We start from the raw sequence: 121,983 nt of genomic DNA on the forward strand, positions 1-121,983 counted from the left end.
TCTGGTTCATTTAATAAAAGCTTGGCCTTCTAAAGAAAATACCCACTGTGGGTGTGTGTTGCTTTTAGCACTGAGTTTTTACTAGTAAAAGTTAACTGACTGGGTTTGCATGAGTCTTTCCAGGAAGGAGCTGAAGATATGAGTTTCAAAACTGTTCCAAATCTTTCTCATTCATGGTCTTTAAGCAGAGGCAAGCTTGGCAGTACTTTCCTTTCGGATATGAAGAGAAACTATCTGTATTTGAAATATGCTCTTACTGCACATCTTCTGAGAATAAAACTTGAAATTTTGCCAAAGTAAAGCAGGGAACAGAAGTTATATTGAAAGTATGATTTTGCTAACTGAGGTATTTAAGAATAATAAGTTTTGAATGGGTTGCAGACAACTCAAAAGACTGTGAGGTTTGGTATTTTCTTTTTACATATGTCCTTGGACTGTTGCATTTTACAGTGTTTAATACTGCTACACGATCCTGGCACATCCTGAGATCCTGGCACAGACAATCCCACAGAACCCTGTGGGTTTGGTGGAACAAGCAACGCCTTCCCATGTAAGACATGCCCAAGGAAGCAAAAAGCAGTACCTCTGGCTCCTCTTGCACCTTCCAGAAATCCTTGGCTCAGAAAAAAAAAAGAAATCCTTCACTTCTTCATGTGCAAATGTACAGCACCATTTAAAGCTTTGCTCCAGTAAAACATTAGGCTGCAGCTTGACTTTACGGATACAAATAATCCCATTAAAGTACATACTTCACTAGGCTGGGCTCTACACTTTCTTTCTCACATCACAGCACAATTCTCACAGTCTTAGTTTCAGCTTTGCGCATTATTAAGCATTTTCCTTTCTGCCTGATTACTCGTTTCAGCTGGGAAAGAGGGGGGACAATTCCATTTCCCTTGAGGTGACTAGACTGAGCTCCATGACCATCTTGTCACATATCCCAAGATTTATCTTCAATATTATTTTTTTCATTTGTGGTTTCTAATGCAGGTTTAGTATCTAATCTACTGTGACTGTTACATCTGTTAAAATGGCACCTTATTTTTTGAAACAGGAACAGGTGACCCACATAGTCACATTTTTATTCAGAATTTTTTTGCTGCTGTTTTATTGAAATACTATGGGAGTATATGCCAGGCATTCCTTGCTAGAGTGTTTGTCGCATTTTCGTTTTATTTATTAACACTGTAAATAACTGCAGACAAGGAATTTATCAATGCACACATAGGCTGCGTTCTGGCGAGCGGGGAGCATCTACTCAGAACAACTAATGAAAGCAAGGTTTTGACTATTGCAAGTAAAAAATCATCTGCAGCAGCAGGAAGTCTGTTTAAAAATTCTGTTGCAAAACAGGGTGTAAATAGATTCAAGCAGTACCTAGACAGAACTGGGTATTCCCCTCTAACCATCTAATTTCACTGCAATATACAGAACTTAACGTTCAGACTACAAAAATCCTTAGTTAATGGAGAGGAGGCAGCACCTTTGGAGAGCCTGATTTAGGTATCAAATATATGAATATCTCCAGACACCTTCATCTATTCTGTGCTATCATGTGTCACCACTACAGTGGTGACAGATATAACTGGTTTTCTGACGCCAATAAACCTTGTTAGGCAGCTGTGCAGTACAAAAACAGCTCCTGAAGCATGTTTGGTGCCACAGATTGCTGAAGAAGTTACATCCTGTATTGCACAGGCAGTAAGGTGGAGGTGCAAGACTTGAACCAAGCTGGTGCCGAGTTGCACCACTGACACCAATACGGGTAGGAGTCAAGGACTGTGAAGAACTAAGGCCTAAATTCTGCTACGATCTCTGGCCTGCCTTCCACAAACATGGCCGTTGCCCAGTAAAGCAGCAAATGATTGAGAGGTCCTCATCTTTTTCTAAACTTATATGAAAATTATGTGGAAAACCACTTGTGTTGTATTGTTCCTAATGACATTTCTGAAAGGTGTATTACATCTCATGACTTAGGGGTTAATCAATGGTTTAAATGAAGATTCTCAAAAGTATTTGAATGCTAATGCTAAAGTATAATGATGAAATACTTCTGAGCATCTATTTGGTATCTGACAGAGACTGAGATGAGACATCTAGGATACTGCAAGACACATCTAGCCTCTGTGGTAGTAAGATCTAGATAACGAGGTTCCCTGGCATCATCTACTACTGCAGACAGGTGAGGAAATTATTATAGATACTATATGGTTATTTAAAAACCACTTGCACCCTTTACCATGGGAATAAGTGAGCTAAGAACTATCCAAAAAGCAGAGGAGGGGTAGGCAGGGAGAGGGAAACAGGTTTCTCGTGGATGAAAGTGTTTGAAAGAGTAGAGAAAAACACTGCAGCTGTGGAAGAGCCAATAGTGTGTACAGTTTCCTTAGGGCCAAAATTGTCATTGCTTATGAAATGCAGTTGTTAATGGCAAACGAGACTGTCTTTTGCTGCATTCTTGAGCATTCACGCCCCAATTCAGGGGAGCAGCTCAGCACCTGCTTAACTTGGAGCCTTTGCAGAACATCCCTTGGAGTCAGTGGTGGAGTGTAAGTACCTGTGCAAGGATCTTCCTAGCCTGCGTCCTTAATCTTCTACATCCCATCACATCACACAGCTAACATACAAGTTGGAATTTCTCATCTGTTTTTGAAGATCGTATTTATTTCCCCAAAACACAAGGAATACTAATTACCTTATCAGCATAAAAAGCAGAGCATTAAGAAGTAGTCCCACTCACAGCATATTAGCTCCCATATAACTTCCGATAGGCAATGATGATAGGACCTGCCAGTTTACAACAGCTCTTTATTTTACTCAGATTATAAAACATCATCACAGGGCTTTAGTAACAATGTTCACCTGTTTTAAATCATGAACTTCATTTTCCCCTTTATTATAAATACTAACAAATTAACTTTATTTTCCATCATCAATACCTTAAAAACTTAGTCTAACTGAACATATTTTTCAGTGTTCCCCCGATGCAAAAATCCTGAAGAATTTGAAGTATATCTCTATATTGTATATACACTTAGTTTTATATATGCTTATATCAAAACTCACCATTTCTGTTTATCACTCATTATAGTGATCTTTCACTTAATAAATTATGTCAACATTATGAAAATATGAACAATCATTTAGTTATTTTGCTGCTATATAGGACATTTAATGATTAAACAGAGAATTGCAAAATTACATGAATGCAATGGAAATTAATGTACACATTAATTTAAAATTTCCACATGGACTTTTCTTATTCCAAAACTTTTTCCACATTTTAGACATTCCTTCAATAGCTTCCAGTTGTCTCTGTTTCTTTGAACACATACACACAAAAAGTAATTATGTGTGTGTATATGTATTATACATTGCATACTATATGTAATCCTCTATATTGATAAGCAAATATACATAACATTCACTGAATATACATATCATATATAATATATATGGAGAGAGAGATGCCACAGGTGTGTTGTATGCATTTAGACACACATGTATGCATAAATATATATATATGGCACATTCTTCCCTCCGATATGTATATGCAGCTCTTTCTGAGAACTGTGAGCCTTTCTCAAAACCACCCAATTCCAGACAAAGACACAAACAATCTGTCCGTCAACCCATTTAATTCCAGTGAGTTTTGGTTTATGCCTTGTGAACTCTAATCTGTGGTTTGAAATGGGCCCATCTTGTCCTTGGGTTAGTTTTTAAATCACCAAGTTAAACACATTCGACACTATAATGTATTTGAACAAATAAACAAGAGCATTTGAAAATTAAAAATCACACAGGGCCTGATTCTTCTCTTGCTGACACCTGTTTTATCCAAGTGTGACTCCACTGTCTGTAATGGACCAAGTCTTAATGGATTGCTGCAACACGATGAAGAAGCTATGAACAGTGCGAGCCCGCTTGCCTTGGCCTTATTGTGTAGTTCACATAGACTATAAGTAGGTTGAGCTGTTTTGCATTTGGATTTAGAATAGGCCTCTTATGGAATGATAAAAGATGGATAGTCACTTTAAGGAACAGAATAAAGGATACATTCTTAAATGAAAAGTGTGCACCATATAACCTTTGGGTTATGTTTTTAATTTGTTAGATAAATATTTACTTACTGAATGTGTTTCTATTACTATGTACCTGATTAACCAGGACAGCTCTTATTAAAACATTTTAGATGAATACTCTGCATATTAAAAATACTTAATAAAATTCTGAAACTAGTCACTGCTAAAAAATAGATCTCAGGTCCTGCAAAGATCTTAAGCACCTGCTTAAAATAAGCATTTGACTAGGTCCACTGATGGCATTCACGCTAAGTTAGTGCCTAAATATTTGCAGGATCAAGACCATTTATTATTCAAAGGTTATAATTTGGGATCTCACACCTGAGAACATGTAGTGTTTGCTACCATGAGTAATCCCCATTGAAGAGAATGTGATGTCTTGTGGTAATAACCAGAACAGACTCCAAAGGAGGGAAAGACTGACTTTACTCACATGTGAAAAGTGAAGGTGGGACTAAGTCTTTAGACAGCAAAGAGCAATGACTATGGACAAATCTTCCCAAACACACTACCTTTTATTTCCCATGAAAGCCAACTTTGCATTATACATAAAATAACTTAGGCATCTTTTTCTCCTTAAATATATTTGTATAACACAAAAATAACAAATCTCTATTTTTAAAAATGAAATTTGGATAAAAAATTCCTTCTGGACTGAAACTACATACGTCATTTTTCTCCCACAGCAATTTACTGACAGCCAGGATGTAAACCCCAGAAAACAGGGGTCTGTAATTGGAAATGCTGACACAGCCTTGTCTTATGCTGCTGTAGTATATTTTAGTATAGAGATGAGCAGATGCACTTTTGCACAAAGGTTGCCAGAAATCCTACATCTCATTCCTTATGTGCTGGTTCTGCTGTAAGATGGTAAATTGATTTAAATTGCCAAAATTAAGAAAACAAAATTGAAACTTGTGCTTCTAGAATGCCCTGACCCTGCCTGGCAATGCAGTTCCCTTTATCACACAGCTTTGGCATCACTTCGCCTTCCTTATTGCATGCTTATTGAACCATTCTATGGCTAAAGCGTTAGTATGTTGTAGAAGTGTATATAGTAAGGAAAACTCTAAAAAGAACTGATTTCTGCAAATTAGATTTAAAATTTTTCTTCACCTCTAGATTTTTTTTTTTAGGGTCTAGTCTTACTTTGGTTGAACCCAATGGGGAAAGTCCCACTGAAGTCAATGATGCAAAAGGAGCTGTTAGACATTCAAAGACCTCTCTTTGTGATTCCCTCTCTCACAATAATTTTTAAAAACGGGCCCATTGTCACCAACTGCCAATGTTAAAATTCACTCTTTTTTTAAATACAAACAACATTTACCACAAAAATATGAAGGGAAAAGCCATCAACTTGTTTGCAAGTTATTACCTAACTGTATGACCAAAAGAAAAATCATTTACAGTCACAAACTGTACATAGTATTTTGTAGGGAATGACATATTTGTGGTTTAGAGTAAAAAAAGATTGCTTCAGTGGTAATTAAAATAATCATTGACAAGATCTAAGACTCTAAAATCAAGAAAGTGTGATAGTTTGGCTACAGAGACGATCATTGTAATATGTCTAACACAGACATTCGGATAGTAGAAAGGTGAATAGCGGGATCCGGGGAAGGAACGAGACCATCATGCAGAACAGTGCTAGTTCTTGCTCAGTATACTCTTCAGGCTTCTCTCTACTGCTTCATCTAATTCTTCTTCCAGTTCTTCTTTCTTGGACATGGCCAGTTTGGACTGATAATCTTTTACTATTTGGTCTATATATGGTGCGCTCTGAGTCCCGTGCAACATCAGTGTCCACTCCTTCAGCACGCCCCGCTGTGGCACACTGCCGACAAACCCAATCTCTAAAGCCCAGGTGCCCCTGGGGTCTTCTCCCCAAGTGTGTGTGGTCATGAAAGGCCATTTGTCAAAACCCACCTTGGAGTCGTCATCTCTGGGACGTCGGCTCAGTAAAATGGATTTTGTTCCCATTGGCGAGGTCATGTTGATGTTGAGGTCTCCTCGCCTAGTTGAATTCACAGTTATAACTGCCTGGACATGTTCAAGATATCGGACAAAGTTTTCTTTCCCCTCACAAGCATCAGTTGTAAGGGTGAGGACCAGCTTGCCACTTGATGGTATCTTTCTGGAGATCACAATACAATTAAGCAGATTAAAAGGATATACACATCATGACATGTCTTATTCTAAAACTATATTTAACATCAATATTATAATCTTATATATTATTTAACTTTTAATACCATTCATTATTATTAATACATGAAACATTAAGAAAATAAAAACTGCAAGCCTAGCCAGAAAGAGAACGTTCTGTTTTTATAAAATGGTATTAAAACCTTAAATTGAAAATACATTACAAAATGTACACCTACACAAAGAAAGAAGGAATACAACTAAGAAGTGCAAACTGCTATTTAAGAACTATTAATATATATTTAATAGCTGCCTTTACTAAACATTACTATATTGAGTAATGGCTTAACAATCCTTACATTCACTAAAAGAACCATGAGCAGTCAATCCTATCAGACAGTCACCTTAAAAGACATCAGCAAAGACATGTATCTGGAGTCATGGAGTCAGCTGCACAGAATTTCAGTGCAGTCATATTCAAATCTATTTCCTTGCTCTGATCTGGAAACTAACACAAATGGTGAATCCCAGTTTCAACTGATTTAAATAATTCTTTTCTATTAAAATTGCTATCCTTGAGTTCCCCWGTAGAGGAACACATGCACACAGAAAAGAAGTCAAACTAGTTTACTGAGTTCCTGAAGTGGTGGACCCTGAAGTCACAAATTTCTTGGTTATAATAATTAAGTTCTTACAAAGGCAAACTCACAGTTAACTGAAGGACATTTGTCCTTATGAGGGTGGAAAAAAAACAGAAGCACCAGAAAAGCTAAATCCATGGACAGAATGTAGGCTTAGTCCTGCAATATTTGTTTTGCAAGGGCCCCGTCACCAAACAGAAACAACACCCCTGTTATAGAGGGTCTCCGTTGCTAGAAACAGACGCTTGAGAAGGAATTCTTGAATGTTATCATGCCTGACAGACAGCTGCTTCAGGTAACTAAACAGGAGACACCAAAAGTGATGATGGAGATCTGAAATTTAAAATCCTGCTCTTGTAAGGGAACTGGGGTCTAGGTTCAAGTTAAAGGAGAATTTCTCTTTCCATCAGCATTCCAAGCAATGAAACCCTTCCTAGGGTTACGCACTTCAGCCTCGGCAGATTATTTTCATAATTAGCTGATTCCCCCCACCCCAAAAAAGAATAAAAACAAGTAGGCTGAATTCTGAATGTTCCTGATTTGGAGCAGTGATCTGAACACAAATCTCCCAGAGGCTGACCTAACCATGGGGAGTGCAAGTGGACTCAGCCCTGCTCTGAGCTGGTCATTAACGGATACTCTGTGTTGAAATAGGACATACATTTAACAGCAAAATAAACTATACATTTAAAGCAAGGGGTTTCTGTGGAGAAAGATTAATTGGTGTGTCCTGACTTCAGTGCTGCTTGCTGACACTAACAACAGCTGCTCTCCAAGGCTGCATTAGACTGGTAAATGAGAGCAGGGCAGAGCGTGGGCTGGAGCCCTGCACTGTATGAATTGGTTTTAGTTTGTGGAGCGGTGACTTGCCCGTGATCCCCCCCATTTACCTTCCCTCTCCATCCACATTTCATTCTAGCAGATGATGTTGGTGGGAGCTATAACTGCTATAACCCTTTTGGGCCTTTGGTTACACACGTTGGTCTGTGAAATCACTTGCAGCTATTACAGGTCTCATTAACGTTTGTCAAGAGATGGACTGAACAAAAAAGGAAGCAATGTGACGCCAGCCAGTGCTCTCCCCTTCCCGCGCGCTGGGCACCTGCCAGGCGGTTACTCCCCAAGCGCGTCAAGAAAACGTGGGAGGCAGCAGCAGTTCCACAGCTTGCCTCCAAGGGGAGGCCAGGACGAGAGGCGAGAGCCTGCTGGAGGAAAGCGGGGTACGTTGGCACCTTCCCAGCTCTCACAGAGGAGGCCAGAAGCCCGTCACGCACCGAGCAGCAGTCGCGCTCAGGCCCGCACCGCTGGCCCGGCGGCACTGGCGCCCGGCCCGGGAGCAGTGCAATAGCGCCCTGCCGGCAGGCGAGGGCCTGCTGCACCTCTCTGGGCTCGGGATTCGACTAGCAATTACCAAGTACCTCAGGAACTGCCTACCAAATAGCATAAATAGCAAAGAACAAAATTCCGTGCGTCTTCACCATCAGTGTGCTGTGAGTAGTGGCTCAAAGAAGCCTGCCTAAAAGGAAAAATCCTTAAAAGGCAGGAATTACTGCAATCCTTTAGAAAGGGAAAAAGCCACAAAAAACTCCAGTCAGTTTGTTATTATCTCCTTCAGTGTTTGTAATTAATACTCAGATGTATGCTGTATTCTTGTACATGAACTTCTTACTGACATACAATGTTTGATGTATCACTTTTTTTTTTTTTTAAGCATTACTCATTCAGGATTAAAGACCTATAAATTTAAAAGGTAAGTACTTGTTTATATTTCTACAGCTCTTGAATAAAGCTGGCATTTTATTAACTATGTATGATAGTTACAGAGCAAGATGAAGTGACAGCCTTTGTTCATTATTTTTAAACACTCACTTCTTTTCAAAAGAAATGAGTGCTATAAGTACAAATCCAACTGTTTCCCTTTCCTAATGAAATAGTGCATTCTTCAGAGTCCAGTGAAAGCACTTCACTTGAGCCTGATTTCCAGGAATTCTTTTCTTCCTGAAATAAATTCCAGGCATTACAGTTCGATACATTGCTAATTGGCTCAGGCCAGCCTCTGCTTCCCCTTTAATAAAGTATTGTCTTCTCAGGACTCCTTACAGAGTAAAAAGACTTTCAGGCCCAGATCCTCAAGGCATTTAAAAACCCATATTAAACAGAAAAATCTGTGTTGTTCTGAATCTTATATATGCCCTGGAGCAGAAGCTGGTATAACATAAACATTGTATAGCTAAAAGATTTGAACATTTGAGTATAATAGCCTCAGGATTTATTTTGTATCCCAAAGTGCAAGGAAAATGTACTATAAGCCAGCCAGAGGTGAAGGATCGTAATCTCATAGTTGCCTTACACTTGCAATTTCTCTGCATGGGAACTATCACCTCATTTTGCAGACTCCCATTGGGCAGTGGTAACTTTGTGCAAACTGGAGAATTAAATGCTTGAGAAATTAATCCCGGCAGGATTACTAGCATTGTCCTCAAAGGCATCTGAACTGGCATGGTCTCAGAGCAATCTCACACCGCAGACAAAGATTTGTTAAACAGCGCTTCATTCTGAAAGTTATGATAAACGCTTTCTATCTCCTTCAGTAAATGAAGGAGGACCCCAGAGGACAAGTCTTTTTTATCTATCAACACCAAACCCCAAAGAAATAACAAAACAGCAGTGTTACAACACCATCTATTCTGTAGACAGCCTGCCAGCTGCTCCCTCCACCTTCTGAGTGCTGCAGTGCAAAAGTTATCTCATCTCTCTAAAGCACAGCAGAACAGGCTTGATCTGTTTCCGCCTTTGCTATTAATTAGGATGCAATTCTCTCTGCTTCACTAGACTAATTACAATAGTCCAGGTGAATTTCCCCAAAGAAACAAAAATAACTTAAAACAAAGGGGACAAAAAAGCCTGACAGGAAAGGAGCAGAAGAGATGTTTTTCCCACATTCATCACAGCCTATAGCTGTTCAATTGCAGTATACATATTCATTTTTGCATGAAATGTAATATCCAGTTACACAGATCAGCAGGGAGACCTAGCCATTTTTCAGAAGCACACTCCTGTGCCTCTGTTCCTCAGCTAATGAACTATGATTGAGTTAAATCATCTCTGTAGCTCCCTGGACCAGCCAGAATCATAGACTTGTCCAATTTTTTTTCTTTTTGCTGACCCAACAAAAATCCCTTTTCACGGAAAGTTGCTATTGCTAACAAGCGTTTCTATAGTCAGCAGAGAAATGCTGCACTTTAAATATTGATTACTTTCAGCTCACCACATATTCTAGGCATTAAATTCTTCTCTGGCCTGTTTCTGCTAATTGACAATGTTGCTATGGTACATGCCACTGTATCAGCTGCTTACCTACCTAAATATAGAAAATGTTGCTGCAACAATGCCAGACTGGAAAAATAAACCAATTAACCATGGCAGAAGTACAGCGTCAGTTTTCATCTCCAAGGATTCTCTGGAGATGCTGGGACCTGACAAGTTTCACTTATAATGTAATTCAAAAAATGTAGATGTTGCAAGTCATGAGGTTTATTATCTCCTGTCAGAGATATTTTCATTGGGAGACATAAATATTATAGCAGTACTATTAACATACAGCTGTATCAGATAATTATAGAAGGGGCACCTACACATAATGCACACTAATACTTTATTGCAGTAGATTTAGGCTTTTCCAAGGCTTAGGTAGTGCCTGACTCAGTTGGAAAAAACTTCACTGCTGTCTATGCTTTTAAAATCTCTTCTTTACAAATGCATGTGCTCTAAGCACGGAGCCTGTTCTGGGTGTTGCTCTCAGAAGAGAGTTAGTGCATTTCTGAACTCTGGAGCTTTTCAGAGAATCACAGCCATAGAGAAGCCTTACTGCAGCTCAAGATTCCTGGGATGGAGGAAATGCCCTGCCATCATCAAGGGAAAGCAAGTTTTCTGAAAGCACCATGACTTCTGCTTTTCTATCCAACACTCCTTTCAGTAGCAGAAACTGGACTGAAAAACAAAGGCAGAAGGAGACGATAATACTACATAGTACTTGCCCCACTCTTGCTCAGTCTGCTCCCAAATACATCTACCACATTGCCTAATGGATGCAGCCAAATCTACAGAATGAAATTCTCTCTTTTCCTGTAAAGCAATCTCCATTTCAATAAATAGGGCTGTACTAAGGTAAATGAGATGGTTTGTCTTCATAAACACAGTCTGCATGTAAATTATGAATAAGCTAGAGACAGCTCAAAATTAGTTTCAGCACTCTCATTTGTTACCTATCTGTGAGCATGTGTGGGCCAGATAAATTAAACTCAGATCTCAGCTGTAGAACCTTGGATCCTGCAAATACAAATCTGTTGGGAGCAAACCTGTTCTTTGCCTGGCTGAGCTATGTGCCAGGGTGGCATGTTGGTTTACTTTCTTTTTCCAGTAGAATAATGCCTTCAAAAATGGCACTGAAAAGTCAAATTTCAAATGTTATAGACATAAATTGGCCATCATCAGGTTAGAATTTCAAATAATTAAATTGAACTATAGCTGTTGTAGTCAGTTAGTATTAATTCATTCACTTGTTGACTCACTCAGTTTAGCACATGAAGGTAATCAGAAAATAATTTGACTACCTATCCTGCAATTAGAGATGTGAAGAACATAAACCAAACACAATTAAATGGTGAAATGTTCAAACTGAATCCCTGATACCTGTAGGTGACTGCTTCAGTCTTCTGGAGATAAAACTGTTTACTGGAATAGGTCACAAGGAGATATAACCTGGCTAAGAGATAAATTATTTTTGGCAGCACTGTGGCAGCCCCAAGTAATTTACTTGGTTTAAGGTGCCAGCCTCCCAGATTTTTACTTGTGCACATGCTCTTTTTTCACACAAGCTTTGCCACAGACGTACTTGTGAGTGATCAGGAAAAATAGATGCTGCTTTTAATACTACTGGCATTAGCAATGACTCTACAGATCATCCAGGATTTGAAAAATCATAATAGCTTATTTATTAATTTATTGAAATATCTGGATTGTGACTGATAACATTAGGCTTTCTTAGAAAAAAATTGTTCAGTATATTTCTCTGATCATCTATTTCTTTGTTAAGGCACTTGCACGCTTATGGTCTCTTAAATGCCTGGAAAAAAAGCAAAATCCATAAACTAGACTATTCACTTACTCAGGTTCCTGTATTGACCCTCCAACACAGTGGAATCTCTCAGGAACAGTCTTCCAGTCTTTTGCCATCTTAACCATTGCTCCTGCATCTAGGACGCCATAGCCAAACAAATGGTTGAATTCCAGCCCAACACCATTTCTACGCCACTGATGAACCTCATCATGAAGCTGGTTCCTTTTGGAGGTGAGCACTGTCAAATGCTGCATGTCTCTCCATGTCAGATCCAAGCTGTGGAAGAGCAGCATGGAAAACAGTATTTCTAAGCAGATATTAAAGAAAGATAGTGTGTTTGAGTATGCATTTTGGTAAAATTTGCTTCTATGAATCACACAGAAAATGTATCTACATACATATCAATAATAAAGCTTCTTTTGATTTCAGTGGGAACAAGAATAGGTTTTAATTGCATAGAACTTCACATATTCCCCAAAATTACATAATCATTTCTGATTGTTTCCCTGTTCTTAAAAGCAACTGATTTCAACTACACACTATATATCCCCCATGCAATTTTTAAGCTAATAAAGTGAGTGGTACATTACGCCAGACCCTGAACAGAATTAAAAAAAAAAAAAAAAAAAAAAGATGATGACAGAATATAGCCTAGCTTTCCTCTTATATCTTCCCCTTGCTTCCATGTCTGCTTCTCCTGCTTTTCCCCTAGACCTTCCAAGGTTCTCCCAGAGCAGCCCTGATCTGATGGAGCCAGTGGGCTATAAAAAGCAAGGCCTTAGGAATTCCACTGGACTGTGAATATGGACATACAGGCTGTGGGTGGCTGTGAATTTACATTTTAAGGTATGATAGAGGTTTGTCACCCATGATGTACTAGCATGGATGAAGTACAGTAATGTTTGTCTAGATTAGATGATCATTTTTCATCACCAGCTCTTGTCTTCCTAGATTCACAGTGATTATGATGATAGGAAGGGCATTTATAAGTTCTTATTCTGAAAACTTTAGAACTGAAATTCTAATTCTACATAACCGAAGTTATTCCAGTCATTTTATGATGAACTCTTTCAACATTACAATATGTCTGATTCAAACCATCAACCTAAAAGGATCTGCTTCTCAGTTTTCTGTGCCCCAAGTAATAAGCACGTGCGCAGGCTGAATGTACACCAGAACAGCCAATTATTTAAACATTTTCAAGGTGACACAAGATAGCTGAAAACCAGCTATAACTTGCATCATTCTTCCTGAAACCTTTTAAGAGCTCCCTGCTAAGTATCTTAAAATTATACTTTTCAGCTCACAGATTAGCTTGCATTTTAGAGACACATCAGACCTGTACTACAAATGAGCTGAGAGACATGGTGGGAGGTCTGCACATGGAATCGTCAGCCTTCCTGTGAAGGCTAGCGTAACCCATCCAGGGCAATTCTACACAATACAATGAAAGTTTAAAAGAGCCAGCCTGGAAGAAGATAGGAGACAATTACAATTCTTTTTTTTTTCTTTCTTTCTTCTCAGCAAAGGCTACCAAACCAATCGCAAAGCAGAGGTATTAGCCTAACTTCCACTCGTGACAGTTTGGCGAGATTAATTCCAGTCTTCGTGGATAGCCCAGATGAAGAGGAATGATAATTATTACTGAGATATTAAGATTTTAGTCCAGGTTAAACATGCAGTCATCAGAAAATTCCTTAAGCCTTTATATTTTTATGGCCATATTAATTTATTACATTGTGGCTGTCCCACCGAACAAACTTGATAGTAAAAGGATTGATCATCCAAAGTTCAGCATTTGGCATGGGTGTTTTATATGTATAAAACTGGAGCAATTAAACTCAGCCTGAGTCATGCTCTGAGCACAACAATCACGGCTCTACTAATGATACAATACACTCATACACTTTGTCTCCTCTGCCAAATCTTCATTCTTCTGCATACTGTCAAAGAAAACTATGTATATAGTGCTCACTCCATGCTGTGCTTGCAGCAACTAAAGCTGTGTAACTTTGATCAAATGTTGTCTCACTTCATAAAGCAGTTTAACGCAAAAGGAAACAGATAGTATATGTTATTTTAAGGAAGTTTTCCTAATCATTAGAAAACAAGATAATGAAATAAGATATACAAGAGGTTTCCAATGTCATGAATAGCATGAAGAAGGTAAATAAAGAATAGATATTTACTCTTTCACTGAACAGAGGAATTATGTAGCACCCAAGCAGATGACCAGCAATGAGAAAACAAACCAAAGGAAGTATTTCTCCACCCCTCTAAAAATTATTATTACTTTGGAACTCATTGCCACAGGATGATACAGATGCCAAATGTACAGACAAGTTGAAAAAGGGTCAGATAAATCCAAGGAAGACAAATCTGCCTGTGCCTATTAAACAGGATAGGCTAGATACCCCCTCTTCAAACAACTGACTGCCAAAGCTGCTCGGTGAAAGATCACTCTACATCCCTGTTTTTTATACTCTCCCCTATGCATCCACCATTGCAGACAGAACGTGGCACAGGATGAACTCCTGGCTGATACTGTAGGTTCATTCTTGTTTTTGTGAACTGGACGTTCCCCACTGGAGAAGTGGAGAAATGCAAACAGAGCATTAACTGAAATAATCTCTCCCTCAGACAGTGCTAGAGAAGCCAAACCCCTGAAAGGTGTGGGTATAGAGGACACAGAGAGTGAGCGAGTCAGCCAAAATGTGTCTGTTTTTTGCTTTTGGCAAGACTGAAGCTCCATCTGTAAGTTACCACGCATGTCACTACTGTATCAGGCATCCTGTTAGCTGTTCTAGCCCCCGTGCCCCAGGCAGCTGGCTTATATGACAAACAACATAAAACAAACACCAAACCCCCTGCTCTCCTGAGCTCACAAAGAATTTCTTAACAGCATACTTAGCCTCCAGGGCCAAGGCGAACACTCCAGCTGCCTCAGGGGCAGCTGCAGACGTTCCCGAGTGACGGAGAGTGCAGTTGCCATACAAATCCGTTGTAGCCTGTAATGATATTAGAGTTAATTAATGAAACCAGCTAGTCCATTTTCCTGGGGGCTACAGACTCAGAAAAGTACAGAAAGTGCAGTTTGTGCCCTTGCTCTTTGGAATAATTGTGTATTTGTTCTTAGGATCCTGATAATCTGTTTTCTTCTTGGAATAGTGTATTTTAAAACACAATATGACATAGTTAGAGAAGTCAGGAATACAAGAATAGATTATAATGTAAGAAAACAATGTTCATTAACACTTAGAACTCATAAACTCATACAGATGTCATTTATTTCCTATAAACACTGTTTAATCAAAGGCCTTAAATTCTCCTGTGGTTATCAGGATGATTTGAAATTTGAATTTTTAACAATATTGAAATTTCTAACATTGGTGCAACTGCAGAACCAACAGCAGTAATCTTCTATCTTCTATATAGATTAGTCACTAGAACAGATCTGAAAGATACCCTAGGAGTACATTTTATGGTGATAATTATAAAAGGCGACACAGATCATCTTGGCTGATATTAGCGCATAGCAGAAACCAGTATTTTTCCATCTGCTACTGCACACAGGATGCTACAATACGTCTTTATTTGGGGTTTGAGACAGGGCTGAAGAAAATGTATAGCAGCTTTTGGCAAAGGCCAACCTTGAGTTATTACACCTGAATTTTTCATTCTGTGAATTAGACTATATCCTGGATAGTCTGAAAACACTGATAAGAACAATGACTGGTTACTGGAAGAGAATCCCAGTTATACATGAACAGAAAGCGTGTATTTTCCAGTAGTAAGTTTGGCCCTGTAAAGGACTGAACCCTTGAATATGATGCTCCACACTGATCTCAATATGAGACTGTATCTCTGAGGGTAGTCTGAACCCCCACTTTTCCTCTGCAGGCAAGTGACTGTCTTTCTGTTCTGTACAGCTTCTAGCACAGCGGAAGTCTGGTTCGTGTCTGCTCTGCTGGTACAATTAGGTATGATCTCAACTAACATACAGATGATCTCTGTTGATGTCAGCACAGACTTCAACACTTTTCATTTAGATTGTATTAGAGACCTTTTGTCACCCTGTCCTCTGGAAAGTGGGAAATTGAACTTTTAAATCAGTAAAGATTTCTGATAAAGGAAAGCACCAACTTTAAGAAGATATAAAATATGGAAGATCATTGCTATTCTTAATACTAATCCCACATCTCCTCAGCTGACAGTTTTGGCATGATCAGGTACTGCAGATGAGAAAATATCCATCTCAACAAAGCAACATCTGCTGCTCCAAAGCAGACAGAGATGTAATAAGTCGTGGGAGTGCACAAAGACAGCAGCAACAGCACAATAATATCTGGACTCACCACGCCAGCCTCTGGATTTCTCTTCCTCCCATTACTAAAGGTGGAGGCCAAGGTTGAAGAGCAGCTTTCATCATACAAAGCTGTCCGTCCGTCGTTTATAGCAGAATTGATGGAGATAGTCCACATGCTCGATGCATAACCATCACAGTTACAGTCATCGTAGCTGCCCCCATCTCCAGAGGCCCAGACATAGATGCTTCCTTTGCCACTCCGGCCCTGTGATAGGGAAAAATTGACCCTCTTGGGTTAAATTGCAAATAGGAAATAACACCCAGTTTAAACTGCATATCTAATCATGAAGCTAGGCATCTATAAAGGAGAAAACTGGTCCAAACAAAATGTACATCAACTATAAGCTGAAATAACATGGACTTGTGCAGATTTTTTAAATCCAGTTAGCTGGCAACCACAGACAGTTTTACAGCCTTATGTAGACAGAGCATTTCCATTTAGCTCCTGTTTTGCTTGACACCCTGAAAGCTTCTGTGCCAGAAGCTAAAATGTTTTATGGATTCATTTGTGTTTATGTCGAGCTCTAAGTACTAYGAGGAAAGTGTTCCTCTAAAAGGGATATAGGTCATCTCACTTACTGGGTTTCTAAGATACGATTAAGTCCAAGCAATGGCTAAAAAACTCTGCAAAACTGGCAACTTTTTCTCTTGATAGACCTCCTCCCTAGGTACCATCGACTTATAACTGTTTTTCTGACAAACCAGACTCTACTACCAAGCAAAAAATAGAGTTGAGACCATATGAATCATCTACAGAAAGATGTTCTACCAATTACACTGAAAAGTCTAGAGATGGATGGGAGAGACTGAAGCTGATGGGCATCTATAAAGGCTAGGTCCTTCCCATTAATTAAAGGAAAGAAATTTCTAACTTCTCCCTCACTTCCAGACAGGCAAGGAGTGGGAAGGGATCAAATCAGCTGTTTCTTCTCACCCCATACTAAGAAAGAGGTAGAAGCTGCCTGGAAGAGACCTGAGAACACTGACACTCCAAGAAAAAAATCAGTGCTACTGAAACCAAAGCTCAGATCTCCCACTGMGTCCAACATAGCCACGATTCACTCTGTGTGTAGCCTAATGCAATCCAATGTTTACTCCTAACAGCATCAGGAGGGCACAAGGCCTCAATTCATCATACCATTTATGTGCATTGGGCAGAAGATGAAAAAAATTCTTTTTCGGCCTCTTCATTGTCCAGCATGAAATGGACACTAAAGAACATACAAATATAGCACCTTGCAATGGTATTCTAATAGGGAACCTTTCCTGCCAGGAATTTAAATCAAATCTGAGCTCCCAGCAGTAGCTCCTATTCTTCATCATACCCCACTGAACAGAGCAACCTCATTATTTTAAGCGCATTAGTGTGTTGCATTATAACCCAGTGAACTGCACAGCAGGTTTGCTGCCACTGGGGTACATAACACCTCAGGACAGAGATTTTCGTAATAATGATTATGACTATGAAACAGCTTATTGAAATCAGCTTAAGAACACGCACAAAGATCTGAGATCGATCACTTGAGTTTTAAGGGAGGAGGATACTGTTGCAAAAATCTGTAAGAACATAATCATTCCAGGATTTTTTTTTAAAGAACATCATAATGAGAACCATTATGCATTTTTTCCCCTTTCATTTTTTACATATCCCACCTCATGCTCTGAGTGCTGTTACCCTGTGGGACCAAAACTTGGTCTTTGGACTCATTTCATAGGCTACATCACAGGTTTGCCATCATGCCCACATTACACCATCACACCACCTTGACAAATCTGTCTCCTTTGGACAACCTCAGCTGCAGCTACAGCATATTGCTGTCTGCCCAAAAAGGCAGGCTGCTGCCCAAAGCAGACAGCAGGTGGTTGCTGGTGCCAGGAATGGGACACTTGGCATGTATGGACTCTGTTCTTAAACATCTGTTTTTTCCCAGGCATTATACTGGGAGATCAGACACTTTATTTTCATGTGATGAATTCAGGACAGTAGTTTGGTGTCTGGAAGTTGGACCCGGCGGTGTTCAGCACGGGGATGCTTAAGCAGACTTAGCCCTGCTCCGCATATTGCTCAACACTGCCAAAACTGGGTATTCTTGCAAAGTATTACATCCCACAAGCAAAAGTTGTGGCAGAATGGCAGAAAACAGGTGTAACAGATTGTAGGGAGTGGAACAGGCTGAATCTGTAGAGGAACTGAAATTTGGACCTTAGTTCATGAGTTCATGTGTGGAGTTAGACTGTAGCCTACTGTGTGCTGATGGGGACAGGTTTTATGCATGTAATTACTGCAATGTGAGAATGGCCTCAGGATATCGCTTCTATGAGAGGTCACATCCACAATGCTAAGGGTTAAAAAAAGTAATTCACCTCTTAATACTCCAATTTCAATTGCCTTTCCCTTTCAGCCAGCACTGGAAATAGAAGCAATCGACCACCACAGGAGTAGCTCAACTGCATGACTAGCAAGGATAATCAGTGCTTGTTTGGTTACGTTTCCACAGTCAGGCCTGCATGGGTCTGGACAGTTTGAACAGGCAAACTGTTTGTTGACTGTCCTCATCCACCATTTAAAGTACCAGGCAGAAATATATGATTTCAAGAAAAGTGAATTTTCAATAATTAGCATAGTACTAGTCTAAAACAGAAGAAAATCTCAGGAAGGTCAACTAAGTGTCACATTTAATGCCAAATGAAAGCTCCCTTTTGCATCTCAAACTCATATGAACCTCAAGAATTTCAGTGGTGTCACTCAACATGAGCTGCTCTAAATTTAGGCCAGAAACAGGACTGGAGAAGGTGCTAGTAATACACACTAGAAATACCAGAGGAAGCTTGAAGGAAGATTTGGAAAGAAGAGACAAGACTAGCAAGATAATGGAGTTAATATGTTTTAAGAGTTTATTTCCTCCAGCATCCTGCTGAAAGCTGTTCACTTCTTCAAAACATTATGCATAGTGGGGCACCTACACTTCTGACCCATCTGAAGCTATAACTCACACTCACAGCTGAAGGTGGATCTTCGTGCATTTATTACTAGCCTAAAAGATGCCTGTCTCTCAATTCAAGCTAAGCTAGAATTAATCTTGGGCAAGGCTATATGCTGGGAAAGTCACAGACATCTACTGAGAAGCTCTCTTTGCAGAAACAGCAGGTTTTCTATTTCCAGTGTTCTTCGTGGGATGTTGTGCTACTGGCAAAAAATATCCCCGAGAAACTTCATTACCCATTTTTTGGTCTTGTAAAGAGCATATTCCCAGGAAAACTTCTTTACTGAACTTTCTTGCAAAAGTGAGTGGGCAGAGACTGCAGGCTAACTCACTTCATGTCATTTTAGGCACATGTCAAACTCCTTTTTCCTTGTTACTGTGTTCATTTATCATGCTTGCTGGGCTAGTGCCTAAAGCAGTGTTTCCCAAAGTTTTGATTCCTGGAGCACACTTTCCAGATAAAAATAGGTTGCATTTGACAAATAAATCTCCAGCTTCCTCGACCTTGCCCATCACAACTGGGAAGCACTTATGTGACTAACGGCTGGGACTCTGGCATGGCACTGCGTCTCCAGTTCACTCACTCTAGCCCAGCTGTCTGAGGTGCTAAAGGTGAATGGAAGGGATGTGACAGTCTTTACAGCACATTTCTGATGCAGACCTTTTGGCTTTGGTCTAATTCTTCAGTCACGGATCAGGATTAGGACTAACACCATCCAGGCAGTGCAAGCACAAAAGCAAACAGCTGACTTCTGCCCTGAGCAGCCTAATACTGCGGAAAGGCAACACCAGGACACCAGTATGCAGATATGCTCAAGAAATAATAAGAAAAAAATAGCTATCACCTGATCAATGATCTCAGCACATCAACCTGTCTGTTATGAGGCATTCTTTTTAGGCAAAGCTATGAAATGTTTTAGGAAGAGGAAAGCCAAATGGCTTGCTGATGTTTATGGACTGTCCCATGTCTGAGGTAGAAGCTGAAGAGAATGCAGATGGAATGCCTTTGAAAAGAAATTACAGAACTGGAGATTGCTTTCTGTCACAAACTCAAAACACCTATTGTTTTGTGAGCACCTTCTTTTCTTTTTGCATCATATATGGTAGCTATTTTGTATTTCTTCCCCTTATGAAATAAGAAATGTTTCAGCACCTCCTGTATAATTTAATAGCCATTTATATGCTTGCTATAGTAATAAATAGGCTGGTTTTCTAGGAAAAGTGAAAAATTCTATAGCTTTGTCTTTGCCATAGGCCTTATTGACCTTTGAATAGGATTCAGCTATTTCCAATAGGATTCAGTTATTTCCCATTTCCTATTAATTTCCACTGTATTTTCTTCTGAAGAGGAAGTGTGTTTGCTTCTCTTCTAGCACCATCATTAGTGCTTTCAGGATCGAATTATTTGAAAACCCTTAAATATTTTGTAATTAAAAAATGCATCCTTCAATAATGATGATTGCTAATTACACTGAAAAGAGTCATCTGCAGCCCAGGATACAGTGTGCCTAGAGTACACTGCTCTGCCTGGAGATACTTTGCGATACTTGCTCTGTGGGCAACACTGAAATTGCCATCATGGGGGGGCATGCCAAGGCAAGGAAAGACTGTGAGGGGGCTATCATGACCTGGTGGAATGCTTTGGGCTAGGCTCCCCTGATATCTAGGAGCCTGCGTGGAGCTCTTGCTCTGCCTTGCTCTCCCAGCTGCTGCACACAAGCAGTCCAACTGCGCAGCTTACGTCGGCTGGAGGCACCCCTGAACTGCTGTAGGTCTTTCACACTGGAGCCTGCCTGCCTGCGCTGCTGCATCCCTGACATGATGCCAACTGAAGAGACCGTCACTTCGCTCTACATGTTCCTCCAGCTACCTCTGTATGAGCCTGGCTGGTTTGCCCAGAGCAGTCTGGTGGTCTGTAACTTCCTGGAATCCTCCTGTTCCTTTTCTATACTGCTTTATTATGGAGTACCAAAATCTATAGCAAAATACAAGCAGAAAAACATCACTTACAGCCAGCTGAGTAATCTCAATTCAACCACATAGATACCAAAGTTTTAAACAGGAAAAAAATACTTGGATATCCAAAGTTTGCCACCGTGCACATTTGGCACACAGCTGTCTTGTCCAAGTTGAATGCCTTAGCATGTCTCCCAAATTCATCTCCTTTTGAAAGCTTGGAGTTGCCCTGTCGTGTCCCTGGAAAGGCCCAAACTGTTTGACTTGCCAAGCACACCCACACATCATGGAGTTCAGTGCAACAGAAACCGCAGCCAGGTTACCTTATTCAAATTCACTGCTGCAGAACGTGGTGTCCCTTTGCTGTTGGCCTGTCTAATCCTCAGGCATTTGATGGGGAGGGAGGAGAGGCAGTACTGGCAGGACCAGGCACACAGCTCTCCCTCTGCATGGCTAAACGCTGGCCATCATCCAAAGGGCAGTCATCACTAGGAACCATGTTTCAACCATGCGCCCTCCTGTTTTTGTCATACTTTGCTACCATCAATAACTGGCTGTATGGCTCCTAGATTGCTGAAACTATTTGGGTCAAGTAATGATCACCCAAGCACAAGGGACTTCTGTATATGGAGGTTCTAGAAGATGTAAGCCCTATATTATTAAACCATAATAAAAGGCTTTATGTAACTTATTCTAGTCTTTACTACGTCACAGAAGAGTACTGAACTCCCTCCCATCCACCAGCCCTCAATTAATTGTTTAACTGTTAATACTTCCTTGTTAATGCTTGAGCCATTTTTTATGTTTAAATTTCTACTGAAACTAGATGGACTTCCATTAGCCAAGAGAAAACTAATGGAAAAATACACTTTTGGTGAAGAGAGGCAGCATTAGGTTTCAGTTAGGGTTTAGTCCAGCAAAGAGTTTTGGATGGGAAATGAGGAGGGAACTTTGAAAATGCTGAAACAAAACCTTTTATTAAAAAAAAAAATCAGCCTATTCAAAATCAAACATTTCCATTCTCCCTTTAAAAATTATTTCTTGATTTTAAAATTGGTCTGTTTTACAAAACCAAGTAAGAGCTTTATGATCTGAAGAAAGAAGCAAAATACTTTGACTGAAATGCGTTTGGTTGGCCTAAACTAGTTATTTTTTTGTGGTACTCCAGGCAGTGTACCACGAGTTATAAAACCTTAATCTAGTCCAACAATTCTGCAGGCATAATTTTAGTATCAATATTTATAAAAATCAATCCCATCCCCTTGATAAATTCACAAGATAACATGCCTTCTGAAGAAGAAAGCCTCTTTTCAGGATTTCTGAGCTAGACTATCACTGGCAGAAAGATTCTAAACATCTAGTTTACTGTTCACCAGTGATGGTGCTGTTTTTCCCGCACAGTGCTCCCAGACAATGTGATGAACCCCAGCCTCTCAGCTTCACCTGAAGCTCTTGCAGCACTGTGCAAAGGTACCTGGCTGGTAGCACCAGCAAAGACACTCCTGGGGAATCAGAAAAATCTGCATTTTGAGGCTAAACTATTGTCTTGTCTCTTTAGAAAAAACAGTAATTTATATGTCTTGTCTCTTTAGAAAAAACAGTAATTTATATGTCAATAAAGAAAATACTTACATTTGGGAATTACAAATATTGCCATGTTGGCTCAACCTATTACAGTGCAGCAGCTTTCTGTTCTTTATGTAGCAGTTATTTGAGCCTTTGTGAAGGACAATATTTAATCTTTTCACAGGACCACGTGTAGCACAAATCTACAACAGAACAGTTGGGGTCCTCAGCTGACCAAAGCATTTCCGAGGCCAGTATCTCAACAGAAATCAGCGGCATTTGGGATTTGCCCCACCTCCTGTTCTTAGCGGCACATCCATTCCCTGAGCTGTGGCAGAAAGCAGACTGATTGGTCTGACAGCCTGACAGTCAAAGACTGATCTCCAAACCTGGATACTTAGCAAAAGAGTTGTGTATCCCATCACCAGGTCAGAAAAGCTGGTTGCGTTGTTTTACAAATGCGTGAAAGTATCTCCCTTTGGATAAATGGGGTAACTTCAGTTTTCCAAGCAGATAATAGCATACTTATGTGCGCTCTTGTAATAAGGTTTGATATTAGCTTAAATAAATAAGACAAGATACAGAATTATAATGCATATCGCAAACACAATAGCAATATGGTAGTAAATGGTTCCCAAGTTATAAGGGAGCTTGTAAGGCTTCCTTTGAAACAGAGTAATCAGAAGGYTGCCATATCATAAACTAATTTCCCTATCCTCACTTGGCTGTTGAGTTAATGAAATGATGTTAGAGGTACCTAACTGCTTATACTTTATGAACATGCTATCCTCAGCATATTTCCAACAAGAATGCAACGTCTGTGGTCTTGGACAGAGGCGAATGAGAAATAGTTCCTTTCATTTTTAACACCATCCTTTCTTCTTTCACTGGTGAGCCCAGTTACAGAGCCATGATGAGACTATAAATTCTTAATACTGCCCCCCTGACAATTTGTACCTGTGCAGCATTTTCTTAGGTAAAACCTATTACGGAAGCAATATCATTTCCATCAGCACAGGCAAGAATGGAATGTGTTATATACACAAAGAATGTGTTAAATATTCTGGTTGAGCTGGTGAATTCTCAAGAAATCAATCCAGTCCACGAACAACTCCTCACAACCTACAAATAAAAAATCCTACATCATAAAAATGCTATAGATAGAGACTAGCTTAGCTTGATTACTCCTCTTTAGTCCCTTAAATTCCAAAAGCTGAAGCTGGAAAGAATGAAGACATAAAACAGCAAGTAAGAAACATTTACTGGATATTCTCTCAAAGACAAGATGTACACATAAAACATGGGCGGAATTAGTTCTTGAGCTAGTTAACTTTACTGTTTAAGATGATTGCTGTTATAATTCTAGATTCAAGGTTCCAGAAAGCTGTAAAGTAACATACATTTTCCCCCATAACCTGCTGCTGACCATAGATGTGGCTCAGAAAGAGTCTAGAAGCCAGAAAATAATTTTTCATTAAGTATACCCACTTTAGCTCCTGGCAAGCGTGTTGAGAGAGAGAGAGAGAGAGAGAGAGAACGAACACTTTCTGGACATCTCTTTCACCAAACAGAGCAGCGTTTTCCCCTTTGCCTGTTCCAGACTATTCTAATGGATTATCTGACTTGGGTCTGCTGCCACACAGAGRGGCCAGCAGCAGATGTCTCACAGCAAAGTGTAAGTATAAGAGCTTCTCATTAGGCAGGTATTGGGTACTCACAAGTTTCGACCTGGTCTTTAAAAACTAGCTAGATGTTGGCTTAAGTCCTTTCCAATTATGTCCCAACTGCTTTACGTGTTTTCCAGCAGGTGGAATTTGCACTGGGTTAGATTGTTCATCTGTGTAAAACCAGTGCTTTTGATTGCCAAACTGCTGTGGACATTTGCATATATGAAACTCTCTCAATCTCTATCCTCAAGTGCCAGCTAATTCAGCTGCGAGCTCATTTACCTTTGTATCAGAACTACCACTAGTCAGAGACCCAGGCACACTGCTGACTACTGCTCCTGAACAAAAGTCATGAGGTAACACAGTGAAGAGCAGATTGCACTAAAAATGATGCCATGATCATGACCTAATGACAAAGTATTGAAGAGGGACTCAAGTCCCTCTCTCAACACCTTCTGATTACATGTATTACAGTAACAGCAGTTCTCACGCACACCATCCCATTGTGTTCAGCCCTATAAATGCAATTAGTATAAGGGCCCATAACAGAGCTGCCAATCTGATGGACAGGTACTGCTGTGTTTAATTATGCTRCTCAGTATTGCCTTTATTTACACTATTTATCTTTCAAGTGAAGAGCACTGAAGTGAAGGTACAATTAAGATAGAAGATAAGAATTAGCTTAACGAATACCAAGAATGGGAAAGGGAAGAAGGAAAATGGGAATATATGTTAGCCTCAGCCCACTCTGTATATGGCTGGATGGCTTCAAATCATGTCTTCTTTAAACACTACATAAAAATAAACATACAAATAAGAAGTCTCATAGTTTCTGCAGTTATCACCTCATTGGCATCAGGTGAACTTACCCCAGATATCCCAGCAGGTCTGGAGGGAGGATTTCAAAGGGACATGACAGGGGGGAAACATGACAGTTTGGGGGAAGGATGAAACTCTGGTCAGTGAGTTTCTACTTGAGCTGAGTTTCCAAGTACAGTGGTAACAAGGTGAGCGTTACCTGTGCTTACCAGCTCAGTTAACTGCATATTCACCATAAGAACTTCATAGCACTCCCAAATATTTATTTTTTGCATTAGAGGCAAGGATATTAATCTTGCTCTGTGCAAGAGCCCTTACATTGCCTTTCAGGACATTTGAAAGTATTGCTTTTAGTTTAATAACACATTTTTATTCTCAGCATGTTGCTTCCTCCCTGCCAATATTTCAGCTTCATCACTAATTCATGAACCATCACTCTGGTAAGAATCAGCCCTAGACTGAGAAAAAGAATTCATACGTTTATTTGTCTCTCAGTTTATAAAAGATATGACTTTTTAATGAGGGTTTTATTACTCTGAAAAATAATCATAAATTAGATTTACATTTGTACATTTAATAGGGAACTTGGTGCATAGATTATAGAGCTAAAAATACATAGAGGGATATTATACCAAAGGCTGGTTAAACTTGCTTTAAATGCAGGAAAGTATGTAGTGGGATTTCCAAAGCACCATGAAGAGTACCCAGCATCCACTGAAATCATGAAATACCTTTGGAAAATCTGGTTCTCTATGAAAAGAAACCAGAACAAATTATACACAAAAAACCATCTGTGGCAGGAACTGGAATGAATATAATAAGGGTAGATAAAGCTATAATCGCAATGCAAAGGGAGCATTTGGGGTGGAGCTTGTGTCTTCCTTCCTGTACCTAATGCCAGAATGTATCTGGGATACAGCTACTATATAATTAAGTGTAATTGTCAGTGGACAACACTAGCTTTCTTAGGTAGAATCCAACATTATTCCTTCTCCTGTCTAATTCTGCAATGGCTGCTTGACAGAACTGTTTTCCTAATGTAGGCTCTTCTGTCCATTTTATGCTGATAAAGTATGAGAGCAATCCTCCCCAAAGAGCAGATCACCATCACCATGCTCTCTCCTTAGCAAGCATTCAACCTGAGAGATCTCAGGGTTCCTTCTGACCCTAACATTGTAAATTATTCCTTAAAGAAAACTACAAACACTTTTGAGGGGAGGGCATTAAAAAATGATGTGCCTGATACTCATCAGTTTGGGATTATGATGAGACAATAAAACAGAAGGGAAAAATCTCTTCTCCTGTGCTAAACATTCACAGAGAAGGTGTAATGCCACTATCACTTCAAAAGCTAAGGCATATGGTGATATGATAGGAAGTTAATTGAAAGCTCTTTTAAATACCAACCAATTGCAGAAACCAAGACTACCAATTAAAATCTACTTCTCTTGAGAGGTTAAAATATCTATTTAGATTAGCTTGCATTCCCTTGCCAGAGTTGTTAGTGACTTTTCTGTCACTTTTAGACTAGTTCTTCATGTGAAGGGAATAATACAAAAATGTTATGAGATTTTTTATATAGTCAGAGTTACACTAATATTAGTGGAAGCAGAAACAAATATCCACTAACTGTAAAACATGAAGGTGCTGTTAAAAAACATATCCATTGTGTCACATAACTAAAAAAGATTCTTTCCCAAAACAGGAGTATTGTAAGGCAATGAGGACAATCTTTATGGAAGCTCTAGATAGATTAAAGAATCTTGTACAATTAACTTTATTTTCACTACTAAGGAGAAAAATCACTACAGCATTCATCTTAGGCATGACTGACAGGACAAAATCTGAGCTAACTGCTCCTGGCTGGATATTTATTTATTGTGTATTTTATCATTTGCTTTATTTTATAAAGGACTGATAAGCAGAAACAAAACAGATGAGAGTGAGAGTCTGTAACTGCAAGACTGGCCAGATTCTCACTCCATGACCATGTACTTATCAGTTGCACCTTTCAGAGGGCATGAAAGGGCATGAGGAGAAACTCAGTTGGTGTAAGCTGAATTCAGGGGGACTGACCAAGCCAGCGTTTTGTAAGGTTTCTACTACAAAACACAGCAGACTCATTACAAATTTGTGACGAGTCTTTCTTAATTATTGGAGCACATTTCCAAATTAATGGGCAAGAGCATGAGGATACCTATAATTCATCTGTTATAGGCAAAACATTTAATGCTCTGAATTTGAGACAGCTTTAGATATTTTACCACCTACTATATGGCAGTAGATTTAATTATCATGTCACAAAACATGGTAAACTGAATGTGCTGTTCTCAGGGAGGTGGTGGTGAAGAGGGGGAGAAACTGGCACAAGCAAGAGGAAGAAATCATTTGGATGAAAAATGACTAATTGCAGAGCTCCCACACAAAACCACCCCAGAATCTTTTCATTATGGAAACCCATCTATAGTTAGTCAAGAGCAGATGTGGTTGTCCTGGCCACATGACACCGAAGAGATAGAGACAAGCAGATGTTTTACATTCACTGCTCTTCCACTCCAAACCCACTCTGAACCTTTCGCCGCTGCCTGCCGCCATTTCCCTTTGTTACAAAGTCCCTCTCAGCTTTCCTACTTTCTTCTTCCCCAGCTCCTCCAACAAATGGAAGTTCTCCCTATCTTCTACCCTTGCCCCTCAGAAACACCTTCCTCCCAGAAACCAACTCTGATCATGTTTTCTCCAAAGACCACCCTGTGCACTCTTGCTCACATGCCTTCCTGAGAACACATTTGTCTCTCCAGTCCTTACCCTAGCAAACATGCTCACAGCTCACTAGTTACTAGACAAGCAGATTGGTCAAAAACAGATCATGTCTGGGCAGGAAGGTTCCCTCAGCAAGGTATCAAATGCAAGTGGAGCTCCTCTATCCATTTCATCCGCTCTGCTGCCAAGAGTCCTCTATAAGCCAACTCACAGATGCTTTCCACTGAGGAATGCTGTTATTCAGACATAAATACTAATGTGTGCTCTGACAACTGTGATTGACCCAGGTGGTCTAAAGGATTATAATAACCAAACCCTTTTTTTAAATCAAGATGAGGAAAATGAGCAACTGGTGACCTGATGTGTGAATATACATTGCAGAATTTGAACTGGCCAGAAACAACAGAAAATGCCAGTCTGTGAAATCCAAATTATTTTACAGGAATGCCTCAGTTTCCATAAAATCTTGCTGGTTGCTAATGGAAAGGTTTTCAGAAGGAATATTGCAAATAGGTAAAAACTTGTTCGCCCTTTTTTTTTTTAATTACAGAATCCTACTGTTCTACTATCCGTAAGATAAAGAGTCCCCAAAAGGAGGTGAGAAACAGGAAATACCTTATTAGGTCAGAGCAGTGTCCCTCTGCCCAGGGTTGTGGGTAGAGGGACACTGCTCTGTGTGTACCTCTGGCTGTGACGGTGGCTGTAAGGAGATGCTATTTAGATACAACAGATAAGTCTGGCCATTTACTACAGTGCATTTCCCCATGCACTCCCTCAGGACCCACAATTACTGTATTAGTCCTTTTAATATCTGCTTATAAAACTGTTGTCAACAAGTCCGTCTAATCCTTTCCAAACCTGCTGATATTGCCTGCCCCACTGCCTCTGGTTTTAGCAGTCTCCATAAGTTCACTATCTGCTGCTGAAGTGCATGCTTTATCTGCTTTGAAACTACCTCCTACTACTTTCATCAAGTGACCCTTAGTTCCTCCCTTCCAGGATCTGATGAACAACAGTTCCACATTCACTTTATTCACCATCTCCATGATTTAGTAAAGTTTGGTCAAAGCCTATCACCTCACGCCTCCTGCCTGCAGCCTCCTTCTTTCCAAAAGAACATTCCTGCTACCGGGGAATAATATTACTCCATGGACATCTGAGCAGTAGGGTGCAATCACAGCTGTAATAACAATCATATATAAATGACTTGAAAGATGCTACAAATCCAAAATGATAATTAAACTAGTGGCACATCAAAACAGACAAAGTGGCATCAGTGGTATGGCTGGCATGTTTTGAACTGGGGAATATTTACAGGCCTCCGGAACCAGTACAGGTCTTCCATTTTGACTGTGAAGGTATATGAAAAGCACATGTAAGCTGACTAGAGATAAACGTGGTTCCATGCAGAAGAGCACAGTACCCTGAGACCATGCAACATAAGCAAAGCCACAGCACTGCAGAGAGAACATCAATGCAATGTATTAGACCTTGGCCAGTATGTGTAGGAAACCCAAAGAATACAGTGAAAGTTGAGATACTTCATATAATTGCTTTGTGTGCTGCAACATCTATCGAAGCGATGCTGGATTCCCCAGTCAGTGGTTTCAGTGCAAGTGTGTAAATATCACCCTGCCCTGGTACCCAGCTTATTTAACAGGATTGTTACCTTGTTCACACCATCTGCCATCGCTTGCAGTGTTAGTTCTCTAGGTCCATCCACGGTCTTTCCATTGTCAGTCGGTCCCCAGCTGGCACTATATATATCTATGACTTGAGGCATATGACTGATAGAGGAAGCCTCAATAATGTCTGTCATAAATGGCTGGTCCAGCATTCGGATACCTGTGGATTTAATCAACACAAACATGAATTATATATTTCCCAGGACAAGAGGAAATCTCTGCATCTGGATAACTGCCCCAGTTACAAACATTTTATTTCACTGGCAGTTTCACTCACTCAGTAATTCCGTACTCACCATTCAGATTTCACCAGGGTGCATTTACCCAACAGGATGCTAGCCCAGCCACAGCAATGCAGCATGTCCCCAAAAGAGAAAGCATTTTATGTGCTGGGGATAAAGATTATGGCTCCCCATCCTAACTTGTATTTGGTGATGTGCTGACACTTCATTCACTTTTCAAGTAACTTTTCTGTTTATCTTGGTTCTTCTCCAGAATTTAATCAGAAAGGGGAAAGAGACTGAGCTGACTGAATTTCCTGGAAAAATATCAGTGTCTCAGCATGAAGACAATAGCAAAATATGGCCAGTATTTGTAGAAAAAAAGCAGAATAAAACCTGTTTTATTTAACCCATATTGCAGTAGAAATGAAGATAGGGTTTTGATACAATTCCAGGATATGACAGCTTCATAAGATCTCTAAATGCCAGCCCAAAGCAAGCCAGACAGCGTGACAAAGAGAGCAGCGCAAACCTTCACATCCATCATACCCCACACAGAAGCCAGTTTCACTTGATAGGCAACCTCCTGGCGGCCTTTGGATGAGACCTGAGCAAAAAAGGGCACATTTCAAACCTCATTTAKAGCCCTGAGTTGAAGTTCAGTGTTTTTCCCAATGGCTTCAGGACAGAGATGTTGCAGAAATCAATACCAGAGAGCCAAACAGTGGGAATGGGAGTGGGGAGCCTTATTTAGAAGTTAGTGTTTTTACTGTAATCAATATAAAATCCATGAGCCAAATGTGAGGCTAGAAAAGGGGCATTTGCCAAATGAACATGATATGAATTTTAAATAGAAAGCAGACTAACACTGGATATTCCTGATCTGCTAATTCAACCAAGAAATTCTGAGTGAAACTCAATGAGTGAGAAGTCCCCAAGCATGCTTGAAAAATGCAAGTCTGCACTGAAACCACAAAAGTAATGATTGAACATGGGGAGATGGGGGGACCATAAGGGGAGCCAAGCCACCTGGTTTGACTTTAGTGCAGAAAAGAGGCACAAGACGCAAAYCACACAATGCCTCAGATCCCTGGCAGGCAACTTCCAATTCCACCTGCAAATGTGGACCCTGAAACATGTCAGAAGCAGACTCTCAGCTCTAATTAACTTCTGATTTTCCACTGTCCACACGGTGGTGCTACAGATGCATGCCGTCCTCATTCTGAAAAATGTGGCATTTCCAAAAAYTGGTGGGGAATTTTGCTAGGAAGTGGACAAGTACAGAAGGATATTTGTAGGCTCTTTGTTACCAGAGAAGGCCTTCACCTCTAAAGTGAGGTCCAGCCAAAATCTCAAGTGTTCCTCTAAAACTAGTTATTGCCAGAATGCAGATGTTGTGAAATGTCCCACCTCTCAGGAGTGCATACCATTACTGAAGAAATGGACCAAGCACTAGACCCACAGGCCCAAGCTGCACATTAGAGTCAGTTACTAACTCTCAGTGGTATCTCTCAGGGATAACCACTTAGCAAATACTGCTTGGTGCCCTTCTAACACGGAAACTCAGCTTTAGAGTGCACAGCTGAGAGGTGAAATGGAGCCTTTCTTCTTATATCGCGGTCAAAACAGGCACTGGCCAAGCAGAGTAGAACTGCCCATGTGCATCCACTGTGAACCATTCCCAGGAAGCAATGGATGCCTCCACACCAGGGTGTTAGTGTGGATCGGGGAATGATTTTGAAGTGAATCTCTTAAGCATCTGTCTCCATCTACTGTGCCTTGGTTCACATCAGGGAACACTCTTATAGTGGGAAAACTGGATTTCTTTTAGATGAAAGTAAACAGACAGATGTTGTCCAAGGGCATACCTAATGCACTCCAACCTGCAAAAGGCATTCACTCTGTAACACCAGACAAGAGCTAGTTTGAAGTACAAACACCCAACAATCCTGAGGTGTGAATGCTGGGTGCTAAGCACCACCCCTTTTATTCTGTTGCTCCACTCCTACCACTCTGCACCAACTTGTTAAAATACCAGAAACCAACAATCTTGCAGGAATTTATATTGCTGCAGGGCCTGCCCTATGAAAGCCAAGAGAATAAGAGCAGCATGGGATTTGCCTTTATAAGTACAATTTCTAAATGCAGCAGGAATTCCTGTTTTACCTCCTGCAAAATGAGATTTGTTGCAAAGGATTCTGCAATGACGCAGGCAAGGAGCATTGACAATTAGTATACAAACAGGAGCTGGCATAAGAAAAACTGAGGAGAAAAGCTGTTCCTTTGCATTATCATTAGAGAGAAACAATAAGGCCCTCCATTAGAGTGTGCAAAAATATGGAGAAATTCTTCTCCCTGAGTTCTGTGAAAAGGAATAAACACACAGCCCAGTCCCAGCCTGCACTCCTGTACTGGAAAATGTCCCTCTTYGCCAGAGCAGTTTTGACTGAGGCCCAGTGGCACAAGGAGCATTCACACTTCAAATTGCTACTGTACCTGCCACCTTGGAGTTGTATGCAACTCCCACACCGCAGATGTTGTTGTTGGCTGCTGCAGACACCTCTCCTGCGCACCTTGTCCCATGGCTGCAAAGGGAAGACAGAGACACCACGTGAGTCCCAGTTTACGCAGTGCTGCATGTGCTGAATCAAGCTGGATCATCCAGGTTGTGTGTTTGCCTCATTATAGTCAACTCCTGACACTTCAAAAGAAAACCATTCCCTCTTCATGGCATACTGTTCAGTGCTGGACTCAGATGAGCTCACTCCTTCCTGAAGCAGCAGATAATCAAGCTTCAAGCTCCCCTCGGCAGTCTGAACCATGCTTGCTCTGAGGCTGACATGCATATTTCTGCTTCATTTAGTTGTAAAGTTATTCAGCCCTTTTCTTTTTTAACCCAAGCTGTCAAACAGGTCCTGCCTCGTTACCAACTATGAGACAGTAGAAACAGTTCCTTGGAAGAACAGCGTAATAATAATGACGTCTATATAATTCCTGTGTTGTTGTTAACTTGACAGTGTGACACCCATTATTTCGGACCCCACACAACAAGGTCCAATTTCTTTTTTGCTGTTCAAACATATACCAGGAGCCCATCCCTGCCCACACCAAAAACGCTGTGGAAAGAGGTGGGTGCAATATCAAGTTGGAGCTGCAGAAGGGAGCCACAAGGAAGGATCACTGCATTCCTTGGCAGCAGGACCATGGCCCAGTGAGTCAGRCCCAACGGCACATGCATCCTCCTCCTCCAGTGCCTAATCCCCAGGAGAGCTGCTCGCTGACAAGGCGCTGCAGCTGTCAGCTCACAAAGTTACTGCTTTCAGCTCAAGTGGGAGATGTCTCTGCTCTGACATTGAGGTCTAGGTTCAGACCAGCATGCGACATTTCAAGAACACTTGACATCTCTGAAGTGCTTCACAGCTCTTAATAGAGATCCTGAAACTGGCAGTAGATCTGAGGCTGGCTGCTTTCTTTCTCTGAACTTGTCATAGAAATTAAGCCATAGAAACGATAAATACGGTCAATATAATCTAGTTATAAAAAACAGCACAGCAGCAGAGAAACTAATGAAACCTGTGCTGTTGTCAGATTTTTTAAGTTTAGGATGTTGCACCAATGTGGATCTTTCCTATTGCTCAAATCAATCCACTCTGTGCATTAAAACTGGCATTGCTCCTACAGCATGCTAAGCATTCACACAATTAGCAGTGCTGTATTATAAGGCTACACAGAGTCCCAGATGGGCCATCCCCAGAGGCAGCTGGATTGTTTTGTTTTAATCATCTTTTTTCTCTTTCCCATTAAGCACCTTTGGCAAAGGTGGGCGTAACATTAACAAAAGAGTAAGAAGCAACACATTCTTTTTATTGCAATACTTGGAAGAGTGTATTCCTAAAGATAGCTCCAAAAAGAAAATGACTGGTCTTAAATGTACACAGTGTCTTTATCATGAAAGGGTGAAGATCTCAAGCAAGTTCCTGTTACAAAGAGGGCAGAGAGGACAAGGATACAGATTTCTTATTCAGCTGCTGAAGACATTTCTTTCAACAATTGAGCAGGTTTTCCCTCATGCCCATGTTCAAGGAACTGTGAAGAAATTATATCGTTGCTAGGCATTCATTATCTAGTCACCTGTGGGCTAGCTACAAGCCACAGAGCAGAATAAACAGCTTTGTTAAAAAAATTGTCTTGACTGCTGCTGGGGCATAAAAATCAGTGACACTGTCAGGTGAGTGCTTTTTCTCACAGGGGGAAAGACTGTATTAGGACCTTACTTGTCAGTGGATTTTATCAGAAAGTCCTCTCCCACACCCTTCCTCCCCAGCACACAAGCCCACACAATGGCGATCGCAAGCAGACCTGTTCCAGCAGCTCAAGGTTTCGATACTRTGCTGCTGGCTAGAGAAAAATCACGTGTGAGTTAGTGCAAATGCATTTAGTTGAATTATTAATGGAAAGTAACAGACTTTTCAAATTTAGGCCTATTTGCTGTTCATGTATCATTGATAAATGCATTGCAGTTTCTATGAAATAACCCATGTCACGGGCACAAATCACAGCTTTTCTCTCCAGTGTTCACCTCTTCACTATTACTCCAATTTTTGAAACAAGAGGATAGAAAGCAACTGTTTTTCAGCTAAGAACAAACTACCTCAAAGGTAAACCTGATATTAGCATGTAGAGCAACTATTCCATAAACATTGTATAGATGCAATACTTTACATAAACATTCATGAAAAATTAAGGTGAGAGGTGATTCAATTGAAAAACAGCTTTGACTTCAGCTGGTTTAAATAACATGACTATCTGAACTAAGTAGAAAAAGTTCCCTCTGCTTTGTCTTTGAAAATGAAATCTATTTATTAAACCAACTGCTGATGCTATTCTGTATGTTCTTCTATCTAAATATTTTAAGGATGGCAGAGGTGGCCCCAATTTTCAGTGGGTTTCCCTTTCATATGCTTTGACATGCATCTACAGACAGCAAGGTACAGGACTCCGAACTTTAGATGTTCACAGGGGAAAGTTTTGGTGAGCTGCGGTCTCAATAGCTGGAATGACCTGCCCATCTTTACTTTAGTTGCTTGCACTAGGCAGCAGTTAAATATGCAAAACTCAGAGGGACACTTGTGGGGCAAATGCCATCCCCTTTTTACTCACATGACATCGCTCAACTGCTGAGCATTTGAGCATTTGCATGTGGGACAGTGCAGCATGAAGGAGGGAGCTACTTTGGAAAACGTGCCACTYGCTCTGTATCCAAACATGCAAAGAACAAGCAATAGTGCTGTGACTCTTCCTTGAGTCTCATGTCATAAGATGGCAGGTAGAAAGAGCTACAAAATCTGTTTATAAGTATTCTGAATTATTGATTATGTTGGTTCCACGGTATTGACTGAAAAATGAGAAGGAGGGGAGCAGGTGTTTTTATCCAATTAATGAGTGCTGGCTGGATGCCTACGGGAGTTCTTTCACTGACTCAATGGGATTTCATTTGGACCCATAATAAGTAGAAGGAAAGGATATTTTTACCTCTGAAGAAAATGAATTACCAAGGTAGTGAGTAATATTTGCCCAGCAAACTCATATCTGGGTGGGAGAATATGCAGAATACAAAGGCTGCTAGAGTGGGGATAATTATTGGTTATTTATATCATGGCAGAACTTCATAATCTCAGTGCTCTGAGACAGTGAGCACTGAACGGTGCTTTGTCCATGCATACAGCAAGAAATCAGAGAGCCATACAGAAGGGCCAAACTACCTCTGCACTGCTTAGTAYGGCGCATGCCAAGGTCCTGGATGTGGTTCAGGAGGAGCAGGAGTTAAAATTACAGGCAGTTCCCAAACTGTCTCCTAAAAAATACACTCCCAGAGCTTCTGCTCTTGGGAAGTGGGCTTGGTTCAGGTTCCTTCACTTCCCTTCATGGCTGTTCAGGCAAACCTAACAGCTCTCCCGCATGTTGCACCCAGTGTTTCCCCTCCTAAAGTGGTGTCCTTTATGCTTGCTTGGCCCCCATGCTGTTGGTCTGAAGCAGTCAGTACAATCAGCACGGGAATAAATCCCTTGGCTGCCCAGCCATTTCTGAGCCCCTGCCGGTAACAGCAGCCAAATCACCTGACTGCAATTCCCTGCCTGAGGCACCACACTGTCCCCTTCCAAAAAACACCTCTCTTGGTCTCACAGGCCAGTGGTTGTCAGATGTAAAGGACAAACTGCTTGCAGCAGTGCAAAGCAGTGCTTTGCTTAAAAAGCACAAAGTGGAAGGGCAAACTGTTTTTAAGCAGAGCAGCTGTGATTAATGTAATACTCTATGCAAAAACCTCTCTATTTTTTCTTGAAGTCTAATAACACTGCACATGCAGCTGGTGGCTCACAAAAGCCCCCTGCTTCGTCTCTTTAAAAGACAGTCCTCTGCTTTTTGTTCCACAAATCTCTTGAATTGCTCACACAGAAACATATTCTTTATAGGAAAAGTGATATTACGATATCCTATTTTGAGTCTGATCCTCCTGTATGCATAAAATTCAATGGCAGATACATCACTGGCTGCAAACTGAGCAAAATGGGGCCCTTATTGTGCATTTCTTTGAATAACTTGCCTGTAACTATTTTTGCGCAGATGTGCCTGTGCAGTTACACATATGGATTGACAGACTCCTGTAGACATAGCTGCAACCTCCCAGTAATAAAAATTCAGGAGTCAGAAGTTATGAAGATAGGTCATACTTGGGCACATCTGCTTGATTAACTGTATAGCACAGAAATAAGCAGAGAAAAATATAGCTGGAACTACTTTCTGAACAGCTGAATACAGTGTGTTTTTTTGTGTCAGCCTGGAGAATATGTGAAATCTTGCATCTTAAAGCCTCCTCCAACTGTGCAGGCAGGAAGTGGATGCTTTTCTGAATATGTGTTGCTCCTGTGATTTACCTTGCAAGGCAGAAAATCCCCTGTCTCACCAAAGGAACCTCAAAGTCCATGACTAAGAGTGCTATACTTTCTAGGTATCATATTTCTCTGGAAAAAAAATGAAGGAGATCAGCAAAGCAATTTTYATATTGATTTTTTCCTCCTGACTCACTGTTTCTCTTCCAGCTGGAACGTCAAACAGAATACAGAGGACCAACGATTTCATTGTGACTAACAGTCATTTCTAGTAACCAAAATCCCAGAGACATCCTGTCCAAATGTTTCGGCATTTGGGTACCCAAGTTAGGATTTGACACTAAGGCATTCTCAGTTCCCTGTCATCTCAAGAAAAGAAATAGAAGGACATGTCACTGTCCACAGAAATTCAGAATCATGCTGTTCTCAATAATTGTAACTCGAGTCTCAGCTGACCATGCTGCTTACTCTCAATTCTTCAGCTGGGTGCCTGAAGTTAGCCAGAGGTATCTGGGGCCAGAGACCAAAATCCTTCCCACATCTGAAATGCCTGAGGCCTGTTTAAGAAACCTTAGGAGGTAACTTTGCCTTCGGGGCCACCTTGCAGAGCATGTGAGGATTGCARACTGCACCCCCCTATAAAATACTTGATAGCAACATAATCAGCTTTAATGGGGCTTGGCAGAGCACACTTAGTTTTATGAAGTTCCACACTGAAAATGACACAACCTACCATTATGCACTAAAGCTAAATTTAATTTTCCTCTGTACTGCTCCAGAGCTAAGTGATATCTTTTTCCTACAAAGATCCTTTGCATAAATAAAGCAAGAAAGGCAGTGGACCTTCACAAATCAGAACCCTAGTCTTTCTCTGACTTTCCATTCACTAATTGGATTCATACTAGTTTAAAAGTGTCAGATGTCCTTTCCTGATATGAAGGAGAAATCTCACTGGTATCTTGCTTTGGCTGAAAAATGGCAGGACTACAAACGAGGACATCACAGCTCCTAAATCTGTTTGATCCGTTCCAGGAAGCCTTTGTCTGAGGTRGAAGCAGCTGCTCCACATCTTTGTAGTGCTACCCTTACAGAACTAAAATGTGATTTCTTAAAAAAAAAGAAAAAAAACCCTCAAAGGCCATTTGTACAGCCATGCTAAGTTAAGAGATGAAAACTGCATCAAATAGGCCTAACGTACAAGCACTATGACTGAGCCCAGAAGCCTGCAAAAGTTTTCAAATCCTCAGTGCTGCTGCTATGTAAGTGCTGACAATTATATTAATTATATTTCAATCTAGAGCAGGTTTGGAAATTTTCACTGAAAATATCCTGAATCAATTTTTGCAAGCCTAAGGTAGAACCTGTCTGAGACCCTGGGGAGTATGTCACAGAGTCAGAGATGCCGGAGGTGCTTGCACTCTGCACCCTGGACTCTGTTAACATCTTGCTAGAAGCAGCAAGTCTGACGCAAAGGGCCTCTTCATGGTGCAGATGAAGAATCCAGGGAACATACRTTTTTTTAAAAAAACTTTCTACACATGTTTCTATTCCAATCAAACCAAAATGAGTTTCAGGAAACAAAAAATGTTATATTTCCTAAAATTTGAAACCTTTTCTTTTGGGCCATTCCCATTTATACCATACCTTGAAGTACACACCTTGACCTGCTGAAAACTGGCTAAGTTCAAAACATATTGAAGAAGAACTGGATCTTGAGCACTCATGATAGTTTAGGGAGAAAAAAACAACAAACACTGTTGCACTGTTGATTCCAGGTTTACAACCAGAAATAACAGGTTCCCAGCCAGTATTCATGGACTTTAATTCCTTCAGTGGTTAAAAATATCTCAGAATCAGCCCTGAAATGCTACCCATGTACATTATCCTTAAATCACAGTGAAAAGACAGATGATTCAGAACTTAAATAAAATTTAATTGTTTTTAAACTGGTCATTCTATACCATGCTGCTTTTCCACCTTCTTAGTCTACAATCAAGTGAAAAGACACTTTTTCCCCAGATTCTTTTCCTGTCAGACTCTCATCTGTATAAAATTCCTCCCTCCGACCTATTCCCTTTCAAAATAACTAAAGGCCATACCAACTGAGACATGATAAAAGGGAAACCAGTCCAAATTGTATTAAACATATACCAAGTTGGGTTATCATAATGTCGTAGGAGAGCTGACAGAAAATAATATGTGGCTATCACCCATGCAAAAAGTTTAAACACATACATTTCTGAAGCAGCAATTTATTTCATAAACCATAAACCAGCTGTTCAGCATTATCTAGAGGTATTTACCTAAAAAATGAAGTCAGAAGTAACCTCTAATTTTCAAGCAGTAGTGAAATAGAGTGCTGAGAACCACAAAATTCAGCAGGAAACAGACACTCCACAAGTATCAGCAAATATACTTACAATTTCCTAAGTGAGCCAAAGTGAATAGCAAACTAAGGAAAACCCACCTACCTGTTAAACCAATCATCTGTATAGCGGGGATAGGGGTAAGGATCATTACTGCTGAAGTCGTAGCTGGCTTTGGCATTCTGGAAAACACAAAGAAGTTCAGTAAGTCAGCAGAAAAGCAGATATACAGGGCAAAGTGGAACACAAATGAGGGGAAATGATGCTTTCTGGGGTGCTCTGCCTCCAGCAGACCACTAGCATTTCTAAATGGTATGGCTAATAGTGAGGTGGTGTGAGAACTCAGGCTACAACTGAGTGACTGCAGGCCCTGCCTCCTCTGGTCATCTGCCTCATACTATAGGTTGTGGCTCCTAAATAACTATTTTCCAAAGACAGAAAGAAATTGGGAGATCTCACCCTGTAAGTAGTGGTTTCTAATTCGTAGTAATGTCTTAGTCAACGCATCCATAGGGAACTTCACTAGGTGGGCTTTTTTTCCCTTGGAAAGCAAATGGCATCCTTTCTCTGATCCCATCCAAGACTTAGCGAGAGTTCTTGTTTTCATTTCAGTGAGCACTGGCTCAGACACTGGACACCATTTCCAAAAATACTTCAGCCCCAGGATCTTTTGTATAGTTTCAGGTTAATTTGGTAACTTCACCGACATTTACAGTAGTACTTAGGTGTCACACGGTGCAGCAGGACAAAGTTTAAACCCTATTTTCCAAATGGTGATGAAAGTGAGCAGAAACTTGCGTCTTCCATCTTTGAATTATTCTTGAAAAAATAATTTACTGTACTAGGCCAAACAGAGTCAGACTTCTAAAAGCATTTCAATGCCTAAAAATGCAAATTTCTCAAAATTCAAATGTTAAATCTTTATTAATGATTGGCATGTATGTCTGAAAATTCCTTTATATATTCTCTTGATTCTTTAGTTGTCTGAACACCTTCAAAAATGTGGCTTTCAAGTGCTTTTGAAAATGTCATCCCATGTCTCTCCTCTTCATATAGAACTAAATAATTAATGATTCTGTCCCATCAGCAAAGTTAAGGACACTTAGCAACTTTTTGATGCTATATCTGAGAAGTGGAAAGTTTCACAAAGTCAAGTGCCATCTTCTTTCTTCTCTCTTAATGAAAAAATAAATAAAGGGTGACTGAAATTAAGCTTTTTAAAATATTTAGAAGCTCCCTCTCAAGTGTATGTTCATAGAGTTTATATTTTAATAAACACCATACTCAAGGAACAAAATTATGTTAATTCTTAATTAATGTGTGCTTGTATTCTTTTTGAGAGTTGGCTGAGCATGCTATTGAAGATAATTTGAGACTTGTGTATGAATAGCTTTGCTCCTAAAAACATTCTCCTTCAGCAGATTCTCAGTTCCTGGGGTACAGGAGCAGGCAGTCCACTGGTAACACCAAAGCCCTTGGGTTTTGGATTCAAAACCTCTAACTCCTAAAACTCTTGTGCCAGAATGAAACAGAGACAACATTGTTCTTGATCCTTGAAGTGTAAAACTAAGCATCTTTCAAGTTACTGCACAGTGATTTTTTGGGTGATGATTTCAGGAAGCCTGGTCCTTTCTAATCATCATGGACAATAAATATTCTTCAGAATATGAATGCAGTAGAGATTTGCAGAATGCCTATCATGCAGCTGGCTGCTGTCCTCCAGCTCAGATATAGTTGAATCCCTCTGTGAGTACCTTTATTGATCTCTCAGTATCTTTAAACTATGGTCCTGATTTTTAGCCTGAAGATGCCTTCCAATAATTTCAGCTATAGCCACAGATTCTCAGTGCTTCTAAGACTCCGTGCCCAGATGTATGTTTAATCTACTTCTTTTAATTATCACAACTGTTTATACAGAACTTTGAATGGCATGGATTTGTATGAGCTGAGAATAAATAGAATGTGATCTTTCAACCAGGAAAAGAAGGGGAATTTCAGAATGGTCTATAAATCATGAACAGCTCAGAGATGGTGGACAGGGAGTTTTTATTTACTACTTCTCATAATACAAGAACTAGCAGGAACTCATAGAAATTACCAAAGGGGAGATATTTAGAAGAAGCAGAAAACAAGAAGTACTTTTCCATAAACCAAGTAATGAGTTATAGGATCCTTTAGTACCCAGCAATGCAGAGGTCAAAAGCCTAAATGAAATCAAAAAGAGATTAGACAAATTAGTGGAAAATAAATCTGGAAGAGATATTAGATGCTGTGGTTCCTCCTTCTCCAATAATCCATAAAGCAGTGCATGCTAGAAGCCGGGAGGCCATACCATGTAGATATCCCACAGTCTTTGAATCAGTGATCATTATGCTCTCCAAAAACCCATTACCAGCCACTGTTAGAGGCAAGATCCTGAGCTAGCTGACTTTGGGCCTCACTCAGCAAGCCTGTATGTGGCATGCTATCATGTGTTAGATGGTACTGCAGTGCTGTGCTCCCCTGTATCACATGCATACACAAGTTGAGATCCTACAGCTGGTGCTAAACTACTGAGGAAATGGCAAGGGTTGGTAACTGCCAGGCRGATGAGCTGACGCTGGGAGTAGCCTTCTGGGGTCACAGTGGTAACCCTCACAAGTCACTTCACTTTTCTGTTCCTGTTTCCAGAATTTTAAAGTGCTCCCAGGCACCTCTGTTATGTGCGACCTGTGTTACTGCAACTACAGTTAGTAATATGGCATTACGTTACAGGCATGGCTCCCTCTGGGGTTGGGGTAACAATTGCTACAGCGGAAGGTATTAGGTCTTACTCTAAAGGCAGTGAATGTGAATCATATTCTGCAGACCGAGACAGGAAGATGCAACATAAGCACTAACAGGTACATTAACTCAGGCTAAAAACTTCCCCTTTGTATAGCTGTAAAAGGCTATTTCTACCATTGTGGGAATTTCAGGGCTAATGCCATCTGTTTTGTGGACTACCACAATTCACACAGGAGGCAGGTGACATTCTGCAAGTGTCCCGGGGGACAAAAGCTGCGTGGCAGAAACACCCCATCTTAACACAGCAGAGGAAGTCTGGATTCTGCAGTGTCAGGGGGATCTGTTACAAGGATTTCTACAAGTGGCCAGGTTTCATCCAACACAAGGCAGTACAAAGAAATGAACTGGTCAACAGAAGATTCAGTCCTGTTCCTCATTAACAACTGCAGTATCTACTGCTAGCAGGACAAGCTGGAAAACCACATGATAGAGTAAAGTTGAAATAGAAATGATGACTCTGAGTAAATTAAATAGAAGATAAAAACTACAGAATCTAGGCTTGGCAACCTTTGGAGAGAAATGCATTTCAATCACAAATGAAAGTAACTTTCCTATGCTACTACCTTGGACTAGGCTGGGGTATTATGCAGACTGCAGGTAACCAAGCTTAGTTCTAACTATTTCAGATCTTTTCTTTCACGTAGGTATGGTCTAACTCAGTATTAAATGTGATGAGTTTAATATATTGTCAGTTCCTCGTTCACTCAGAACTTCTGTTTTCACTTGGAAAGTATTTTATGAATGAGAATTTAAACTTGACTGTGGGTCAGCTGAACTTTTTTCTCATCTGGAAGAAATGCAGTCCTACACCTATAGACCCTAAGTTCAAAGGAAGTCTGGTGTGGCTAATTTTTGAGGAAAACATCAAACATGCAAGCATCTCATGGAAGCTCTCAGCTGCTCTTGACTCTAAGAATGAGGGAGCTGTGCAGAGAATTAGCAATGGAAAAGTCCTTTTAGCTGTGCAGATGTATCGCTCAATGTTCAGAGAAGCAACATGCAAATGGATTCCACAAATGATTCAGACCACCCTCCAGCAGACTAGTTCTGCTGCATGTCCAGCGTAACCAACTGTCAGGTTATGGAAAGGTTGCTTTAGACAAGCTTTAAACAAAATTGTGCAACGCTTCTGAATTCTGTATCTCTTATTTGCTTAATTTTGGATCACTATATTCAAAGGAAAAAGATATCTAATGCAGCAGGAATCATCCACAAAATGCAGAATTAAGAAGAATTCTTGGAAAGAAAACAACTGCTGACTGCAAGATTTATCTTCATTAGGGTCTTTGAAATAAGACAGCAAGTTTCAGCTTCACGAATGAATATTCCGCCCACACTGTAAAAGCAGTAGAACTGGTAACGAAACAGCAGTGACAAGTATTAATGGACTGTTTCAAGTTCCTAATTTAAAGATCAAATTCTTAAATATCTAGCCAGAACCTTCTTTTTTACGTAAACCAGTGACAAATAAGATCAGTTTCTACTCCGGACCAAAAAGGGAACTGCTACAGTTGATAACCAAAATGTTTCATCTGTTATCTGCAGCTTTTGATGTAGTGTTTTGTGGAAGCAAATATTAAAATCCATGATCTATCATTTTCCTCCTTGGGCTGGACTCCCTAACAGACAGCAAGAGGGAGCTTATTACTGAATCGAAGAYGTAATCGGGACAGGAACCCAGGGACAAACAAGAACAGGATCAGGAGGCAACCAAAACCAATGCAGATGAGGATTTGCAGCAGCACAGTGAAATTAAAACATTTTGGTTTTCAGTTCAAGTGATTCAGCTTCCAGTTTTAGTGCCAAACTAGTCTACCCGCAGTTATTTCTGTTAGACTTGAAATGTCTAATATTTGKTTTTCCATATCTAAGCTAGTTGCCTGGTCTTTCTCCACCATCTGTGGAGAAAGTCATCTCCAGTGAGCAACTCACGCCACCTATCTTAGGCACTGATCGTACACTGGGGTTTAGACTTAGACTAGTCATTAGACTAATAGTGTTTGAACAAGATGAATCCCATCCCTCATGTTCAATCAAAACCAGTTCTTTGTTGCAAAGCAATTTGAACCTGATGTTTATCAGTCACTATATATATATAATTATATACAAATAATAAATATTATTATATAATGAAAATGGATGTACTGCTATTACAGAGAATTATCTTGTATTTTAAGGCATATCTCTATTTTTTTCTTTCTAGCATCCTGCACCTCTATCCCAAATAAGATGCTAACATGCTAACAAAAAAGTACTGGATCAGATGAGAACATCCTTTCAAACATTAATCAAGTACTGGCTTGTATACCACAATACAAATAGATTACTTTTGTCTGTGTATAAAATGCAACTTTTATTAAAAATAAGTTTTGACTGGCATTTTCCAAAGAATTGTCCTATACTTTTTAAAATATATGCAGCAAAACCTTTTTTGCAAAACATTCATTCTGTAAAATATGACAGTAACAATAAATCAACTGTCCCATGTGTTGCTCAGATCTGTAATAAAATTATGTACCTTGAATAATGCAGTAAGCTCATAAATTTTTATATGGCTTTACAAGCCTCTACAGAGTAATTCAAATATACTTCTGTTTTTCTCTGTAACTCAAGAAATTTTCCTATACTCACATGATAGTCCATGAGACAAATAATGAAAGATACAAGTCCCACTGGTCACAATCTAATTCTATTCACGGTATTAAAGCACTGGTGAATTTAATCCAGACATTTGAGGCTTTTAAGAAAAGCAGAAAGATTTTTAACAACAGTGGCATCTGATTTTACCCTCTTCAGACAACTGTAATTCCTTAAATCTGAGGTGGTAAGATACCTTTCGCTTGCTTGATTTTTTTACTGATCCAAAGAGCAAGCAAACCCCTGGGCTCAAATTACAACATGTAACATCTCTGAGAACTGCACAAAAGTAACACTGAAAGTCATATGGTGAAAAATATAATTCGATTTTGTACACACAATCATAAGAAAATGGGGTATGCTCACCGTGAGGCAAAAAAGGAGGCAACATGATATTTTGCCTAGAAGGGGTGCTGCAAGGCTTAAAGGTCACTAATGAAAAATCGAGTCACTGTCGCTAAGTCTGTAGTCAACAGTTAGCCTTCTCCTTTCTGCCATGGGAAGCATGCTGTCTACTTTGCCTTTTGTCCATAGGAAGCCTGTCCAAGAGTATTTCAAAGGAATTTTTGCTATGGCACTCCTGGAGTCAAGATCTCAAACACCATGAATAATAGCATTGTGACTTTTATTTGCACATACAACTAGCTGCAAAGGCCCCAATAAGCTGGAGCACAAGGCACTAGAAGTGGCTGAGTGAGCATTAGCTGTACAGGGACCTCAGGAATAGCAAGCTAGCCTTGTTGTCTTTGGGCCACCATGCAATTTGATGCTAGCAACTGCAACTTGTCTTTGAATATTGTCAAGAATTTAGCTTTTCTTGACCAAGACTACCTGACACATGCTAAGATTGTTCTATATCAGGTTTAATGTTCCCAAGGATGTGTGGCCAAAGACACTGCAAGATACCTTTGCCACAGTAGGAAGAAAAACAACACATGTTCTTGCATGCAAAGAGCCCCGTCCTGCTGGATTCTCCCCCTGTCCCAGCCTGCGAGGCAGCAGTCAGGCCCCTCCCCAGGCTGAGTCCCACCGCCTGTGCTTTGGTCTGCAGTCAAAGCCCAGGGCCCTCCAAGACTTTGACAGACCTCTGTATCCTGCTACAGGTAGAAAAGTCAATACATAGCATTTTGTCATTTTCAAGGAAAAAAGACTTCCACATTCCTCTTCTAAATAATTATTTTGTTTTCAAAAAGCAAACACTCAAACCCTAAATAAAGCATTTTGGTCAACCTACCTCCCCCCCAAAAAAAAAGAAAAAAAAGAAAAAAAAGAAAAAAGGTTCTAACATTTTTTGAAAGAGGAACTGAAAAAAACTTGCCACCATTCAAATAGTTCTTTTCTACATGACCCAATTTACATGTCTGATATTACTATCCAGGAAATCCAGAGCTGCATTCAAGACCTTGTCAACACCATGAGTATATCCATAAAGTAATGGGTCATGTTCAAAGGTGTTAACCTTAAAGGGCGAATTCAATATCTGGGAACACTTTAGTCTCCCTCCAGAAATATTATTAGTAAGTTTTGTACCCAGTTCTTTACAGGTACATCATAAAAGAAAAAATACTCAGCCAGACAAAACCAGTCAGCTCTTGAATAATGAATAAGGCAGCAGCACACTCTTCTGCTGTCCTCCTTTTCAAAACTGTCACTGGATAATACATCAGAGCATCATTTGAAACGAATAGAGTAAAGAAGTGTGCTGGGGCCTGAATAACACCTGAGGTGCCCATGAATTCTGCTCGTATTCCATTTTCAGGTATTCACTAGAGGCCCTGCTGGTCCACAAAATGAGCAATTACCAGCAAGTGCAGAGCACACTGCAATGGTGATTTCAGAATGCAAAGCACCTCTGCTGCACAGAGCAGCCAAGTGGAACACGGCACTGTGAAATAAGTAATTCAAAATAAAAACATATGAAAGATTACTGGAGCAGGGCTCCTCTTTGATGCCATTCATTTCACGAATAACTAACATGACTGTATTGCTCCTGATTAGTTTATCCTACATATAGAGCAAAGCCTGGGTTTCCCCAGAATATTTGCTGGATAAAGCTGGTTTATTGAAATGGAAATGTTTTGGGAGGAGGCTCTGATATGGAGGAAATGATGATGGACCCCATTTGGCTCCTCGACCTATTTGTCTTGCCCTTCAGCAGCCTGTTAGCTGCCGAGGAAACCAATTTCCAGCCTCCTGGATCAACTGATAGGCCAATAAGGAGATGCATCCCTGCATTTCCCAGGTCCGAAGCTCCTGGGCTCCACAAGCCACACGCCACGAGGCTGCCAGGCCCCACAAATAACAGGCAGGACCCTGGGAGCAGGGGGAACTTCACAAATCCACAGCAGCACTCCCAGATCTGTCACCGCACGTTGCACTGGGGACTGCCCCAAACTACGGGCCCAAAGGCTCCCACCTTCTGACTCTCTGATTTTCCTTTCAGAGGGGTTTTGAGATTTCTTTACCCTTATCTGAATGAAACCAATTTCAGTAAAATAGATTAGCTTTTTTTTCCCCACATCTCTCTTTTGTGGTCACAAAGACAGCTTTGTTTAATTGGACATTTTTATAGTTACCCCTGGAAAACCTCTTTCCTCAATTTCCTTAACACTCATTAAGAATTTGGGAATAGGTCAAAAGCCAAACTGCTGGAATTATGGCCAAAAGAGGATAAACTAACTATAAACAACATATGACTACTGCTTAATTTGTAACAATAAAAATACTTGTGGTAATTAATATTAGAGTTATTAGAATTTATAGCAAGATAAATGTTTGCTGTTTCACCTCTGATGTGCTGCTTCACCTCTGATGTATCCCTAATTTTCAGAGGGGTGCATAAGAGTCTTTGAGATATGCCTGCAACATACTCAGTGGGTAGTGAATGGTCATAGGGTGGCATGTTGCTAAGGCAATTAAACTAATAAAATAAAATAAAAATAAAATAAGTTAAGGTAATTAATTACTGTTAATACCTTTCAGGGCAAGTGGCAAATTCAAAGCTTCGAACTATGGAAGGAAATCTTTCTTGCTTTCTTTAATGYAGGGAAAAAAAGTAGTATCTGAGTGGCTATAGACATATGATCCATTGGATTATTTTACCATAATAGTACATACAAAGACTGTGATGACTTTTACTGAAAAATGCTGAGTACACACTTCATTTGGCCTCACAGTGTTTCATTTTATTAAAAATCTGGCTCACATTCCCTTTCCAATACATGATTTTTTCCTTGTACTGATACTTTCATTTTGCATTAGTGTCACCTACTGAAGTTGAGAGATTAACAGAGGTATAAAGCTGGCAGCAGAGAAATGAGATTCAGGTCCATTACTCTTAGTTATATTCCTATAAGAAATAACTGCCGAGTTTGTCAGTAGGTCAAATACGCCTTGGGTGCTGAACTGCAGTGATGGTTGCACTCACAGGGTTTTGATGGCAGCCAGCATGTAACACCTCTTTAAGGGATGAGCCGGAAGAGAAGGGCAGCCAAGCACACTCACTCCTGTCAGTGGGCCTGATCCAAAGCCTACTGAAACCAGCCACGGGCTATCCCACCAACTTTGGTAGGCAGGATTCATACCACACTCAGCATAAAGGCCTCTTCCTTAAATRCCATGTGCCATCAGTGGCAGAACATCTTCAGCTCAGAGTCTGCAATACAAATTAAGCAGTACAAGTCTGAACCAATTTCTTTAGTGTGACATGGTCACAGCAAAGAGCAGCCACTTGTGCTGGGAGAGCAAACACTTCCTTGCTGCTCTGTGTTACTAGCAGGCTTTGGCACCCTTATCGCTCTCCATGGTGGCAAAGGCAACATAGTCGGAGTTGTTAGAAACTGGTCAATTATCAGCAATGTTTACAGCAAAGTGCAGGATACTAGACATGCACTTGTAAGACAAAATTGGCAAGATATTACGGTTGCTCTCTTTAATGGGTTACGGCAATCAGGTTGTCACCGAAAGGACAAACCACAGCTTTGGAGAAGAGGGAAATCAAAGTGGCTCAGATGGTTTTGGGAGCTACCTACAATAGACAGACTTGGTCCATAGTGCTTATGGAGAAGGGAGGGAGGGGGAGGTGAGGGAGACCTATTCAGGTGATATTGAAGAACTGAAAGCCAAAGAACAGACAAACACAGGAGAGTGGTTGGGTTACTTCTTGTTCTGAAAGGTTTTTCACCTGACAAGGGAAGAAACAGTTAACAAATACTCAAGTAGTGTTTCACTTAAATTGCACAAATATGAAAGAAGATGAAGGGACACATAGCAATGATATTGCAGGCAAATTAAAAGGAGGTGAGCATTTTGGAGAAGAGACTCAAAAAACACAATGCAAGCTATTATCTACATTTCTTTTGCCACAAAAAGCAACCACAGGTCGACTTACATGCCTTAGAATTATAAGCTCTTGAAGATCTACTCTGTTTTATTGCAGTTGCATACTGACCTCATTAGCATAGTTTGAGAGCATCCTGGGGAATATTAATGATGTGACTAATATCTGTAAAGACATGCTGGGTTCTCAAGGCCTTTAATGTACCCACTTATATGCTTTTTCATTAATTATACATCATTTGCATTGTTTATTCTGTGTGGAAGTCAGCAAGACCAATGTACAATTAAGTCCAAAATTCCAGGGGGAGAAGGTGGGATCTTCAGAAAAAACATTCTCAAGTAAATCTACACATACCATACATTCATAACTGTTTATGCTTTTGTAAATAGTATGTGATAACTTGCATTTCATAAATAAGCTGTTTTCTTAAAGATTAGTATATCTGATCATAGCTAATGTTTTCACAGCAATTTATTGGATGCATAAATTTAGAATTGTTCTAGACATCATTAGCTGACTGAATGAAAGCTTCAGAATTACATCAGTCAGACATGGTAACACTGCTGACTAATTTTGCAACTCAGTTAAGTGCCATTGAATTAAAGTGATTTAGTTTCTCACAACAAGTAATTCTAAAAAAACATGTGTCAGCATTGAAATTATCAAGTCCTTGAACATTGCACAGTTTTTGTACTCTCCTTTGCTCATACTCAAAGAAAACGAGACACCTCCCTTAATAAAATTCAGACCACAACCTGCCTACAGAACATTTCTAGAGATCCTCAATTTAAATCAAAACTTAGAGCAAGGTCAGCACAGGGAATGTGCGACTGAGGTATGCACTAATATATTCATTTTACTTTCACCAGACAGCAGTTACACAGCAGCAGAAATAGCAGAAATTTCATCATGCACAAGCTCTAGTTCCACACTAAGAGTTGTTATCCTGGGCAGTCACGTTTCCAGAGCTTTTAGTACCGATACTAGCTCAGCTGAAGATAGGAAGGCTATGTCTCTGACTGTGATGATTAAACAAAGGAGTACACAGGACAACAAACATTACAAGCCTGTTATTTATACGATCTGCCAAATTTCTGACTGCTCTGAACTTAATGGAAAAACTACCAGTGACTTCAATGAGGCCAACATTTTATCAGACGTTGTGCACTGTTATTCTGTTCCCCTGTAATAAATGTTCATTATGCTTATTGCTTCTGTAAGGAACACAACAGAAAATGAAGAGCGTTATATTTAAATCTGAGCAATGTGAAATAGGGCAGGCATTTAAAAATATTTTAAACACCCACATAGCATACCAGAAGATCTGCCGAGCAGCAGAACAGTAATACGGAGAACACAAATGCATACAACGAAAATCAAACAATACAAAGCGAACATCTGTGAAGTCCAGACGAAGTGCCAGGACAGAAAAAAAATGAATTAATTTCAAATGAACCAAAATAATGTATAGACACAGTGAAGGAGAGGTGTTTAAGTACTGGCTATCATCTGCATCTTTATCCACTGTGTTTACACTAGCATGGTTTAATGACTTACCACCCTTCAGCTGAGCCGCCTGCTAACTGCATGGGCTTAGCCGATTGTAAATGTAAGATAAAGCATGCCAGTTTTAACCCCTTCCACTGAGGTTTTATGTTGAAAGGGTCTTATCCTGTATTTGCCACTTGCTAAGAGCTCGTGCATAAAGATCTGCAGGGCAGTGTTCAGCCGTTGTCTGGATGGGCAGAAGGAACCAGCCTAAYAGCATGGATACTGCCACATCGTACTCCCAGAGCACATTCAGTGCAGATGGTGCTAACATTGGGATCAGCCCCACTCTCCTCATAAAGGAGCCACACTCTGCAATTTTTCAATGCAGCTGACTTGCACTGAATGTGTAAATTGAGCTGCAGCAACTTAATCCTGTATGTGATCTCTATTTTTCAGCAACAATAGGTTGTGGACTTAATTCTCATCTCAGTTATGTGAGAATGAACCAGCAGTGACTGCCTAGCTAGAAAACTTGCTCAAGGGAGAGAAAAGTCAAGATTCTCTTAGAGCCTTTGGTATTTTCATTTCTTCATCCCACCTTTTCAGTAAAAAAACTGGCAACTCCTGTAATGCAAGCCCCAAGCCACATACTGCTCTCAATGGCAACGAAAGATCATCTCGGCTTTGCAGTAAATAACAGTGGCAAAGCCCTAGGTATGTGAATGTTCCCGTCATCACTCTCAGGATCAGCTCCTTAGGAGGCACTGAGGAACCGACAAACAAATGCTGGTGTGTACGTACATATTTCTGTCATTCTGTTTTCTCAATAAAGAAGGGAACTACGGCATCAAATTGAAGGCCACTGTAGATGCAGAACCATTCTCTTGATTTCATGACACCTGATACGGGTAGTGACTGCTGAGACACAGCCTGAGGTGGGAACGGCGTGAGATGCACTGTTCCTGCGTCAGCAGTGCAAGGTTTGCATGCTAACACAGTACAGTTGGAGCAGGATCCTGCCTACAGCTGGTCACAGCTGCAGGCTTTGCATCCAGCGATGAAAGGTGACAACCTCACAAATTCACATATCTTGTGGTGGCTACGATACCTCATTCCAGAGTAGTTGTAGCTCTATGAAATGTCATTGTTGCTCAGATGAAGACTGCAAAAGAAAACAGGCTCCTCCTGCCTCCCTGCTCTCTTCTTCTACAAGTTTTTCTTACCCCCAAAGGGTGTGGCCAAAACTCTCTTTTTAAAACCAGTTTCACACCTGCTAATGAACAATAGGGTTGAGAATTTGACTCTCCTTGCCAAAACCATTATTGGGCCTGAAAGTCTCCCCCTAACATCAGTCAAAATTTTTCTGAAGCTTTGTAAGAGATCAATGTTTCCTGCATGCACTAACTCAGACTTCCTTGGTGACACCTTGGTAGTTGAAATGCAACAACTATAGCACAAATCTGAATTAAGTCCTATTTCCATGCTGAAGGATATTCAGGGATTTCAGTGTTGATTAGTGTCTTAAGCAAGACGAACAGGTGAAATAATCATTCTTGGAAAAAACAGGAAGTCCAAAAGTTTTCCATTTGGAAAAACTGCARTAGGTTTTTGCCTTTTTCAATCAAAAACGTAATGTTGTCACTTTGGGGATATAGAAGTTCTTTATTTCATTTTGCTGAACTTTGTTTTAAAATTAAATGGTGTGTACTGCCTCCAGGGGATTATGCCTCTGACCATGTTCTCCCAAGTGGACCATGCACCAGAGTGGGATTTTGTTGTTGCTGTTGTTTTAATTCAGTGTGTTCTGGAAGTAAAATATTTAAACTTAGGCTGAACTGACCCAAACTGAAAAATATTTCACTTTTATTTTCCCATGGACACTTTCATTTTATAAAAACTCGCTTTCATTAGCAAAAACATTGTTCCAAAGGAAGACTTCTGACCAGTTCTGAAAACCAATTGGTCTGCAGAAAGGGAGGCAATACAAAAAACAAAATAAAAGAATGCCAGATTCCTCCATAGCGAACAGTAAGCACTGACAACTCTATTTTTCTTATCCAAATAAAAGAAGAAAATATTTGCAAAAAAGCTTACTTGGAGAAGCCCAGGAGAGAGGGACAAGCAACTTTCAAAAGTGTCTGCCAGAACTAATGCAGAAATGTCCTTATCTGCTCTCTTCCACCCCTGTGCATTTCTCATTTCAATGATCTTAATTTACTTTCCCTGGAAGATGCCTTAAGTGAAAATTAATACCACTGCTTAATGATTAAAGTGATTAGCAACCTTGCACTTTCTCGGTGTGCAGCTGATTAATTAAGTACATTGATTATAAAGAAAAATAAGTGTTGGGGACAATGTGTGGTCTTTAGCTTGCAAAATGAGTGTCTTTGGCATCATGTCACATTGCCTACATACCAGGCATACATTTAACTTGAAGAACATCCCCTTGAGATGGTTCTAATACAGAAGAAAGCTGGAAACTGCTGGCAGCATTCATTGCTTTGAAAATAATGTCAGGCAACTGGAACTACAATATCGTAGTATCTTTCTGATTCCAAAGGAATAGTACTTCAAGAATATTTTACAGCCAACATAAATCAGTGCACCCCCCTCAAGAGGCCAAAGTCAGTGGAGCAATGCCAATTAACAGCAGCTGAATAGGTGGTGCTTAGCTCTAAGCCCCATAACACGGCAAGTGTTTGACGTAAAGATCTCTCATATTAGAGTTTAGCAAAGCAGTTAGCGTAACACCTTTTGCTGTGAAAAATCCTGTTTTCAGCTGCAAACACAGCTCTGTGCGTGACACAAAACATACCTCATTCAAGGCAATCACACCTCCTTCACAGCTTGCAGCCTCTGCTGAGAAAGCCTCTGTGTATGTCCTCTGGCCATATGAAATGAACCTGAGGAGGACTAGTCTTCAAATCCTTTTGGCTCTTCCACCTTTTAAATTCAGTTGAAAGCTAGAAGGCTTTGATAACATCCATGTTACAAAACACTTTTGTCTTTCATGAAGTAAGATGACACTGATGTCTCCTACACATAGCATCATGGCTTCTCTCTCCTACCAGCAGTGAGCACGTTAAATTGCTACAAGGTAGAGGCGAGGAACTTCAGAGTCATTTTTATTAGACTGCAGTACACAAGCTCCACTGTAAGAGGTACTTACAGAAACAATTGCTGTCAGGAGGAGGGGAGGACTGTTTGCAGGACCCCACTGTTTTCCAAGGTGTGAAACCTTTTCTGTACATGGTAAACCTAGGAGAGCCTTCCAGGTCCACAGAGAGCCTCACTCTGAGGAGCCTTACTTCACCAAGTCTGAAACAAAGAATTTCATTCTCTTCCCAGTTGCTTCTAATTTATGCTGGTGAAACTCCATTGCCTTGCATACCACTGAGAATGCTCATCATCTAAATGCCAAAAGCAGCTTTCTAGGTGCTAGAAGCCACCTGAGCAGAATAAATAGCCCAACAGAAGGCCATCAATTTCTGTTGCTAAGGCATCAGTCAGCCTGGCATGTAAACACTTGATCCATCCTTTTACCCTGGCAAAAAAAAGGTTTCATTTTCTCTGTCTCAACAATTTCTTGATGAAATTTCTGCCACAGTTTACTTTAACAGCATCCATCAAACAGTGTGCTCAATGGATTTTCAAAGTGTTACTGGGAAGATGTTTTGTGAATTTATCATAGGTTTTGGCTGATAACTTTTAATTCCTATGCTGGTGCTTATTTGAGAAAACCTATTAGCAAAAAAACAACCCCAAAGAAACAGCAGAAAACAAACAAAACCAAACAATCTAAAATCCAATTAGTGATGCATTGAACCATCCAAAACAGTTTATTCTGTACTTTATTTTACAATAATGTAAATGTTATTTTAGCGCTGCAATTAAAAATAGGTACTAGGATTAATGGTATGATGAATATGACGAACTTGCCCATAAAATACTTTTGACCTATTAATGGTAAAGCTGTATTCATATCAAGTGCCTAGCGTCGTATGTGTTCAATAACCCTTTGAAATGCAGTAGGAAATAAGAGCCTAACTCTCTCAGGTTCTTTTGAAGCTCATACCATAGCAATCGGATCTCTTGAAGCTAACTGAAATCAGTCAGTGACATCAGGCAAGGATGAACCTGACTCTGCTATGGCTTGGTTTTAAGTTCCCCGTGGATCCCCTGGGCTGATAACAACAACAGTGCAGAGACACAGGGAGCTTTTCAAGGTCTTCAGAGGGTTTCCAACAAATTTCTGTCTTGGAAGGGTAACATTTTTCTTGCCACTAATTATGGGTGAACTCTGTTTGACGTGGTGACCATTACATCAGCTGGGAGTTCAGTGGGGCAGATCATCAGGGTCAAAGTAGCACGGTTCAGTGGATGCCAGTGAAGCTTTGTCAACTTGCAAAAATCCACAATTAGACCCCAGTGATTTTAGCGGAGATATTGGTGATTTATACTGGTAAGTCATCAAGATCAGACCCACAGCCTCCAGAACAGTTAGCTGGTCCTTTCAGTAGCGTGCAGGTAGGCCAAAGCATACTCAGAGACCCATGTTAATGAAGGAAACACAGACTTTCTAAAAGAAACAAGATCCTTTATGCTGTTGCTAAACTTTGCTGCACATACTGCAGTGCATAATTTATTGCCTGTAATATTTCTAATTTCTGTCATGGTTTTAAAAATTATTCAATGATGATTTTGTTCCTCTAGCAAACAACAGAGACAGCACATCATAACTGAAGTAGAACATTTCCCTGCTTCACTGCTTACATGATAAGATAATTAATCCAACAATATGCTTCTGTTTGCCTCCCAGCAAGGGGGGAACTGGTATCGTATTAGCTGGTGACAAGTTACCAAAAGTTGTGAGAGACAGACTGCTTGACTCCTTTGTGTTTGGAGCCATAGCCAAAAGACAGGTAAGTCCCCCTGCTGTTCACATTTGAATAAGAAATGTTAGATGACAGAAAACTTCAGTTAACTCAGGGCTAACTCCAGAGAGTCCTCCCTTCGTTCCTTACATAGGGCCCATTTTGCTTAGTAGATCCTGTTCCGAATACAGCTTGAGTAAAAGCTGATAAAGACCTTGGAAGGTGGAACATAAGGTCATACCATAAAGACACAGGTTACAGAGGAGAAGAAAAGACAGAAAGTTATGAGAAGAAAAGCGATGAAGCACTGACAGGACAACTGCAGGGGTATTTGTAGTCATTTTACCTCCACGTAATTTCACAGATTTCAGCAGAAAACTCAATCTTTTTTATCTGCATATATGATATTATTATCACTTTCCTAAGATTTGCTGCATAATTCTTATTTTATAAGTATCAATATTGGAAAAAAGTCATCTATTCACATAGTCACCTCTGGTTTTCCCACAGTAAATGTCTGTTGTCTTCTCTCTCTCTCCCCCTTCTTCTTTCCCCTCTCCCCTCCCTTCTTTTTTAAGCAAGCACTCAGCTTCAGGCACTGTTCAGACACTAAAACTAGCAGTTTTTACTGCTGGCCAGAGTCTCTTCATGGGATTCGGATCTTCTTCATTGTTGCTAACCAGGGAAAAAAACACTTACATGAGCTGCTCAGCTCCCTGCTGCTGTAAATGGGATAATGCAGCTACACTGACCTTTACCAGAAAGCACTGGCCAAGTATAAAAGTACGAGAATAGAAACTGATATGAGAGAGAGATCAGCTTATATTTCTGTTCATGGCACAGCAAACCTCTATTTGCTCTCCTAGGTTTTTCTTTAAAACAATGTACTGAAATTTGCAATCACAGCCCCCTACAGCTGGTATTCTCCTCTTTTACTAAACACATCTAATATGCAGCCCTTGTTATTTTACTTTTCTTTCTAGCTCAGATGCTGTATCTTGGAGAAGCTAGTCCTGAAAATTGCTGGCTTTGTATGCATGGTCTGAGTTGAAAGAAAACCTTGGAGTACACTAGGCTTCAGCTTTTTAATTATCAGTTCATAATGAAGGGTTCTCTTTGTGGGAAAAATATAATTTCCTGAAGGCTGAACCTCTGCAGGGTTTCCAAGGCTTGGAAGAAAATATTGATCCTTCAGCAATGAGTCTCTCTGTATTCACGGTGCAAAATGGAAAATTCCAGCTTTGCCAGAACCCCCTGACTCCAGAAAAGCAAGCAGCTATACTGCAGCCAGCTGGGAGGATGTGCTGGGAAAGCAGTCCAGCCAGGCCTTGAGCACACATGCTCCTTTCCATGTATATGGAAAGGAATGAATAAAGACTGATGATTCTCTAGCTCAGCTTAAAAGGTCACTTGGGGTTCAGCTAGACCTGTCCTATCAGTGCTTGCTCCTGAGGGAGTAACAACTTTTTCCACTGGATATGACTGCAGAACATAATTCACTAGCACACAAAGACTAGATTTTTTTTTTTCAATTTTGAATCGGCTTAGAGTTTTTTGGGTCAATGCAGCAAAAGGAAAGAAATGTTTAAATTTGGGAAATGTGAAATATTATATTTTGAACAAAATCACTGAAATGAAACATTTCAACATTTTCACTATTCCCCTTTCCCATATTTGTGGTTGCAGTGTCAGCTTCACACTCCAGTTTGGGATTAAGCCAATTTTGGAATATCAGACTTCCCAAAGGAAGAGATACCCTAGGTGTAAATCAGTCCTAACTGGACAGGTTCATTTCCATAAGTGTAACCTCGTAGACCAGGTGATGCAATAAAAGTTATGAGACAGTCTGAGTGCCTGCAAGACTGGGACCTTCTTTTACTGACCTAGAGGAGTAGTAAGAACTTTATCCAGAAGCCACTGATCTCTCAGACACTTTATGGGCTCAGTCTTACAAAACGTCGATTGCTCTGAAGCCACTGCAGCATGTGTCTTTAGACACATGAGCAATCCCACAGAGTTAATGTGAGCAGGTTTGGTCTCTCATTACTGTACTGTGAAGCACATTAGAAAATAGCTCAGGAACTGTGAGAAGAAAAACATGGAAAGAGGGCACTCCATTATCAACAATTACTATCTGTGAAACAGACAGACAATCTGTTGATTGTATTTTTTTAGGACAGGGGAAAGAGGATTGTGGCTGAGAGACTTCAAGTTACACCTGACAGCAAAAATCCAGACTTGCCCCTTTTCAAAGAGGATGATTCCATGGAGAAATGTTGGCACGTTTTGCCATAAAGGCATATCCCTGGCAAAAAGCAACTGAAATGATCTCATCTGCAATTTGGAGCTTTGAAATCTCACCTATTGAAATGAAATGAAATGAAATGAAATGAAATGAAATGAAATGATGGAGGCATAGATAGGAAGATCAAGTACTATCACCATGCTCTTTAGAGTCACATTAAGCAGGAAGAATTCCACAAACTGCAAATATAAAAGTACCATGGAAGACACTTGAAACCATACAGTTTACATCAAATATAAATGTTGATGTAACAGCAGTATTTCAAAATGTGAACAAGTCTATTATTATTGGCTTGAGGGGTTCTGATATGAATTATTAACTGGTGATGCTACGTTCCCAGTTGCTCTGTCACTGGTGCATAACATTCAGCATTTGGATAACCTCTCTGACAAACACAGAAAAAGCACACCAAATATTCAGCTGGAATAAACTGGTATAACTTCATTGACTGTAAGGGATACAGCAAAGACACAGAAGATGAGATTCTGGCCCAATATAATTTAGAGTAAGATCACAAAAACCACTTCCTTATTTAGTCAGTATCACATGCATTATCTTAGTGATTCACTTGGGCAACAYCAAATTTACTTCCTCTTCTCTATTACTTTATACAGGCATTTCAGGAAGAGATAGGTCCTATGTAGGATTGAGCAATTTTTAGGAAAAAAAATACAAAATACATTTTTTTAGAAGGCTCTTTCTCTTCCCCAACCCCTATTACCTCTAAGTGCTAAACTGCCAATAAACTATTCAAATAAGAAAAGCAGCAAGTTAAAAACAAAAAAAACCCCAAATGAAAACAAGTAACTGAAGCCAAGTTTTCTACTCAGAAATGCAGAAGTGCCAAAAATATTACCTTTGACAGACTTTCCAATTTTTTAATGATTTTGTAACCAAGATGTACAGATATTGCAATGGTATGCAGGCATCTACAAACTTGATATACATAAGCTGTTGGCTCTCAATTTCCTAAGAACAATCAACGTACCTTAAAAGAAAGCTGCCCCAAAATGCAAATTTTATGAAATGTCAAACTTTTGGGTTTGAACAAGGTGTAGGTATTGATTGCAATACCTACACTAGCTCAGAATGAGTGAACAACCCACTTCTAGCAGACTGACTTCATTGCATTTTTAGGTCTAGACTGATCTATTCTTCAGCTGGATTTAAGTCCTTGTCTTTAGTTCATGCCCAAATTACTACCTACTGGGAAAAAAGGCTCCCACGGCCCCAGAGACATTGCGGACAATGTCAAGGTAGGACCTCCTAGGACTTAAGAAGGCCTGCACAGCCTCGCAATGGAAGGAGGAGAGGCAAAGTGCAGCCGAACAGAGCCCTGTGACCACTGTGCTAGACACAGGTGAGGGAGAATAAGGTAGATTTTAGCAGGAGCAGGAGTTAACCTTGCCCTTCAGCCAGCCATCTCTCAGACACGGGGACTGCCGCCMGCTCTTCATGAGGAGGTGGCAGGGCCAAGGCATCCGAGCAGCGAGAATTTCCCTGAGCAGTTTTGGTGAGGATGGGCCCTGAACAGGCAGCCTTTGCCACTGAGGGCAGTGCCGAGAGCCACCCCCCTAGTCTGGGAGAGGAGCATGCATTTTTGCAGAGCGAGCCCCACGCTCCCATGGCAGGACCATGTCGCAGGGGCACATGCACTATCCTTACCCCTGAGACAGCAGGTTTAGCAGTAGCTGCCCAGGGACCACATCTCTGTCCTCCACCGGTGCAAGTGCTAATTCTGGCAGCAGCTCACCCCTCATGAGAAGGTACCAGTCCTGTGACATCTCACTGGTGCACATTTGAGTGTGTTTGATGCTGGGACACAGTGGGTCTTCTCTAAAAGTGTGCAAATGCCTCCTCAGATGACAGCAATTACAATTGCCTATTTTAGTGGTTGGTTTGCATATAACATGACAATTTATCAGCATGTTTCCTTGCTGTTTCCTCCAGTATATTCAGCATGGAATTAAAAGTGAATCTTGGGCAAAAAGATTTCATTTCATAGCCAATATTTTTGTTCTTCTATATTGATTGCATTCAGCTTGTAACTCATTTAAGATTGTGGTCTTTTCAGATGGGGTTTCTGCTGTTCCTTTAATGATTATTTGTCTTACCAGTCACTCCTTCCTCAGTCTCTTCTCCATTATGTCTGGCTATCCATCTGCCCTGCATTAACCAGGCCAAACCCCCTACTTTGCATTGACCAGATAGTCTTCTTTTGGCCTTCTGATTCCCTAGCCTGTCCCTCTACAGCCCATTCATTGCTCCACTGCTGGATCACTGTTTGCTACAACAAAGCCATTCCTGCACAGACTTTTCCAGCTTCTCATTTGAAGACCAGTCTTTGCACGTCTTTCATGACTACCACTATGGTTTGTTTCCCTCATTCCCAGGCAGCTGTTCTTCTCCCAGTTTAATTCCTAACATTTACTTTCTTGCATCTCTCTCCAGCTCCACTATTTTCTGACTTAGAGCATTATGTCTGTGTGTTCTATCATGTCATTCTCTTCTTTTGAAATGTCATTTTCCATCAATTCCTAGAATACTCACAATGTCCACTAGGTAAAAAAACCACATTTCTGCTAAGTCCGACAAGTGGTTATCCATCAAACAGAAAATATTTATAGAATTAAAAGAGAAAACATTGTATAACTGAGAAATATATTTTTGGTTTTTGAACATGATCCTAGGTTCACTGCTAACAACAGAAATGTTCCCATTTGACACGGGATCAGATATGTACAGACTTTTTACTTGTCTATTTGAAACATGATTTTTAGAACAAGAATATTCTCACATGCTTTGTCTGCTACTGCTGCTGAAAAAGCAAGCAAATGAGTAAAAAAAAAAAAAAATGCTGTCCCCAGCTCATATACTAGAAAACATATTCCTACAATCAACTCCTACAAAGACATAGACTATCTTGGTGCAGACTTCTTTACTCATATCAATTTAAGGAAACATCCTACTGAGTAATCCCTCTGGGATGAGCATTTTACAGTTAGGGCACAGGATTTAATTAGCTGCAGTCAAGTTATTATGCCAATTAATAAGGAGTGAAACTGTCCAACCTGCACTTTACATCCTGTGGTCAGCTATTTCCCAAATCCCTTGTCCTAAGTGAACACCTTCCAGCTTTATAYATTCTTTACCAAGATCACCTTGCTATTTGCTACAACAGGGTCAGGTTTTCATTGTGTGTGTTCCTATTATTCAAATTGCAGTAACTCATATGTAGGAATAAATGTATTAGTCTTTCTCATTTTGGAGCCATTCTATCTGAATGACTCATGTTTTTACCATTAATTCTAATCTCCTTTGTTCTTCTGTGCATTTAATCACAATTAAAAACACACTGATCTGCACAGGTGAAGAAGGCAGGGCTTCCTGAGGTAAAGCCACTGACTGCAGTAAAATAGCAAGACCTAAAGCAGAGACACTGCAAGCCCTCTGGCAGCCAGCCACAGCTTCTTCACCCCCACTGTCCAAAGGACTGCTACAAGCATGGTGTGAGAGTGGCACACCATGGAGGCAGTCCAGAGTCTGTGGGAGCTGGGAGCCCTCCTGGAGACCTGGAGAGCGGAGTGCTAATGTCAGAGAGGAGGGGTTGGGGAGAACCTGAAGGACTAAGAAAGATAGCAAGCCTCAAGTCTGAAGGTAAATTTGAGGTAGGTTTGAGTAACAATCAGTTGACACAGCACATGCCAAGAATACACAGTCTGCCCTGCACATTTCATGTTCTGGAGCACTGCATCAAATCATGTGTTACAGAGGAATTAAGCCATTCCCAGAGGTTTCAAAGGCTAATACATGCTGGAGCCGTTGTGCACAATAGCAGCCTTGCCACAGCCCACAGCTCAGTAGCCCTTCAAGTGACAGGTACATTCTGCATCTTAATAGCAGGATTTAGAGCCAATTCCCAGGTTACTCATTTCTGTCCTAAATTCAATATTGCAAGCTGCAGCTTATTTAATGTGAGGCAGCACTGTCATTCCTCTACAAAGAGCCTTGTCACCTTTTCATTCCTGGCACAGGCAGTCCCATTTTTAGTCTGCTTCTTTTCAAAGCAAAATGTATCATCTGTAAGATCAGCAATTCAGCTGTCCTCTTATTCCACTCATTGTTTAAAATTTTGTATGAAAAACGAACCATAACAATAAGAAACTCTGCATTTTACAGAAAAGGTCAGCATGTACTTACATAATTTGAGGCAAGATCAGGATGCAGATAATCAATTCCTACAATAAGGTAATGACAGAATGAAAGGTTAGAAGTTTCAAAAAAGACGTTCTAATGATCACAGAACAAGACAAGATTCCATTGCAAATACAGGAGAACAATAATAATGAATAATGCAATTGACTGAAGTGAGATCCCAGTTTTTACATGTAGACTTTTAAACTGGGGTATCATTTCTGCTGCAGACCCCACTAGAAGTTTTCAATAATATATGTTAAAATCCAGGTGCCAGCTGAAGAAGAGAGCTCAGCTACAAAATGTATTGATAGAGTTCATAAACTAGATCGTATTTGTTTAGTAAGGCTAATTTTAATCACAATTTATCTGTATACAAGTGCTGCCATCTCAAAGGAGACCAAAACTGTCAACTTCAGTAAGCACTGGATTAGTACAGGCTATAAAAAAGAGTATTTTAGCTATTGAAAACTGTAAATTAAGTAGATGGAAAATTACCTAAATTAGCCCTGGGAAGATCACTAAGACAAACACGTTTTACTTTGTGTATGATAGGCAGGGGATTTTTAATGTTGAATCAGACCAGGTTAGCAAATCTCTGGGCATAGGTTGCAGTCTGAGGTCCTGGCCCTTGAGATACAACATCATGATACTTTCTTTAAAAACTAGATTCTGAGCATTCAGCTACTTGGTTCTGAAAAGTTGATACAAACTAGAAATTTGAAACAAGTCCAGTCAAACATTCACTAAAGCTCACTAACTTATTTTATTTGAATTGAATCTAACCAAAAACTATGAAAAAATTCTGCCAGGAGGAATCCTCAATTTGCCTGGGACTCCACTCAAATCGAACACCTGGGGTGCAGCTGAATGAAGACAACAACAGTACCATATCCACAGGATCAGATAGGACACTCAGAAAACAGAGAAAGCCTGAGATTTTACAAAATGTGAGTTTAAAYGGTTCTGAGCTTCTGTAGTGTGCTAAAGTCCATAGCAGGGCAGTGGTGCAGAATATCCTCATGTTAATGCATGAACTATCTCCAAATATGGCAAGTATACAAATCCCCATGGATGGAATAACAAAAGTTATCTCAGATGGGATAAGCTGACACAACCAGTTAAAACATGCAAATAGCTATCAGTCTCACATTCCATTCTGACCATTACCCTGCCCTGTGTCTCCAACCACCAACCTATTATGTGTTCAATTTTACCTGCAAGGACAGTGGCTTATTGTCTCAGTTATTCTGATGAAACTGTTACCTTCCATTACGTAGCGTCCTTAGCACTAGATCTGCATGAAGAAATCCCTGCAACTGCAGGGAGCCCTGCTGATACCAATGGGAGATGGACAACAAAGGTCTCAATGAAGGATCATGTTATTCAGCTGCTCTCTTCCAAAGTTACTGGAAGTAAATACAAGCCAAATTCCTTCCTTCTCAAAATGCTGTATCTGACAGGCCCACAGCTCCCAGTAGATTTATTTGGCCTGAAGCTCAATTAGTTTGTTGCCACCCCCATCACAGTCRTGTCTAGTCACTCTGAACGTGAAGTCCTGGCTCTGTGGGACTAGTGAAACTGTGATTTGTGATGACATCAATATACAGATGCATGAGTCTACTTTCTTACTTCCATAAAGACTTTGTTTTAGGATTAAGCAGATGAGAAACAAAAATGAATAGGGATGGATCTCATTTGACCCTAGAAAACACATGTGGATCCAGCCATTTTATTTATTTTTAGCATTATTCAGTCACCATAAAAGGACAACATTGCAAAATTTCACCTGAAGAAAACCGGTGAGAGAACTGCGCAGAATTTTAGTACTTCAGCACTGTTAGGAATCCATAATAAGTACAGCTGTGACTTCAACTGTACCTTTTATCTTCATCTTCCTTGAACTTAGCTTCAAGGTAGTAATATATTTAATAGGTAGGTCTTTATGGACATTCAGCATGAAAGTGTTTAATTATTTCAGCTGTCAAGTATGACTTTGAGAATAATGTAACCCAGAAAATGTTTTCATAAGTACTTTTTGGAAGGCAATTAAGTCCCCCAGTCAGTGCCTACAGAAGTCAAGAGGAGTTTTTCCTTTGGCTAATGGTCATTATAGTAGGTCCTGGAAGATCTCTGTGATAATTGCAGGCTACTTTTGGTGCTTGGAGATCCATGCTTCAGTATCCCTAGTGCAACATTTTATAACATATTTCCCCTGAAGATCTCAAAGTCTTTACGGAGGTTGGTAATTAGTCTCAGCACTACAAGTAATCCATTATTAAATTTTAATCTTTTTTTTTTGTTTTGATTACATGGAGAAATCTACTTAAAGGTATTAAATTAACATGCCATCTTCACTTACCATCATCCATAATTCCTATGGTAACTCCTTTCCCTGTGTATCCCAGCTCCCATGCCTCAGCTACATTAAGATCAAGTCCGGGAGTGCCATCTGCTTGACCAGTGTTAATCTAAAATATCAGTGGAGAAGAGTAGTCTTTTTTACTTGATAGACACGTTTCCACAGCCACTGATTTTTGCCTTATATCTTTGCATGTATCTTTGGTGCGGAAAACATATCCCTTTTACTTCTGAGTACACATTATCATATCTACTGAAATAATGCAGTAGCAAACAAAAAACTGGGTAAATTCACTCTTTGTAGTTTATAAGACATGGTTAAATACTAAAGCTTTTGGACTCAAAATAAGATTTTTCTACTCAAGCCTGTCAGGGCAGTTGGCAGGGATGTACTGAATTTCACAACCACAGACTTTAGTACCAGAAAGGACTTCTTTGATAATCAAGTTAGCCCTACTTTGAGTAGAAAGTTGCATAAGATGACCTCCAAGGATCCTTTCCAATCTTTGGTGGGGGTGTGTGCRTGTGTTTGTGTGTGTGCGCATGTGTGCATGATTCTATGATTCTACGATAAAGACAAACTCCTATCTCTGCAGACAGTACTCATGGACACCAACCTCATTCATAAATTTCTCAGATTCATGTTAAAAACAATTTGGATTTTGCTGTTCCAGAAGCAAAACTTTTCAGTTTTGTGTCAGACACATTTCTTATTTCAAAATGCATTTTAGTGTACTTTAATCTAAAAAATAAGAATGTACAGCTTGATATGAAAAACTTCTGATTCTTATCACTGCAACATTTTGATTGATTGAAGTACCAGAATGAATTGAATTAATCCACATTTTAGTTTATCATTTCATCAAGGATGAAGTCTCGTGCATGCTAACATGCTCTCATTCATCAGACAAATCTCATCTTAGGAAAAAAACAGCCAGATTTGATGAGCCAGATGCATAAAGCATAGGAAATGCATTAAAAAGAAAGAGAATAAGAAACACTATTTGTAATCAAAAAGAATCATCTTAAGCAGACAAGGTGGCACTGCATTTACAAAATATTTCAGAGTTATAGTGCTAGGAGAGTTATAGTACCAGGGTAGTTGGCAAAAGACAGGTCAAGTCGGGACGCCTCCAGCAGGTGAATGCAGCCAGGGAAGTGCGCATGGTACATGACTATGGAGGATCCTCTTGCACCCCTCCTGGGAAACCTCCATGCTCGATCACCTCTCTGCAATGCCTGTACACCAATGCATGCAGCATGGGGAATAAACAGGAAGAACTAGAAATCTGTGTGCGGTCACAGGGCCATGATCTCATTGCCGTTACAGAGAAATGGTGGGATAGCTCGCATGACTGGAGTGCTGTCATGGATGGCTACGTGTTTTTTAGGAAAGACAGGCCAGGGAAGTGAGGTGGTGGAGTTGCTCTTTATGTGAGAGAGCAACTGGAATGTATCGAGCTCTGCCTAGGGATGGATGAAGAGTGAGTCGAGAGCTTATGGGTAAGGATTAAAGGGCAGACTAGCATGGGTGACACTGTGGTGGGTGTATACTACAGGCCACCTGATCAGGAAGAGGAAGTCGATGAGGCCTTCTACAGACAGCCAGAAGTAGCCTCATGATCACAGGCCCTGGTTCTCATGGGGGACTTCAACCACCCTGATATCTGCTGGAAAGACAACACAGCTAGGCACAAACAGTCCAGGAGGTTCCTGCAGAGCATTGATGATCACTTTTTGACACAGGTGGTGGAGGAGCCAACGAGGAGAGGTGTGCTGCTGGACCTTGTACTAACAAACAAAGAAGGACTGGTTGGAGATGTGAAGGTCRGCGGCAGCCTTGGCTGCAGTGACCATGAGATGGTGGAGTTCAGGATCCTGCGAAAAGGAAGCAGGGAAACAAGCAGGATCGCAACCCTGGACTTCAGGAGAGCAAACTTTGGCCTCTTCAGGGACCTACTTGGAGGAATCCCATGGGTTAGGGCCCTAGAAAGAAGGGGCGTTCAAGAGAGCTGGTTAATATTCAAACATCACCTCCTCCAAGCTCAAGAGCGGAGTGTCCCTATGAGTAAGAAGTCAAGCAAAGGGGGCAGGACACCTGTGTGGATGAGCAAGGAGCTCCTGGCAAAACTCAAACAGAAGAAGGAAGGATACAGAAGGTGGAAAGGGGGACARGCCACTTGGGAGCAATAGAGGAACKTTGTCAGAGTATGCAGGGATGCGACGAGRAAGACCAGCGCCCATTTGGACTTAAATCTGGCAAGGGATGTCARGGACAGCAAGAAGGGCTTCTTCAAATACATCAGTAGCAAAAGGAAGACCAGGGAAAATGTGGGCCCATTGCTGAGTGGGGTGGGTGCCCTGGTGACGAAGGATGCAGAGAAGGCAGAGCTACTGAATGCCTTCTTTGCTTCAGTCTTTACTGCTCAGGCCAGCCCTCAGGAATCCCAGACCCTGGAGGCAAGAGAGAAAGTCTGGAGAAAGGAAGACTTTCCCTTGGTCGAGGAGGATCGGGTTAGAGAACATTTAGGCAAACTTGACACCCACMAATCCATGGGCCCCAATGGGATGCACCCACGAGTGCTGAGGGAGCTGGCGGATGTTATTGCTAGGCTACTCTCCATCATCTTTGAAAGGTCATGGAGAACAGGAGAGGTGCCTGAAGACTGGAAGAAAGCCAATGTCACCCCAGTCTTCAAAGAGGGCAAGAAGGAGGACCCAGGGAACTACAGGCCAGTCAGCCTCACCTCCATCCCTGGAAAGGGGATGGAGCAGCTCATGCTGGAGGCCATCTCCAAGCATGTGGAGGAVAAGAAGGTGATCAGGAGTAGTCAGCATGGCTTCACCAAGGGGAAATCATGCTTAACCAACATCTGATAGCCTTCTCTGATGGAATGACTGGCTGGGGAGATGAGGGGAGAGCTGTGGGTGTTGTCTCCCTTGACTTCAGCAAGGCTTTTGACACTGTCCCCCATAACATCCTCATAGGTAAACTCAGGAAGTGTGGTTTAGATGAGTGGACAGTGAGGTGGATTGAGAACTGGCCGAATGGCAGAGCTCAGAGAATTGTGATCAGCAGCGCAGAGTCTAGTTGGCGGCCTGCAGCTAGCGGTGTCCCCCGAGGGTCGGTACTGGAGACAGCCCTGTTCAACTTCTTCATCGATGACCTGGATGAAGGGACAGAGTGCACCCTCAGCAAGTTTGCTGATGATACAAAACTGGGAGGAGTGGCCGATACACCAGAGGGCTGTGCTGCCATTCAGAGAGACCTGGACAGGCTGGAGAGGTGGGCGGAGAGAAACCTCATGAAGTTCAACAAGGGAAGTGCAGGGTCCTGCACCTGGGGAGGAATAACCCCATGAACCAGTACAGGTTGGGGGTGGACCTGCTAGAAAGCAGCTCTGTGGAGAAGGACCTGGGAGTCCTGGTGGACACGAAGTTGACCATGAGCCAGCAATGGGCCCTTGTGGCCAAGAAGGCCGATGGTATCCTGGGGTGCATTAGAAAGAGTGCTGCCAGCAGGTGGAGGGAGGTGATCCTCCCCCTCTACTCAGCCCTGCTGAGGCCACATCTGGAGTCCTGTGTCCAGTTCTGGGCTCCCCAGTACAAGAGGGATGTGGCACTACTGGAGCAAGTCCAGCGAAGGGCTACGGAGATGATTAGGGGACTGGAGCATCTCTCTTATAAGAAAAGGCTGAGAGAGCTGGGCCTCTTTAACCTGGAGAAGAGAAGGCTGAGGKGGGATTTTATTAATGTGTACAAGTATCTTAAGGGAGGATGTCAAGAGGATGGGACCAGACTCTTTTCAGTGGTGCCCAGTGACAGGAGGCGAGGCAACGGGCACAAACTGAAACACAGACAGTTCCATCTGAACATGAGGAAAAACTTTTTCACTGTGAGGGTGACAGAGCACTGGAACAGGTTGCCCAGAGAGGTTGTGGAGTCTCCTTCTCTGGAGATATTCAAAACCCGCCTGGATGCGATCCTGTGCAACGTGCTCTAGGTGACCCTGCTTGAGCAGGGGGGTTGGACTAGATGATMTCCAGAGGTCCCTTCCAACCTCAACCATTCTGTGATTCTGTGATAAATATGTTAGCTGTAAATACGTAAGTATTAAAATTGACCAAAAATATCTTTATCAACAATTTTAATAGAAAGATGTCATTTTGGCTACTTTTAGGGAAATATTCATTTTTTAAGAGAAAAGGCTTTTCCTTATAAAACATGACAAATGAAAAATGAAAAAATTCAGCCAAATATATATTTCTTTTGACATCAGCTTAAAGCCAAAATACATCAGTTTTCATCTCAGCTTTTGACAAGAGAAAATCAATTAAACAAAATTAACATTTCTGCAAGAAAGAAAACTCAACTTTTTCTAGCCAGTGCACTAGAACTTTCTGTTATAATTCTACAACAATGTTTTACCTGGCAACAGCTCAAAGACATGATGCATATGCAGTTTTAAGGGTCACATCAGCACACCAGGAATGCTGACAGGACACCAATACAGTCCTCTTTCAAGCCTCCTAAGGATCTTTCCATTGACTAAAATGAAATTTAACTCTTGAAATGCACTGGGTCTTCCCAGCATAAAAAAGGTACAGTTAAAAACAAGAGGACATACTGCCTTAGATCCATTCTGAAGTTCTTGTGAGATATTCAGAAAGAACACTTGCAAAACACTGCAACAGCACAGAATAACTTGAATGCTAATTATTTAGTTATGATTACTGTAGGTTTCTTTCAAAAACTTACCAGGTACCATTGCTTCGTAAATAAGGGATCATTCATGTTGATGTCAATGTCATTGATATCTCTATATCCTCGCTTTCTTCTGCTGAAGCCTTCCTGTTGTACAGCTTTCTTCACCTGGAAGAGTTAAGTTTTACATCTTCAGCTCAATGGTCTTAACTACAAAGATTTATCAGCCTTGCTTTCATAGGAGATAAGGATTATGAAATGACATTGTGTCTGTCCGTCTGTCTTTGTGTCATTCACTAGCAAATTCTAAATCTGTGGCTTATTTCAGTAAGATTTGCAAAGAAGTAGAGAGCTCAAGAACCCAGAAGCGTCTTATCTGGAGGAAAGATGCATCATGAACAAGTTTTTGACACCTGAGAATCTGCATAGGAAAGAGTCCCTATTCAGGCAAGAAAAACTATCAAGCATCATTAGTGTTGCTGCTTGGGGAACTTCTTGCCAAAGTCGTCATCTTCTTAGCCACCAAAATCAAAATATTGTCATCACTAGAAGATAAAGTTATTTAAATAATTCCCAGCATGCCCCTGTTCCAAGCTGCAGACCTTTGATAAAATGAGGAGGCAGGTCTCAACCACCTTGTCTTACTTTTCGGATCTCTCTCCAGGGCATTTTCAGAGCAGTAAATAGCCTTTCCCACCAAAGAGATTTTCTGGGAGGAACATATCTGGGGTTGTGATCTCTCATTGTACTCCTGAGGTTCTCAGAAATGTCTTGGAGAGCTATCCACTTTCAGGAATTACCTTGTAATAAATAAGTGATAAATAAATGCACTGGCAAGAAAAACTACATGGCAAAAAAAGCCACTAACCTGACCAGACTGGTAGAAGTGGAAGATATTAAAATACTGGCTATGAAACACAAATATCCAGAGTTTTTTAGAAATCTTTTTCTTTATGAACAGCAAACCCACAAAAACATTTAACTAAGCACTGTAGAACACAATGAAAGTTAGACACAAATATCTTTAGAGTCAAAACCCGCAAATACTAGACCATAATAATCTTATTTATACCCATGTAAAAGGACACTCCTAAAAGAGTCCACTGAATGGGTATGATTATAGTGTTGGCAACAATCTTAAACTGGTAGAAAACACTGGAGCTTGTAAGACTACAAAGAAACATAACTGCAGGAAGAAGCAGACCTGTGTGTTACCTGTGTGTTACATATTAAAACTTCTTTTAACAGAATATAGAATTAACCTGTGGAACTCAGTGCTTGATGAAATACAGTGCTTAGGGAGGCTCCCCCGCAACCCTCCCTAATGCATCCTGTGTTAGCATATTCTTAGGCCTTGCAAAAGTGCTGTCAAGTTTGGCATACTCTTCTTAGCTGAATGCCTGGAACCAAGACAGCATGAGAGTCTCAGCATTTCATTTAAAAAAAAGAAAAAAAACCTTTCTTCATCAAAGAGGAAAGCTTAAAACCATGAATTGAGTATACGTTGTGGTAGAGAAAGCAAGCAGAAAAGAAACGAGCATTTCTTTAGACATTTTCTTGAAAAAGATCCATGATTATTAATAAATCTCATGACTTGGGGAGCACTTTTGCATGTGTGGGTTTGGCATTTCTGATTAAGAAGGTGCATACAGGGGTTACAATGCTGTGTTGCAGTCACTTATGTAGTGGCAGTCTCCTTACAAAATCAACAGAAAAATTCATCCAAAGGCTAAATCAGATCTTAGAATAGTTGAGTCATTCCTAGAGTTGTCCTTCTGTCTCCAATAATTAAAGCGGGAGCCTGAAAAGATAGTGTTCAGTGAGACACCTAAGGCTGAGATGAAACTGGGAACCAAATGACAGGGGATAAAAGCTATTTCCCCCACAGCCACGCTGCTTCATTATAACCCTGAAAACCTAATACCAATTCATAGTGAGCAGGTTGGGGCAGCATGTACCTGACACACTCTGAAAGAGGCTACTGGAAACCACTGGTTTGCTCTGAAAGGGTAGTATCTATGTTTCTAAAAATCTGCTTGTATGAAGTCTAGCTCCTTAGCTGAAAGTACAAAATGAGTAAAATAGTTAATTGGTAGATGCTTTCACTTATATGTGTGTTTCCATTATTTGTGCAGGTTCATTAAAAGCAGAGCAGATTGAAAAGAAAGAAAAAAACAATATAAAATAAGTTGAAAAGAGGACAGTGATTAAGTAGGAACCATACTATGTGTACTTAATGGTGCCAGATATCCGTATAGAGTAAAGAAAGGTATAAGCACACTGTTTGATACCTCTAAAACAAGGCTCAGTGATGCCATGGAGACAACAGAGCAATCACCTGTCATTATGCCTTTCTCAGTTACCACCCCTGCCTCAGTGCTTGCAATTGCAAAGCCCAAGCTGTCATCACATAAAATAATTATGAACAGAAGCCAACCCTCAGTTAGAGGCATGCCAGAGAAAAAGAATTCATGCATTTGTGCTCCCACGCAAGACTGCTGGCTCTACAGGACCTGCTGCATTAAGGCACTGAACTAGGGTTTAGCAGAATAGGTTTTCTACTAATTAAAAAGCAATGCTTTGGAGCCCAGTCTTTTCTTTAATACAACCTAGGGGAAGTGGGGGGAGCAATCTGCAGAAATAGTCCAGGCTCGGTTTCACTCATCAGAATCACCTCATTTGTCTGACTTGTCACACTTTCATAATAAATTATATTTTTTCATATTACATTATATTATAATTCCCTGAGACAAGAAAATATACCTGCAAAAGAAGTATAGCCTCCTCTGAACTAAAACCACTCTATAGGCTGCTTTCTGTTTACTGCACATGGAGATGAGGCATCCAGAATGTATGTATGTCTGTAACGTAACAATTCTGTAGAATGCAACAGTCTTATTCTGAAACCTCTTCTTTACTACAGAAACAAGCACTTCTTTCCTCATGTTCACTAACATATAACTATCATACAATTACAAACAGTAAAGATTAGGCATTTCAGTCTTGAAATGGGTTGAAAAATTTGGGTAAAGCCTTGTATCTTAACACTTACATAAGCTATACATTGCCTTCTTCAGTTGGCTTGTACAAGATTCTTGCCTTGCACAAGGTAAGAACTTGCCTTTCTCCTAATGAAAATGTGTCTAGAAAGCAACGATCCCAAGATCAGATAACATCTGTATATTCCAGAAAAAATCCCAAAGCAACAAATTTTTCCTTGGCAAACAATGGTGCAATTCCAGTAATTTCAGCGGAGAACTGTCCATTTAGGGCTGCAGATAGCTGACTCAAGAGAATCCTAGTCTCCTCAATAGTGTTTCTACATTAGAAAAATGGTGTTTTTTCAGAGCTGGAAACTTGTGTTTTCATACCTTAGTCTAGATAAGGAGATGGACTGCATCTTATTCTGCTTCTGTCTTATGGTTTTCATATTAAAGAAGGGCAACCTTCCCTGTGACATTTGTAACATAAATGTATAAGGTATCATGTCTTAGGTAGTATGTTTTAAAAATGTGCATTTCCTCACGCAGCCATGAGAGAACTTGGGATCACATCTCTGCAAGAGAAATAGTAGAAAACCACTTAAACATGTTCTGATCTTGTAACAGCCATAATCCTGTGCATTTCTGCCACATTCAGAACCAGTTCTCTGAACAAATACACAATGCACCCTCATGTTGTCTTATAAATACTTATTCCTCTTATTTCCTTAAGCAGGAAATTCAGTGTTTGTAAGTCTCAAGCTTCTGACAACAGCATCTCTGAAGGATTTGAGTCTGTGGTGCATGACACTTATTAGAAACCAGTGAAGGAATGAGATTTTCATACTAAAACAGCACGTTTTTTATTGTCTCAAAGTTAGGCTTATTTGTCAGCAATAACAGCCCTTTGCTTATTTCATTCTTAATTCATTTATTCCTTCTTCATTAGGACACAGGATTAAATAGTGAGCAAAATCTGAGCATCTATTTATTAGCATGTGACTAAATCACATATAAGTTACTAGCTGCGTTCTGCTCAGAAAGAAGGTTGCGTATCAAAGAAGGATGGTATGGATGATATGATACTTCAAGGGAAAAAGGTTCAAGTATTGATTTTTAATATACTTGTACTTATGCACGGTGCCTTAAAGTCACTTGGATGATAATAAACCAGCAGGATACTGATGCAGTACAAATTAACAAAATAATCAATTGACTGCAATACTGCTCCAGGAGGGCCAGAAACCACAGTACTCTAACTGAGCTCTATGCTCCTGTGAATGCCAAGATAATCAGCTCCTCGTTTTGAAGGAACAGGGTTAATTGTACTTTTGAACTCCTGCAGTTAAATGACTCTGTTACATTGAGCATAAATGACAGATTTACTAAATTATACCAGCGGGTGTACAAAAGTGGAAGAGTATACACAACCCCCAACCTCAAGAATCAAGAACTTCAAATAAGATACAGGAGAATTCAGGCCAAATTCCAGTGGAAGAAGACAGTCTCAGTGATGACATGGCATAGTAGGCATGGCTTTTTAAAAAAAACAGCAGTAAGATGATCGACCTAAGGAAGCGGTGGATCTTTTACCTCTAAAACCTCTGTGTCACTGCAGGTTCCCTCCTGAAAGAGAAGGTGAAAATGGATTGCCCACATTTTTCAAGAAGTCAGGCTGACAGTTGGCCTTAGACCCTACAAATTGGGCTAAGGAGCCATCTCCCATAAAGTTGGTTTGGAACAGCATGTCCAGATGCCTGAAGCCATGGTCCAACAAACCACCTTCAGCTGCTGGAAGGCTGTCCTGACTATGACTCCTACTGCTGTTATCACGATTTTTTGAAACCCAAAGAAACACGGTGGCAACAAAAGATGGAAGCAGAAAAGTTCAAGTTAGCTTAAGTGGTCTGCACACCCAATACTCATTAAAAAGGAATGAGAAAGGGATATCATGCATCTACAGCAGCTTTTCAGGATCTTAACCACAAAAGACAGCCCCTCAACTCCCAAACTCCATACAGAGTTAATGAGTGAAAGAGTCTTTTTCACCTCTGATTTCTGTCTAACTGTAAGTAAACACAAATGAAGACACTTAATTTTATTAACCACCTCATCCATGTAGAATAAAAGAGATATCTCTATTAGGGCAATATTGATCCCATTCTCAAAGTACACACACATCACTTGTATCATCTGACAGCTTGCTTGCTGGTTAAGAAGCCCTGAAGATGTCAGCGAGGAATACCCACCTCATATTCTTCCACATTTTCGTTAAAGCCCCAAAACAACAGAGTTTTTCTTGACTCTCCAATACAAAATAATGCTGACTCTCCTTATTAAAGGAAGTACAGACCTACTTGCACTGTAACTGAAGTCAGATGAATCGAACAAAACTGAATCATATTTAAATGGCAATGGGGGCCTCCTTGGGAACTAAGGTGGCTGAGTATTGCTCTCTGATTACAATACATGACCCATTCTTAATCAGCCAGACTTTCAAGCACTTGGCATCCTGAAAAATAGGGACAACTCTTGAGAGCAAAGAGCCTCTAGCCTACTCTTACCACACCATTTCATTATTAGACTTCATGGCTGATTCCCCCAATAGTAGCGGGCATGCTGAGCTCTCTGGCATATGAGTATAGGAGCCATATGCAGCTGATGAGACTCTAGGGGAGCAGGGAGTGGTACCAAGGCTCCAGTACAGAGCCAGGATTTCAGGAGCCCTCAGTTCAGAAAACCCGGACATTTTCTTCAAAGTACATATCATCCCTGGCAATGATAATGCCAGCAAATTATTAAGAGAAAAGTGCACAGCAGCCATGGTCACAGCTTCCAGCTGCTATTTTCAGCTTGGTATGTGTTCTTTCACACAGCTTTCTACCCATAAGATCAGTCAAACACTAAAATTAGATGTTTGAAAACAAATTTCCCCCCACCTTCTGCATYCTCACAGGGAGGAATCTTTCCTCTAGCCTTCTTCTAAATCGCTGGCTCCAGCCCTGCACAAAAAATGTTATTTTCTTCCAGTAATAAGAACAGTAACTGGTCTCCAAGTGTAGCTACTCTAGTGTAGCTCTTCTTCCAGCATGGCAGCTCCTCTTCTACAAAATCAAAATTCTATCTTCTCAAACCCATCCCAAAGAACAGAAGGGCAATCTTCAGCTAATTACTGCTGTGTCTTATATGAGTGCCTTCAGAAGCACTCTCAGCAACCAAGTTTGTAAAAATCAAGAGAAGGTAAAGGGACAGGACAGGAAAGTATCGTCTTGTTCAAGAACTACTCCATCCGACACAGGAAATTTGTTCAAACTGGCAACGAGGCTCTCTCCTTCCATGCTTGGTGAGCAGAGCCCAGCTCTGCTTGCCATGGGGAGCTGTGGGCCTCTGTCGCGCTGGGAGAGGCGCTGCCCCATCTCTTGGCTCAACAGGCACTCAGCAAGACAAGGACTTGCCACTGTTAAACTCTCTTAGGAAGGACTGCTACTGACTGCCTTGCACAGCAAAACCCAGGACATCTGGGTTCACCAATTTCTGTGGTACCATTGCTAAAAATCGTAACACCACAGGTATGGCCATTTAGGGAACTGTCATTCAAGTTCAGCATCAATCAGACAATAGTAAATTAAAGTGAATATCCTGAACTCAGAGGTTCCACTCAGCAATTAACCTTTCTTGATGGAAACACAATTTAAAGAACTCATGTTGCAACCAAGTTCATATTTTGAAAAAAAAAAAAAAAAAAAAGCAAGACCTGACTTGCTTCTGCCTTACTTTGTGACCTTTCCTTTTCCTGATATTAGTTCAGTGCTTGGTAAATAAGAAGCTTTCAAAAAAGAAAGAAGGGGAAAAGAAATCAATATTTTTGTCCATTTAGCAGGCCTCTCACAGTTCAGTGACATTCAGGAAGCAGTGAGTAAAGAGACAAGGAATCAATGTGTAAGAGAAGGCTGCAGATCATATTCAACCTGCTCAGCTAAGCAATCAATAGCGCTCCTCCAGCTTCTACTTTGAAATTTAAGTGAATTGGTTAGGCAGTAATGCAAAACAAATGCAGAGTATAGATGGTCTGCAATGGAAAATGCCAACTGGGTAAAACACAAATTTTTATAGTGTCCTGCCCTTTTTGTCAAAGTCTTTTTGCTCCAAGACAGAATTTATTGAGGGGAAAGAGTGAGATGGAAAAAAAGCCCTAGATATCTTGAAATCCAGTGTACTGCCCTAAGATCAAGCAAACTTTGATTCACATCTCTGGTCTGTCCTCAGCTTGGGATGAGGACTCATATCAGAACTGGGACACTGTCACAAGTGCTAGCTATTCTAAGAACACTTTTTCTGATTTCCAGTTTTTTCCACTGCTTCAAACAAGCAAAAAAGAGAGCAGGAACATTTCTGAAATCTTAAGAAGTCCGCACAGGAGGGAAAAACTGCTTCTTATCCTATCTGGAGAAGCTGACATTATACTTTATGGATTTAATGACAGAAAAATCAAAGTAATTGATATTTCAAACAATGCCTCATTGCCAGACAGCTGGACAGTTACCTTGATTCCAAAATGAAAGATCTCTGTGAATACGAAATTCCCTGGAGATGGGATACAACTGTATGCATTAGTCCCACCAGTGGATCAGACTGCAATCCATGAAGACGTATTATCAACAACTTCTGGGTAACTTTTCCACTGCGCTGTCTCACCAGTTACATCAAGGCTCACAAATGATCAATCTCTCCAAACTAACCAGAATGGCAGCATTTTACAACCTCTTTGCACAGATGTAAACAGAGTGCCTGGTGCCAGAGAAGAAAAYTGGGCCCCATGCATGTAGGGCACTTGATAAAGTGCGGCTCCTCCTACCTCAGCTACAAAATTAGTTGTTATGAATAATAGCTTTCTCTTCTCTTATATCCCTTGGCCAAAGATTGCAGATACACCTTTCTTAAAACATCCTGCTTGGAAATAAAACAAAAAACAAACAAACAAAAACCTTATTCTTCTTCCTTAGTACTATAAATCTTTTCAGGAGTTATTTTCATTTATTACTAAGGCCACCATCAATCTTTCAGGTGATAGGGGAGTCCCAGAGTAGATCTGAGTTGTATCTGTACCCCCTCTGTGGTATGAGTTTTAGTTTAAATGAGAATTAGGCCCAGTTCATCTTTGAGATCACAAGCCTTTTGCCCTAGAAACTGGCATTTTGTATATATCTATACAGTAAAAAGCAGAGTAGCGCTCACATTATGCTGAATCTTTAATTTAATAATTCCCTATTTATTGTAATTTGTTCATTTATAACTTTGGGCCATTTCTTATTATCCTGGGCACTCTTCCAGCACGTGGCTTTCTTCCTTCTCCATGGTAGTTCACTGGTCCTACAAGAAAAGAGAGACCACATGGTCCACCTTTACATAACATACTTATCTAAAGTTAACATAAAGATTCTATTAGAATGGTTGCTGTTCCCACACAAGCGATTAATATGCCATTTGATAGGTCCCAAGAGAACATAAATGCTCACAGGCTAAAGATTTCTCTAACTCTGTTGATTTTAAGTTAACTTATTTCATGAAACAAGCTCCAGATAAGCAGGAACTGTGAGAACATATCAATTTGGAGAAAAATCTGTTCCGTTTGGTTTGTATGGGAAGACTCAACTGCCAAGTAAAATTATTCTCTTCTTAGAAGTGTGCCCTTGACCCACCCTGAGGAAGAAGGGACTTCTTGTACAGGTGTGAATATTTGTGGTGATGTCCAAGCACATTTCCAGTCATGTAACATCATTTGTAGTGGCTTTAGCACTAACTTCATGCTTTTTTTTTCTAAAGACACCAATTTGCTTTACAGACATTAAGTTGAAGTATATTCCATACGGAGAGCCAAAAGAGCCTTGCAATGTGCCTGTGTAGTTATACATCATCATTTAGGGAAACTGAGTCAGCAGAGGATGCAATCTTAAAGGGAGTCTGCAGCATGTGCAGAAAATAGACCCCCTTGTCCTCAGAGTGATTTCTAGATCTGCACTTCAAAGTTGGCTTCTGACCTCTGTCATAACTCCTAATATTTCCACTTCATTCTCTGCAGACTCATTCCCACTCGAATTTCATCTAATAGCTATCATTGCCTTGAAACATCTTCTTGGGAAAGTACAATATACAGTCTTTGTCATGGAGTTACTTTCATGGATTATCCCTTTCCCATGTCAGCAATAAATACAATTTCTTGTCATAGTGACACATTCATTAAAGAACAGCGCATTGCCCTGTCTTTTATGCGGCCCATTTTGCTTCCCATGCCTACATGTTTTTTAAGTGGCTTCCCATTAAAGAAAAAAAATGCGTTTTTGTATAGATGCCCCAAAAGCCCAATAATAATATTCAGAGGTGGTGATGGTAGAGCAGTTCTGGGTTTCTCTTTCATGCAGTGGGGCTAGAGTAAAAGTTTACTTCAGCTTCCTTTGATGTTTATAGTCCTTCTGAGCAGATGGGCCCTGCTGGGTCCAGTTGCAGTGAGAAATTATCCTACAAAAGTGCTTGCCAGAATGTCAGCTTTAGAGCAGCTTCTCAGAATAAAAATTGTATATGGCTTTAGGAGGGGAGGAAGGCTAACTAAAGTTCAGTACCAGTTTGATTTAAATTTATTTTAGAAAGTCAGAATTAAAACAGTTACTTAAGACTAGCTGTGCCTCCTCAAAACACGATGCCTTGACTCATGTGGCAACAGTGAAGAAGAGTGGCCCCATCATACAGAACCCAGGTGTTCTCAACCATGTGTTCAAAAGGGCACAAATGTCTTGATTTCTTTGGGCTGGCTGCCATCCTCTGAGTGCCCTGCTGTGGAAACACTGGCCTGCTACAGAATACAGTCTTTCTCTTTTGTACCCTCTTCTGCTTTATCATCATTCAGAATGATTCTTTCTTTCCCTTTTTCTTCTGTTCTGTGAGCAAATCATAGAGTTTGAATTTGGGAGATACCTAAGAGGCGTCTGTTTTATCTCACGTAGAAGGGGGCCCTCCTGTGTAGAGGAGATAGCCATCGCACATGGCCACTTTCTCACTTTCTGGCAACTCCTGCAGTCTCTCTTACGACTCAGTTCCCCACTACACCATGAAAGCAGGTTGCTAACACTGAGTACTGCCCAGTGCTGTCAGCACTTCCCCAGCCAGGTGGTAATATCTGCAGAAGGCCCATTTAGGTTTAATAAAAAACAATTCCTATTTTTACAAAGCTGCCTGCCTGGAGTGATACAGCAACAACTGCCAAAAAGTCCAAGCTTCTTCTAATATTTCAAACCTGCAGTACATAAACTTCAAGGTTCACATGAGCAGTAGTGATATATTAAGGAGCCTTTCTTGTCTTTAACACCTTCAGACCTCTCTGTTGCTATCTCAATGGAGATAAGATATGGAATTACAAAACAGTGATCTTCTGAAAGCGCTGCCTGGTGGGAATTAGATGGGCTGTACAATGTCTTCTAACAGGAAATTTCATAAGTAGAAGCCAGAGACAAAACAGAAGCCAATCTTATGACAGAGGGAAACCACAATTATGCTGTTGCTCTCATTCATGTAGAGCAGAGCAGTTGTTTACAGCACAGCATAGCTACTCTTTATTCTATTACCACAAAAATATATTGGACAGAAAAGACAAGGGCACTTGCTCCTATGAACACCTTTCACAGCCCAGTAGGAAGTGACCAGTGATTTGCATTGATTTAGCTGTACATTGTAAAGGTTGCAATTGCCTTTTGTCAGCTCCCAGAGCCAGAGGTTTATGGATCCCCATCACAAAGCACATTAATAAAATCATCGGAGGTGTAGGTACCACTGTCGTACCACATCAGGTTAGCAGTGCATAGCTTCCCGTGACAGGCCATCTGCCGCAGAGGAAGCACCCGAACAGAACGGTTTCTGCAGAATGATTTCTGTATCAGAGAAAAGGTAGGAAAAGCAGGGGGATGATGGATTGGTTTGTTTTTTTTTTTTAAAAAAAAAAAAAAAAAAAAAAGGAACAGCTCACGTCTTATACCTCTGGCCTTTTCCCAAACCAGTTTTTAATATGACACAGTTAAAGACCTAATCTTAGCCCTTATCATGACACCCAGTATATCAGGACCTTTTCTTCTAACCCTCAAATGTTTTTTTTTCAAACTAACTCCCTTGCAATTTTCCCCACAGAGCTTGCATTTGCTTTGCATGCCCAAAACCATGGTGAAGAACAGGGCCAAGGCAGACAGATCTAGGTCAGGGGACTCTTCCCAGCACATCCCAGAATCTGGCTGCTGTAAAATAACAGAAAACAACCTTTCTACCCCAGAAATCATGAACCGCCTAGCACCGCGCTTGAACAGTGCACTGAACCTACTCTTATTTCCCCCCAGGCAAAGCCTGCAGCTCTTTCCTTGACAAGGAAGTTACAAGAAAGGGAGCAACTTGGCAAGAGAGACTACTCCCGATGTGAGATTGCAGGCACAAGACCTAACGCAGAGCAGTGGTGGGGTCAGCAAAGGGGGAAAAGACGGCATGCTGGGCCACAGAGCAGGCGCTGGCACGACAACACATGGACAACTAATGGAGGGAAAAAGCCCTACAAGTGGGACAAACATTAACGCATTCAGAGTTTATTCCAACTGAAACTTTTGGCAGCTCATTATAGAGACAAGGCAGTAGCAGGCATGGCAGTGTAGCCTGCATATTCCATATGGGTTTTCTCAACAAACCCCTTAGAGGAAAGGCCTTTTTCATAACTGTCCATGTTCTTCAGCAGTCTGTCCAGCCAGCTGCTGCCCCGCTCTCTCTCCAAACCACATCTGTACAATTAATTTTTTTTTCAAAAATCTTWAAAAAATCATTTTTAATTGGGGTTACATGTGCACCACCATGGATTTTGGTGCCAGAATTTTCCCTTGTCCTAAAAGGGTCACAGTGCTGGCTGGTTTAAATGAGGGATAAAATGATTATCCAGCTACAAATTCTTTGAACTATTGCTGCTTTTTTGGCCAGAAATGAGGAAATATCTTTTCAGTTCAGTTATTAGCATAAAATAATTAGACTTTGGAGTATATTTTCCTCCCAGCACACATACATAATTTGCATCAACATTAATAGCAGCTTCTCTATTCACACTTATTGAAAGGAGGCTATACCCCAAGGGACTGAGAAAGACCAAACCCTAAATACGCTTTTGCTTATCACTGAAGATTTCCATACACTCCTGTAAACTGCTATCCTCATTATATCCTTTTCCTCTTCCTAGCTTATTTCCATTGAGACAAATGTTTAGCACATCATGGAAGAAAATCATTTACGCAGGCTTCACACACAGCAGGCAATCAAAAATGATGCATGCAAATTCTACCGAAATCGCTCTTTGTGTCCAAACTTCAAGACCCAATTCATGTTATGGTTTCCACAGAATAAAAATTTAAAGGAAAAGCTTCCTTGATGAAATTACACCTCTTTGTTACAAAAAGTGATGAATCTCTGCTTAATATTAACAGTGCCTGCTGTCTGGTTAATACTAACACCGCCTGCACATTTATGGGCTCTTCATAGTTCCAAATAGCCAGCATTAATCTGTGTGATGGCAAGCATTGAAGTAGTTGAGCCTTCACAGAGTAATGAAAGGGAGATCTGGGGAAAACAACTACTACAGCATAAGAATCATCTTTATGATGGTTTCAACAGAAACCTAAATTGGGATATAAAGTCACATGTGTCTCGGGCCACTGCAGTCTAAAGAAATCAAAAACATCCAGTGCTAAATGACAGAATCATAGACTTAGCAAGCTATTGACAATAGCATGACATCAGAGATGAAGTCTTCTTCTGGGTCCTTTTAAGAGGGAGGTTAGCTGTATCCATGAATGACCATCACAAAAGGAAAATGATGAAGACTGAATCACAGTGCCAAAGATACAGTAGAATTACGTATGCGATGAAACTGCCCTCTTTTACCAAAGTCTGGGCTCAAAATGAACTCTCTTTTATGAGGCTGCTGGTAACAACAGTATTGTGCAAAATGGGGAACAATGAACTAAAAATAGAGAAAAAAACTGAAAAAGGTTCCTGAAAAGGACTAAAAATTATGATCCACCTCTACTGGGTCAGGCCCCTCCCCATTCCCCACTTTCCTTTCATCAGGGGCCAACCCAGTTTAAGTTATTCCTTCTTGTTTCTCCTCACCCCATGCCACCCTGGACTGTATAGCAGATGAGATCAGGGAACTGTTCTAGCTTAGAAACAATCATTTCCTTTGCGTGGTATTTTTCTAATGCAGTCAAATTCCTGATCCCAACACCAGCTATTCCTGCAACAAGAAAGGTGGGAATGGTGCCAGAGGAATAAACAGTCTGGACAGAGGAGGCAGGAATATCTAAAGTCAGGAACACCACTTAGAAAAACATAAAGCGAAACCACATACAGTGGAACAACAGTGCACATTTATTGTTAGCTTCTTGGCTGAGATTCAATTCTACAGAAGTGCAAAGACCCAGATTCCATTTCCACTTACTCAAGGGTATATACAGACTCACTCCATTCCTTTCAGTGAAATTACTTCAGATTTTCACTGCTGCAAATTAGAGCAATGTCTATCTCTTGTGTTTAACACTATCCTGTGAGGAGAGAAATTGTTAAAAGCCTCCCTCCAGTTGAAGTGAAGTTCAGTCTTGCTGGGCTGAGCTTATGAGGACAAGTTATTATTCTTTGCTTCAAGGAGAATGTCCCTTCCTGCTTCCAAAGAAGTAACCAAATCAGACTACACGGCCTGCTGGCTAGGAAAAGACACTGACATATTGAGGAGGAATGAGTAATTAGGGGTGCGCAGAGAAGGTGCCTACTACGAAGTGAGAGCAGCATGCAGAGCTTCGTGAATCAGTACGTCCGGGCTCTGGCAGTGGCACATGGATGTGGCATGGAGACGTCCTAGTGTAGGTGCACAGCTGTTGCACAAATGAACTGCCGCTGCTTATGAGCTGGCTTCTACAGAGAGGACTTACAGGTGGTTCCCATCCAGCATTTCCATTTTGGGACTTGTAATAGAGGGGTCAGTGTAAGTCCCTGTGTCCAGTTCCACAGAAATACTGCAAAAATCACAGCATGATCCCTGCTTCTCTTCCCTCCCATTTAAGCCAGGTGCCCCCTACCTCTACACGTGCCTGGAGGTGGTAGTAACTGTCCAGGGGAATCTCTCTTCTCTGTATCATAACTCAAAATGCAAGCTATTTTCATAGAGGAAGAAAGGCACAACTTACACATTCCTCACAACTTATACAAGTATGTAACTGAGGTCATGATTTGGTCAGGGATGAAGGAAGTAGCTGGAACAAAGCTGCAATATATTTTGAGAAATGAAACAAGAACTCAGGGAAAGCAGATCTGAGTCTACATGATGTTCCGTCCTCTATCTACAGCTCTGTCTTCTGGGTCCTTTATATTTCAGACATCATTCTCTATTTTGATAAAGCATCCCCATAGATGGTTGCAGACTGAGGTACTGGTGGACATGCAAAGGGTTATGAACACACAAAATTAGGGAGATGTTATTTTGTTTGTTTTTCCCAAGATCTTTCATGAAAATGCACCGAGTCCTGGAGAGGTACCGTGTTGTTTCAGTGAACAATTATCTGAGCTTCTTATGGAAAATATGGCTGAAAGTAGAAGTCCCCTTTCCTCTTGTCAACCCTCATAACAAAAAAAATAACGGCAGAACTGAGATAAGTTCTCTCATATTCCCCCTCTCAAGCCCACCTCTCAGTTTAATTCAAGACTTGATAAAAGATGCTTGCATCAGAAGGAAATCATTCGTCATGTCTACTAGTTCACCTATTCGGGGTGGATAGATGGCTGCTGTTTTTATCAGGCAAAATGTAAAAAAAGAGGTTTTAAATTACTTCATAAAGTGGATGAAAACTATTTATCATTTCATTTCACATCTCCATCTAAATGGTAATACACTCAATGAAGACAAAACATCCACCTGTAGGCAGTGCTGTAATTTGGGATCAGTGCTAAAAAGCTGTCTTGTCCTCGGACTATACTGATGCCCCTGGCATCTGGGGCAGAAGAACAGAAAGAAGCTAAATATCAGCCTTCTACTTGTAGACTCCCAAGAGAGCTTTGATTTCCATAAGTAAATAAAATAGTGAAAACTGGGCAACACCTACACAACCCTAACTGCTGAGAAATCATGCTGCATCTTTGCAGACCACATACATGTCAGCAGGCTACTGCAGCTGAAGTCATTCCCTGACAGATCCCCTTCACTGTGACCTGATGAAAATGTTGGAGAAAGTCATGCTCAGTTTTGCCCATAGCTTACTGGAGCTCAGTTGTGTCTTCCTCCTGGACATGCATCCTATGATGCTGTTGCTGAATGTGGAGTCACCACCAGAGATGCACCCTGACATCTCAAATTTACATGCCTAGGAGGGGCCCAGAAGTACTCCATGAAGGGGGTCTAAATGAGGCCACAGCCCAGCCCTGCAGTGAAAAATAGGACCTGCCAGCTCAGGCTGAGCAAATCCTCACCCTGCTCTCTCCCTCTCTGACAGACTGGGTTTCCCCCGCTGATCAACACACATTTGGGGTCAGTGGCATACACCTGCCTAAAGCAGAACAACAACACACAATTTCCTGACTGGCTGCTCCCATCTGAAAATGCAAGGGCAGGAGGTGTTGGATCTTACCTTCTGGGAAATGCTACACCCATATATTTCACATGCAGAAATCAAAGTATGTTTAGTCAAATAACTTATGCATAGTTTATGCAAAAAATAAAGAGCTATTGGGCAGCAAAGAATGAAATAGTAAATGAAGTAAGGAAAATGTTACTTTGGTTACAGCCTCCTGAGTGCAAAGACCTCTTACTCATATCTCTGTTAACGCTACAGAGGGAAATGTGCTTTCTCCATCTGCTGCTGCTGCCATCACCCAGAGCGARCAGGTGTAGTCCTGGAAAAAGCTGGAATGAGCCAGGGGGAAGCAGGGCTGGGAGCAGAGGCAAGACCGCCAGCACTGGAGTATGCCCAGGGACAGATGCCTCCATACAATTCTGTTATTATTTTATGCCTAGGTACCATCTAGCACAGTAATTTCCCCTGTGCCTCTAGATCATGCATGTGGAAACACTAAATGACAACAACAATTACAGTTTAAGGTTACTGTCCTCTAAGTCTTTTTGGCTTCAGAGGATGTGTGCTAATCTCGTTTTTTAGTTTTTCCCCACCGTTCTCACTTCAGTTTTCTTATTGCCCAGCTACTGCAAAGATCACCAAACACCACAAATGGCTATAGTCCAATCTCCTTTTTTTTTCAGGCAGTGGACTTTACATCTCRAATCTACCCCTCCTTTGCTCTGCTTTGTTATGTGACCTGTTGGAAACTTTAAAGCCCCTCTCCATTGATTTCCAGCATTTGTGAAATGGGCATAATCCATACTTGAAAGATGCTTTGATATCTTTACTTAAAGAGTATTTTAGTACATACTATAAAATACTACAGTGACTGACACACTTATTTCAGATGGACAGACAGATCATTTCAGTGGAAGATCTAAGTATTAAATCCCCAAAACAGTCCCTTTCTCATTGTCTTCTATTTTGTAAGCAAGTAGAAAGTATTTGCAAAGATTTTTTGATTTTCTGCTTCAGACTGAATTATTCGTTGTTTTCAAGTCAGGTAGGCAATTCACCTTGCACACACATCTCAAAAACCATGCTAATAAGAAAAACACAACTGGTAGATTTTTCTGAGGAATAATATTCTCAGGTGAACAGCTATCTTTACCAAAGTATTTTTCTTCTTCATGCAAAAACATTCATCACTCCACAGTGAATGGCATGACACGACTAGACTTCAATTTGACTCATACCACTAAAAGCAACGTCCTTTTTCAAACCTTCCTATCTCAATCTGGAATTTGCATTTCTTTCAGACACTCAAATTTTCTTCCATCCCTCACCGACACATGAAACCAAGTGAGAACATTTCAAAATTAAACCCCAAATTCCAGTGAGACATGCATATACCAACTCTGAACTTAAACAAAAAACATTTTTTTGCTATGGTAAGTTGCTCACTGCGGAAAAAATTCTCTTCTTTACAGGGAGATAACTAACCAAAGACAATCATTTACATCCTGTCACTTGCACTTTTCTCCAGCCAGCTTCCTGGAGGTAAAAAATCCTTAACCTCACCTTCCAGGTGATGTTCCACCAAGACATCTGTTTAAAGTTAACTTGTGCCTTCCCCCCACCCCCCCCACTGAATTATAGGCTACAAGTAAAAAACATTTCCACCTTTGGAGGACTGCATCACTCAACTCTCATTAAGTCCTCAAAACTGGGTTTAAGTAGTCTTTAAGTAGTATACTGTCACTGAGGGAAATCTCAACCTAATTTTTTATGTTTTTAGAAAAGGCAGCGTAAGCTGAGCTACCTAGGATTTGCTTGTGATGAAGACTTCAGGCAGTTACAGATAAAAACGGTCTCCTGGACTGACATCCAAACAAGGTGCAACAAAATTTTTGATGCAGATGTCATTGTTCAGCAAATTAGCAGTAGGAAACAGTGGGCCTGCGCCAAGCCTCCTTTGTTTCCATTTCTCAAAAAAGGCCACAGGCCAAGGACCCCATACAGGTTTACTACAACTAACCAGCAGAGAGTTTTTTGCAGGTCTGTATAAAATACTAGCTCTAGCAGAGGCACTCTAGCCTTTAAGTACTTACTTAACCATCCAGATTCAATTAAGAGGAGCTGTGAAGTGAGTACTGAGTTATCCATTTCTATGAATAGGAGAAGGCTGAAGTTCTGGACAATAATCAGATGCCCATTTCAGATGATGTCTCTTACTAGCTATTTTTTCTTGCAGCAAATGTACTTTCCATGTCATTATGGAGAATGGAGACAGACCTATGGATGTCTGGAAATTGGATTTTCACTTTGGAGGAAATAATGAAACTGAAAAAAAACTGTCAAAACGATGAGGAAACAAAACCTTGCAAAGGTTCCAACTGGAAATGCTGAAACAAATTTAAACTCCTTTTTTAGCTAAATTAAATGATTTGGTGCAATAAAATATTTTTGCCCTAATTCAGTATTTCCAGTTTAAAAATGCAGATTCTGTTTCTGTTACTTTGGGGTTTGCACCATCAGAAATAAAATAAGTTTAAATCTTCTTCAAAAGATTTTTTTCTTTAGGCAAATAATAATGCTGTTCTTCATATCTGAATGCCCTACCAATTTTTTTTTTTTTTATAAGCTCTTCTTAAAACATGGCCTGCATAAATGAAGAAAAGATCCCTGAGTTTTATGAGATATGAATATGGTTAGATCTGAAACCAAGGAAGTTAAAGAGTAACAAGGCCATTTCTCTTCCTCTTTTCTGAAAAGTAGTCCACACAGAAACACTCTTCCTATAGCAAACAAGGGAATTATTTTAAGAAAAGATCATGTTCCAAAAGAAATAAAATGGATTCCAATGAATGTCTTCCCAGGAGATCACCGTGGTTCAAAGAAGAAAGTAAAGAAGAAAGCAATGTTCAATTATGTCAGTATTTCCTGGCCTAAGAGTAGCAGAATTTTTGACCAAACTCTGACAGAGATTGCTTGTTGCCCTGTAGTATCAGATCCATAAGATGTGAGAGGCAGACTATTAAAAGAAGAATTCAGCTTGTTCTGAGCTGGAAAATATAACAGCAATAATGGTGTATATAATGCTTATAAAAGGAACCTCACATTTTTAAGACACACTGCAGACACTGACTAGGAAATCATGTGCAGCTTCTCCAAACAGCAGAGGGGCTGGGGCAGCAGATGCCAGAGCGAGCTGACGACTCCTTGTTTCACAGGGACAAAGTCCCCCCAGGCATAACAGCGCTGGCTCTGGTCAAACCACATGTAGGATGAAAGCCATCCTGTGATCCAGAAGCTCAGCCGTGGAAAGCTGGCTGAGAGACACAGAAATCAGTGGAGTAACACAGAAGATGTACTGAGGATTGAGTTGGTGATGCTTGCTGGATGACAAAGCCAAGCTAGATGGGAACGAATGTAATCAATCACTCAGTCTCAGGCTCCACGACAAAACACAGGGCATCTCCTCTGCACACTGACTTATTTTATTTTTCAGGTTCTTCATGAGGACACAGCCAATGCATCTGGACTTCCTCCAAAGAAAAGAAGCAGGAGAGAGTGTGCAGAGGCAGCGAGGAAGAAGAGAACCAGCTATTAATGTTCAGACTAGCACTGCAGTGTTACATAAGCTGGAGCCAAGCAGTAATCAGCTTAGTGATTTTGCTGTAAAACCAATAGTATAAAGGAACTAATTAGATCTGCCAATTCTGATTCTTCTGTGAAGATTTCAAGCTTGCAAGGCTCATGGACCCACTACAGTGTATTCTTCCGTATGAAGGAATAATACTTGGAATCAATGAAGATAAAATGAATGGAAACAGACTATTTACATCAATGAAATATTAAATCCGTACACATAGTAAGMGTGTATTTCTTCTCAACATTCAGTAAGTAGCTCAGTACCAATATAACACACAAAGCATATAACATACAGACGTGTGGTCATTCAGTAATCACTTCATTTAGGCAGATAAAGTTGTAGTACTGGCCAGAGTCCATTTAGTATAGTATGGAGTTGATATATACAACTAATTAGGAAAAAAAAATCATGGAGATGTTAGGGTACCTATTAGTCTTTTCACAATGTTTTATTCTATGCAGTTCTATTCTGCCCCTCAGTATGGAAGTTCACAAGGTCAAGAAGCATTATTCAACTTCAACAACCCATGGCATACATATTAGCATTTTAATTACTATTGGCTATTCTTGGCTTACAGTTAGAGGCATCCATTTTGCTGAAAAGCCATGTTCCAATGCAGCATCGAATAATTACTGCAGAAAACCATTCAGAAACACTTCAAATCTAAACCTTTAATTCATTTCCATTGTATCCCCAAATACTGCAATCAACTTTCTCTGACCTTTATAAAACCCTTTTTGTATTCATGGAACACATCATGCATACAAGCAATGATTTCACAGATGTATTTATAACTCCTTGTTGGCCTCCTTGCTGTGGAGCCAGTGGTAAAAAAAAATATGCTTATGATACTGCACACATACTTTGAAGATGAGGATCACAGAATGAGCTGCAATAAACTAACAGGCTGAAATGTTGTTCACAAAGAAAACACTCATCAAATTTTAAACAGAAGCAAAGCACGTTAAATGGCATTAGTGCACGCACTACGTAATACACTTATTATGTTGTATAGTAACATATACCATTATATCGATTCCTTTTACCTCATCTCTCTTAGTATAGAGGTTTTTTTTTTCTTCTAATATAAAATCAGAGCCCTGCGATGTAAGCCCTCGTACAACGTAGTCAAATGCCCTGGAATGCTACACCAAGGCGAAAGTGTTCCGGTGTTATGTTGTTCTTGATTAAATTGTGCATCCCTAGCTGCACTGCTTTTCATTAATTGCTGATGACATATAAAGCAAATGCTGATTTTCTGAAGTCAAGGTAGAATAGAAATAAACTGTTATAAATCTATTTTGCTTCATTCTAAATATACTATGTTACAGTCTAAAATATATGGGCACCATATACTACCAGGTACAATATATTTAATACTTTTGTAGTCTTCCCAAAGTATATGTCATCTAGTATATTTCCAATCTTTTAAAAAGTTTTAACTTAAATGCAGTTTTCTAGTCTCCAATATGCCAAGTCTTCTGTGAGGCTTAGAGATTTGCCAAAACAAAATAGACTCTCTCCCACGTCTTGCATTGCTCCCGAGGAAGTTTTTCTAGCATACAATTTATTCATGTTTAAGCAAGAATGCAGAGCTGAACAGTACACACACTTTATAAACTTAATATGAAGCTAACCCTCAAGATGGGCACAAAAAACTGGCTTACACACTGCAGTCTGGATTTTGTCATCGCTCTAATGCTGTCAACTTGGAAAGGGACAGCCCACGCTTCCAAATCCCTGTGGGTTTTGCCATCACAAAGCACAAGTGCTCTTCCAAGTCAACCCCAGCTGTCCTGAACAAGCTCTGGCAAGAGTCAGGAGAATGGTCACCGCACAGGGCTAGGATGTGCTGGTACAGCCACAACCCAAAGAAGGGAACCTTCATCTCACCACCACACACTGCCACTTGTTTGAACATAAGGAAGGCAGGCATAAGTCACACCAACCACAGTCGCACTGTGTCCATGGATTTCTGGGTCCAGGGAACGCAGATGCATGCATGAACTTCAGTGATAGTTAGCTCAGACTGTCAGAGCACTGCATGTCTTACCCCAAACCAAACCAAACTTGTCCCAAATCAAACCAAATTTGTGTTGCATGCCATATTAGTCCAAGGTCACTGACTCACACTGTCTGTTCTCTTCAACACCCTAACAATATACACTACTCTGCTGTCATTCATTAGATTCTCCACAGGATTAAGATCACTGTCCACATTTCAGCAATATTAAAATAACATATAGCAAACACTTGGGAACAGTAACAGAAAATCCTGAACCATATGTTCTCATTGCTGCCACCACTTGCACTATAATATTAAGCAGACCCTATCAGAGATTCAGGGCTGCAAATTGCACAGACAACTAACAAAGGCAATGTCTGCTCTACAAAACAGAGACGCTATTCATAAGGCAGGAAACAAGAGGTAGACAGGAAAAAGCAGAGGAAGATTGGGGAATGGGGTTGCAATCAAGAGAACAGAGATCAACAATAAAGCAGAAACTTAACTAATGCCAATTCAGCAATTTATAGGCAGCAGAGTGGAGCCTGAACGTGGCCAGCTGTCTCAACAGTGTTTTGTAAAATTACTAAATTTCAGCATGGTTACAAATATATTTGAGGAATAAAGCTCATTTTCCTTGCCTTACCCCACCATATCCCTGTATCATCTTCAGTGATACAAAAACTATACAAAATGTGACTGGAGGCAACTTCAAGAGGTCAGCTGAACCATCCCAGGGCCCCAAGGCAGAATCAGCCAGGCCTAAGTCAGGCATGACAACTGTCTAACCTTGCCTTACAACCAGGCACCAAGGAGACTCCACAGCCTTGGGTGCCACCAGATCTACAGCACATTGGTACTTCTACTGTTGGAAAATTCCATGTTTATTTGCATAGCACTGTCTTCACTTATCAGTTTATTATCTTGCAGTACATTAATTTACACCTTTTTTGAGTAGAAACAGTTTTAGATTATCTTGCAATATTAGTTTTATACTATTTCTATAAGTCATCATATGTTTGAGTTTGATGTCATTTTGATAGCAGTCTATCATCCTACGATGTGCAGCTAACCGTGCTTTTTCATATAATATAGCTATACAGGATTTCCAATATTCTTTAATACTTCTGTTGTTGGATTTTTTTCTCTGCAGCTGTCTTTCTAGTTACAAAGTAATAGATCAATTCAATCTAGCATTTACATAGTTCTGGATATAACTGTATTTGCTCCACTAGCAACAACTGTTTGAAATATTTGATTTTCTATACTTAGTGTTGTGATGCTTTCCATTAGAATGGTATTGTACATCATAAATACAATATAAATACACAGTCAAAACACACAGTCCAGCAATACTACACTTAACATCAGGAATTCAAACATGGAGACAGGGAAATTCTTCAATGTATGCTTAACATACTTCTGAAGCGAATGAGACTACTGTGTCAACCTAAGTGACAGCTTAAGTATTTGGGTGACTCAAGACCTCAATCTTTTTTATAACAGAAAGAAAGAGTTCTTGTTATTCTTATTATAGAAACTGACTCCTAAGCAATAATCAGCCACTTCTTAATTGAGATGTCATAAGTGCTTTACAGTTGGAGTCACTGCTGGTCAAGTGCAAAACATAGCTAATAGAGCTTGCTGCGAGCAGTTAATTTTCAGCAACCTCTTGTTGTATGTGTAAAGTCTGCAAAGGCCAAGGAAGTCTAGAAATTAGCCTCCCTCAGGTTCAGTTTTCAAAAAGCCATCATAGGGAATTTAGAAACCATTATTTGCAGTGACAACGGCTGTGCAGTGTGTATTGTAGAGTCATGACACAAACTGGCTACTCCACCATCTGAATTTTCATCTTCTTTCTTTCAACACTATCTCAAACAAACAATTTCATGGTCTAAAGACTTGCTTCTTCTCCATACTCCTGAGGCATAGCAATATTCCCTTATTTCCCTCAGCAGTGCAAAAATGGTAAATAATTTCTTAAGCAGTGGAAAAACTTTTTTCCCCACTTATCACCCAAAGCTCCTCCCTGCAGCCCCAATATTTTCTCAACTTGCTTTCCTGTTTAGAATGACTTAGATCACACAACACATGCAGCTGCATTTCTTACAATCACTTGTCTTTGTTCTACTGGTTGTATTGTGGTTTCTCTTTCCACATTTAAAATGCAGGTTGAATTCCACCTTCCCATAAACTGATTCTGCCTGGATCTGATCTTTTTCAGCTCTGTGCTGTAATCTTTGTTGCTTCTTCACCTTCTTCATCTTTTCAAAAGAACTTATATATTTAAATAATCATACACCAACATCTGCAAAGTGTCTAAATGTCATAAAAGCAAAATGTTTCATTTAGGTGTTAAATTCTCTCAGTAGTAAGACACATACCAATTATTAAATGACCTAGTCCATACAGCTGACTAGAGTGTCCTCAAGAAAATCTTTTCTTATCATGCTTACCAACTGTTCCTATGAATTTAGAAACAAAACTTAGAAAGGAACTCTGACCTGTATGGGAAAGGAAAATAAATGATGTTCAAGATGGTGTAGTCCTGATAAAATTATTAATATGAGAATCAGGCCTCCCTCTGAACTGGAACAAACTCTTGGAAGCCATTCCTCAGATACCTGTTTTTGAAGTAAGTTATCTAATGCTATATCCAGTGTAAAACAGTGATCCATTTATGGAAGATACTGCCCGTTTTCTGCACAGCATGCCTCATTTTGTAAGGATGACTGATGAGTAAAAAAGTCTTCAGTTCTTGTTTCACAAAGAAGCTGGCAATGCATTTCAACCAACAGTGTGTAGGTTTGAGGGTGGCTGGTTTTATTTCAGCATTGGAAAGACAACATTTCCTCTAATGAGTTTTCTTTGGCTGTTCAATATTTATTACAGGTACTTAAAGCAAGCTTTTATTACTTAATGTTTCATTTCCTTCCAAAAGGATACCATCAATGCTCACATAATGCTGCCCAATAGTCTCATAAAATTGATGGCAGCTCCAAACTTTTCCTAGGCATAATCCTATCAGCATGCCATCCCAGTCACATATGTTAGGGCAAAACTCTAGCCTTCACTGGGGAAGTTTGTCACCTCTACCAGCTGCAGCACAAATTTAAATAAAAGAGTTAAAAAATGGGAAGGGCCTCTCACTCTGCTATTTTCTCCTGTCTCTGTACCTTCACACACACCCATACCTCCTGGTGTGGCAGAGAACTGGCAGGGGAAGCTGAAGCCTCCTCCCCAGATTTGAGATGAGCAAGTGTCAGGCATTACATTCATTTTAGGTACAGCTTCTCCACACAGAAGCGGTAAGTTTTGTACAGAACTGGGGTCACTGTTGTGATGAACCGCAGGGAAATTGATCCCTGTGCCTGCAAAAGGAATTAACAGCAGGATTTCAGCAGTGCACAGGTCAAATGCTGATCCTTTCTTACAAGATGGATTTTGGTACAGCTGCCCATTCGCTTCTGGGAGTCAATCAGCTTTCTCCTCACAGAAGTAGCACCCCGGGATACCTTCTGAGCTTTACTTCAGACAACCAGCACGTTAAAGCACCGGATATCTTTTTTCAAGCTGAACACCACAATGAGGAGGAAACAGAGAAAGCAGCACAGCCCAGTGCAAACTGAGCCTCCAAGGGACACAGCATCCTGGGCAGCATAGCACCATGACTGCCCAGCTTTGCTCCTGGGCCCCTCACTTGACTCCAAGATAGAGGAGGATCACAGGGAATGGAAAGGGACTTGATCAGGATTATTAACACGGAGAAGCTTATCAGGGAAATGGAAGTAACCGGTATCAGCCAGAAAGCTGGTAAATCAAGATGTGAGGCATGGAGCAGGAATGGAGATGGCACATATTCTCATTTTAATAAAAATAACTGTAAGATGTATTCATTGCTACGTTCCAGGGACAGAACTGCCTGCCACCAATACCAGAGGGCTGGAGGAACAGGTTACATCTCCACCAGCAATTACGGAGATCTAACCTTACCTCTGAGGACAGCACAGACTGATGGCTCCCATCCCTTGTAGCCCCAGGACCCTTCACTTTACACGCACTGGGGCAGACCTATGGTTCTCCTGATCTTGTCAGGAACATCTTGACTTTTGCAAAGGGAAAAATCTGTCTTGGCATCTACAGGAGAGAGATAAAAAAAAACTTTAACCCATCTCAAGCCCTTCATTAATGCCCTCAGAAGGGGTGTTGAAAGTTGGCTTCTTCTTGCTAAGGGGTGCTGCTTGTTAAGCAGTGGTGGCTCTTCCCAAGCTGCCAGGCCTTTTTCTCCTTGGTAAAAGTGACCATGGATTAAACAGGCAGGCTCTGACAGCACTTGGCACCTCACTGCCTGACAGCACAGGGCACCCCTGCCTCCACGCAACAGGCAACTGGTGGGGAAGCAAGGAAGCTGTGGGCTCCCATGTATCTCAGCATAGCAAAAGCTGGAGGGCAGAAGAGGAGTGCGAAAGTTAAGACTTTGAGATGACAGAGTTGACAAAGACTGATGAAGCAGGTGAAGGCAAAGACCAGGGCAGCACACAGGGTTGCTGTCAATGCATCTGAGGCAATGGTCCAGCAAAATAGGCTGGAAACCACAAGGCAGTCATATTTAAGGGAGCATGAGAGGGATCGGAGTTGGGGAAGAATATAGAAGAGATTTTGATTTATTTAATTAAAAGCTCAGATTCTCTGAAACTACAGCCTCCTTTTCTTCCCTAGCCTCAAAGCAGAAACAGGTCAGCACTGTTGTTAACCCTGGGTGGGTAGAGACTACATCTCAAAGAAGCTATCCATCTGCCCTCCCCGGACTACTGTACTTGCACATGCATCAGTTGAGTTTCCCCTTCTAATCCCCTTTAGAAAACACAGCAATTGCCATCACTGGGATGTTTATTTCCAAAGAAGTCATCATCTAAGCACCAAACTCACTCACTCTCAGTGGAAGATTTTCATTTCACCTTCCCCCCTCCACACACATTTATATCTATTCCCCCAACACCAACACAAACGCACTTGCATATAGATATCAGTAATGGGACTCAGCTCTTCTCCGTATATTAAAGCCTCTTTCTTGAGTGGGATTAATCTTGGCAGCTGTCTGACAGGAGAGACTGTGTGGGAGGAAAATGGTTTTATCTAAAACTTGAAAGAAAGCAAAATAATCTTTGAGAGAACTGAATTTCAACTCCTGCCCTTCCAATGAAAGACTATTTGCCAACAGAGAATACCCAACAACTGGAAAAATACAGAAGTATAGCTCTAAAAGGTAACATAAGGACTGTGCATTTTCCTTCCTTTTTGTGTGTCCACTTTTCAAAACACTTGTTAATAGTATAGTCAAGTCTCTCCACAGGAGACCAGAATCTAAGTCAGTTTTAAAAATTAAAATTTGCATGAAGGAAATCCCATTGTTTTCTTTTAGCTATGGGGGGGGAGCCGGAATGGCCTCTGCTTCCCATCCTGGCTCTGCTGTACTTTAAAGGGCAGGAACCCTAACAAACAATACAGTATGAAATATCTCCATCTTTCTGAGTTATTTTTTCAGAGCAATAACACTGGTGAAGATCACACAACTAAAAACAAAAGTTTGCTCTAACAGAAGCTGTGCTCCCAGGAAAGTTTCACTCGGAAAATGTCATCTAGCTCTAACCTTACATTGTGAGCTGCACTCAGGAGGCAGTGTACATTGATGTTGGTGCGGACGTGCTGTTTCCAGTCCCTCCAGGTCCCCCTGTGCTTCTCTAAGTTCTCCTCAGCTCATGGAGGATCTCCAAGCCCAAAGCACACAACCCTTTTTCTGACTCCGGCTTCTTGTTCCAGCCTGTCCTGCTTATCCTCTCCTTCTCACCCTCATTAGGATATCCAGTCCCATTCTGTCCTGGCTCCTCCTTGGCTTTATGTCACTACTGGCCCTTCTCCCTTGCTGTCAACCCTGCTTTTTCCACAGCCCACATCCTCCTCCACCTTCCAGTGCCCACGAGCCATTTTGAGGACAGACTCCCTGCTTGCAGCTCCAGGGCAAAGAACACCAGCTACTTCAAGTGAAGTTTCCCAAAACAAACCTAAGGCTGACCTTTTGGCTTGAGAAATTTCAGCTGAAACAATTAACAGATAAAAGCAGATGAAAACAGAATTTCTCATGGAGAGTGCTAGATTACCCACAGAGAAGGTGTAGTTTCCTCCATCACTGATATATCTCACACAAACACATGCTGCAAAACACCAGATTATTATTTTAAAAGTAAAAAACAAAAATTAAGTAAAAAAAAATCCCAAATAAACCAATTGAAATTCAAGACATGCAAAAGACGAGTTCTGTAAAAACTTTTCAGACAAGCTGGCACTAAATCTATCTTACGTGAACAATTTTATTTACAGTGATCCTACCATCTTCCACAAATAAGCTGCAGAATCAATGTGGTTTGCACTTCCACTTATTTCTTGTCCCAGATGTTAAAGATGAGCTTGCCTTATTTGTTCCTAGGAAGTACAAATACTTTCCCACAAACTGTCCTACTAGCAGCCTAGGAAGGTGACTCCCTCTTTCCCAGTTAGTGCATTGGGACTCCATTGACATTAGCCAAAATCAGAATGAACATGTTCATTTAACTGACTGTATCTTTGAGATGTGCCCTGCAAATGAAGCCATGGACCTAGTCCACAACATGGGTTAAAAAAAATCATACTACATTGCAAACTCCAGATTCCAGCTAGAATTTTTAATGAGATAAGATGTATGCAAAAGAAGAGGGGAAAAAAAACACCACCACCACACACACACTCACACACCTTACTGCTATGTCTTATCTCATTAAAACTTCTAGCTTTATCAGTTAGAAGCGTTAAAGGGATTTTTTTGGTCCAAAATCTATTTTGCCCCAAAGGTATGTACAGAAGAACGTCAAAATTCAAGCGCAACTAGAAGTTACAGAAATTTGCAACTGTGGGAGAAAAGTGGTTTCTGAGCAAGCCTCTCCTGGAAGTTCTTCTGTACCTCACAGAACATAATATAAATAACTAAACTGCTCCATTTGAAGCAGTTTGATTCACTGTGGTCCTTGCCATCCTGACAGTGAGAATCCCTAAGAGTACTGTGCTGACAGCAAAAGCCACAGTGCTTCGTGCACCCRCACTTTTATCTTAAACAGTTCGGTAGCACAACACTGTATACAACACTATTACGTATACCTTCACCTGCTGCCAATATTGCTTCAGGCTTCAGGAATATTAACATAACTGATGTCAAATTAATCATATTTGAGGTTGTTCCTCAGAATGAAGATTCAGTTCTTGTTGATCTCTAGGAATCTTAATAATGTTCGATTCCCGCTCTCTTGACAGAGATGACTTTTAGCACACAACTGCTGCATATATTTAGTATATCTCAAAAATCATTTTGATAAAAACATACAGTAAATTCTGCATAATGAAGCTTTTCCAAGTGTTTTAAGAGGCATGCAGAGCATGAAGATGATGCAGTAACCTGCTTGCCTAGTGCTCTGCCATCTATCTCCCAGGACTCCTGAAAAACTGACATGGTTCCTCAAGGGCCTTACTTGATTAAAGAACATTAATTAATTGAGTGAACATCTGTGCTGTTTTTCAACTAATAATTAAAATCAGCTAGGAATCATAATCTCTTTAAAAGAGAAAAGTATACAGAATAACTGCAGCCTGCTTTCTCACAAAATTTGGATAGGGCTAAGCAACTACAATGTTTACCATAGTGGTTCCTCAGAGATTTCTAAGGCCCTGTGCTGGAAGCAGTCAGTTTGCTTCCTGGCTAGCCTGACAACAGTAACATTTTATTCTTGGCTTCATGTGTTAACATATTAACCATGACAGTGCTGACATTTGTTGCTAAGTAAAAATGAGCGTAAATGGTCTAGAAAGATGCCATTAAATTTAGAAATTATTTGTGGAGTTTGAAATTAAGTACTGTCAACACAATTTATGTTTCTGTTTATATACAAGAATGACTGGAATTTTAATGGCTTCTCCAAACTACGCATTTAAAACAAAGAAGGGAAATAAAAAGTGATGGTTTTAATTGTTTTCAAAATGTATTACAAGAAGCAACTGACCTAGCTGGTATTATAGAAGCTGAAAGACTGTCTGGTAGGACAGAGTAGCTAGGAGGGCTTGATGAGAAAATGTCATGTCACATGTGGAACTGAAATGCTGCTTCCATCCCAAGGGCCAAAAAGCCTGTGAAGTCAGGATACACCCAGGGTCATCCTCTTCCTCACATGAGGGATATTCTTTGTTATTTAAACACAAGGCTTTATTCACTGAGGTCAAGCCAGCCAGGGAGCCAAGCCATTGGTATGCATCATCAGGAAGAAGTGAAGATTAACAGTAAAAATAAGATTTCATTGCACATGAAAGAAGCCAACTAAAAGTCTAGAGACCACAAATTAAGATGACTACAAAAGAGAACATCTCTGAAAGAGAAGGTAGATTCATTTAAGCTGCCCATAACAGCTTTTTGTCACAGTAAGCACTAAGTCTAGAGACAGCCAGTGCAAGAACCAGGCTGGAATTAGTACTGGAGTGCTCAGCTATGAGGTTGCACTGAGAACCTGTGGGCTCAGAAATGCTTGTAAGTTTTTCAGAGGTTTACTGAAATATTTGTTTCCAGTACAGAGGCACTCATTACAATGACCACATTCAATCACTGGTTTGCAAACTACTTGCTTAACTATATACTTCTCCTGAAATAAGTTGGGTGTTTTAGGGAAATGAAAGACCTCTTTTGGGACAATTGCTTGGTATGCACTAATTGTAGATGGTTTCTGAAAGGTGTTACTTTCCGATATCCACCTGGCAAACAAAGCAGAGGAAGTTTGGAAATTTCTACTCAAGGTGGGTTAAATAGGCCTCTTCCTCATAGCCCCTTACCTCTAAGTGGTACCAGTTTAAAAAAAAAAAAAAAAAAAGTGGGCCAGGAGGAGGTAGCCTCAAGCATTGAAAGACATACTGCCAAGCTGAATGACTTCACGAAGACATCTGCAACAGCCCCAGGGAACTTGACCTCACTCAGCTCTCACCATCTCAGGATTAGGTGATAGAGGCAGGCAACACCTGGGAGCTGTGTGATTCATTCACATAGCTCCTAGCCACTGGAGAGACTGGCCATGCTGCAGCAAATGGCCATGCATCCCAGTAGACCTGGGCCCAGAACCACTTGAAACTTCTTCAAAAGCAGGAAAATTAACCTGGGAATTCATCAGCCCTCGTTTCCTCTGGTGTCGCAACAACAGTTACAATCTTATTTAACCTATTTTTTTCCTTCCTGCTCTTTTTTTTCATAGGTGTTCCAATAGCTTATGATATCTGATACTAAAACTCTGGCTGGAATAAAATTGTTCCTCTCCTTTCTTTGTGAGCCTCAGTGAACAAGTGCTAATGAAATATGCATAATGAAACATAGGTGTTTGATTATTTTTTTCCTTTATTGTTTCGGAGTATACTTACAAAACTCATGGATCTAGTTATGATCTCTTTTCCTCACCAGYGCAGAGAGCTTAAAGCCTGATGAAGGATTAACAAATAATCCATTTGCTCTCATGATATCATTCCCTAAGCTTATTTACTTTCTTTGGGCAGAAAATACACTTTTTGTGCAATCTGGCTCCACTCCAGCTCAGTATAAGTCTGCTGTAACAACTCTGAAGAAAGAAGAATTTGCCAGTTCCAGCTCACAGCCTTCTGCACAAAGGGCCTTTCCCTACTGTCTGAGGGGTTTATGCTTCTGAAAAGCAAACACACCATTTGCAGACTGAGCTTCTGAAAAGAAAACTGAAGTTTGACAGACTTAGCAGGCAACTGCTTCTGCTAAGGCTTGTGTTTAAGAAGGGAGACCAGGTGGCTGCATCAGCATGGAGTGCTTCAGGCCTTGTCCCCAGCACACACCCTCATAACATCCAGGGTGGGCACCATTACCTGACAAGTCCCAGTGTGACAGCAAAGGAAAAGCCAAAGTTCATGCCACTGGGTACTCCAGGCTGGATGATCCAGGGACCAGCAGAACAGGGGACTGTGGGACATACCCCTGACAGCCCTGCCCCACAGCATGGAGGTAGCTACAGAGCACACTGAGATGTTTTGCAGACTATGGCATTGCTTAGTGCTATGAGGGGGAGGCTAAATATCAGACAGTGTAAGAGTATTTGTTGTAGTAAAATCAGAAAAAAGCTGAGGCTGTTTGGTGGTGTGTGCATATAGCAGTCACCAAACTTAAACATCACATAGCAATAACTACAGACTTGATCATCATCTTGATCGCACAAACAGTCCATGTTATAAAAAAAACGATAGATGCAAATAATGGTGAAACACTTACCCTGGAATCCTTTTCCAGACGAAGCTTGCGCTGAAGATTGCGTCTTCTTCTGGCCTTAGCAATGCCATTGTGATAAAAGAAGTACCCAGTATCTAGAAAAGGGAGCTGAGGAAGAGAGAGAGAAAATAAATCATGGAGCTATTGGTTACTAAGAAAGATGACATGGAAAACTTTTAGCTGTGAAGTGTCAGGAGTCTATGAGCACACTTGAAGACTTACCCCAAAATGCCCAAAACACTTTTGAGAATATTACTTCTAAGTTACTTTTGAAAAAAGTGCCCAGTAACTTTCAAGTTATTTGCTACAGGTTTACAATGTGTTACTTCACTTGTAAACACTTGGTACCATTTCCACCTTATGTTTAAGGTCAACAGCGCCAATATTTCTGTAGGGATTCCCAAATTGCATCAGGATTATTTCCTACTTCCTGAAAAAGCCAGAAGAAAAGAATAAAATGAACTGCAAATGATTTAAAACTACCACAAGACATCCTTCAGCAATAAGGCATTACACAAATGCTTTTCCAAGCCATCATAATGCACCCAAGATGATGCCATAAGCAGTAAGGCAGAAAGCAGAGCAATTTCTATTCTCTGAAAAATATGGTATTTGGAATTCCTTCCGAACATCAAAAAAATGAAACATATGCAGAATATTAAGAAAACAGACAACCCCATAGTGTCAGAATAGTAAGAGTCTTGTACCAATTTACTGTCTAAGACATTTAGATAGCAAGCAAACACCTCCCAAGGGCTTTCCAGCACTGCCTAAGGCAGGTGCCTGGGAGGGGGGGGGGGACGCAGGGGGAGAATGCACCTCCTTTATTTCCAGCTGAGATTCCAATTTATTTCCAGTGAGATTCCAGTTTATTGTTCAAATCTAATCAAGTAACTGTGTATTTTTAAGCTAAGGTCTTCTTTGTAGAAGTTGAAAGAAATAAGTGCTTCTTGAGAAGTTATATGTTAATGCTGTGACATTTCAATTGCAGAGTTTAGACTAGCTTGCACATAAAATGATTACTTAAAGGAGATATTCCAAAACAGCCATGAGGGCTCTCTTTCTCCTCTCTTTTTATGTCTGTTCTAAAATTATCATGATGGTTATATTTCATGACAACTTTAACCTCATAGTAGGACCTCAAAATTCTAGACTGAAAAACTGTGAGAGAAGTCTAGTCTGAAAATTAACTGTAAAAAGCTGGAATGAATAATGGTAGCAGAATCTTGCTGTCCATGAATAAAACACCTTCTATTTCTATATACTGGTATAAACAGATCACAAACATAATTGCCCTTCTAAGAAATTATCTCCTATTAAATCTATCATTACATCTGGTGTTGTTCTGCAAATATATTTTGGTATATGGAATTGTGTGGCAATGGAAATTTCACTTGCACAGCAAATTTCAGAAGATTAAATGTGGTCATATGCCAAAAATAACTAAGTGGGTTTTCTGCTGCAAAGTCATTTTTATTTTGTTAATTGAAAAATTTAATTTCAATAAAATCAAAGCACTGAAGTTTTAGTTTTTAAAACTTCACTGGGTATGATACAAAATGCATTAATGCAAAGTAACTTAAAAAAAATCAACACCTTCTGTTCTGATAGAAGACCTCCTTTTAAGTATATATATAAAAGCTTAAGGAGATTTAATCAAAATCATTGTGGTCCCTTGGAGCTGATTAGTGGGGTTGTCTGGCAAGCTCTTATCAGAATATTTTGCATCAGCTCCATATACATGTAAAAAACCACAACAGCTCAGCAAGAAGAAATGAGACTACCAAAAGCTAATGGCAATGGCCACAGAAGTCTCCTACACTACACACCCACCCTCAGAGCCACTGCTCTTAAGGCCAAAATTCTGTCTGTTTTTATGTCTTTTTTAAAAATCAGATTATGTTTTATCTTTAAAAAAGTCTAAACTTGACACCTTTACCAGATGGGTAACAAGGTATTCTCCTAATGCAGATTTTATCACTAGGTCTGGCTCTCCAGGAAATGGCCCCTTTCCCCCCCAATGTAGGATATATCACTCTAAGCCTCAAAAATACGCAGGAAAAAACCTAAGTAACGAGCTCAGTTACAGTTTGAAATAGGTGTGACCACACTAACCATAACAATTCATTGCAAGGCTGTGGTCTAATTTTTCCCTCTAATTTCCCCAATAAAACCAGGCTATCTTCYTTCTTTTTATTTCAGAATCAGCCACCCAAATCAATTCTAGTCAAATACTGATGTTCTTCCATTAAGGAAGACTCCCAGCAATTTTGAAGACATCTGGAAATACATAACATGTGCTTGGTGTTCATTTTCTGTGTGTGGTTAGTTTCTAGTGCCAACTGGAATGAAGAAATGTATGGTACAGCAAACTTAATAGGCAAGCACCAGCGTCTGATCATGTCCAACCATAAGTGAAAGCAGTTACATCTAGTCCAGCAACAGAGAAGAACAGATTCGTGGACAAAACCATGAATAAGCTTTATTCTTATCACTCAGACTAATACCAGCCTTTCCACGGACTTCCCAGTGATCTTTGAGGAACACAGATGTTTTACAGCCTGTACAGGTTTTGCACCCCCTCAATGCAGTCTTTGGGGGATAAGCTGGAGAGGAGGCTAAGTGAGAAGATCACCTTACGATAGGACATGATCAGTCACTATGAATTGTGACTAGGAGCAGAAACAAAGCAGGAGTCTAAACTCTTCAGTAAACCCTTAAAATTAGTTAATGTGCACAAAGGAGAAGTCAGGCACCAAAGAAAAGGCCAAAACCACCACATGCTTTGATGAGGATTTTGTAATGAAATCCAAGAATACCACATGCAACCACTGAAGTGCTCCATTTCTGATGAACTCCTGTTACTGAGTCAGTAACTCCTCTGCAGCAAGCAAGCCCCAGCACCCAGGTAGCTAACAAGAGAATTTACATTCCCACTATTAGCTTCTCTGGGAGGTCTACTCTGATTTGGAGCTCTGCGCAGCAGAGTAAACATTGCACGTCGTGAGGTGAAATGAAGACAAAAGGGCTCGTGTACACTACAAACCCCAAAGACTCACCAGCAGCAGCTACTCCATAACACCCTCATGGTAAAGCTGGAGCTATATTAAGTAAAATTCCTAGGGCCGCAGCAGGCTCTGCACATAACATGGAGGAACAAGACACAGCTTTGTGGCTCAGATTTGTTGTGCAAGAGAGGAACGAAGCTTCCTGTTCTCAAAGAAAAGTCAGCAATTATGTAAGATAACAAATTACTGGAAAGCACTTGAATATTGAAGTGAGGAGGACTATTTAGACTTAGAAAAGGGTCTCCTCTTGCCTTGGTGTACAAATATGGCACAATGCAATGTATCAAAGTAGGACTGCCAGAGAATCTCAGGAATTATCAGCACTTCATTACTTGTAATATTTATATAAAATTACTGGTGAAAAAAAATATACAGGTGAAAACAGAATCACAAATAAAACACAGCAAGGGGAGCTAAAACCTTGCATCTCCACCCTTCTTCTCCCAGAAAGGCAGAGTTTTCTTCAGCTTTGCAGCGTCTTGGGGATTTTTAACAATACCATCTAATGCAAAGATGAAACCATGCTTAACCTCCTTCCTGAAAAGGATGCAGACCTGAAAATAACTTTTAAAAATTCAGTGTTCAACTAGATGGAGGAAAGAAAAACCTCTTTCAATGGAAGGGGCTTATCTAGTAGAGGAAGTGGCTAGGATGTACCATTCGGTAAGGAAGGAAGCAGGAATGCTTCACATTTCAATGTTTTAGCACGTTTGTGACTCTGAGATATCTTGGTTTTTCTTAGGCTATTAATCCAACAGAGAAGTCCAGCAGCAATAATTATTGAAATGAAAATAAGTTATTTGTGGTTCCTAGCCTTCCTGCACTCTCCTTCTCACATCTGGCAATCTTTTGACACTTTTTGGTAACAGAGTTGATGATTTACTTCTGAGACTCCCTGTTCCCTGAGGAAGAAAAGAGAGGAGAGAATTCACTCTGTGCTGCCATAAACACAACCCATGGAAAAAGGACTGTAAATAGGCAGCTGCAACTCTTTCCTGCCATACATTACTTCTGGACAGTCATTCCACTAAATCACTACTCCCGATGCTGGCTCATTGAAAGGAATGAGGGGGAAAAAAGGCAGTCCACTCCCAAGCCCTCAAATGCCAATCTGCTCCAAGAAGGGAAAGGCAGACATAATGTAGCCCACTCCTCACCAGCCCCTAATCTAGGATTGGGCAGCAAACCCAGGGTTCCCCTGGAGCTGATGACCCCCACCCCATTTTGTCCACTTGGCAGAGAAAGTCAAGCTGTAGTCCTTATTCAGTCTTCACTTGGACAATATGCACACTGACATCAGATGTRGTTTTGCCCATCTAAAAAGACATCAAGTTCAGCTGCACAGCAGTGCAAGGGTTTTTTGGTTTTTTGTTTTGTTTAAAAAATAGCCACAAAGAGACTAAATTCAGACCATGTTCCATATCCTAAAATAGTAGCACTGGGGCCACCATGGGCAGAGCTAACACTGACAATAGAACTGCAAAAGCATCAGTGTGATTTGACCAGAAGATYGTATCAGTAGCAAATATAACAGGAAGCAGCAATGATTGCTTAAAAAAAAAAAATTGCCTAATACAGCTGCTGTGGGATCAGTATTTTGCCCGGGAATCAGTGAGAGGTCAAGCATTCACAGCTTGTCACTACTTTTAAGACGTGGCTAAAGCAGATACAATACAGAAACAAAGAGGGGCCTTGGTTCCCAGACTTATCCTTAACATCAAATTTTAGTGATTTGCTCCAGGGCTCTATCCATTCTATATAAATCTCACAGGCAAATTATGATGCACACAGAAAGCTAAGAACAGACTGAACAAATCTCTCCTCTTTTCAAGGGATTGATCTCTGCCTCATCTTTGCACACAGCCTTTCCCACTGCATCATGTAACACAGCATCCCCATAGTGCATTGCTAGTTTGTGTGCCATTTCCATTACTCTAGAAACAGCTTACTTGAATCTACAGTTAGACTGCCTCTCCCAAGTTACCAGTGGAGACAACAGCCTGCAACAACTTACTTTTGAGCAAAACAATTTTAAGATACAACCAAAGGGTGATTTATTGCAGTTACCCCAGGGTCACATTCTCTGATCTTCACTGGAATCAGCATGAAGAGTTCAGACAAGGAATGAGATTCACAGAAAGCCCGCATCCAGCCAGGCTGATGAAGAGCTTCCTCAAGACTCTTCATCTGCCCTAGCATGAGCCCCACCAGGCAGGTGGGGTCCAAGCAAACACTGGTGCTAAAGAAATCCTTTGTCTGCACTGAGGAACAGCAAAGAACAAACACCACAAAAGCTACATACCAACACCAAACACCTCTCCTCCACAGAGCCCAAGCAGACCTTCTGACTTTAAAAGGGTCCCTAAACCTGCACAGGTGAGCTCTCTCATCCCATTACTGCTCACTAATTACACCAACAGAAAATACAATCTAAACCTGGCAAGAGCAAATGTGTTCAGGGCCTCCACAGGCCCCACTTCCTCAGCTGCATTACAGCTGAAGCACAACAAAGTGCCTCACGGCAGGAATTACAAACCTTTTAGAAACCTTTTCATCCCAGTTCCACCAAATGCACTGAGGATGCTTATAAATATTCAATATGAATTTTTAAACTCTCTTTCTCTCATTTTCCTTCACCCCAATTAGCATTAGAAATCATTTTACTTTTAAACACACTGATGGGAGCCAAGTTTGAAGTCAAAGGCACTCAATATGGCAATGAGGGCCACACAAAAATACAGACAGCTCAAAATGCAGGCAGCCTTAGGCACAGAAATAACGCAGAACAAAGCGYCAACAAGAAAGGATTAATTCAAACATTGGTAGAGAAATGCAAAATAGCACAGAGGACTAAAGCCATGCCAGAGCTCGCCCAACATGAAATCCAGCCCAGTGTCCCCACAGGGCCCCAGGACAGGATTTCATGCTTTCTCATTAGTTTGCTATARTTACTCAGAAGACTCAGCATGGATCTCAGGTGGAGCTAGGGATCCACCCAAACTCCATACAGCCTTGAAGACTCCAGCAATCAGACCCAGGTCTCGGAGTTATGAATCTTCCCAGCCCCTTTCATATGGTACCTGTGTGCTATTTAGCTGCTTCCATCAAAGCATTAATGAGGCCTAATTTTGCTTATGTTGGCAAATCTGACAGGTGGAGGTGCTAGCCATAGCTTCAACACTTCCAAAATGTTAAGCTCATATTAAAATAACCATAATAGAAAAGATGATTCCTGTGATATCAACTGATTAACACATAGTACAATTTTTTTCCTACAGAAAAATTCAGAAATGGCTGGCTTAGTTACTTACATATGTTTTCCGCTTTGTTTCATATGCATCCAACYACCCCTCAGGTGAAACAGCTATAGGCACTAATAAGAAAGGATTGTGACTTCTTGGTTTACAGATCATTGATCTGTTCTTCCTTTTTTCCAGAAATCAATGGAAATACTGCAATACACATGGTAACAAGGATATCTGCTATTGTTATTTAGGATACTGGTTATCCTGTGACAACACGGCAACCTTGCTTAAAATTGTAGTAAGTCTTTCTCAAGCCGACAGAAATATTCCCGTAGTCTCCAATGGTTTCTGAAAGGTCCTCCCCACTCTGCCTGGTGAATTATCTTTCGCTCAGGAAAAAATGAAAAATAGAGGCAGATGTGGTATCCAAAGACTCGGCAGAATATATGCCTTTGGATTTTATTTTATAACAACCTTTTCTCTATTGTCCGTATTGCATGCAGCAAACACAGCAAGAAGGCTAAACAGATTTCCCCATAGGTGGATATCAGGGGTTTAATAAATGCAGGGAAGTAAGTGGAAAAAATGGAACCAGTTCCGGGCTGCTGTTACACTTGCATGTTCAGTCTGTTGTCCATGTGGAATTCACCTGAGTCCCCCACACAGTTCACAGCAAAAAAGAAGCATTTTCAGAGCATGATTCATCTGGCCCATTTTAGGTGGCCATGTTAAAATGAGCTGAACTGAGCACCAGGAGTTCCTCTTTTGTTCCAGAGATTGGAAGGAGTGCAATTGTCTACTTTCAGGTAGATAAATTCTGATCTTAAAAGCCTAATTCTCATCAGTTTTGTTCTTGCATTATCACACACAGTGCTGCCAAGAGCTTAGAAAACACTGCCCCACTGATTTGGTTTCAGATTTGCAATATTTGGAATTTGGTTTGCAGTTCAATGAATCATGGAGGTTTAATGTTTTTACTGTATTTACATTGCCATTAAGTTTGTCGCTGAAGAGCTTCATCCTGCAAGCATGCAACAACGGTTTAAGTCATCAGTGATAAGGATGTGGATTTGCTGTTAATTTTATCAGTGAATTAAAGAAGACATTTAAGGCCTTTAAGAGAGTTATTCTAGTTTATGTGAACGGACTTTTTTCAAGCTTTTGAAAGAGTTATTCCAGTTTATATAAACGGATCTGTGCATTTTAGGGAGTTTTATCCATTACTCCCAAGTAACTGTAAAACACATGATTGATTCTATCATGTGTGTTGCTGAATCCAGCCACAGAAGGATACTTTTTATATTTGAAGAAGAGGACTATGCTCTTGCTCATATGCTAGCGCTAGCATTGCACTGTTTAGTTTGATCCAGACTCACCATCTGGAGTTGGTAATTGTTACTGTTTGGCTGAGAGCCTGAAGTGAAAACTTAGCAATAACCATTATGTCCTTATACRTGGATGATGAGAGTCCTGCAAGAAGAAGAGCACCTCAGCCAAACCCTAGGCACTGGGAGGAATTATGGAGCTCAGCATCCAGAAAAGTCATTGTGAGCATCTAACAGTTGTGTTGTCATTTTTAGCAGCAACATATGGCCACTGGGAAAATGAGACACAGCCTCCTCCAGTCATTCAACCAAGTGGCTCCATAACAACCACATACAACAGATAAACATACTCATTATTTAGATTAATAAAGTAAATATGATTCCACCAAAAGTTGAAATCAACTCAATTTTCTTAAAACAGATGTCAGTAACACAAAAAGAAATTTTTTACAACTTGGGAGCATTTTACTTATCCTGTTTAAAAAAATGAAAAGGAAGAAATTAGACTCCAGCCATTCTTTAGGGGCACAGTTCTTTACTTGCTCATGCTAGTCATAATTTCATGGAATTACTCCTTAACTATGTAGTGTAAATTAGATCACAGCCAGAAAACTGTACAGAATTTGACCCAGCTTACTAACTGAAGTTCAATCAGCCGGTGACACTTAATGTTTTAAGCATAAAATAAAAAAAGGATGGTACCCCAAAAGTGTTTGGCCAGTTCTACATTTTATGACCAAAGGCCAACAACACTTGCACTATTCATGCTTGCCTCCTACAACGGGGCAACAGGGCTCCTCTGGGGACTCTGCCACTGACTCAAGGCTCTTTTGTGTTTTCAAAACATCTCCCAGGACAGTAACATTCTGCAAGAGTTTTCACTCATCAAACATCCTTCCAGTTGAGATCATTCTACCCATGACCACTTCATTTGCTCCTTCCCTCTCTCTTGTTGCTTCACATGGTAGCACTCTGCTGTAGGACAGAGCCAGGACTAAGCCTCACGGAACAAGTTTCAGCGGTACCTTAAATAGTCCTTGCAGCTTAGCCTTGGCCAATGCTCCAAGGGCCTGTTTTTCAGAGATGCTGAGGAATCCCTGTTCCTGCTGACATCAGGAGAATTTCAGGCAATTACAGCTATAATATTTTTCAGTTGTCTTGCAAGTAATGTGGCATAGTCTAATAAGTACTTGTTTACTTACCTCATTTATTGATAGGATTCATTTAATTAATGTTTGCACAACACTATTGAAATGATAAAATGCCAAGTGATATCATCAACATATATTTATGTGTATACATACACATGTAATATATATGCATGTAATCAGGTACCTCTTTAGCAACAGATATTTGGTAAATATTTAAATAAGTTTAAATAATACACGATGGAAATCCCTTATTTATATAAGCACATCTGCCTTAGGGAAAACTCATAGTATAAATTTAAGAAATAGTTTGATTTAATTATATTCTGCAAATTTAAGTGGTATTTCTAGCTAAGTTGGATCAATACTGCTGACAACAATTAGCAAAACTGACAAAGGCCAGTTTATCTCAGYCCTGATCTACATCTCATCTCTCCTTTTAAGCATGTAACCAAACAGTTTGACTACTATAGTCACACTMGAACCTGCTGCCACATTAGTTCTATAAAATATTGAAATAAAAGTAGTTTTGTGTTTTTAAAACATAGTGTTAAGATATAGTGTGCCCCTGCTGAAAATTACTGGTACTTACATCTCAGAGACGGAGAGGAGACAAGATGTGCCTGCCCACTGACACCCTGAATTTCAGCAGAGCACTTCAGCATCATTTTTTAATCTAATTTCATGTAGCAATGTGTATAGGACACAAACATACGTACAAGGACTCAGCTAATGTAGCACCTGAAGACTAAGTCATGAGCTCAGACGTTAATGAAGTAGTGCTATAAATGCAGCTAAGACCAAAATTAGCTGGTTACTGGCAAGAGCTACTAAAGAAAGCACACAAAATGTGAACTGCACTAATGCAAAGATGCTAGCCTTTAATCAACACCTAAGGAAGATTTGTAGCTCTCTTTCTATTCAAAACCTTTATTCTTTTCTTTTTTCTCCATGTCTGTTTAATACTAGGCTGCCAAGCAATAACAGACTGAAAGAGCTTCACATGGAGGTTTCTGGTGCTAGACCACACTGAACAAGTCTTCCAGTTCCCAGAGAAACAGTCAGCTCCTGGGCAAGAATATGTGCTTTACAGGGTGAGGAAGGGAAGCGGATGGGCAATAATTAAGAAACAAAACTGWGATGTTAAATTACAGGGTGGGGGCTCACTATTGCTTTTTTTTTTTTTTTAACTTAAGGTAACAGGCTTGAAAAGAGCAGAGGAAGGAAGCTCCAAGAAAAGCACTTTCAGTGGAGCCAGGGAAAAAAAAGAAGTTTTGGGGCAGCGCTGTTTTCCTTCTTCTTGTAAAGTTGCTTGACTACATCAGGAGAAAGTTGCAGACATTAGTCACCACTGCTACAAGACCATGTCAGAAACAAATTCTTCCATTATTTGCACCATGGTGACCTGGAGACAATTCATCTCAGCTCCAGTGTACAACAATATGACAGCGACTTCACAAGAGAGGGTAACTGCTCTGCGTGGCTTCGAGAGCTCCATATTAGAGGGAACAAAAAGGATGAACCAGTTCTGCCTTGGTGTTAGCAAAAATGATGAGAAAAGAAAGAAAACAGCACTATCTGCCGTTTCCCTTTCTCCCAGACCCTACTTCATTGACCTTTCAGGCAGCTGTGAAATAAGTCTCTTTATTGTTTGTTACTACCAATTAATAAATGACAGCAGTTTATTGCCAGCAGAAATTGTAGTCCATCTAGCATGTGTTGATATGTTGTCTTTTATTACATCAGTCAGGCAAGGCAAAGGTAGGTTTTTATTTAGTCACTTAGTGTATTTCAGCCTTTAGAGCCTGGAATACTGGTCTCTGTACCAAGGTATGACATGTTTAACATGAATAAAATATATTTAGTTACAAGAGAAAGAGTGGAATTTTCAAGATTGAAATTGAGTATTTTAACCGCATCAGAAGAAAGAGAGAAAAAATGCATATGTTGTTTTATCTGCATTTTATTCTGCATTATATCTAAATTGTATGAGAAGTTGAATGGTTTTACAGTTAAAAGAAAAAAAGTACATTTGCCTGTGAAGTTTTAAAAGGCAATGTAAAAATGAATAGACTGGAATGCTGCACAGGCCAAACTTCCAATGATGTTCAGATCCACAACTGTCATTCCACCCAGGTTAACAACCAGTTTTTCCAAACCTGAAAACTACATTCACGTTCTGATTTTTGATACTTCTTCACCCAAACTCAGAATTGACAATTGTGCATGAGCGTTGGTTCAGAGTCCCTCCTAAATCACTACATTTGGCTGATGCACATTTCTAAAGTTAACTGATACAGAGAAACATGAGGTCCCTGGGGGACTGATAGGAATTCACCAGTCATAGCTAAAAGCCTTAAGCAGAGGTTTCTACTGCACTTGGCATTGCATAAATAAGTGAGAAAAAACAGTGTTCACCCAGAGAGCTGATTTCAGAGTCACACCCCTTTGTTTCACATGTGTTTTATAGAGGACAAATGGGCAGAAAGGTGGATCCTCCATCATCTGCAGAGCAGAGGCTATACCCCATTTCTTTAACTACTCGTACAAGGAAGAGATCCCCCTGTTTAGCTCTAGTTTGATATCAATACCCTTCTAGTAATACTGCCAGTGTCTCCTCTTAATATTAAGTATATATTTGTTATGTTTCGGGTTTCCATGTTTTGGTTCTATACTCTAGCAGAAAGCAGGTCTGACATAATATTTCCCTTTTACTCATCAGGTAAGCAAATAATCTAGTTCAGTCATGAGTATCTGGAACACACTTTTGCTGACTGGTTTGATGTAAACACTGAGGTCACTCTTTCCATTCGCTTTATGTGGACAGAGAAGTTAAGAATGTAACATTTACACAGAAGTTTTGTTTGAGGTGTTAGATAATACATGGCAAAGAACATTATGTCCCAGTTCACTTCTTGAGTGAGTAAACTAGAGACCTCACTACCAAGTTCATATGTTTATAGTTCCTGTGTATGAATGGCAAGCCTGGGCTAGTTTGCAATTCCCTGGTTCAGGTGCAGGCCCTCAACACTTGCCGAACACATCCAACATTCCCCTGAGTTTGACTTTCAAGCTACTGTCATAACTCCATGACCAAACAGGATTTCACGCTGGCTGACAAACTGCGTGCGGTGGCCACACAGCATTTCATGCAACCCACCACCAGTGCAGCTCTCTCTGGGACAGCTATCGCAAAGCACAGCCCGCGATCACCGAGCTGAAATAAAATCCCCATTCAGTAGTACAGGGTTAGCTTTTTCAATAAACTTAGCAGGGTTAAATGCAGAACTCCCACCAATTTACAACAAAAGCAATACACCAGTTTCCTTCAGGTTATTTAGGAAAATCCTGCCCTTGGCAGTCAGGCAGTTCAGCTTCCTCCCACTAGAGGCCAGCGAGAGATGGAAGCGCTGGGCTGCTCGCTGCAGTATTTATAGTCACCACGCAGCCAGCATCCTGTAGGGACTTGACCCATTTAATTAAGGATTTGCGAAAGTTCAAATAAAAAGAAAAAACGAACAGGGTTTTCTGATGACGACAAGAGCACTATAGGACAAGGTAAATTTTAGATGCATAAAACACAGCACGGTGTTTTTGACCACATTTCTCACAGATATTAGCCATACATATGACAGACTGGAACTGCACAAGAGGGTTTCCTAAGTATAATATTTTAATTAGAGCTGGCAGAATTTATCATTTATTTTATCATTTGGGCTTGACTTCCACCTCACAGAATTATCCATAAGCATGGATATTTCTCTGGACTTACTAGTTGAAACTATCTACCAAATAAATTCTACATGGATTTCAGGAATTACTTTGCAAGTGCTTTATTACAAGCATTTGAAACCTGAGTTGCATGGATTAACCTTAATTGGAATAATTCTATAGATGGAAGAGGGAAAGAGTCACATTCAAACTTCTACTTAGCTACACTTTAAAGTATTACCAGTATAACTATTCTAGGAAGAGTCTGATGCTTTTTTTTGTCAGCATGGTTATACAGATAAAGCTCTAGTTTAGATGAAATTTCTGCTAATATCGCTCTGACCTGGAATTAGCTAAACATATTAGCACTCCTACACTGATAGTAACTGCACTGCAGTYGGTTTTTTTCCCCCATTTTAACTACATCAGTATAGTCACAGCAGTAAAAGTTTTCTAAGAGCGAGTAGGATGTTATATCTTATCACCTGTCATGTTTGTGAGAAGGATACAAGGTTATCTTCCACATTCACACACAAGTTGGTTCTTCTAAAAGGTAACAGAAATCCAAGCATCCCACGGTGCACCACAGTGCTTGTGAAGGAGCCAAGCCTAGCAGCATGGTCAGTCTCCAAGAGCATTTGCCTGCTAATAAATAAGTGCCAAGGATGCCACAGGTTTGGAGATGGAAGCACTTAACCTTAGAGCTGGGAGAGGACTGACAATTTATTTGTCTAGTGATTCAGACTGGATGTGAACTCCCAGCCTAGAAACAAAAGGCTCCACCTCTTTCACAGCAACTGAGACCATCTGGTTCTGGTTGTCACATGGCAATAGGATCTGTCCATCTGGCCTGATACCAAAAAGCAAGCTTCCTAAAGAGGGTACCATTACAGTTATTCTTCTGCTGCACAGGTCTGTAGCCTCAGGACGGGGGAGAAATTCAACTTTGATGTAGATAATAGCAATAGATAGCCATATTGTCTCTTAAAAACGGCCTTCAGACTGTCCTCAACACCTGAAAAACCTACCCAGAAGACAAACTACAAACAGGGTCCTAGACAGAGCCACAGCACGTGAGATCCCCAAAGTCCAAACACATACAGGCAGTTAATATATCCATATTTTGTTTATAGAGCTGAGAAATAAACTGGAAGTCATCTGCAAGCAGTTATCTGGGGAGAAGGAAGGAGGACTTGGGCTGACAGCAGGACTGTGTAGTCATAGGCAGTGATATCATACTACTGATCTTTCTTTATCTAGTGCTGTTATTAAAATAACACCCTTGACTAATAAATCCCATAGCACAGGTCTGAAACAACTAAGGAACTGGCAGACTTGAAGTGAAGGAAACAAAGCAAGAGATCTGTTTCACATCATACATTAATCCTGTCACTCCCAGTGCAAATCTTGAACCTTATTCGTGCAGCGCAGAAATCTCTGCATGCCATTATGATTCTTTTACATGGAGGCATACAAGGGAGAGGAACAAACTGGAGAACTGAAGTGACTGCATGCAACAGTTTAAAGGGATTTCACTAAAGGAGGAAAAGAAGTGTTACCAGGGTTAGGAAACACATGATAGGGCAACAGGCTATTTTCTGCCATAAAATATCAATAAGGAACTCCCTGTGGCTGCTCTGCAGATGGTTCCTCGCCCTCACAAGTACTCCTCATAGCAGGGGCTTTAGAAAACAACAAGCTGGGGGTCCACTGGCTTTTTCTGATTTCTGTGGTGGCACACCGTTCTGAGACTGCTGGCCAGGGAAGACCGGCTCCGGTCTGTTGGCATGGCCAGGAGGTGGGAGCTTTCTTGCTCCACCAGCTTCAGCGAGGTGAGGGAAGGAGCAGGCGACAGGAGACACCCCCAGCATTCCTGCTCTGAGCACTGATGCTCCTCAGCCCCTCAAACCCTGAGCTGCTTCTTGGAACAGAAAGCTGTCCCTGGTGCCTTCATACCACACCACAACAAGCTGTTGTTGGGCAGACTCGCAGGCTAGACCAGAGGACAGCAGACTAGGACACACCATGTGCAGTTCTGGTCTGCTGTGATCGCAGCTTCCTGGAAATGCCATTCACTTCTTTGTATATTTTCTTTATTTTTCTTCCTGACACTGGGAAAATTAATATCATTTAAATGAAAACAAATAACTGTGCATCCCTACTTGGACTTGCAGCATCAGAAAAAACAAGCAAAAAAAGGATTACTATCACTGCAGTACATTTCCTGGGTCTCTACCACGTGTTCAATTTTGCCAACATGTTGGAAGAGCTGTTGCAAAATGTAACATTATCCAGAGTACAAGCAATACAGAATAAATAAAATTATAAATGTCGGCAGCTTTATAAATAGCCAGGATTTTGTATCTTCATGTTTACCGAGCTGCAGCCCTAATTTTGTATCTTCATGTTTACTGAGCTACGGCCCAGTAAACAAAACAAAACCTATCTGTAAAGGTAAGGTTTAATGCGTGTGTTTTGCCAAGAAACAGAAATGCACTCTGTTTCAAAACAGTAATAGAGCAGTTACAGCAGGGATCTCTAGTAGAGGAGTCTGACCTTCTTGTTTTATATTCAAATAATGAATGCTATGAAAGTTGACAAGGTAATTATTTTAAACTTCAAACAGAACGCTCACCACCAACAAACACATTTGAGTCTCTAGTAAAGAAGGAGCTCTAGAGACATTGGTTTAGGGATGTACTTGAACCTGAGTTTTCCATTCTTCTTTATGTTGACAGCTTTACAGTTTTCACAGGCATAAGCAAGTATATTTAAGTAACAGCAGATTTTTTGTTCCGAGTTAGCCAGTCAAAGTGTTTGCTCCTGGGACTATTTCTGCATCCAAGGCAGAATGCAAAACAGATAAATGAAAACGCACCACTTTGAGAGAATAGATTCTTTTCACACTTCTCCCATCATACACGAGGCAAATTCTCAAATACCRCAGTGCAACTCTGATTTAATTCCACTAACGTCAATGGGATTTCTCTCGAGTGTAAATAGGAGCAAATGGGACTTCCCAGCCAGGACCTCGTGATACGCTGACTGGACTCCTGGTGTGGCAAACTGACAAGGAGCCCTCCAAACCCAGATGGCTGATCTCTCCGTCTCTCTTCAGTTACTTTCTTCCAGGGCTTTTCTGCAAAAGGAGCCATCCATCATCACCCAGCAGCATGCCTCACCAGCTGCAGGATCAAACTTTTCCTACTAGCTAATTGTTTTTTCCCCTAATTTGAACATATCAGCTCAGACTACCTCTTGGAAACTGAAGCATTCTCTTTTACGGCGATCCATTAAAATTTTGGTGGATATACAATCTGCATTTGTACGGAATTTACTTTTTCTTATCTTAGTAATACAAATTTGCAACAGTGAAATCTAGGAAATTAAAGCTTTTGGTTTTCTTACAAAAACATTGTACCTTCCATTTCCAAAGAGGTTTTTCTGTTTCCTTAATAGGGGATTACTTTGTGTGAACAAACATCCTTTCCTCTAGGCTAGCATAAAACACAGAGCTAATTAATTATTTAACGTGTTAGTGCGCGGAAACACTGCAGTCTGAGCTCAAGTCCCCAGACTCCAGCAGACCCACGCAGGGCGACCCAGGCTCTCAGCCGCCCCTGTGCATGGGATGCTCCTTTGCCGCAGTGTCTGCTCTGGGCTCGAGGCCCAGCTGCTCCCTCACGGCTGCCCTTGCCTAGCCAGAGCTAACGCTGGCACAAGCGCTCGTGTTAGCACTGTGTGTGAACGCACACAGGTGTGGTTCATTGCAAAGTAGGGAGCAGCACGTATGCACAAACTGGCTGGCACAAGAGACCAGCTAAGAGCCTGGCTAAGAATTCACCTTTCTTTCCTCTTCATCACTACACACAGCTAGAGCTGGCAGAAAAGTAACAAGAAGAGAGAGAGAGAGAGTTTGTGTGTGTCTCTGTGTGTGTGTGTGTGCGTGTGTGTATGTGTGTGTGTGTCTGTCTGTCTGTCTTTGTGTCAGTGTGCACATACACATACAAAAAAACACATACCCACAGCCAGCATTTCTTACTTGCCCAGAAGTGCAAGAGGGTCCCATCTGACCATCACAGTGCATTTTGGGTATGCAGAAACGTAGCCTGGCACCTTAAATATGAAGATAGGCAAGCACCTCTTCTCCAGATTTAGGGGCTGCTCTACAAAGGAAAGGTTTTGCAGGGCTTCAGTATCTGGATCTTGTGGATGAAATTTTCAGGGTCCCTGAAGCACATCCCTGAAAAGAGCTCCCAAAGCTGCAAACTCATTATTCTGCCTGCTGGTCTGCTTTCCGCTCTCTATCAACTCCTGACCCAGAAGTTCCAACCTAGATGCACAAAAGTGGGCTGTAACAGCAAGAAATTTGGCTTGTTTTTCTGTGAAGTTTTGCTTTTGATAAATCTGCATTTTGCAATGTAAAAAACACCAAACTCCCAGCGTTTCATCCAGAAATTCCTGGCCAGCTCCACAAAGCTTGGACCTCAACCAGCAGCCTCCTAAGCAAAAATGGGAAAAAGAAAAGAACTGCTGAGAGAGTTATCTTGTTTTTTGCAAGATTTGGAGGGAGAGCTAAGAGTTTTTGACAGATCAGGTGATATATCCAGGAAAAAAACACACAAGCTTTGAGACACATAAAATTCTCCATGTTTTAAAATCCTTGTCTGGTCCTTATTTTCAAATTTGAGGGCACTGAATGCCAATTATGTAACAGCCTCACCTCAGCACTACCAAAAGTGGAACATTCAGATATGATGTCATTTTGTAGATTGTATCAGCCTCTACGTTGTTGATGAAATGGAAACAGATGCATAAACTCCGATCTCCAATTAGCAGACCTTTCTGAGTGCTTCTTCCAATTCTCCTTTTTAGAAAGGAACTGCAAGGAAAGATGCCTAAATCAGGAAGCAGCACTTAAATATTGCTTTTTCAGCCTGCACTAAGAGATGTTTTCTGGTGGCAATCATGCCAGAAAGCAAATAAAAAGGGGGAAAAAAAGGTCCTTTAGTAGTTYTTTGGAGGCTGTATCATGATTCCTGAATCCTTGAAGTTGGTAAGACTAGCTATGTGAAGGAAAGAATGTGCTTTATGACAGTACCTGCTTCACAAGGAATATATAGAATCCATTTTGGCAGGTACAATGGATTGAAAAACTGCAAACTTTAAAGCATCAAAGAACAATTAGAGTAATAAGGAGAAGGTCTGAATTCAGTATAATTCACGGAAAGTCAGAGAAAAACTGGCCAGTGTTTTTGAGACTGTCTTATGTCAGGGTCCTAAATCTACACAAAGAAATCTATTTTCATGAGTGCAGAGCCCTTCTCAATCAATTCAATAAGCTCTGAATTTAAATCATGCATTTTTGCCCACCTGAAGTCTTGTAGCAATTTCAGAATGATGATAGGAAACCGGGCCAAAGAATCAATTAGAAAGACATCAAACTGCTCATAACATTAATCTTCAAAGCAATGTTTTCTCTTGTATTTCTGCAGAAATCTGTTGTTAAATAACTACAACATGCATTAGCTCAGAATTTATCTTTGTTATTATGAAAAGCCGTGTGCACTAAAAATATGTAATTTAAAAATCAGCTCCCATGAAAGGATGGTAAAATAGGTCTGTGATACAAAACAAGTGTAAAAGAAATCCCTCTCATATATATCGTAAATCCACACACACAAAAAAGCTGAATCTGCCTCTGTACTAAGGTTGGGAAAGTACTTACAGTAGGAATACCTGCACTGAAATAAAGGTGATTATTTTCAGAGGATAGCTCTACTCCAGTATGGGTAAGGGTATCAGAATTTGGTTTAAGTAAATAATTCATTCTATCGTCCAAAAAGCATGTGACAGCATATCTACACATGGTACTTTCCCTGGAGAGTTTAGCGCCAATAGGTCTGTTCTTTTACACATACATGTCCATGTTTAACTTCTTGCGTTGTTGTCACTGCCATGAAAGCTGAATCTGCAGACTGTAAGCTGAGACRCTAGACATGCCTCATGATAGCAAAACAGATTAGGAGACTCTTTAGTTCAGCAACACTGAAAAGACACCACAGTAGATGGCACAAGCTTTTACGAAGGCTAAACTATCGCCACGCAAGCCCTGWTACAGGTTTCCCCTGCAGAACGGAGATTGTTATCAGTCTCTAATGGATTATCTTCCGATAGAGGCAGCTAAATGCCAAACCTTCCAAACTTTTCCTGTTCCTTAAAATTACAGTCTTGCAGATAATAGCGGCTATCTTTTTCTTGCATTTGTGGGGGAGGGGTGGGAGGCTTTCTAGCTTTTCAGGGAGCAGGATGATGTAACCTAGAAACCTGCTGGSACAGCGTGAGCACGGTTCCGGAGCCCTGGCCACCATCTGCCCCCAGCCCATGAGCACATGGCACCAGGGCTCTGCTGGGCTTCGTTCCTAGAGAGATCCATGGCCACGGGGAACGCCCTCTGGTCGCATGTGTTGGAAAGCAGGTACTCTCCTCTTGCGCACCCAAGGGACTTCCCTCCAGCTCTCTGCTGACATGAGCCACAAGACTGATTTCCACAAAGAACCTGTATGTCTCCTAATGTACCTGAGCACCCTGGGGAGAGGCATGGTGGAGAGGAGAGGAACTAACACCCCAGAAAGCACCCTTCTTCATCCTGCAAAATCCCCTCTCTCCTTTCTCTTCCCCCGCCTGGGTCACAGGTTCATGTGAAAGCATCTAGCAAAGGTGAAAAGAAACAAAGGTCTGTGGAAGGATACCCTTCTCTGCTCCTGGGGCCTTCTCAGTCAGAGCCCCAGCATAGCAGGGAGAGAAAGCAGGCAGAAAAGAATAAAAAGGGAAAACTGTGGATCAAAGAGCCATATCTAAAGAGTTTCATATAACACGATCTCAATCCCACAATGGACCCCTTTCAAAGGGCATCAGCACCCAGTCCTGCCACTATCAGGACAAGACAGCCCAAAACAAAAGCAACATATCAGCAGCAGGGCTTGGCTGTGGTCAAAGAAACAACCATTTTGCCCTCATTTCTCTAATGAGCCCCCACTGGAGTTGACACAAGGCAGCCTGAGGAGGGGGGAGACTCACTTCATATGCTTTTTTCTAATTTGCTTTTTTTTCACTCATTCAAGGTCAGGGTGTGACTCCTGTTCACTTCCTTGGAAGCTGGATCAGGTTCTCATCGCATAACTATCGAGGACAGAAAAAAACCCAAACAAGCAACACATAGCAGCAGTGCTCACCCAGCTTGCTTTCCCTCCACGCTCCTCCAACCCGAGTGCTGCTCGGCCACTAAGACTGCCAGGAATTGTACAGACCAGGGCACTCCATTGGTCTCTCTCCTCCTGTCTTCACCTCAGATCTGACTGCATCCTAAAATATTTAGGGATCTAACTATTATTTGAATGGGAGAGATTTCCAGTGGAGCTGGGGTCCCCAGGAGCTGGGAAGAGACTCCCAACCACTGTGGCTACCTAAGATTTCCTGGGACTTCAGGACAGAAAACCGCCTCCACTGATAGTTCAGGTTTGCTAGCTTATATTAATTGGTGATACGCATGGATTGCTTATCACAGTTATTATCAAGCTTCTCTGGCCTGGGGATGCCCTGTTTTGCTGCGAAAATAGTAGGGAATATCAAGGAAGCTGCCAGCCTTGCAAACTTAGTGTCAAAACCCCTATGAAAACTCCCATTTCAATTATGTGCAAGCTTCTCCATGGAGATGCAGCTTTAATTATTTTCTAAGTGCTGGGGGCTCCGAGCAGCTCCAGTTTCAGCCATGCGCAGGCAGCTCTCGGGCGGACCCAGCCGCTCCTGCGCTCAGCGCCAGCCGCTGCTCCCGAGCCCCGCAGGATGGGAGCTCAGTCGGAGGATGTTTACATAGTAAGTCAAAAGGCACCGAGCTACCATGTGGGAAACTCCTCGCTTCGCAGTCCAAGAAAATCGCCCATCCGGGCCGCTGCTGAGCAGCGCTTGCAATGGCTCTTTGCACTGCTCCTCTCAAACGTGCGGCTCCTCGGGAAGAGGGGATTTAAGGCCAGGCAGCTCGGGCATCCCCGCTCCATCCCTCCTCCCCAGGTGAACTCACGGCAGGACCCGCGGCAGCGCGGCGGGAGGGGAGGGGGCCGCCCCCCGCCGCCCCCCGCCGCCGGGAGATACGCGGAGGGACGCAGCGCGCCCTCAGCCCAGCGGGAAGGGCAGCGCCGCCGCGCAGCTCCCAAACTTGCGCGGCCCGCCCCCGGCGGCGCCGCCGGCCCTGCGCGGGGGCTTACCTTGCGCACCCCGCCGAAGCCGTGCTCCGCCGCCACCCGCTCGGCCTCCGCCTGGTCCCCGCCGCGCAGCTCCACCAAGAAATGGTTGGTGTAGACGACTCCCCGGGCCGGGGCGCCGAGGAAGAGCAGGAGGAGGAGGAGGAGGAGGAGGAGGGCGCCCCGCAGCAGCGGCGGCCCCGCCGGCATGGCCCCGCGCTGCGTGCCCGCGGAGGCAGCCCGCCGCGCCGCGCGGAGGGCGCCGCGGGGAGGACGAAGCGGGGAACCGGCCAAAAAAGGGCGGAAGAAATTTTAAAAATTAAAAAATGATAATAAACCGCCGGAGGAAGGAGCGGCCGCGGCGCGGCGCGGAGAGGAGCAGGGCGGCGGGGACGGGCCGGGGCTGCCGGGGGCTGCTCCGGGGAGCTGGTGCGGGCGTGTGTGAGTGTGTGTGCGTGTGAGGGTGTGTGTGTGTGTGAAAGGGTGTGTGTGTGTGCGCGCTGCCAGATCTGCATTTTCAGCCCCTCCTCATCTCCACTTCAGCGGCGGCTGGAGGGAAAGCACCAGGCGGGAGGGGAGCTCGCCGCGCTGCCAATCACGGCCGAGGAGGATCGCCCCCCGCCCCCCCGGCACACAGCTCCCCCCCCACACACACAC

At 41.0% G+C, this 121,983-nt stretch overlaps 1 protein-coding gene across 2 annotated transcripts; it reads right to left on the reverse strand.

Moving 5' to 3' along the window:
• Positions 1 to 4,495: 4,495 nt before the first annotated feature.
• On the reverse strand, positions 4,496 to 121,608 carry PCSK2 (proprotein convertase subtilisin/kexin type 2). 2 transcript variants are annotated; one of them, XM_026055946.1, is made up of 12 exons: positions 121,351 to 121,608; positions 100,587 to 100,697; positions 69,050 to 69,157; positions 64,293 to 64,401; positions 61,937 to 61,974; positions 39,370 to 39,446; positions 32,508 to 32,596; positions 29,775 to 29,950; positions 16,343 to 16,558; positions 14,895 to 14,995; positions 12,036 to 12,263; positions 4,496 to 6,216 (listed from the first exon to the last, which is right to left on the reverse strand). In XM_026055946.1, exons 1-12 carry the CDS (start codon positions 121,534 to 121,536, stop codon positions 5,730 to 5,732), a joined length of 1,926 nt encoding a protein of 641 aa, XP_025911731.1. In that variant the 5' UTR covers positions 121,537 to 121,608; the 3' UTR covers positions 4,496 to 5,729. The 2 variants fall into 2 exon arrangements, with proteins under 2 accessions (XP_025911731.1, XP_025911732.1); XM_026055947.1 differs by having other exon boundaries at positions 5,730 to 6,216; positions 69,050 to 69,163; positions 100,593 to 100,697; positions 121,351 to 121,536.
• Between the last annotated feature and the right edge of the window lie 375 nt (positions 121,609 to 121,983).

This window comes from Apteryx rowi, unplaced genomic scaffold, assembly GCF_003343035.1.
Source record: "Apteryx rowi isolate R43461 unplaced genomic scaffold, aptRow1 scaffold_128, whole genome shotgun sequence".
Lineage (NCBI taxonomy): Eukaryota > Metazoa > Chordata > Aves > Apterygiformes > Apterygidae > Apteryx > Apteryx rowi.

Bases quoted from the DNA above. Each gene is read 5' to 3' on its own strand.
- PCSK2 (XM_026055946.1), bottom strand. From the start codon at position 121,536: ATGCCGGCGGGGCCGCCGCTGCTGCGGGGCGCCCTCCTCCTCCTCCTC. The intron at 64,402-69,049 runs GTAAGTTTTTGA...CTGATATTTTAG, and splicing joins TTACGAAGCAATGGTACCTG to ATTAACACTGGTCAAGCAGA. The intron at 39,447-61,936 runs GTAAGTACATGC...TGTGTTTTCCAG, and splicing joins CTGATCTTGCCTCAAATTAT to AATGCCAAAGCCAGCTACGA.